The 126,088-nt window shown below is 41.4% G+C and overlaps 1 protein-coding gene across 3 annotated transcripts; it reads right to left on the reverse strand.

Moving 5' to 3' along the window:
* Nucleotides 1-6,954: 6,954 nt before the first annotated feature.
* LOC142108005 (tumor necrosis factor receptor superfamily member 14-like) lies at nt 6,955-109,561 on the reverse strand. Of its 3 annotated transcripts, none has more exons than XM_075191699.1 (7): nt 109,337-109,561; nt 37,967-38,048; nt 29,816-29,944; nt 28,407-28,562; nt 25,088-25,178; nt 20,693-20,838; nt 6,955-7,909 (listed from the first exon to the last, which is right to left on the reverse strand). In XM_075191699.1, exons 1-7 carry the CDS (start codon nt 109,409-109,411, stop codon nt 7,863-7,865), a joined length of 726 nt encoding a protein of 241 aa, XP_075047800.1. In that variant the 5' UTR covers nt 109,412-109,561; the 3' UTR covers nt 6,955-7,862. The 3 variants fall into 3 exon arrangements, with proteins under 3 accessions (XP_075047800.1, XP_075047801.1, XP_075047799.1); XM_075191700.1 differs by lacking the exon at nt 109,337-109,561 and adding an exon at nt 40,607-40,902; XM_075191698.1 differs by lacking the exons at nt 6,955-7,909; nt 20,693-20,838; nt 25,088-25,178; ... (1 more) ...; nt 29,816-29,944; nt 37,967-38,048 and adding exons at nt 51,145-54,693; nt 62,665-62,795; nt 73,114-73,204; ... (1 more) ...; nt 97,301-97,429; nt 105,022-105,103 and having other exon boundaries at nt 109,337-109,544.
* Nucleotides 109,562-126,088: the final 16,527 nt, after the last annotated feature.

Raw genomic sequence — 126,088 nt, forward strand, 5'->3', positions numbered from 1 at the left:
ATTTATTGTGTTGTGAGGTCACAAACGTATATTTGGAACATGCATTTACTTTTACAGATTTGCACATGCGTATATGTGAAATATGGTACCCATTATGGAGTGGGTATATTTTCTGTGCGATGATATGTGGACCAGGGATGGCAGTGGTGGATGAAGGGCATTTCCGATTGCTGTGTGATGGGCACAGGAATGCTCTGAACTATGTGCCTGATCCACAAGATTTTGTTTGATTGTGCACAAATGATTTTATAGGACACCAAAGAACCATTCAATTTAACATGACACTTAAACTACTTGCAGGTGGCAGATATAAGTACTTTTAAAAGGAAATAAAAAATTAAAGTTAGTACCTGATTCATTAAGTAAATAAAAAAAAAATGAGTACCTTTGCACCTTGGCAAAACCATGTTGCATTGGAGGGGGAGGTAAATTTAAAATGTGCTGGCGTGATTGTCGGTTGATTTATACGGTAGTTGGGGTAGAGCATATTCCAGATCAACTTAAAATTTCAGTGTACAAATAAAGCTATCAACTATGTGTGTGCTACATGAAAAAAACAGCCAGTATTTAATAATAAATAATAAACTACTTTGCACCCCTTGCATTGTAAGTTTAACATGGTTTTGTCCAGGAGAAAACTTACTCATTTTTTTGCTTTACTTTCCTTAATGAATCAGCCCTAATGTGTATAACCATGCAGACATAAACCAATGTAACAAAAGTAAAATACAAATATTTGTCACTTGAATAAAAGGTTAATGCAATCCATGACCCTCTTCATCTCAGTCAATGAGACTTATAAAAGTAGCCTTAGATAATGACTTTCTTTGCTTGCTGTCTATCTGAATATCTCCTCTTGAATGTAAACTCTCCTGAGCAGGGCCCTCCCTCCCAGTGTTTTCTTTGCATAATTATATAATTTTATGTTTACATTTACTTCATCTTGTCACTTTTGTACTTATGTTATTTTGTTGTGTTCTAACACCCTACAGCACTGTGGAAACTTTGTGACACCTTATAAATTAAAGATAATAATAATAACCATGCAGAAACATTATAATGTTTTACCACTGCTGTTTTTATTCAATTTGGAGGAAGAGAAACGTGGAATCCAAATATATTTACACCGTAGTTTGTAATATAGGGATTTTTGGAAGCTCTTTGTGGGGTTTCAGGTAAAATAAAATCACTTTTATCAGGATTGAGGCCGATATTACGGGCGAGTGGCTCAATCATAAGGGTAAATATAAGAGGGGAGAGAGGACAGCCCTGGCGAGTGCCATTGTGGACCACGAAAGGGGCGGATTGGAAGCCATTGGCCAGAACAACTGCAGATGAGTTATAATACAGGGATGCTACTGAGCGTAGAAAGGGACCCCACATGCCCATAGCCGCCAGAGTCTGTCGCATATAAGGCCATCTCACTCTGTCAAATGCCTTCTCTACATCCAAGGCCAGAGTGGGGATGCCGCATTTGTTGGAGACATGGGTTAGATCAATAGCGCGCCGCATATTATCTGAAGTCTGACGGGTGGGGACAAAACCTACCTGGTTTGGATGTACCAGAGAGGTGATAACACCGTTCAGGCGATTGGTGAGGATTTTACCAAACAGTTTAAGGTCTACATTTAAAAGCGATATAGGTCTATAGTTTGATAGTCTGGCCGATTTCTTCCGAGGTGATGGGGTTATTCAGAAGATCAAATTGTGCTGAAGTAAGTTTGGGTAGGTGGAAAGATGACATCTTAGTTTTGAAGAACGTCCGGGTTGGCAATGCTGGGTGAAAGAGTATAGAGCTCCGAATAGAAATCTTTAAAGATGTCAACTATACTTTTAGGGTCATAGGTAAGGTTGCCAGAGGGAGTCTTTATAGAGAATATATGATTACGTGTGCGCTTATCTCTCAATTTTTGTGCTAGAAGTCTATCCGCACAATCACCTCGTTCATAGTACTTTTGATGAAGCCATTGTTTAGTTTTAGCAGTCATTTTAGAGAGGAGTTGAAGGAGTTGACCACGGAGGGAGATTAGTTTAAGCCGGGTTAAGTGTTTTGGGAACCGTTGGTGTAAGGCCGTGAGCGATGTGAGCTGGGTTTCTAATTCAGCGATGCGTGCCAGTTCGACCTTACGTCTGGCGGCTGACAAGCCAATCAGTGTGCCACGAATGGTGACCTTGTGGGCCTCCCAGAGGAGAGTGGGGGGAGATGTCCGGGGTGGAGTGTAAGGAGATGAAGTCCTTGAGTTTGAGATAGAGGACACTTGGTCCGGTCTCAGTAGGATGGTGTCATCAAGGTGCCATTTGGTGGAAGAGGAGCGGGGCGGGGAAGTGTAGTTTCAATAGAAACCGCTGTGTGGTCATACCAGGTTATCGGAGGTTATGTCTGAGTCAATGAGAGTTTGCGTAATGTGTCGGTCAATGTGAGTATGTAAGTTGTGGGGGGCTGGGTAGTGGGTGTATTGTCTGCCTGTGGATGGGAAAGGTGCCATGAATCATGGAGGTTATGAGATTTAAGCAATGAAGCTAGGTGTCTTGATTCTCAATGAGAGAAGGAAGGGGTGGAGAACATGGAGGAGGGGTCCACATCGGAATTCGGCGTGGTGTTGAAGTCTCCACCCACTATAATATGACCTTGGGCTAGGGAGGCCAATTGGTCAAAGAAGCCAGCGAGAAAGAAACCCTGAACCACATTAGGGGCATATAGAGAAGCAAGAGTGAGCTTGGTGAGACCAAGGGATCCCACCAAAATGAGATATCTGTCCAGTGGATGAACAAAGAGAGATTCTAGTGAGAAAGGCAGATTGCTGTGTATAAGGATGGTGATGCCCCTTTGTTTACTATTGGTAGAGGCATAGTAAATGTGAGGGTATGTCTTACAGGTCAGTTGTGAGTGGGGGGTCTTAAAGTGGGTCTCTTATAGGAAACGAGATCTGTACGGTGTCTTTTGAAATGTTGGAGAGACATGGTGCATTTTGTAGGGGAGTTCAAGCCATTAGTGTTCAGGGAGAGAGCTCTAAGAGTCATGTAGGATGTAGGCACAAAGGGGGTAGAGGAAGAACAGTGATTTCAAAGTGGACAGGGAGAACAGGAAAGAGGGCGAGACCAGTCTCCCAAAGGAGAAACAAGTCCAGGCTAGAAATGAGAGGCACAACATAGGTACCGGAAGTGAGAGGTAGAGGCTTGGGCAGCCAAAACAAGGTAAGGATGGGTCAAGTAACCAGAGAAGAGCTGCAGGAGCGAGACAGTTGAGTAGGAGCATTAGAGAAGAAGGAACATAGAAAGGAGAAAAGCAACAGAGATATTCTAAACAATGCAATACAAGGCAACAACAATATTGTATACGTTGTCAAGGAGGAGAAAAATGAAAATCAAAGAACACACACAAAAAAAGCAAATAAAAACACATTTTATCGAACAGTCAACGTGAATGGCAAAAATTCTAAATAGTATCAGCATGCAAACGAAATACAGGAGGGTCGCTGCCAGCGCGAACACAGGTAGGACAGCGGGAGCCAGATTCTGCAGAAATATTAAACAGAGTGGGATTAAGCTTGACTGCCCAGTCTTGCGCAGAATATGCCCATATATTTATTGATAAAACATATATAAAATAGTTGCAATATAAATATGTGTAGACATATGAATATACATATATTGTGGCTCATAAACCATAAACAAACAGAATATCTCCGGTAAAGCTATATCTATAATCGTATTAGCTGGTACTAGATAATTGACAGAGGGTGTTCCTCTCTACACCCACCAGCTGAAAGGTAATCCAAATGTATATAACTACAAAAATATTTCATAGGATTGAGTATAAATAGTTCCATAGATCCATCTTGGAGGTGTAATTATGTAAAAGATATATCGTCAATGTTAAACGGACAACATCAGTTAGCTGACAACCGCATGAAGATCAAGTGTGACTGAACGGTAATCCACACACTCCCGATACAATAACAGCAGGTAAGTCCAGCAAAGAATGAAGGTGATCTTGACCCCTGACGAGTCTACTCACCGCCCCAGTCGCAGACTGATAATAGACGAACCTTTTACCGCATTCGCGGCTCTTGTTGAATGTATAAGCGCCGGAGTCTGCAGAGTAACCTATAAGCGCCGGAGTCTGCAGAGCGTCAATTATCTAGTACCAGCTAATACGATTATAGATTTAGCTTTACCGGAGATATTCTGTTTGTTTACGTTTTATGAGCCACAATATATGTACATTCATATGTCTACACATATTTATATTGCAATTATTTTATATATATTTTATCAATAAATATATGGGCAACTTCTGCACAAGTCTGCTTTTCTTAAATTCCTTGTATGTTAACAGAGGGTTTGCGCTACCTCTATTGAGTTGCTGCATTTGATGCCTAGTATTTATAGGTTGTTTAATAACCTATATGTCTGCAGAGTTTGTTTGACCGCCCAGTGCCATGCGCCACAGAGAAAATCCCAAGTCATGTGTGCAAAAAAAAATGAGACTTAAGAAAAATTAACGAGGTAGAGTAAGATGTATATAAAACACTGCAGTGAAAAATAAAAAAGGAGAGATAGAAGAAAACATGAGAAAAGGCACCAGTTATTAAAGTGTCTACTGTATATCCGTAATCTGAACAGTATTCATACATGGTAACAGTCAAGTAGCAACACATGTTAGCAAAATCCTAATAGGAACACCGCCATGACAGTGGTCAACCAGTAAGGTATGTTAGAGAAATTCTAGCAATAACATTTAGGACGAGGACCAGTCTGCTTGTAGGGGATGTTTATTTGGTGCAGAAGGCATTGAAAAAGATGATCCCGAAGAGTCAGTGAGTTTCAGTAAATGTAATTGTTCACACCCTTGTGTGGGAGTTTTGAGTGAGTGTGATTTTCGTGAGCGAAAGTGAGCTGAAATGGAAAACCCCAGCGGTACCTGATACCAGCAGAACACAGGCATTGGGTGATGGTCACAACGCTTCTTCAGCGTGATGGGAGAGAGGTCGTGGAATAGAAGTGGAGAAATCCCGGAATAGGAGACAGTCTGCTGGTCACGGGAAACCCCAAAAATCTGTTCCTTTGCTGAATAATAATGTAAGCGTACTATAACGTCCCGAAGAGGTAAGGATGGTTGAGGTTTAGATCGGAGAGCCCGATGGGTACGATCTAGCCGAAAGTCAGAGGCAGGTGTATCAGGGACCAGGGTAGAGAAGATGCCTTGTAGATAAGATGGAAGATCATCTGCCGAGATGGACTCAGGGATGTTTTTGAGTCTAATAACGATTTTCCTGAGGCTAAAGTGGGTAGGGGACCCGTCTTACTGCTCCTGGAGAACATGCTGGGCGTCTGTGGTTGTGATTTGTTTTTCTGCTTGTGCGCCATGAGAACTGAGACGAGCAATAAGAGTCAGAGATAATGAAAGAAAGAGTCAGCAGAGGTGCCAAGATGAGACTGTAACTTCAAGGTTGTAATACAATGAGCAACCCGCTCCCGCTAGTTAGTGAGGGTTAGATCAACATAGTGAGTCCAGCGTGTTTTGTGGAAGTGTCGTCAAGGTGTGAAGGCCTAAAAACACCTGGTATTGGTGTCAATATTAGGGAATGGCAGAGCAGATTACGTCCATAGTACGGCAGACAAAATATAATTGACTGGAGAGGCAGAGTGATGGGCCACCCCGACAGCGATGAGGCGAGGACCAGGTAGCTAACTGATGATCGAGCTATTCGTGTGCCAGATTTTCTGCAATAGACCTGGATATGGGCCCCAGGATGATAGCTCGGCTGTCCCAACAGTGTGAGAGCTGTGCAGCCACCAAGGGATTGCCGTTGTGCCCCCTGCTCTGTCAGGTGACTGCAATGCCACAGTAGAGATTGGTGCTGCCGTGTGTGGAGTATGCCGACAGGAAGTCCCGCAGCACAAATGGAAGTCCAGCGGCGAAAACAGGAAATCCAGCGGATACAGTGCTGACAGGACTGGAGACTGCAGCTAAGGTGTTGATAGTAGTCTGCAGTGCCCGGAGGGAGCCGGATGACTTAGCGCAAAGGTTTGCGGGCAAATTCACTCTAGGGAAAGATCTCCCAAGTAGGCAGAGTGTCGCAGGCTTGTAGGGACTCAGATTACAAGTCAGTCCACTCGGAGGCCAGGACGAGGGTTGCCCGGGCACTGCAGAGCTGTGGAAGCAAGAGGAGGCATTGTCCCAGCAAATTATCCCTGCAGGGGGTCACAGAGGATTCTGGTGCGCCAGAGAACCAGACTCAGAGGATCAGCGTGTGGAGGCCACACATACAGCTGGGCGGGTGTGAGGAATGAAGTTCCACGCCGTAATGGGCTTAGAGAGATTTGAGTGCCTGACTGTAGGGTCCACAAGTGTAAGTGAAAAGCCGCTACTTTACTATTTTATGAAGAAAAGGCAGTTATAGGTGACCTCATACACCTTGGGGGCCAGGCCCTCTAACCTTCAAAAGGGCCGCACATTACCCATAATCTTAGTAATATGTTACAAAAATACATTTAATCACAGAAAGAGACACCTATCTGTAATAACATATCAGCAGGCATTTTACACTAGAGTTACAAGTTATAACAAACAAATTTGATAATAAAGCAGAAAAGAGCTGGGGCCGCAGGTGAAGGCTCGGAGAGCTGCATGCGGCCCTAGGGCCGCCTCTTGCCCATCACTGCGAAAAGATACAACAGAACATCTCAATTATTATTTTATTTACTTGATCCATCTTTATATGGAAACAAGAATTTAAACTCTGACTACATTAAGGAAAACTACACAGAAGAAGTCACTTTGTCTTTAAACTTTGTGAGAAATATTCTTAACCACATTATTAACTTTACTTGGATGTATACTGCGACATTTATATGTATGAATTGTCAATGCAAAGAAACTTGAATTGATTATTGATTTTAATAACAAATTTATTTTATTGTTTTATTTATTTATACATTAATGTCCAACAATTTATAAAAAAAACCTTAAAGCCTCCATCAAGCCCGGCCATACCATCTCACTTCTTATCTTGAATGCATTGCAAACAGATTTATTAATCTTTGGGTTTGACACATCTATATATTTTAAAAACAGTAATAGTTTATATATTATAAAAATCACATTATCATTTACAGTCACATTGTGCTTTGTGACAACAGAAAAACATAGATCTCTGGAGCCTGGACATTCTCTCTCCAGACAGAGCTCAGAGAGAGCCTTTTAATTGGTGTTAGGTTATATCTAGTCCATCCAAGTTCCATCTGAGATATCCTAGATCCAAGACCCATGATGGGTTTGGAAAACACTAGTGGAACTTTTCACTCCGCAATAACCTTCCCTGGACTGTTTATATCCCTCCAAACCAACAATGGTGACAGCGCCCATAGTGTACAGCGCTTCATCATAGATGCCTGCTTAGGGCACTCCTTGTGACACTACGCCATTAGTGTAGGAAATGCAGCTAATAAGGAAAAACGATTGTGCAAAGTCATCAGAGTAGCCAATTTCACTGCTCTATGTGATCAAAAGAAGACGCACATTTTGCAAATAAAGTCCATTGAGGTTCCCATCTGATTGATTTGTGTGAGAATTGTGGAAACCCTCAGAGCAAGTGATATTTGCTCACTGTACCTCTTTAGATAGCCAAATATTTAGTATATTTAATCACACGATAATAAAATATACTTGGCATTAACCAAATTACTGAAGTACTGATTAGCGACGTCATAAAAATGTGGTTCATTTCTGTAAACTGTAAAAAACTGTCATTTCAGGACTCCTAAGAATCGAATATATTTCAGAATTTGACAGTAGGCTGTGCCAGATGTGTTATGTTGTTCCCTCCTCTTGCACTGGGAAACCCCCTGTTAGCTCTTTAAAGCGCGGTGTATGTCATGATTCTCCCGATCTTCTGTATTTTTCCTAGGATAAAAAAAACAAAACATTTTAAACAAATACTTTTTCACATACGTGGCAATAAAATGGACGTATTACAATTTGCTTTGAATAAAAACTACAATGTCCATTTTTAGATCATCATATCTCAGAGTCACAAATCACAATTATGCTGGACATTGTAGTTTGCCAGACAAGTGTATGATGTGTATGAGAAGTATGTGTGATGAGAAGTGAGTGACACGTGTTGGGGATGACTGTAGACATTTATGACAAGTAGTACAAAGAAAAGTTTGACTCTGCCTATATCAACCAATAAGATTCAATCATGTTTTCTAGTGCAGTGAATAAATTAAAAGTAATCATCAGATTGGTTGCTATGGGCAACACCAATAATTATCCTTTTCAAAGGTTTTTAGTAAGGAATGACAAGTTATGAAGGATGACATTTAACAGGCTTAAATATAAAGAACAAACCTTGCAGGAGATAAAAAGTAATTAAGGGCTGGAAAGACAAAGGGGTATATTTACTAAACTGCGGGTTTGAAAAAGTGGAGATGTTGCCTATAGCAACCAATCAGATTCTAGTTCTCTTTTATTTAGCACATTCTACAAACTGACAACTAGGATCTGATTGGTTGCTATAGGCAACATCCCCTCTTTTTCAAACACGCAGTTCAGTAAATCTAGGCCAAAGTGTAAACGTAAGGAAAGATCAGTGCTCTTTATTAGAACATACAATTTCCTTCAACTTAAAAAAAAGTACACCAAACAACACTCACCATTCTGACTACTGAAATATAAAGTCATGGCCAAAAGTTTTGAGAATGACATAAGTATTGGTTTTCACAAACTTTGCTGCTTCAGTGTTTTTAGACCTACTTGTCAGATGTTGCTATGGTAAACTGAAGTAACATTACAAGCATTTCATAAGTGTCAAAGGCTTTTACTGACAATTACATTAAGTTTATGCAAAGAGTCAATATTTGCAGTGTTGACCCTTCTCTTTGAAGACCTCTGCAATTCACCCTGGCATGCTGTCAATCAACTTCTGGGCCACATACTGACTGATGGCTGCCCATTCCTGCCTAATAAATGCTTGGATTTTGTCAGAATTTGTGGGGTTTTGTTTGTGCACCCGCCACAAGTTGTCTTTGGGATAAAGGTCTGGGGAGGTTCTTGGCCATGGACCCAAAATTTCGATGTTTTGATCCCCGAGACACTTAGTTATCACTACTGCATAGTTCCGACCATATTTAAATCCAAGCGGATCTCACAGTTCTATTAGAATCTGAGTGTAAGTACACTCTGCCTACACAGCTGGGTGTAAGTATACTCTGCCTACACAGCTGGGTGTAAGTATACTCTGCCTACACAACTGGGTGTGAGTATACTCTGCCTACACAGCTGGGTGTAAGTATACTCTGCCTACACAGTTCTTGCCGTCTGTAGACAGAAACAACAGACTGTATGGTGTTGTGTCTTGTCATTGAAGTTTAAAGGGGAATTAACAGAAAACAATAAATGGAATGTCTTATAGCATTATCTTAATTACCAAATGTTTAAAAGAAAAATTCTTGAAAAAAAAAAAGTTTCACACTTGGTATAATTAATGTTGGGAAACTTTGATCTATGGGGATGAGCAGTTGGGTCATCAGACAACGCAAAGAAAAGTCCTAAACGGGTCATTCATCACCCAACACACTGTTTTTACTTGGAAAATATCACGAAACACACTGTAATCTTATTTTGTTGTTATTTTTTTACATGTGAAGAAAACTTGCTGCATCTTAATTATGATATCAACTAGGGATGATCAGGCTCGGTTTTTTGAAAACTGAGCCCCCCCGAATTTAGGCAATCCGAGGACCGAGCCCTTTTGCGCGTCCGCAGAACTGAAATCGAGGCAAAACGTCATCAACCGGTCATTGGATCTCGTGAGTTTTGGATTCCATAATTATATGCCATTTCTGATAACACCACTAATATTGTGAGTGCATTACAGCGGGGAGAATTCAATCACATTCCCTGTTTTGCTCACACAATCAACTTGGTGGTACAGAGCTCTTTGAAAAATGACAGGGACGTGCAGGAGATGCTGTCTGTGGCCCGAAAAACTACAGGACATTTCCGTTATTCTGCAACATCATGTAAAAGATTGCAGCAGCTACAAGAACAATTTAATTCGCCCTGCCACCAACTGAAGCAAGAGGTGGTGTCACGGGCACTAGGAGTCTTTACCCAGGGATCACCAGATGGTAGGCTTACCAGAGCAATGTAGATGGTAATAGGGTACTCTGGTAGCTGGGTGATCACGGAACATGAAATGATGACCGATGAGATGCTCTGGAAAGTCTATGACTAGCAACACTGGTAATAATGAGGTAATGATACACAGGGAACTGTATGGACAAGGACACGTGAAGGTAGTCAGTGGTCTGCGATAGCAAGTTGTACCACCGCTATAGTGAGGAGGAATGTCCAACAGAGACAAGGAGGTGATGAGAGTCAGCGGTCTGCGGGTAGCAAGTTGTACCGCTGTCTGAGTGAAGGAATGGAATCCAAGTGGAGGTATCCAGGTAGTCAGTGGTCTGCGGTAGCAAGTTGTACCACTGCTATGTGAGAGGATAATGGAACAGGTGATACCGGAAACAGGGATCAGTGGTCTGACATCAGCAAGTTGTACCACTGCATATATATGTGAGGAGGTGCACGGGGAAAGACTGCAACACAGGATATATACAGGCACCTTATACACGATCCACAGTAATATGCACAATATAGGTATATATATATGTAAATGACTGATCAGGTCTGCAATCTAGAAAGTCTCTTGAAGAAGTCCAGCACAATGATAACACAGTCAATGATGACAATAGACTCAGCGGATAGCAGACTCCAGAGAGAACCAAACACAGTCCAGCAAGATATGCAATACACAGCACAGTCAATGAGAAGTATGCATACCGTGGTTCAGCAGTAGCAGTCAGATGGGATTGCAGCGGTACCTGAGCGGCTGGGGACCGACTGGATAGGAAGTCCCTGGATAGGAGAAGCAGCGGTCTAGCAGGTGCAGCGCACAGGTGAGTAGACCGACAGGGACACGAATCCACAGGAGTCAGCAACACGTGGAACTGGACTCATAGGAAACCCAGGAGAATGGAGATGATCCAGCAGAGGGTAGTGGAAGAGATACAAATCCAATGCTGACAGGAGGGTAGAGGCCAGAGGAACACGTGAAGGCGTGGAGAGTGGATCAGCAGGAGATGGACGATAGCGCTGACCACAGCGGCAGGACTCAGCGGCACACGGAGGTAACCAGTAGCAACCACAGGAACCAACAGCGATGGGAAACAGGAGTGCAGCGCAGGGCAGGAGCTGTAGATCACGAAGTGCAGCAGATGGTAATGAAAAGCGGCAGTCTCGAGGAGGACACAGCAAAGATGAGATGAGAGTGTAGTGCACGGAGGCAGCGGATAGTAATGAGCTGGCAGTCACGATGTTGAACACAGGCGAGTTGCAAGCAGGAGACTGTAGTGCACAGAAGCAGCGGATAGCAGTCAGCTGGCAGTCACGATGTTGAACACAGGCGAGTTGCAAGCAGGAGACTGTAGTGCACAGAGGCAGCGGATAGTAGACAGCTGGCAGTCACGATGTTGAACACAGGCGAGTTGCAAGCAGGAGACTGTAGTGCACGGAGGCAGCGGATAGAAACCAGCAAACAGACTTGATGAGAAGCAGGTGAGTGAGGTAAAAGCTGGAGTGCACGGAGGCAGCGGATAGCAATGAGTAAACAGTCACTTAGATATAAAATAACGATGAAGTGGTGTAGAAGACTGTAATGCGCAGAGGCAGCGGATAGGAATCAGCAAACAGTCATGATGATACAGTTGATGGTAGAAGTGGTAAGGAACCACAGTAGTAGAAGTGGTTAGGAAACCACAGGAATCAGCAGCGCTGAATACACGAGTAATACAGGAACACCTTCAGAGACTCATGAGGAATGAGACTCCAAGATCAGGCAACGTGGTAGTGACCACAGGTGCTTAATATAGGGAGGTTGCCTGATCTGCCAATTAAGTTAAAGGGGTATACACTGAAGTATAGAAAAGGGCTGCGCATGCGCAGACCCTCAGGATGGTGGACGGCCACGGTTCCTAAATGTCCGGGAAGAGGCACTCACGGTCCGGTGAGTGACAGTACCCCCCCTTTTAAAGGTGGGCACAGAACGCCTGGAACCGGGCTTGTCCGGATTTTTGGAGTAAAACTTCTTCAAAAGGGCAGGAGCATTAAGATCTTCAGCTTTGATCCAAGAGCGCTCCTCAGGACCAAAGCCCTTCCAATGAACGAGGAAGTGGAGGACTCCTCGCGAAATTTTTGCATCTAGTACCTCGGTAATCTCAAAATCCTCCTCCTGATGGACTTGAACTGGCTGCGGAGCTGAGGGAGGAGTTGAAAAACGGTTGATAATAAGAGGTTTGAGCAAAGATACATGGAAGGCATTAGAAATCCGAAGACTCTTAGGAAGAAGGAGTTTCACACATACTGGATTGATAACTTGAATGATCCTATATGGACCAATAAAACGAGGGGCGAATTTCATGGATGGAACCTTCAAACGAATATTTTTTGTGGATAACCAGACACGATCTCCAATTTTTAGTGGTGGAATAGCCCGCCTCTTCTTATCAGCGAAAGATTTATATTTGACAGATGTCTTCTTCAAACAGGTTCTAACCTGAGACCAGATATTTTTAAAGGTCTGACAAACAGTCTCCACCGCAGGAACTTGGGTGGGCGGGAGGGCAGGAAATTCCGGAAAAGACGGATGGTGACCGTAGACCACAAAGAATGGAGTTTTGGATGATGACTCATGGTACATGTTGTTATGGGCGAACTCAGCCCAAGGGAGTAACTCTACCCAGTTGTCTTGATTGGCTGATGAAAATATCCTTATAAAAGTCTCAAGATCTTGATTGACACGTTCGGTTTGTCCATTGGATTGTGGATGGTAAGAAGATGAGAGTGCTAATCGTATGCCCAAGGTTTTACAAAGGGCTCGCCAGAATCTGGACACGAATTGTACTCCTCTATCAGACACAATCTCAGATGGACATCCATGGATACGGAAGATCTCTTTAATGAAATGTTCAGCCAGGATAGACGAGGAAGGCAAACCAGACAGAGGGATGAAATGAGCCATCTTCGAAAATCTGTCCACTACCACCCAAATAGTGTTATGGTTCTTACTAGGTGGTAAGTCAGTAACGAAATCCATACTAATATGGGTCCATGGTTTGGACGGAATGGGTAGTGGTCGCAGCAACCCTGCTGGGGTTCTGCGGGAGGATTTGAATTGCGAACATAATTCACAGGAAGCAATGAACTCTTTGACGTCTCTCCTCATTGAAGGCCACCAGTAACTTCGAGAGAGGATCTCAAAAGTCTTGTGTTCACCGGCGTGTCCAGAAAAACGAGAGGCATGGAACCACGAAAGGATTTTCCTCCTTAGAGTAGGAGGCACGAGGGTCTTCCCAAATGGTAGCGTTTTGGTGGATGAAGCAGCCAGTGAGATACATTTGGGATCTAGAATGGTATGGTTGGAAACCTCTTCTATATCAGAGGACGTAGCAAAGGCTCTAGATAAGGCATCAGCTTTTTTGTTCTTGGCAGCTGGTTTGAAGGTAATTATTAATTCAAAACGGGAAAAGAAAAGAGACCATCTTGCTTGACGAGGGTTCAAGCATTGGGCAGACTGGAGATATGACAAGTTCTTATGATCCGTGAAGATCGTCACCGGATGGCGAGCTCCCTCCAACAAGTATCTCCATTCCTCTAATGCGGCTTTGATAGCCAGTAATTCCTTGTCTCCGATGGTATAATTCTTCTCTGCGGGTAGGAGACCCCGAGAATAGAAGGCACAAGGGTGGAATTTTTGCTGTTCCGAGCGTTGGGAGAGAATAGCTCCTAAGCCCACATTAGAGGCATCTACTTCTAGAAAAAAAGGGAGTGTCACATCAGGCTGACGAAGGATTGGAGCCGAAGAGAAGGACTCTTTTAATGTTTGAAAGGCTTGAATAGCCTCAGTAGACCATTGCTTAGGATTAGCCCCTTTACGGGTCAGGGCCACAATAGGAGATGCAATGGAAGAAAAGTCTTGAATGAAGCGTCTATAGTAATTGGCAAAACCTAAAAAACGCTGGATGGCACGAAGAGTAGTTGGCTGGGGCCAATGTAGTACAGCATTTACTTTGTCAGGATCCATCTTCAGACCAACTCCGGAAACAATATACCCCAAGAATGGAATCTGGGGTAATTCGAATGAACATTTTTCTAATTTACAGAACAATGAATTCTTCCGTAGCCTGGAGAGGACTTCTGCCACATGTTGGTGGTGAGAAGGCAGGTCCTGTGAAAAAATCAATATGTCGTCCAGGTAGACGACGACACATACATATAATAAGTCCCGAAAAATCTCATTGATGAAGCCCTGAAAAACAGCGGGGGCATTACATAGTCCGAAAGGCATTACCAGATATTCGTAATGCCCGTCTCTGGTGTTAAACGCCGTCTTCCATTCGTCACCGGAACGGATTCTGATTAAATTGTAAGCACCACGAAGATCCAACTTAGTAAAAATACGGGCTCCCTTAATGCGGTCAAATAGCTCAGTGATCAACGGAATGGGATACCGGTTCTTGATAGTAATGGCATTGAGTCCACGAAAATCTATACAAGGGCGTAATGATCCATCCTTCTTTTTGACAAAGAAGAACCCAGCTCCAGCGGGCGAGGTGGAAGGTCGAATGAACCCACGCTGGAGGTTCTCCCGTATATATTCAGATGTAGCTTGAGTTTCAGGTAACGAGAGTGGATAGACCCGGCCTCTGGGAGGAGTCTTGCCAGGAAGAAGATCAATCGGACAATCCCAAGAACGATGAGGAGGAAGACGTTCAGACTGAGCTTTATCAAAAACATCGGTAAATGAAGCATATTGAGGAGGGAGTCCCGGTGAAATAGCTGAAATGGAAGCTTGCTGTACCTTGAGAGGAATGACTTGGGAAAGGCAATGATGGTGACATTCAGGCCCCCAAGACGTGACTTGAGGGGTGCGCCAGTCAATCTGGGGAGAGTGACACTGAAGCCATGGAAGGCCTAGGACAATCGGACTTGTCGTAACAGGAAGAATTAAAAACGATATCTCTTCATGATGCAGAGCACCAATCTGAAGGGTTACTGGAGACGTACTCTGGGTGATGAGACCGTTGATGAGACGTGATCCATCGATAGCCGTCACCGTAATGGGAGTTTTTAAGGTAATCATTGGTAGAGACCATTGATTAACTAACGATTTGGAAATAAAATTTCCTGCTGCTCCGGAATCAATCAATGCCTGTGACTCAAAGGTCTTGGTAGCAAAGGAAATAGTCACATCAAAAGCGCAGACTTTAGATTTCATAGACGATGGAGAGGACTCCAGGGACCCTAACTTCACCTCTCCAGAACTAGTTAGGGCCTGGCATTTCCCGATCTCTTAGGGCAGGAGCTGAGGACATGAGTGGAATCAGCACAATAGATACAGAGTCTATTCTTGACTCTTCGTTTCCTCTCCTCAGAAGATAACTTGGAACGTCCAATCTCCATGGGAATCACAGCGGGTGACACTGGACGAAATTGAGGGTTAGAGCGAAAAGGTGCTTTAGCAGAAGTCGTTTTCTCAGCCTCTCTTTCACGAAATCTCATATCAACACGATGGCATAGAGAGATCAAATCTTCAAGTGACGAAGGAAGCTCTTGGGTAGTCAGTGCATCTTTAATTTTATCGGAAAGCCCCTGCCAGAAGGCGGCAACTAGGGCTTCAGTGTTCCACTGAAGTTCAGAGGCTAAGATCCTAAATTGAATGACGTACTGGCCTACAGTATGAGATCCTTGTCGCAGACGGAGGATGCTGGAAGCAGCGGAGGTCACCCGACCTGGTTCATCGAACACACTTCGGAATGTAGAAATGAATTTGGCACTATCTTGTAATATTGGATCGTTCCTCTCCCACAGAGGGGAGGCCCAAGCCAGGGCTTGTCCTGAAAACAAAGAGATAAGATAGGCCACTCTGGAACGATGGGTAGAAAAATTTTGAGGTTGGAGCTCAAAATGGACTGAACATTGGTTAAGGAAACCCCTACAAGTTTTGGGGTCTCCATCGTACTTTGACGGAGTAGGCAGGTGAAGCGTGGAAGCTATAGACACCTGGGATGGCAATGGGGAAACGGAGGAAAGCACAGGAGCTTCAGTAGTAGCTGTCACAGTCTGTCCAGATGTTCCTTGGGAGGTTAATGACTGATAACACTGAAGTAACAGCTGTTGGCGGGCATCCTGTTGCTCCACACGGCTAACCAGATGTTGCAGCATCTCTTTGGCGGTAGGTTCCACATCTGGGTCTGTCATGGCCTGATCTTACTGTCACGGGCACTAGGAGTCTTTACCCAGGGATCACCAGATGGTAGGCTTACCAGAGCAATGTAGATGGTAATAGGGTACTCTGGTAGCTGGGTGATCACGGAACATGAAATGATGACCGATGAGATGCTCTGGAAAGTCTATGACTAGCAACACTGGTAATAATGAGGTAATGATACACAGGGAACTGTATGGACAAGGACACGTGAAGGTAGTCAGTGGTCTGCGATAGCAAGTTGTACCACCGCTATAGTGAGGAGGAATGTCCAACAGAGACAAGGAGGTGATGAGAGTCAGCGGTCTGCGGGTAGCAAGTTGTACCGCTGTCTGAGTGAAGGAATGGAATCCAAGTGGAGGTATCCAGGTAGTCAGTGGTCTGCGGTAGCAAGTTGTACCACTGCTATGTGAGAGGATAATGGAACAGGTGATACCGGAAACAGGGATCAGTGGTCTGACATCAGCAAGTTGTACCACTGCATATATATGTGAGGAGGTGCACGGGGAAAGACTGCAACACAGGATATATACAGGCACCTTATACACGATCCACAGTAATATGCACAATATAGGTATATATATATGTAAATGACTGATCAGGTCTGCAATCTAGAAAGTCTCTTGAAGAAGTCCAGCACAATGATAACACAGTCAATGATGACAATAGACTCAGCGGATAGCAGACTCCAGAGAGAACCAAACACAGTCCAGCAAGATATGCAATACACAGCACAGTCAATGAGAAGTATGCATACCGTGGTTCAGCAGTAGCAGTCAGATGGGATTGCAGCGGTACCTGAGCGGCTGGGGACCGACTGGATAGGAAGTCCCTGGATAGGAGAAGCAGCGGTCTAGCAGGTGCAGCGCACAGGTGAGTAGACCGACAGGGACACGAATCCACAGGAGTCAGCAACACGTGGAACTGGACTCATAGGAAACCCAGGAGAATGGAGATGATCCAGCAGAGGGTAGTGGAAGAGATACAAATCCAATGCTGACAGGAGGGTAGAGGCCAGAGGAACACGTGAAGGCGTGGAGAGTGGATCAGCAGGAGATGGACGATAGCGCTGACCACAGCGGCAGGACTCAGCGGCACACGGAGGTAACCAGTAGCAACCACAGGAACCAACAGCGATGGGAAACAGGAGTGCAGCGCAGGGCAGGAGCTGTAGATCACGAAGTGCAGCAGATGGTAATGAAAAGCGGCAGTCTCGAGGAGGACACAGCAAAGATGAGATGAGAGTGTAGTGCACGGAGGCAGCGGATAGTAATGAGCTGGCAGTCACGATGTTGAACACAGGCGAGTTGCAAGCAGGAGACTGTAGTGCACAGAAGCAGCGGATAGCAGTCAGCTGGCAGTCACGATGTTGAACACAGGCGAGTTGCAAGCAGGAGACTGTAGTGCACAGAGGCAGCGGATAGTAGACAGCTGGCAGTCACGATGTTGAACACAGGCGAGTTGCAAGCAGGAGACTGTAGTGCACGGAGGCAGCGGATAGAAACCAGCAAACAGACTTGATGAGAAGCAGGTGAGTGAGGTAAAAGCTGGAGTGCACGGAGGCAGCGGATAGCAATGAGTAAACAGTCACTTAGATATAAAATAACGATGAAGTGGTGTAGAAGACTGTAATGCGCAGAGGCAGCGGATAGGAATCAGCAAACAGTCATGATGATACAGTTGATGGTAGAAGTGGTAAGGAACCACAGTAGTAGAAGTGGTTAGGAAACCACAGGAATCAGCAGCGCTGAATACACGAGTAATACAGGAACACCTTCAGAGACTCATGAGGAATGAGACTCCAAGATCAGGCAACGTGGTAGTGACCACAGGTGCTTAATATAGGGAGGTTGCCTGATCTGCCAATTAAGTTAAAGGGGTATACACTGAAGTATAGAAAAGGGCTGCGCATGCGCAGACCCTCAGGATGGTGGATGGCCACGGTTCCTAAATGTCCGGGAAGAGGCACTCACGGTCCGGTGAGTGACAGGTGGTAACAAGGTGGAATTCCACCCTTTATATGCTTCTGAGGATAGAGGAACAGCGAAAAGCCATCCACGCTTACTCTACAAGCCATGACATTGGGAAAGGAGAGGGAATGTATTTTAGTCCAGCGCAGTAGAGATTATTTTTCGTGTTGTGCAAGGTGCTGAAAGCATTTGAAGTAGTCACTTGTGAAGTGAGTTAAGAAACTGCTAGCTTGAACCTAGTGATTCCCTTAATTAGGCTTTTGGAAAAGCAGCTTGAGAAATTGAAGGAGGAGATGAAACAAAGCAATTATGCTAAGTATGTCAGACTTGTAGATCAAGTACTTTATTCACTTCGCCAGGATCCAAGAGTTATCAACATCTTGAAATCGGATCACTACATTTTGGCGACTGTGCTTGATCCTAGGTTTAAGAGCTATGTCTTTTCTTTATTTACAACTGACCCAGATTTCAAGAGATGCAATGAGCTCCTGGTGAGCAAGTTGACAGCTCAAGTGATATGTGACACGTCGCGGTACCCTCCTTCAGTTTCTCAGGCAACTGCTGCTAAGAAAAAGCTTTTCCAAGAGACCCAGGGATGATGCACATTAGTCAGCACAACATTTTGACCAAAAGAATTGACCAACAATTGTGACACCTCTGCCGTAACTCCACCTGATCCTACTATAAATGACAGCATACAAATAGACACGTATGACAGTCCCTTTATATACTGGATGGAAAAAAAGCCTCCAGTGTGTACTCAGAAAAAGTGTTCAGCACAGCTGGGAACCTTGTCAGTGATCGGCGAAGGAGGCTTCTTCCTAAAAGTGTGGAAAAGATGATGTTCATCAAAATTAACTATCAATTCCATGAGGAAGACCTTTATATCAAGGTAGAGAGACTTCTGCAATGGAGGATTCCAGCGGGGATGAATTTATATTGTGTGAGGATGATGTACACACTGATGAGGGTGAGGATGAGGCTGAAGATGATGACAACAACATCTTGCCACTGTAGAGGTCATTGACAGCTTTATTAGCTTACCTGCATTAAGCCCATTGGTAGCTAGTTTTCTGAGGGCCCAAACAAATGAAGTACTTCAGCCACAAAAGAGGCAGTCCTGAAGTGATTAGTTTGCTAAACTGTACATATCCATTTCAACATATTACCCAGGACAATTCAATCATGCATTGTTTGACATTTAGGCCTTGGTCTATCAGCTTGTGTAACTGTCGACAATTCCGGTGTCAACAGTATTATTAGGTTGCCAATTCACATGGTGGAAATATGATTAGGTAGACTATTCAAATGTGGACAGTATTATTATAGGGCTAGAGATATGGTTAGGGACAGATCTAGGAATAGGGACAGGGTTAGGGAAAGCGACATGTCTAGGGATAGGGATATGTCTAGGGATAGGAATAGGGACAGATCTAGGAATGGGGATAGAAACAGGGACAGGGTTAGAGTTAAGGATAATACTGTCCACATTTCAATTGTCAACCTAAAAAATACTGTCTACATTTCAATTGTTGTCCTAATAATTCTATCAATGTCATTATATTGTCGACTTTATAACCTTCTCTAGTCTGCTGCCCATCAATCATATTATGTCAATCTGACATGAGGGTCAGTGTGAGGGCCCAAGGACAATTCCATATTGCACCACTTTTCTTTTCTGCCACTACTGTGTGGCAATGTTTTCTACATGAGATATAAACTGCCATGTGTTTTCGCCGTTGCTCTGTCGCTTAGTAACCAGCCAGCTCGCTGCATTCTTATAGTTCATTGACAGCACTGTTAACTTACCTGCCTTAAGCCCATTGGTAGCTTGCTTTGTGGGGGCCCAAACAAACCAAGCACTTCAGCCACAAAAGTGGCACTTCTTGTCGCTGAAGTGCTTAGTTTGTTAAACTGTACCTGCTACCCCTCCTGTTTCTGTGTGAGTTTGTTAAACCTGTTAACATATGGGTCGGTGGGAGGGCCCAAGGACAATTCCATCTTGCACTGCTTTTTTTTTCTGCCACTGCTGTGTGGCAATGTTTCCTAGATGTGTTATGAACTGCAGTGTGTTTATGTCGTTGCTCTGTCACTTAGCATCCAATCAGCTTGCTGCAGTCTTTGGCCGAAAGTGGATGAAAATAATATTGTGACCTGTGAGGTGGTCAAAATTGACTGTAAAAGACTAGAAATTAGTGTTATTGAGGTTAATAATAATGTAGGAACAAAAAAGAGCCACATTTTTAGCATATTATAGCAATTTTTCAAAAAAACCATATCCAAAACCAAAACACGGAGTCATTTAACATCTCTAATATCAACCAATGATATTGAATATCCTGAAACATAAAAAGAATGACATAGCAGAATCACTGATGAATGTTGACTTACTTGCCTTCCACATAATCTGTCCAATTACAGTTGTTATCAGTGCACAAAATAATACCACTGAAAGATGCTGAGGAAGCGGCACTCTTCTTTTACATTTTGAATCTGATTTTGATGTTCCTGCTTTTTCAACACTTAGGAAGGAGCACCTATAGAATACAAGCACATCATTTACATGTAATCTCATTAGTTCGGCTCTCTAATTTCATATGTAGCTAAAATACTAAAAGCCTAGTTGCAATATACAGTTCTTAACACACACACACACACACACACTCTCTCTCTCGCCATTCTTGAGACAGATCAGCTAAAAAACTGAGCCCCGCCCACACTGGGTTATGAATGCTTTAATAGGCATTACTTATAATTGCTGTTGGAGTGGGTGGAAGATCATGTGATCATTCAGAGCCAATGTGCTGAAAGCTGGCAACTTGATGGTATAAAAAAAACATACAGCTATACACAGTAAATGAAACATATTGGAATATGATGCATTAAATTATATGATGGATTATAATATATTATTTTATTTATATGATATCTATAATGTGCAGGTGTAAAGGGAGCAGCTACTCTTTAATCTACACTTACAAGTTGTAAAATAGTATTACTTAAAAGAGAAAAAATGGAGGAAGCAATGCTATTATGAGACAAAGTAATATTACTGTCTTATAGTTAATGGTAATTTTTCAGTTACCATAGTTACTTTCATTGGAGTAAGCAGGCCACCATCATACAGGTAGTGGGCAAAAAACTCTACAGCCTCGAGTGCTCGCTTCCAACAATGAATGTTTCTAGTAATTCTGTACTCTTGTGGGATATATTTTCCTGGCATGGTTTGGGTGCATTTATTCCGAGAGATAGTAAGATCCATACTAATCACTACTTAGTGATACCAATTGCACATCTTTAAACCATGTTGTACCATTGCAGGATGTCTTTCAAGACAGCAATGCCCCAATTGACAAAACATGTGTGGTCGCTCAATGGCTTCACGAGCATGCTACTGACGTTACCCATATGTCTTGGCCTTCAAATTTGAACCCAATCAAGCATTTTGGGAATATTCTGGAATGACGCCTGAGACAGAGTTTTCTACCAGAATCAGCAGTTGTCAGTTGAGGAACTTCCTTGTGATCGTGCTGCATCTCTCCTGCACAATTCCAGATATTGGTAGACTCAGTGCTGTGGCTCACGCATCCTGTACTTTCACACCTTATTAAGTGACTTTATATTGGGTTTGCCATTCCCTATGTCACTACCTAGAGCTGCTCACTTTAGCTATATTTATAGCAATATAATAGACATAATAACATTTTTGGGAAAGGGTGATGACTGCAACTCACCCGCCTCTAAAAGTTGCATTTAGGAACCGCAAAAAAGTGTGCCTCCATTTATAACTTTTGTTAATAGTGAGAGTGAGGGGACTTTGGGATTGTCTTAATTACAAGTGTCACTTGTGTGTTTGAAGAGCATTTATGCTGTGTATTTGCAATTTATCACGGTCATAAATGAAGCTGCAAAATGTAATTAATTAAGTCATTAGTTTGAAAAGAAAAATTAGAATTCATATATGTAGGTTGTTCAGAGATGCAAATATAGATAACACTATAAAACTCTTCTGATGCTAGAATGGACTGAAGCAGCAGAAGGGTCTATGATTTGGAATCTGCAGCAAAAGAAAATACTGCATTGCAGCAAAATATTAATGTAAGAACTACACAATGCCATCATTCAGTTTACAAATTCAGTTTACAAATAAATTACAAGTTTTATCAATAATATTTATGACTGAATACATAGTGGCAATACAATTGTCTGGGGGATATCTTGTCTATAGTAAGAAAAACAAAAAAATTAGGAAAGCGCTGATTCCACATAATGTTTAATAATAATAAGACCCTGTCATAAATAAATAACTGTAAAATTTAAATAAATGGATAACTGTAATAACAGCAATTAGACATAAATCAATGCACCTAAGTATCCTGAATAAATCATGCAGGGATAGTAGCAAAAATGGATCGCTAGGAAAAATATCAAAACTCTCCTGGTTAGGGCTACAGGACAACAGTCAATTGAAGAGAAAGATCCTTGTTTAGCATGCAGAAAGTTGTTCGTATTGGAAATAAAGACACTGTCCCACCTGATAGCCACCGATGAATATGAGAGATAATGGAAGGATATCCCAGTTTCGATCCTAGATGAACTGCAATTCTCTTGAATTAACTAACCCCGGGGTTATGATGTGTCGAAGTCAGCAAATTGGATAAAGTCATTTCAATCAATATTGAGCAAACTTGGTTGTCTTTGTCTGAAATTATGTGTAGAGCATGCTACGGCGTGCAGAAGCGTATCCAGCCGCGACACGTGGCAGTAACAGGTTTTACACTTTTTACACACATTCACACGATTTTTTGTTTTTCTTGCTGTGATTTGCGGTCCGTTGTGTGTTTGCTGTCATTGTTTATGATTATTATTGCCCGATATCTGATTGTTTGTTTTTTATTGTCTATAGTAGCAGCAAGTTACCTTGTCTAAAATATTCTTGTTTTATCTCTAAGTACGTAAACGGTTGATAACTTATGTACGTATCAGTGTCCCTAAATAGTCTATGTATAGAAAATAGTCACCGGCAAAAGATGCCATTCCTGGTCATAATAGCAGCAATAGTCTTCTATATTTAATAATCACTATATAGAAACCAGAGACACAAAATTGGTCACAGTGTATGTGTTCAACTTTAGCTGATCTGTCTGTGCCTGAAAATGTCTGTGCTTAAATTACCAGCCAGCTTCACCCCACGACATACCCAAGATTTGGGTATGGTCGTGGTCTGAGTTTGGTCTGAGTTTGTAAATGTGCACCTATTGATCGATTGGTCTGTCTCATTTAATTGACTTATATAGTCACTTACAATGCTACTTAATAAGGGTAAGCAGTTATTAGCAGAATGTGTGTGTCATATTTAGATGGAAAACATGCAAGATAAAAGCTTTATGTGACTTTGAACATGGCATGGTTTGGGGCGTCATAGGCAGCAGTATGAAATTCATATATAACAACACTACTGGGATATTCAAAAGGAAAGAATTGGAAGAAGAATCCTATGCTCTGTTCATGTCATTGTTCCACAGGGTCTGAACTACCTCTCAATCACTGGAGGAAAAAGCGCTTTCGATCACCAAAATGACCATTCGAGTATAAATGTAGCACTTGTACCACTATTCAGAAAGTCCGCATTTGGGACCTTAAAAAGTGGCTTAATATCTACACGCCATGGATTTAACTGGATCAAACTGCGATTCCACATAGTGGACTGACAGATTGGCTATATACTTCCATCTAGAGGTACTTGTAAGGAGCAGTTCAGAGATTTCTTTATGTGGAATCACATAAAGATAAACTATAGGATTACTACACTTTAATCCTTTATTAAGGAGCAGCTGCTGTCACATCGCAGACCTTATGGTATTTTATTCAGGCACAATTTTGAGATTAAAACGTTTAAGAATTTGTCTATTTTGAATATTCACTTCTAATGGAGAAAGTGTCTAATTGTTAATCCATTTAGGATTACTATACTTTTTTCTGTACTGGGATATTCATCCACTACAGTGTCATGGATATAGAATGGTAAGAATGGTGGCCCGGTGGTTGGAAACAGACAGGCTACAGGCAGCCAACTAACAGCTTAGTACAACTGTGCTGCTGAAAGAGGCAAATCAGAATGCACGATTTATTGCACTTTATCAGAGATGGGGAATAACGACCTACAGCCAAACCAAACTGTTTTTTTTTTATATGGCACTGTCCCACAGCTGTGCAGTAAAACAATGTAGGTCTTTAACAGGCTCTTCTGGGTTTCAATGGGCCTGATTCATTAAGGATCTTAACTTGAGAAACTTCTTATTTCAGTCTCCTGGACAAAACCATGTTACAATGCAAGGGGTGCAAATTAGTATTGTGTTTTGCACATAAGTTAAATACTGACTGTAAAAAAACAGTGGCTATCTCCTTTAAGTGTCATATTATAATAGTCCAGAAAATATATGAAACTTTCCTATTTTGGTGGGACATCCCGATTCGTGGCCCGCTAAAGGGGTGGGGCTCAAAGGAAACGTGGTTGTTGTTTTAACCAAATATGGCCATTTGTGGGTGGAGTTTGGGCATAACTTGGAAGAGTTTGGGCGGGGCTTATTTTTTTGGTCCCGCTTTTCGGGATTCTGAATGTTGGGCACTATGTGTTACTGTAGAGAGAGGGGTTGCGAAGACAAAGTGGCAAATCAATACTGGTTTGAATAAGAACCCTCCCCCTTTGCACCTGAATTTGCTAAGCCAATGAGTACAGAACATGATTGTGATGGTTAATATTCTGTATCAGTATAGAATACATACTCTCTCCATGGAGTACAAGCCGCTGACATACTTTCATTGCTGAAATGACCAGGCAGACAGTCCTCACACACTGTGTCTGTCCTTGCAGTTCCTATTCAGAGTAAGAAGATTCATATCATATCATTGATGTTAGAAACTGTACTTTTAATGTCAAGTTAAACATTTTTGTCATAGATAATTGCATCTATTTATACTTATAACAGGCTGACAGCTTGTAGCATTGCTACATGAAACTAAAAAATAAAAAGATTTGAAATATGTGTTTGTTTCCCTCTTAAATTCAGGTGTAACCAAAACTGAAATAAATATTTTTATTGTAACTTAATCTCTGATTTCTTTGAATGTGAGAACAGCTGTTTACTCAGAAAAAAGCAATTGACTGCTGCCCACTGTGAAATTATACAAATAGTTTTTATGAAAACGATATTTGTCGAACCGTATATAGTATAGTAATACAAACATATAAAGTGAATGTAAAGCAAATGTCAAAAATAAAATAAGTTTAGAGCCACACGTCTAAGGAAACCAGCTCCTCTGTCAATGGAACATTTCAGTATCCATAGGGAAAACTATGCTCCCATGAATTAATACGTAACCCCTTAACATCCTTCCCCCATATGCTGACATCAGCAGACTTTATGTTGATGGGACATTAATTCACCTCTACTCATTATGGCTGCATGTGTGCTACCCATTACCTGGCTGTCAACATCCCTTTAGGATGTAAGCTCTCATCAGCAGGGCCCTCTTTCCTTGTGTGCTCCTTCTACTATTCCATCACCCTCTGTACCTCTTGGCCTGCTTCCTTAGCCCTGTTTTCCCTGTTTTCTTAAGCTTCGGCCTACTTCTCGCTGATTTCTACCTTCCCTTTCACTATCTGTCCCAGTAATAATCTGATTGGCTTTACCCTGTCGCCTGTGTTTGTATATATTTTTTATATAAATTTTTGTTCTTTCTGTATCATGTTGTGTCTTGGTTCTCTGTTTTCTGTTTATGTAATGTACGGCACTGCGGACCCTTTGTGGCGCCTCATAAGTCAAAGATAATAATAATAATAATAATAATAAATGTCAGCCCAAAGCAAAAAACTTTACTGCATCTCAATGAACCTGCAAACAAGCACTGATGTAAACCAATAAGGAAGGTGCAATGCAAAAAGAAAAATCTATACAAATGATTTTGCCAAGAACAATGCACCATGGTTAGTTAGATGCACTGAGCTGAGATACAAGTGTGGAATTGATAATGCCCCATTGTGACAGAATGAATCTTGCATTTGAGAGTTGCCTGTCCTTTGTGTGCAGAAAATGTAATCAATGTCTGAATCAATAGTGTAGATATCAATAATTTTATATAACCAAAAGTTAGAAAAAGCCTTTCAAGGCGCTGTGCGAAAAGAAAGCCTCACACAGCAACATCAGCAGCTGTCAGAATGGAGCCTGCAACACCAAGTGAAAGCTCACAATATTAAACAATATTGTGCCAGGAGCCGCGGCGGCCGCGGGCACCGCCAGGACCCATTCTCCTCTGTTCCTGGCGTCCCGGCAGTCTCCATGACAACTGATGTTGCTGATCAGTATGGAATATTAAAAGACCATTTTCAAACAAATTGAAGCCCATCAGTCTACAGTGAGAAAGATTTTTTTTTTTACAAATGGAGAACACTGAAGGCAGTTGTCAGTCTTCCCAGGGGGTGAGGTACGTTTTTCCGTTTGAAATAATTCAGATACTGACTACTGTGGAAAATTCCGAAGACAATGATGCCGCCATGAAAAAAATATAGGCTTACTATGAAAGAGACACATAACATTTCCGACCCGGCTCCTATAAATTTCGACCACAGAATATGTCGGCACTTAAAAATGGCTTCACTTAATATGGCGACACTGAGATTTCCTGCTTTAAAGCGGCATACTGCTATACCATAGCAACATCTGACAAAAAGGTATAAAAACACTGAAGCAGCAAACTTTGTGAAAACCAATACTTGTGTCATTCTCAAAACTTTTGGCCATGACTGTATGTCATAGTGTATAGGGAGAAGAATCAGTAGTTGAAAGAAAGAAGTAATAATACCACTGTGTAGGTCATTGTACGGCCTTATCTAGAATACTCTGTTCAGTTCTGGAGGCCATATCTCCAGAAGGATATAAATACATTACAGACTGTACAAAGAAGAGCAACTAAAATATTGCATGGTCTACAGCACACAACTTACCAGGAAACACGGAAAGATCTTAATATGTATAGTTTGGAGCATAGGAGGGAAAGGGGGGACATGATAGAAATATATCAAGGGTTTTAGCAAGATACAGGAGGGAAACATTCTTCAAAGGAAGAGAAATATTAGGACACGAGGACATGCACTGACACTGGAGGGAAGTAGGTTCAGAGAAAATTTGAGTAAAAACTACTTCACAGAAAGGGTAGTGGATAAGTGGAATAGCCTCCCATCAGAGGTGGTAGAGGATACTACAGTAGAGCAATTTAAACATGCTTGGGATAGACATAAGGATATCCTTACAAAGATTAAAAGATCAAATAGAATTTGAGGTTACCATAGGTTAATAAAAAATGTGAAGACTAGATGGGCCAAACGGTTCTTATCTGCCGTCTATTCTTCTATATATATTTCATTTGGTGGGAAGGATTTAAAACAAGTGTCCATTGCCCCATAACCTTTTAGAAGGAGAGTTTGCTAAAATAGTGTTTCAACCAGTCACATGTATCTGACATAAACATAAATACCGTTCACTGTGAAAAATAAGGGGAGGGGAACTGTCGCACCAGATTATGTAGATTAACGTTATATATATTAAACCAGACGCTCCTATTTAAAATGATATGTTCAGTATATTATTCATCATATTAAAATCATAATGTCAGCGAATTGATGATTAAAAATGAATACATATAATGTAGTGTGTTAACTCATGATAATTAATAATAATTAGGGGTATTCAGTTCCTCACGTGTTCTTTTAACACACTACATTACATTTATTCATTTTTAATCATCATTTCGCTGACATTATGATTTTAATATTGAATTAATAAAGATATTATTTTAATCCAATTTGGATCGGAATACTCGCACAACATGCCTATTGTTTGAATAATTCTATTAAAAGTGAATTTCAGATACATGCACCTTTTTATATACATACTTTTTTCTTTGTTTTTTGACATAAATAGAAATAACACCAGAAGCCACCAGGTAAGACATTTCTGCAGCAAAAGGGTGGGCAGCAGTGTCATTTCCAATGTCCTGTAGATATTATGAACATTAACATTAATCTAATAATTTATGGTTGTCTTACCGAATGCTTTAACATATTGACCCGGTTCACATTTTCTGTGTTCTTGACATGAATTACACTCAAACTCATCATCTTCAGGACAGAAATAACCATCTCTGCAGTCACACATGGTATCGGAGATATTAGTACATTTTCTCATTTCTACCAGCCCAACACCTAAGGAGAATACAGATAACACATTTTATTCAGTGATTTGAAGTATTAAAAAACATAAGAGTAAACCAAGGTAAACATGTGCAAATGCATTATTACATACTATTAATACATACAATGAGGGGCTCATATCCTCTAGAAAGTCTGAGCACATTTTTTATAAGAACATTTTATAATATATATTCACAAACATGCAATATGAGAGTGTGCCTCGTGCCTCAGATATACAAATAGTTCCTAGTGACTTGATAGGCTAAATGCTCATGAATATTGGTGCAGACCCCAAAATGATTTTATCCACTGTGCAACCAAAACTATTACTCCAAATGATAACCCCATTCCTGCCTCCCATATAATACTTATATCCACAGAAGGCAGGCTTTGTGCTGAGCTGTCAGTGAGAGCCCAAGTTCCTTGACTGGCAAGGAACCATTCCTTTCAGTACTTGGTCACCCAATTGCTGGACATTCATCATCATCATCACCATTTATTTATATAGCACCACTGATTCCGCAGCGCTGTACAGAGAACTCACTCACATCAGTCCCTACCCCATTGGAGCTTACAGTCTAAATTCCCTAACACACACACAGACACATAGAGAGAGAGAGAGAGAGAGAGAGGGAGAGAGAGAGAGTATAGGATCAATTTTGATAGCAGCCAATTAACCTACTAGTATGTTTTTGGAATGTGGGAGGAAACTGGAGCACCCGGAGGAAACCCACTTACATTCAAAGTAAACACTAGAGGCAAGCACTTCCAAAATGATAGCAGGTAACCCTATAATGTCACAGTTGTGAAACCATTAATCAGAGGGATAACCAGATTTTTTGTTGCACCCTGGGCATGGGTTTTTGTAGCTGCACCTTGCAAACATATAGGCAACGTCACCTGTTCCATGTCAAGACCTTGTTTCACCATCTCACCTAAAGTCTGTTACAGCTATACTACAAGATAACATTAGTTAAAGCACTATAGGTGTGGCATTGTGCAGTTCTCCATACACAGGAAAAGGTGCCCCCTACCCCACCTGATATTTTGGTGCTGATGTTGCAATTGGATGGAATTCTCAGCATCATTTCAATTAGGATCTGTTTGAGCTGCTGTTATAGACTACACAGTCCTCAGTGACGTGAGAAGGCTGGGATAAATATAGTTTTATGGATGCCTGGTATCCTATTTCATCACAAACAGTTATCATTTACAGTTGTTGAGAAAATGCACAACCCACATGTATAAGAATATAGATTACTTACCAGGATCGCAGTTCTTACAAGTCAAACACTTAATGAGGCCACTGGTAAAGTTCATATACGTTCCTTCAATGCAAGTTAAACACACACTATTTCTACAGGTGGCTGTGCAATGGTCTTTCACAAAAGTACCTAGAAAAAGAAAAGAAAAATAAGAGGATGTGTGATACCCAGAAACTGTGGGGCACAAGGACCCTGTGCAACAGTGTGATACAGGAGAGACTCTAGGACCCAGGGAAAACCCAGGCTGTGAGGCTGCAGGAAAGATCCAGGGTTTTTGAGACAGAGACTGTTAAGAGGAGGAGCCTCAGAGAGTGAGTATGTGAGTGCTAAAGAGACATTATTAAAAGACACAGGTTTTTCTGAATGATGTTGTGAGGAAAGGGTGGCAAATGTTGTTGCTGAGAGCTAGACTACTGCAGAGGGCTGAGGTGTGTTGCCAGTCAAAATACTGCATGTGTAAAGACTTCATTATAGTGGCTATAGAGATGCTGTCACTAAAGACAAGAGCAGACACCAGTGACAGTGAAGATATAGCCGAAATCTATCTACACAAAAGGAAACTGGTCTGTGTAATCAAACTGACTGTGTATTCTCCCTCACTTCACAGTATAGCCTACATTTTAAGAGCTGTGAGCTAAATTTACAGAGACATTTGCTTAACAAAAGAAAAGCATTAGCCAACCTCCTACTACTGACCCTGAGGTATACCTGAATTACAGAATTAATCACTAGTGCCCACTATGATAGTAACCTGGTATCTGAAGCATCCTGCAACCCATCATAACCTGAATATTCTAGTCAAAGAACAGCATCACAGCTGACTTCTTCTGCAAGAACATATGAAAGCACCGCCCTGGTAATACACTGCATTGTGTGATACCTGAGACAGTAAGTCACTGTTTTTGATAATTGTACCAAAGTTACAAGACTACCATTATAATTGTGTGCCTCAATTATAATAAAAGTGCATCCTGTTTGGTTCTAACAGGTACACTTACAAAAGTCTGGCCAGTGAAAACATTTATGCTAATTAGTTATGCTGAGGATGGACTTCTTTAAAGGGGATTCATTGACTGTGATATGATTTGCTTGTGGTGAATTGTTTGAAATGAATGTTCTTTACGATATTAGGGACTAGAACTGTATTACTTTATTTCTTGGACCGTTTATGTAACCTCACATATTCCAGGGTTAGATTATTAAGGCCTCAGCGCAGAACACTGTTGAGTCTCTGACCATATGACGGTTATCAAAGGTACTTTGATGATGGTTATTAGCAGAGTACTGTGAAGCATAGTTGTAATCAAACTGTTTACATTATAGAAGTATTGACATAGAGGAATTTTGTTATTGCCTGTGTTATTCTGTACAGTAAGTGACACCTCGATTATCTCAGGCCTGTGAACACTGTATTCAGATTGTACTTGTTGCTAATCATATTTTGTCCAGAAATATTTTATTGATGTATTGTTCCTGCATAATAAATCTGACGTCACTTCATTCAATTGGTGTCCTACTCAGTGGTGCTCCGTCCCACTGCGGTGCCATGACCGAAAGAAGAGAATCCAAGGACCAGGTACGATCCTCTCAACACCCACCTCTAGGGGTGTCACAGATGTACCTGGTAAACCCATCATATAGTCATTGCAAACTTCCTTTGAAATCATTTATTACCTACACAGAAATGTACTATATTCCCAAGTAAAATCTCTAAACATTTTACACCATGCTCTTAATTCACAGAGATCAAGCACAAGTCATCCAAACCATGTCCTTAAATTCCAAAATCCTGTCTAAATCATGAAGCCCCGCCCCTTTCAGACATTGGGATCGGAACTGTCCAATCTATAATGGGACTATTGGTAAGTATACTATAAAAATGACAAAATTCACAAGGAGAACAGTTTAACTCATTTAATTCAATAGGATAATTACAGTTAATACATTTTGATCGCTTCAGTAAACGTTTATAACAATTTAAATGCTATCAACCATACATATGTAAAGTCTTACACCATCACTACCCCTTGTCTCATGTCTGCACTTCCTTGTCTGTGCTGGTTCTGTATTTATATGGGACTGTATTTAGTACATACTTGCCATCTCTCCTGGGAGACTCCCGAAATTCGGGTCAGTCTCCCGGGCTCCCGCGAGAGCTGGCATTTCTCCCGCATCCCGGAGTTCCCTTGTTAAAAGTACGCGATTCACCGAGGATCGCATCATTTTGTCCTTTTTTTATAAAGTGTTGAAATATTACACAGCACTGTACATTGAGGGGATCATCACACAAACAAAATACACACAATAACATAAAACAGAAGGTACAGATGGAGATTGTCCAAATGAGCTCACAATCTAAAAGGTGTAAAGAAGACTTGATACATCACGTAGTGAAATAACAATTATAGCTGTGTGCAAAAAGAAACAAATTCCGTTAGGGCGCTTCACTAAGGTATGCTGCTGTGCATGTAAACAGAATATCCAATATTCCAAATATGAATGACATAAACAAGAGGATACATACACTGGCGATTCCTTTTTTGTACAATTGGATGATAAAAAATTCAGATACCTTCTTCTCAAACTGTGATAGTGTACACAGATGATTATAACCCTAATAGGACTCATAAGCCCAAATGGAAGAGAAAAAATAAAAAAAAACGAACACAGTGTAATATATATAACAGAAATCTGTGACAGGATGAACCGCCTATGCCACCCTGTCTGTTGTTGCTAGGAACCGGCTGGGCTTACTTTGCCACCATTCCCTTTCGTTATCCAAAATGCGCCCTCTTGCCGCAGCAGGAGGGGCTTATAATGCTGCCACAACTGGACTTCTTACCGGCATCCAGTACCGGGTTTCTTCTGGGTAAATGACGCTGCCAGTGTACCTCGTTGCTGATGTACCTGGGCTGGTAACTCCAGACCTCTTACTATGGATCAGGGTTGCTGTGGATGGATCCCCCCTGGCCTATCACACTGACCAGGGCTGCATGGGTAGCAGGCAGAACGGTGGTACTGGAAAAGCTTGGGTCCAAACCGCAGAGACAGCCGGAGAATGGATTAGATTTAGGGTCTAATCTGTAGATCACAGGAATACAACGATATTGAAGATGTTTCCAAGCAGGTCTTTGAAGCAAGATGGTTTATTTGCCCAATTGTAAAGCGCTACTTAATTTGCTGGCGCTATATAAATAAATGTTGATGATGATGATAATGGTAATATGTCACAATGTACACATTCAAAGGCTAGTCCACCACCATAAAAACAGGAGTCTTCAGTTTTTCACCGTGGCTGCTGGATGTATATATGAAAATACACCAGTGCTCTTTCAACTGCCAAATCCCCTTAGGGCATATGCTTGCAAGAAAATGGGAAAAACAAACTTCTCAAGATCAGACATATATCTCCATTCATATATTTGTTCTCCAATCCATATACTCGATCATGTAAACAGAAGAAAATAAAACCAAAAAAGGGGGGATCTCGTGCATTAACTTTTTCAAACGGGTTTAATCACAATAAAAGTAACACTCGTCTTAAAAACATCAGCATCTCGCATAACATATGCAGTAATCCCGTATCAGAAGTCTGTGTCAATCTCAGCATATAAGAGACCCGGGTCAGATGGCTTAACCAGTTACAGCAATGGTCCTCTCAGCGCTGTTCAATCTCTCAGAACCTCAGAATATCAGGATGCAACCATAACCAACGCGTTTCCATCCATACGAGGGTCTTTTTCAAGGTTGTCATATGTTTAAAATCCCTTCCTTTTATATCCCTTCACCCAACGTGCATAAAGATAGTTCTAAACCTCCTGGGAGACCCATAGTATCGGGGACAGGATCCGCTACAGTGAATGGACTACATATTTAAGTTCCGGCCAAATGCAGTAAGGCTCACACACCGTTTCGGCATCTGCTCAAAACCCCTCCTCCATGATAAAGGAAGAGATTGTGCTTTCTATAGATCTGTAAAGCAACGGGCATGGTGTATGGTGTTCCAACCCCTTAATCTAATCCATACCTGAACTGCACTTTTTAGCTATGTTGTTATCAGGAAATATCAGTGATGTAATTATAACATCAATGGAGACCGTTTGCAACTCCCCTGGACAGGCAGATCCCAAGGTGGGATTAGGAGGTGATAAACGAGGCTACCCTGGGAGCTGGATGGGTGTAACTAACTTTTGGCCAAGAGGTGATGCTCTGCCAGAGATGCGCTCTGGAACATATCTCATTGGATTTATTTGAACTGATTTCCTCATTTGTTGGACCTGCTATCATTACGGGGCCATGCTGTATTTAATCCTGTTCTGCAGAATAAATCATCCTTCTATTTTTCCCCTAATACCGTGTCCGAGTGATTTGGGAACCACGTATCTTCACAAGATCAAATAAATTTCACACCGCACTGAGAGAAGTCATAAACCCCCTCTATTCAGAATGTAATTATTAGGTACAACTCATTATAGAAGGGGGGATGCACCCACACATTAATATAATTCACAAAAATAGACAGAAGAAACAGATAATCTGTATAATCAGGGCACTCGTGACTACATTTTTTTCTCCAGTTTATAGATTATTAAATATGCATTTCTACTTTATTGATATACCTTAAAATTGGAGATTTCCAAAACGTTTACTCCACTAGCAAAATATTTATAATGAGAAATTAGAAAACACTAAACATTGCATTAAGTAACCACTGTTAAAATGGCAGACTGTTACTGCCAAGTCACTACTCTCGTTTAAATATATCCTAATTAATACTTATTTACATTAGTATGTTGGAATATAATACAATAAAGTCACTTTGATCTTTTGTGTTTTGTTCCATGATCTTAAACCCTCAGAATTCATCGGGAAGATATGTTTTCATATTTCTTATATGCAATTACATCCACACCATTTGTTACTCAAGTCAGGAACTTTAGTAGAATTATCCTTAATGCTGACACTATTGCTATTATTGTCAGGTGACAGTTAACTCTTCACTGCAATTAATTCTCATATTGTCATATGTCCACTAAAGTGCAATTACCCCATCTAAACTCATTGTAAACATCACTGCAATTCAATAGGCAGCAAATCACAAAAGATTGCCTTCAATAACAAACTGCCACAACACAACTGCTTAGCTATTTTGATTAGGGGTTAATTGTATCTCTCTCTCTATTCAATAACAATTTTTCTGTAGCAGATAATACTAGCTAATACAACCCACTGAGCATTGGTTTTAATACATTGCACTTTTGATTAAGGGTTACAGCTGTGTAATTAACTAGTCTGCCCCGGAGTCAATAGCTATGCTGTAAATAGCTTGTCATATTGTATTGCTTTTATGATTTTTCTCTCTCTCTGTTTTGGTAACAATTATTCTATTAGTAAACACTATTAGCTAATGCACCTCCCTGAACATTTCTTTCCCCTTTTTGTTAAGATCTGCAGCTGTTATAAATAAATAACTAGTCTGCCCCAGAGTCACAAGCTATACTATAATAGCTGGATGTGTTATATTGCTATTTTGCGGAAGGCATACTTAATACATTCTACAATCGTTCTATTGAATCATTTCAGTATTGTCCCATAGTTATCCGGTATAATAGCTGGCAACAGAGGGATCAGATTATTAGCATGAATATAATTAATGAGAGAGTGAACGTGGAGTCTCGCCGACGCGCGTTTCGCTAGATGCTTTTTCAATACCAACCGATGGTTAGATCTGACAAGCCGTTTATAGTGCCAAACCACACACCCTTAATTCGATATTCACTCCTCCTTGGAGACGCATACTAGCAACTGACTTTCTATTGGTCCATTCTCTGTGAGACTAATATTCGCTCATTCATTGGAGCATTGGTTTGAAAGACTGCGATTTCAGCCTATAGCATTGATTGTCTCGACTGTTTCCAAAGAGGTCTTCGAACTAATGGGAGTGATAATTAAGGGTAATACAACTTGTTCTGATACCACACAAAATACAATGGATTAATCAAATTTTTCTTTTAATCTTTATTTAAATGCGTGACGGTTAATAGAAAAAAATAAAAATAAATACAAATACATATTCAATGCTTATTCATTTATCTATCTACGTCCAATTTGGTAGGTATGAAATCTACAGTATTACCTTTTTTATTGTTTAATTAATGTTTATGTATTAAATGGATGAAGGAATTTAGAGCTGCTATTATTTTACTTGCCTACATAAATGAAGCTCCGACAAGCAGCAATTTAATGCAATGAAAAGGGAAGAATTGTAATTAATTAACGAGTGGTCAACAAGCCATAGTAGGCAGGACATTGAAGTGACCTTTTATTTTTCCCGGCATGTACAATCTCGTACATGGACATGTAATTATGGAATTTGGGCATATACCCTTTAGGCGCATGGCAGTTAAATGAGCGAATTTCCTCAAAATTAAATGTGCCACATGTCCACATATTTTATGTTTAATCAATAGCCTTGACAAAGTTTCAAACTATTCTTTTGTATACTACTCCATTTCCTTGTTGGTGGTATAGCATCATTGTTGAAGAGCAGATTCAGGAAAAACGGTATATGAATTTTATTTACATAATGGTCCAAATGCATTGCTTAAAAATATATCTCTTTGGTGGTAATGCCAGTTTAATAAGTCTGGTACTTAATGCTCTTAAACAATATCACAAGTCACTGCTTAGATAGCTGGTGTTTGGCAGAAAAACCTCCAGGGGTACATTTATCAAGATGCGGGTTTAAAAAAGTGGAGATGTTGCCTATAGCAACCAATCAGATTCTAGTTATCATTTATTTAGTACACTCTACAAAATGACAGCTAGAATCTGATTGGTTGCTATGGGCAACATCTCCAATTTTTTCAAACCCGCAGCTTGATAAATATACCCTTAGTGTGTCATAACTGATGTTTGGCTATGTTAAACCTGTCTGTTGATCACAATGACATATTAAATGCTTTGTGGTGAGCACAGTCACGAGCCGCGGCTTCCAGCTCGCTCCCAGCTGCCTCTCGCGTCCCAGCTGTCACCATGACGACCGGGACATCACTGCTGCGCACACGTCCCGGCTGTCACCAGGGCAACAGCCGGGACTCTTCTCTCCTTCACCGCCGCAGCCCGGCTAAATTGACAGCTGGGCACATGCGCACCATTTAGTAATTAATTAACAGCCTTATGGGCTGATTAGGGCTTATGTGTCCCTCCCTCTGTGATTGGCCCATCTGTGTATATTAGGCAGGGAGGGCTTAGCCTCCCTGCCGGTTACAGCGCTCAGTTCCTGTTAGTTTGCCTGCTCCTGTTTTGTTGCTGAAACTCTGGAATTATTCTCTGTGTATGACCCTTGGATTTGTTTCCTGGACTTTGATTTCTTCCTTGTTGCCTTGACCTCTGCTTCGTTTCTGGACTTCCTTTAATTGCTGCCAGCCCTGACAACTTGCCTGTTCCTGACCACGATACCTGCTTTGGACCGTAGACCTTGGCCTGTTTCCTGACCACGCTTTGTTTGTCATCACCCGCTACCCTGAGCTGTGGTACGTTCATAAGCTTGTACTACTCTGAGTATAAGACCTGGGGGCATCCAAATACCTGTGAGCGTAATGAGCTCTACTGAAAAGGCGGCTGCTAAAGGTGAAGCTCTCTCCATCTGGTTCTACAAGCTCATGATAGTAACCGTTAGCCGTAACTAGCACAAGACACATTTAAAAGCATAAGGTAAGTGCATTAGTTAGGTTTGGGGTAAGATTTCAATTTGTTAGTTAACAAATTGGATTCTTTTATACATTACGCAGGGTTACAATCGACCCAGTTTACATAGAACAGTTAGGCTTTGGGATGTACTGCCCTAATCATATTTCAGTGATCCTGAAAACTAGACAACTAAAAGTTATGAAGCCAATGATTAATGGCGCACACTATTTTCTAAGTTTTAGAATAGTATTGCAAAGAATCCAACACATCTTCTAATCAAGCGCAACTACCCCCACCTGCTTCTTTTCTTCTCAAGTTACAATAACAGCCTAAGTTATCTGCAAGCTGACTGTCATGGACAGTGCAAAGGCGGTAACGGTGTTACACAGTATATTAGATAGAAATTAGCCCAGTTCGCAAGATCTTTCTATCCACATATATAGTATTGTTCTCTCTTACCTGCTGGGCACATGGGACAGCATACATCATTGATCTTGTATTCTCCAGGATTACAGCACAAAACTATAGTTCTTAAAATTGTCTGCCAAAAAGAAAAAACATAATAAGCAACATGCAAACGTGTGATTATTGAAACTACCTTGTAAATGACCCATTATTAGATATTCACGAACAACTACAAGTTATACACACTAACAGAGCTCCCAGCCACTCTGCACACCCAAACACTGGTGTCATAACCACCCTGGGCAAAAACTGACACTGTATTCAGCCTACACTATCTCCTGCATAATTGGAATAATGACTGTATTCTTTATTGTCCTGTTACAATAACATGTCAGGGAAACTGTTACGTCTATAATACATTGATTTGCTCTCATCAATTACAGGCAATCATAAGAGGACTTAACCACTTGTCACTTCAGTTGGACACCAGGGTAATCTTTTTATTTGATTTAGGAGCACATTTTCAACAAACACTGCTTGCAGGCTCATACAGCCATCTCTAATTGGAGTCCCTGATCATGGATCGCGAATGCTGATATATTTCTATACAATGTCTCTACATTGGGACTGTGTTAAATATATAATTGTTTGTTATTGTTTCATTATATTGTGTGTGCAATAAAACTATTTTTATCATATCCAAGAGTATGAAATCTGATCTGCCATCTAATAGAATATTTACACACACACACACACACATATATATATATATATATATATATATATATATATATATATATATATATATATATATATATATACACACTAATATATATTACACACATATTTTTTGTTTACTATTTATTAACATGTATTCATTATTATCTATAATATTATTTAGTATTCATTAGAATCAGTTATACATATTTGTTATCATTTGCAGTGCTGTTTGTTTCACTTTGGCTTTTTTGGGGATTTTTCAATTTGGGAATAGCAACTATCCTACAAATTCAGTTGGTGGATGATTTTGAAGCATATTATATAGTCATTGTTATTACTATTTTAGTGCCTTGTGTGTTTTGGTATATCGTAACCAACCAATACCTCATTCACACTGCTTCCAAAACCTGGGGTCTTGCCGGGGTTCGAGGCTTCAGTGTGAATGGGTCCAGGGCTAATTCCTGGGTCGGATGACCCGGGAATTAGACCCAGGTCTTTTTGGGGGGTTTTTTTCCCCAGGTCCGACCTGGGTCGCCTCCAGTCTGAACGGTGAGACCTGGGTTTCTATGTCTATGGAGGCTATGGAAAGTTAAAAAAAAAAAAAACATCACAAGAGAAGCCAAATCAGAACTCCTCTTGTGATATTCCCTGCTAGACCCGGACAGACCCGTGTTCAGTGTGAACACAGTCTACCCAGGTATTTGGCAGGGTGGGAGGCTCTGTCCTCCTGCAATATCCCGGGTACATTAACCTGGGATATTGTCGGGGGGTGGCAATCTGAAAGTGGTATAAGTCAGCCTAATGATAGGCATGGTAATGCTATGCTGGGGGCAGGACTGCGTCCCATTGGAGGTGTGTTATATTGATGGCATGTCTAGTGATTCTGAAACAATAAGTGTGTTCACAAAGACATCTTACATTTAAACAAATCTGACTTATAGTATACAATCCCACAATGCATATCCCTTTAGACATGTGGCAGCAAGTGAGAGTTCTGAGTGGCATGTTTTGAAATTTTGGAGCACATGAAGCAGGCGGGTGTGTCTAAGCGGTATATTTACTAAACTGCGGGTTTGAAAACATGGAGATGTTGCCTATAGCAACCAATCAGATTCTAGCTGTCATTTTGTAGAATGTACTAAATAAATGATAACTAGAATCTGATTGGTTGCTATAGGCAACATCGCCAATTTTTCAAACCCACAGTTTAGTAAATCTAGCCCTAAGTCTTTTTCTGTTGTTTCATCCTTGAAACTAAAGGCAATGCGCAACCCTTTTGAAGATGCCTTGAAATATATCAGGTAACCCATCAGTGGGTTAAAACTAATTTAAATAAATGTGCATTTTAGTGATTTTTTTAATCACTTTTCAATGTTGTGCTTTTACCAATACAACACATTGTACTATTAGTGCAAGTTTACAAATGAGAAATAGGTTGTTCATTAATCTTGCCATTAAAATTTTAGAAGACAAAGGTGGCAATGGCATCAATTGTGAAAAATGCAAGAATAGAGGATAGATAGGTGTGACTGAGCCCTCAGCATGTGCATATAGTTAGAAAATTGTTAAAAAAAAAAGTAACCTCATGCTATGTTATAAGAACATAATTTGCATTTTACAGTCATGTCTCTTAATTCTGTTGTACATATGGGAGGTAGGAAGCGCTCTATAAACATGTAGGAATGGAAATACAAAGACCATATTCACTGTCTACAGTCCGGGATGTTACTAATTTGTATGATGTAATCCCACAGATGACACAACTGGTTACAGATTAACACGGAAGACCCACTCTATATTATTATGCAGTTATTCGCAGCAGCACAATTAGTAAGGAGATATATATATATATATATATATATATATATATATATATATATATACACACACATATATATATATATATATATATATATATATATATATATATATATATATATATATATATATAATGTCTGTGTTCTGCATACTCACCAAGTATAGACTTATTATCAGGAGATTCATCTCGGAGCTAATCCATATTCCATAAAGTCCGTGAGATCATACTCAGATTCAGTGACTGCCTTACAGTAATATTACACCCCAAAGTAATATAACAAATCCAGTGACAGCCAGGGCTGAGTCTCCATTGTGTATACGGCTCAGTGCAAGAGGAATTATCCTGTTAAACACATCCAAGAGCTGATCCGGATGCCATCCATACGCACAGAGAGCAGCGATGTTTGTCATGTAAGTGTTAGCTCTTGTGAGGTTTCATTCAATACTTCCCAACATTCTTACAAGTTAGATGAAACACAATAAGCCCCTCCCCGATCCGCCCCCAAACGCCCACTTTAGTATGATGCTTAGAAGCCTGTCAGTCATATTCCGATATAGTACATGTAAAACTAATTATTTTGTCATTTGTGTTTAGGAGGCGGACCATAGGCTATTTGGTTATTGTAATTTTTTTTTTTTGTTAGCACTTTTAAGAATTGGGTTTTTTAGATTGTTTTACATATACATTTTAACTGGGTGATATCCCATCGAATTGGACTGAAAGTTGATAGATCATATGCAATTGAACTAGGCAAATAGCAAAAGCAACAAGCACTAGAGTGTGCTTGTTGCTTTTGCTATAATGCCTAGTTCAATTGCATGAGTGATAGTATATAAAAATCAGTAGCTAGAAAATAAGGGGGGAAAAGCAGCACTAGAAGAATAAGGCAAATCTTATATAAACCTCATTGGACTCGCTTCTCTCACCAATCACCACCCTCTCCTCATCAGCTTATGACGGTCCCCACCACAACCTTGGTATTTTAAACTGACATGCTATCTATATAAGTGTTCTTGCATCACCAAGCTTTTCTGGAGGAAATTGCACTCACATGCTCACTTCAACTTCATTCTCCCCTCCTACAGTTCTGTGCTCTCTTTCCCTAAATAGTCCTACTTCAAATCTCTAATTTTCCTTCCAATCCTCTAACTCTCCCCCCCCCCCATCGTCCTTTAGGTATATATGCTTTACCTAGAGAGCTACTTAAAGTTAATAATCTATAGAGGAATAGTCTGCTCAAGCTGATGTCTAACAAAGAGGAATATAAGGAACAATCCTGTGCCTGATTGTACCAAATTACAAGAGAAACCAGATGAAATCAGATGTACTGTGGACTCTTCCAAGGGGAAACATTGTAGGGGGGGGGGAGTTCCTGGACAGGGTGTGTAACTAAAATCTATCCAGTAACAAGAAGAGTTTATAAGGCTGTGTAAGTGCATTCATTTTTGTTCAACTTTAACTTATGATTTTTGTTACTTCATACTGCTTGGTAAAAACCTAGCTATAACAGCTTGGTGACTCGGATTCCATAGGCAGCTCTCTCTTTCAAAGAAAAATCATTTCTAATCGTAGGACAGGAACTGACTATGGCTGCACTTAAAAGGTAAGCTTGTTGCTGTTTATTTTACTTTTCTTATAAGATAAAATTTTGTTGAATTTGAGAGGTGCTGCCATTACCCTAAATTCTATGGATAAGATCCATATGTTCTTCATTTATTAGTACACTACAGCAGACATTTGTATTGCTCTTTATGCTATCCCAGTCTGTATTGGTACCTTGATAATTTTGTCTGAGCATTGCATTTTTGAAAGACCTGTAAAATAAAAAGAGGTCCCTGAATGGAGTGTGTGTGCTGAGATAAGGAAATAACATTCTCCCGCTCCAGTGACTATTGTATGGAGGTCACAAAGGTGCAATCTCTATTCCATAGCGATCACTAGGATGTTCTCTGTATTGTGCAGAGGTCACTAAAATATTATCTGTATTGTATAATGGTTACTAGGATGCTCCCTATATTGTATATAAATCCCTAGAATGATATTTGCATTATATAGTGGCCACTAGAATGCTCTCTGCATTGTATAGCGGCCACTACTAGAATGCTCTCTGCATTGTATAGCAGTCACTAGAATGCTCTCTGCATTGTATAGCAGCCACTAGAATGCTCTCTGCATTGTATAGCGGCCACTACTAGAATGCTCTCTGCATTGCATAGCAGTCACTAGAATGCTCTCTGCATTGTATAGCAGCCACTAGAATGCACTCTGCATTGTATAGCGGCCACTAGAATGCTCTCTGCATTGTATAGCGGCCACTAGAATGCTCTCTGCATTGTATAGCGGCCACTAGAATTCTCTCTGTATTGTATATCAGTCACTAGAACACTGAAAGCAGTGGGTTATGCATATTTGGCTTTTGTAGTTGGACTTGTCCGTGATTATGTTTGAGCTTGTCATTTTCTAAACCAGAGTTTGCTCAAATATATAAAAATACTTTTTTGGGACTTTTAGCTATCATTAGCACTTACTAGTAGTCTTTGTTTTATAAGAGCCTTTCATTTGGGTTGTGACTCCACAGGGAGCAGTTCTGAGGCATTCATTTGAAGCTTATTTTTATCCCATTGGATTTCAATCTTCAAGACAGTAGATGACCCTCCCCCCCCCCCCCCCACCATGGTATTAAGTGAGCAATACATGAGTAAAAGAGTGTTTGTGTCCAGGTGTCGTCTCTTACATTAATTGCGGTTCAGTGTGTTTATTTAGTGTCTTTTATATAGGTGCACTGCAGGTCCTAGCCTAGCGGCTCCTTCGGAGAGACCCCACACTTTTCATCCCCTGCTGTTTGTTTGTTTTTACTTTATTTCCTTAATTTTTTTAAACACTTGCAAGGTCTGTGCCAATGATCATTATTATCAGCATGTATCTTGCACCAGTCGTTGAGCACAAGCAACAGATATACCTCCTGACAGGTGTATTTGCCGCTGTCTCAATCTCTATATAGGTATAACATACTTTAAGCCTCTCTAAGCATAGTGAATAGTAAGTGTAGGATGTGTCTGAGTGTGCATATCATCATCATCATCATTTATTTATATAGCGCCTTATGCTTACTCATTTTCTGAAAATAAAAATATTCAGCTCTATATAAGGCCCTCAGTGGTTCAGACACCCCTGAGTTAATGGTGCCCTAGGTCACTCCCTAAGTTGTCCTAATGGTAGTGCCAGATCTGAAGGCAAGAACACAATGAAGGAGAGGTGTATGTGGAAGTGAAAGAAACAGGACAAGTGGCATAGCATTACTCCAAGTTAAAATGAACTGAAAACCGATACGCTGAAGAAACGAATGTTATTTTTGAAGCATCAACATTTTCATTAGTGTGGCACAGTAAATGAAGTAAATGCAGTTTTTCAAACGATATTTGGCGTCATTTTGAATTAGGAGCAAATCCAGCTAAAGAGTTTTAATACATGGGGGGAAAAGGCAATTTTTTTGCATGCAGGGAAAATACTGGTTGCTTCTTGAATGTAGCACAGTGTACTTCACACCCCCCTTCACTAACGCAACATGGGGTTCGGCTAGGTAAATTGCACCTTCTGATTGTAACTCTTAATAAGGCTCATTCAATGCACAGGGACAAAACAACCTCCATTCACAAGAGCTTACTATCTAGAGGAGGGATGCAGATGGGATTAATAATAGAACCACATGAACAGAAAGTCAGTTTAGAACATACTTCCCAACCTTTACTTACTCCCCTCCAGAAGTGCGGGAGGGGATGGTGGTGACGTGATTCACATCATTAACCACTGCCTCCACCCGGGATCCGGGAGGGCGCCTGCTCTATCAGGAGTCCGGGAGGGCGCCTGCTCTATCAGGAGTCCGGGAGGGCGCCTGCTCTATCAGGAGTCCGGGAGGGCGCCCGCTCTATCAGGAGTCCGGGAGGGCGCCCGCTCTTTCAGGAGTCCGGGAGGGTGCCCGCTCTATCAGGAGTCCGGGAGGGCGCCTGCTCTATCAGGAGTCCGGGAGGGCGCCTGCTCTATCAGGTGTCCGGGAGGGCGCCTGCTCTATCAGGAGTCCGGGAGGGCGCCTGCTCTATCAGGAGTCCGGGAGGGCGCCTGCTCTATCAGGAGTCCGGGAGGGCGCCTGCTCTATCAGGTGTCCGGGAGGGCGCCTGCTCTATCAGGAGTCCGGGAGGGCGCCCGCTCTATCAGGAGTCCGGGAGGGCGCCCGCTCTTTCAGGAGTCCGGGAGGGCGCCCGCTCTATCAGGAGTCCGGGAGGGCGCCCGCTCTATCAGGAGTCCGGGAGGGCGCCCGCTCTATCAGGAGTCCGGGAGGGCGCCCGCTCTATCAGGAGTCCGGGAGGGCGCCCGCTCTATCAGGAGTCCGGGAGGGCGCCCGCTCTATCAGGAGTCCGGGAGGGCGCCCGCTCTATCAGGAGTCCGGGAGGGCGCCTGCTCTATCAGAAGTCCTCGGTGAATCGCGCCATTTTGGCCCCACCCCCTGTGAAAACCCGCCAAAATGACACGTATGGCTCGCCCCTCTAGGTAAGCATGTGTTAACACTGTAAATAACTTTTAGTGTATGATTCTGCCCCCTTTTTTGTAGCTGCGGTTTGCTGGGCAATTCTAACAAGAGAATAAGATCTGCACTTATATAGACAAGTCAATGCGGGCCTTTCTTGCCACAAAGGGTTAAGCAGAAGTGCAATTAAAGCGTTTCCAGTAAGCTAATAATTTGTATAAAGAGCACATGCCGTATATGGAAATGTTATTTAAATACAAATACACCAGAAGTACACAATGTGTTCTAGGGACAGAATGTCTTGCTGAAAATAGCGGTGACCATTGTCTGATGATTTTTGCTGACTGGTCAGGAAATTATAGTGGTAAAAATTGAACTTACTAGGAAAACGTCTGTAGATTGTGCGTGCAGCCTGGTATAAGGGGGCACCAAATGACATAATTGCCTTTCAACTGTTACTTTTCTGGATTGCTCAGTCTAGAGAGAACACTGGTTGTGACACATACTCAATTTGGCCTCTTTGCATGTAAAAATATTCAAACAGAGAAAGTGTTCAGTCACCAATTAAAATGTAATATTATATCTTTCTTTATATATGGTCTTCCTTCTGCTGCTGTTAAAAAAAAGGGAAATTGCCAACCTCTACTCTACATAAGAAAATTTTAAAAAAACGCAATAAAACAGAGCTGACAAGGAGCCAAATTATATACAATATATATTAAAATATTTTAAAAAAAATAAAATAAAAATGTAAATACTGTACTGTGTTTATTTATCACTACACTTGTAGTCAATAGCTCCAAATAATATATAATATAAATATTGTAAGTACAAGCCACATACAAATTTCCTAAAACAATATTTTTAAAGGGGAGCAATGCCTAGCAGCCATAGTGAGCGGCAGCCTTTCTACAGAGCTCTGCAAGTTACTGGGATAAAATCCGAGTATATCGGGGTTCTCCCTAACCCAAAGTTCTAACCCTGCAGTGAACATACTCTCCCAACTCAAGCAGTTTAAGGGATTGAACAGTGCCCAGGACCCGTGGCCATCCACACACACACTGTAGGCCTCACAGCTCCAGACCCGGCCTGCGACTGACCGGGAGCAATTCAAGGTGATTGATCACCTCTCACCTGAGACAGAAGCTTCCAAAAGAGAGTTGAGGGTCGGAAGATATCCTGGTGATACCTGTGGCTCCAATTGGGCCTCCCCATTGTACTTGACTTGCTGTACGGGCTGCAAAGACATTATACCAAAAGCTACCTGCTGGACAGTTTCTGAGCACCCTTGCTGTATGTAGCGGGACTCACTCAGAATAGGAACCATGATAGACAGCTCCAGCCACACTCACAAGTCTTGTTAAGAGCCATAAGTCATCCCTGGCACTGCCATAGCAGACCTATAGACCAGAGCTGGCAATAAATATACAACTGAGAACACTGATAGCTACACCTGAGACACAGGACAAGTGCTGCATATTAAACCTAGTTAAGGAAGAGAAACTTGTTATAAAGTTGGGAAGCAGATCTGTTTCGGTGTCTGCATTGCATGTAACTCAAGCATTGGTAACTCCTGCTACTTGATAAAACAATGATCTGTGCATAAAAACTTAACAACTGAAATCCACATCCCATCAGTAGAGAATTATTTATTTAAAAAAAAAAAAAGCTTTAAAAACTTTCCCATTAGCTTTCAGTACTAGCTACTTCAGTGAATGAGACTGGACTTTTGCTGCCATCATGTGGATATTTAAAACAGTGCAGTCATCTATAGCTAATATGGAGCTGCATAGATACTAATCCAATCAGAGACCTTCTACATACCTTCGGCTAACAGGCTTCTCCCAAGAAACCTTTATTATGTGTACAGTGCATAAAGCTACGGGATGGAGTAACCACACCTCACACCATGGGTGGGTTGAGACTGGCAGCCTTTATATATGTGAGAATGGAGCTAATAACTTCTTCTATCTCTTCTTTGACACAAGTTTTGTCACTTGAAATGGAAAATATAAAAAGTGCCCAACAAAGAAATATCCCAATAGGTGAAGGAAATCTCACCAAAACCTGACATGCGCCAATATCCTATGGTATCAACTACTGTCTGTATAGCTAACTTAACCCAAACTACTGACCCCCCTCACAGTAGATAGGAGAATTATACCAGAAGCCCACTGAGCCTCCCGCACCCGACAAAGGGACTTTGGAAAAATGCTCCAATGTTTAAAATCTCTCCCTACAATCAGGACTTTCTACCTCTAAAGCAAGATCTACAGGAAACCTTCAGATCAGAGGTTTCCACCCTCCAGTCGGGTATCTAATACATGGGGGTAAATGTATTAAGCTGAGAGTTTTTCGGCGAGTTTGAAAAGTGGAGATGTTGCCTATAGCAACCAATCAGATTCTAGCTATCATTTTGTAGAATGTACTAAATAAATGATAGCTAGAATCTGATTGGTTTTTTTAAACCCATCAGAAAACTCTCAGCTTGATACATGGTGTCCAGACTCACCTCTGGAAGGGAAGCAAATAGACCCAGGAGGACATATTATCCAGCATTTATTTTTAGTTTGTTCAACTTAATTGAAAAATGATTTAATTTTGGTAAAACAAATCAGCCATGTGCTTGAAATAATTCACAAGTGTCTTGGATTCACATCTAAAGCTACTAAAAAACAAGTATACTAGCTCAGACTATTGTGTGGACCCCAAAGCAGACAAAGTCTTTGTCCACATGAAAAAAAACAAGCACAGGGAAGGACTAGATCCTGGTGCTATATTCCATCCACTTCAAGGTTCCATGTGCTGTGCCTTTAGAGACGCTCTTCTGCATACCACTGTTGGTTATTTCAGTTACTGTCATCTTGCTGTCAGATTGAACCTGGCCAGTCTCCTCTGACCTCTCATTAACTATGTATTTATGCCAACATTCCACTCATTGGATGTTTTTTGTATTGTGCACCATTACATGTAAACTCTACAGACTGCTGCTCTAGAGGATGTAATAGCTGTAGATAATGACCTACTATTCCTGCTTCCTAATTGAATATGATCAGTACACAAACATTATAAAGCTTTACCACCACTTTATTAGCCATGTGGATGGATTGGATTATTGACATTAAAGCCCTACATAACCAGGGTCCTGGGTTCTTGAAGCAGCTTCTGATTGCCTATACTCCAACACTCTCCCTTCGATCCACATTTTAAGGACTGCAAAGTACCTAGAATCTCCCATACGCTTTAGCTTTGAGGCCCTCACTTTAGAAATTAACAAAGAACAGACTAGAGACTTGCCTGTTTACTCAAGCAATTAAATAATGCTCCTTTTTTTCCCCTAAAAATCACAAATGCTTAGCTCTATGTTCTGTACTCTGTTCATTCTTTGTGTTTATTTTGTATCATGTGTTTTTTAATCTTCCAATCTAGAGTGCTTTGAGTTAAATTGTGAGAAAAGCGCTATATTAATAAAATGATTATTAGCTTATCACTTGTATAGAAGACCACTCATACCTCTTCCAACAACTCCCTATTGAAGAGGTATTGCCATATTCAGTCCTGCGGTGTAGTATGAGCAGTGTGATTCCTTATTCTGGATTCAGGTAAATGAGTAAGACTATCCTTTAGGATAGTCTTACTCATGCCTAGGGTCCAGTTATTCTAATCCGTCTTTATGTGCGTTTTATTACAAAAGGAGGGGAGAAGGGGTCCCAAACCAGTATCTTGCATAGCGCACCATGAGGTCTAAATCAAGCTCTCCTTGGAAGATCCTAAGCAGGGATCTACTTTAATTTATACATCAGGAAGGTTTATCCAAAATGTAAATGATTGGTAACACTGTTTCAGAAAACAGCTGTAAAACCTACAATATCAGATGCTAAAATCCACATATCAGGATTCTGTGCTGCTGCTCCGAAACTGTCCTTGAAGGTAAAGCAGATGCATTTCCGCACTATCAAATGTCCCAAGCCTTACGGACAACCATCTCTCTATGAATGATTAAAGAGCTAGGAACTGGATTATCACCACTCCTTCCATAGCATTAATCATAATCATTTTCCTTGTTTACTTGCAATCCTGCACCCTGTATCCTTCCTGTCCACAGCCATTGTCTTGTGGACACCTGCTCCTTCCTGAATTCTATCTGAGGACTTCATCATCATCATCACCACTTATTTATATAACGCCACTAATTCCGCAGCGCTGTACAGAGAACTCACTCACATCAGTCCCTGCCCCATTGGGGCTTACAGTCTAAGTTGCCTAACACACACACACACACACACACACACACACACACACACACAGAGACAGACAGACAGACACATAGACTAGGGTCAAATTGTTAGCAGCCAATTAACCTACCAGTATGTTTTTGGAGTGTGGGAGGAAACCGGAACACCCGGAGTAAACCCATGCAAACACAGGGAGAGCATACAAACTCCTGACAGATAAGGCCATGGTCGAGAATTGAACTCATGACCCCAGTGCTGTAAGGCAGAAGTGCTAACCACTTAGCCACCATGCTGCCCCCTTCATCAATAATAACATGGCACCTCTAACATAGTGCATAGGAGATCACCTATGGCTTTACCAGGTTGTGCCCAATTCAAGCAGCTATGAATGATGATCATATGCCTTGTAATTGATTGTAATATTTTGCTCATTAAAATAAATTAGAAAAGATATGCAGGCACTACTACCTGATTATTCTCAGCTATAGTTATATCTTTGCTAGCTTTCAATTGTTGACATCCCAGGTTTGATGTTTCATCGCAGCTAATAAGACATATATTCATTTTAATTTGTGTCAAATTCTAAAGTGACTAATTATCATACACAGCTGTTCTAATTGGACACAGTCAGATGAATCTGATTTCCACAATCACTTTATTCACTCTCAGTTAGTATCTAATTGTTTTTCATAAATGTTTTCATTTTATAGCCTGTGCTATCTAGTTGGTCATTTCTTGCATTAATTAAAATGGTCAGATGTAATTAATCAGACATATTTAAAGGCAAACAGTAGCATGGTCCGTACTATGCATCCATTGCTTAAAGAAGTACAACTTTGAATCGCCTTAATTAATCACAAACTCAGGGACATCTTTGTCACATTTCTACATTTTAATTACATTGTTTTTTTATGCACGTAGAGAAGCTCTATCCTGCATTAAATGCATTGGATGGTGCAACTCCCAAACACTGAGAACATGTAAAAGTCAAGTTATTTTCCTGGGCTAAAAATACTCTGTCACCTGGTAAACCAAGAACGCCCCCATCAGGGTCTGTAGAATATCTGGTCCTACTGACCTCCCTAGAAGGTCATAGAACGTCAGCCTACAAATCACAATCTAAGCTTTACATTGGGGAGTAGAATCAGGCACATTTCTGCCCCCATTCTGCATCCAACAAGTATCCTGATCCGCCCGAATCCTCCCAACAGGAGAAATCTTTTTAACGCCCGCAGTCACTGCCATATTGACACAATAAGTTGTGCACAAGAAAACAGGCAGAATCGTATCAAAATAAATGAATCAGATAAGGAAAACAAACAGCGTTTGCACTACAGGGCTTACTTTTATTCAGGCTTGTACAAAATGTGTTTTCCCTTCAAATCTTTTAGTCATTGCTTTTAAGATGTACAATATAAATATTTAGCCATTTTCAGCATACAATGGAAACCTGCACAACAATTTAGAGACAGCAAACAAACATAAAACAAAACTGGTCCTTATTGTACTTTGTAAAAAGTCTTCACCTTACAGACACACTGCACAAGCTGTAAAGTCACTCAAATGTCTCCAGTGTGTCGCAGGCCTGGAAAAGAAGATCATTACCAAAGCCAGTAAGGGTATGTTCCTCCGGAATAATTGTGTTCCTGGATATGAGACCGTCAGTTTCCCAGATAGGAGAAGAGGGTTCATCTATAGAGTATCCCAAGTGCTCTGGTAGAGAGGTTACATGATGATGGGGGACTTCCGCTATGTAGAACGTGAGAATCCTGACTCCTGCTCCCTTCCATAAATAAGTGAAATATGAAGAGAAAAAAGATTCTTCAGGTATCATTTATCCTGCAGTCCGCTTTAGTGCAATAGACGTGTTGCCAGTTTTGAAGTCACATGACTGTTTTTGCACTAGTTAGCGACAAGGTGTATTCTGTAAAGAAGATTTATTTTTGCTGTGGGTGACAGATGAATCTAGGTGCTCCTTATATATAATTATATAGTCACAATAATGCACATATAGGTTCCCAAATCACAGAAACCTGAATTCTATGAAGAAATTAAAATATTACATTATAAATCATTTTAAATAATTTCAATAAGAGATAAAAGATAGGAAAAACATGAAAAGGTCCCCTAATATAAGACCCAAATTTTAATACAATTTTCAGGCGGTGTTATCCACTGGTTAGAAGATTCCCATTCAGGGGACAAGCATATAGTAGGAATATAATATACCGGAGACATTCCAAGCAAGAGTGCATGTGTAAGCCGCTTATGTACCACCCCTATATCCATCTTGCCCCCAATAAATACTTAACTACAATCTTTCTATCTTGAATCACATCTGATTTTACCATGCAGTTTGGCCTAAACTGTATTCAGTTTAGATGTTTGCAAACCGCCTCACTTTGGATGTGGTTTAATATTTCCCCTTCAAACTGCAGGGTGATAACCTAAACTTTAGTAAATCTCCCGCTAGTTCCTTTATTGCTACTTTCTATTTTTTGGAGGATAAGATATAAAAGAAGCTCTCTTTTATTTCCTTGAGTATTTAGCCTCCTACATTAAGGAAAGCTACAAACAAAGAAGACATATCTATGCTTTCGAACTTTTTAAGGATGATTCTTAACCACATTTTTAACTTTATTTTGAAATATAATGGGACATTTATATGTATGAATTGTGGATGCAAAGACCCCTGAATTGCTATTACTTTGTAACAAGGAATTTTTTAAAGTTTATCTTAATTTTATTTATATATATTAATGAGCAACAATTTCAACTTAAATGATCCCCTACACCACAACACTTCTTATCCTGAATGCATTGCACACAGATTTATTAAACACATAACGTCACACTGTGACTGATGCGGACTTTGAACACATTTGCATAAAATGCGGAAGAAATAATAACAGCCACATACAAAGTTGGACTAATCACAAGACGTGTGCAGCTCTGTACCAGTAACATATGTGCTGTGTTTATGTCAGGCATCAAATACACGAACACCCAAATTGTTCTTTAACATTTGTTTTGATAGCGAAATACATATTTGTTATTAGGTTGGAATGAGATGAAAGAAAATCCTCTCAAATTCAACAAGTGCAACTATCCATCTCTAAAACAAAACATACCCCAAAAATGGTGCTTGGGAAACGGAACTGGACCTCAGCACCTGATAAATAAGGCTGCAATCCTACAAATAAAAACACAAAAAGCTGCACTGTGTGTTATATTGTCATTTGAATTGACATTTTTTAATGCCTTTTATATCTTTTTTATGTAAATTAAAGATAACTGTTAATATACAATGATTTGCTGAGCTCTATATATATTGAGACTGAATAATAGGACTGGTTTATGTGCTTTATTTTTATATAACTCTCCTCGTATATGAAAAAAAAAACCCTGCTAAAATATGCTCACAATATCATATAATATATGCATGAGTAATTATCTGTTTCAGAAGTGAATTCACAATCAGCCAATCAGAAGTGAGTAGCTAGTGTTGGCACCAATCATTATCATCTGTATCTATTTGACCAGCCCTCAGGCACCTGCTATTTATAAAGCTACTGATAGGCTTATAAGTGTCTCTATGCAGGTCCCTTAGGCTGGGTACACACTGCTGTGTTTTCAGCAGATTATTGGGTCAACTGGACGATAAACGCCCGCTCGGCCCTATACTGCATTAGGGTCTACACTGAACCGATGAATGATTGTTGTCCCAATGCTCATGAAATCATAGATCGGGATGTTTAAACTGACTTGAAAAACTCGTTCAGTAATGGAACGATGACGTTCCAGTCCTACACTGTGTATACACTCACGATCAGGATCTACATAGAGTTTACAGAGTCATGATCTTTTCAGATGATTATGACAGATGAAGAGCACAGATCTGAAGGTAAATCTTGTAAATCGTGTATAATATGTACACATGGATCGGTATTCTGATCAGGGTTTTTTATCAGTCGTTGGTAAAATCGTTATACAGCGGGAGAAAAGTCCTGTAGTGTATACGTAGCCTAACTGTACTCTGCCTATGACAGATCACTACTTACCACTCTGCCTCTACAGTAGCATACAGATGGTTTAACCATGTTCAACCACTGCCCTGGAGGAAGGATTAAATATCTGGTCTATCAAAGTTGTAGCTGATATATCACAGATCCAGGGTCTATAGAAGAACCTAGTAGAACTTTTCACTCCACAAAAATCTTCCCTGGATCATTTATATCACTCCAAACCAACAACAGTGCCCATAATCTACAGCATGTCGCTACAGATGCCCACGTAGGGGGCTCTGACACTGTGACACTGAGCCATACATCCCATGAATGTAATAAATGCAGCAAATAAGGAACAACAGTCGTGTAAAGGTCAATTTAACTGCCCTTTGTGGTAAGTAGATAAGTAAAGCGACATCTGGTTGCCACAAGACTCTTTCTAGTGGATCCTGGAGCCAGAGTGGGCCATCAAAAGCTGAAAACACCACTAAGGCCTGGTACTATCTGCTATTGAAAGTTCTTGTTTCTAACTTGGTACTTTACTGTTTTGCCAATGGAAAGGGCATTGTCTGTCTGTCTGTCTGTCTGTCTGTCTGTCTCTATACAAAAATAGATAGAGGTAAATGAACTCAATTATCTACCAAAAAAGGAAGAAATGCTGTGCATAGTCCATATAGTAAATTACATATGCTCAATTGTTCAAATAAAATGAACAGACCAGAACCAGCAAGCCAAGATACAAAACTATACCTGGTTTGGAATACCGACACAGTATATCAACAAAAAATACCTGATGAGTATAAAAACGACAATCTAAATTTAGATTTACATTAACACAGACAGAGCAGTCTTCCAAACAGTCTGGTATGTGACAGCTGCTAATGCTGACGATACTGGATACCAGAACTTAGAGTTTGACGTCACAAAAGTGAGCGACATGAAGATTTATGAATTTAAGGCGGCAATAGTAGAACCCGCCCCCTAACACTAACCCTTAGATTGAAATGCTGCTTTAAAATCTTCATGTTGCTCACTTTCCTGATGTCAAACACAAGCGCCGGCATCCAGTATCTTCATGATTAGCAGCTGTCACATACCAGTCTGCTCTGAAATCTGCGCTGTCTGTGTTAATGTAAATCTGCAGTTAAAACATGTAATTTTTATACTCATTGGGTTTTTTTGTCGATATACTCTGTCTGTATTCCAAGCACCGGAATACTGATTACCACCGGAAGAACTGCCAGTACTGAAGTCACTGCCTCCCACAATATCAGCAACATCATAAAAATGTAGGCACGGCTTAATTATTTTTCTTTTCAATTAAAAAACAAACAACAAAACACATTAACTTCTGTACTGCTGATTATCAGAGAGGTTTATATGAGTTGCAGAAGTAACGGAGCCTGTTCCTTGCTCTTGCACTGGTGGACTACTACTTGAGCCATTGTTACAAGGTTTCTTTATCTCTTTCGCTTTTTCTGCAAGAAAAAAAAAGAAAAAAAGATTAAGAAGTTTTTACACAAGAAGACAAAAACATATATTGATCACAATTTCGTTTTATGCAAAGCTACAATGTCCATGATAGAACATCTTCGTGTCAGAAACATCCTGGACCAAGTAACTTGTCAGCTTCAAACAAATGTTTGAAGTGTGAGTATGAGAAATAAATGAGGAGTAGTATTGAGGACTGTTGGTGGACAGTTGTTAAAAGTAGTGCAAAGAAAAAGCTTGTGTTGCCTAAGCAACCAATCATATTCTGACATTTTTCTAGTGCAGTTTAGAAAGCAAACATTTGATTGGCTGCTATGGGCAACACCCTTATTTTTCCTTTGCACTAGTGTCTCCCAATGAGAGGTGAGTGATGAGCAACATATATAGAGTGACAAGTTGTGAGGGATGACAGTTAACAGAATTAATTATATAGAATTAACTTGGCAGAAGATGAATATTGAGCTATTAAACATTGGAAATACATTCTATGAGATAGAAATATATGGACAGACCTGTGCCCTTTAAACCATACACTTTTATTTTAATTAAAAATGAAACAGATGTGTGATGTGTTAAATTACAACATCATACATTACTCATTGATCTACCTAATAGAATACACTGTGCAGGAAGAAAGTACTGTGTGTAAACCAACTAATGTGAACTACTCTTAAAAACTAATACGTATATGGTAATTATGTTCTGTCTATAGCTAGAACATTAGCATAATGGGGAAATTGCCTCCCGGTTTAACCAGCCACACTACACCTAGTACTCAAGGGAAACTCCCTGTGCTGCTCCTGCAGAGATATAGTTTCATTATGCGCAGGGCTTATATGTTCCCCTGTGATTTGTTCTGTTACATTATTTGCTATTTTGTTAGCCCTGTTCACCTGTCTGTTCGTCTTTCATATCAAATAGAAGTTTTATTTATAAGATAGGTGCACTGAAATTCCCTAAATGAGTTAATATCCTAATTACTCGATGAATCGAGTAATTAGGATATTAACTCATTTGGGGAATTTCAGTGCACCTATCTTATTAATAAAACTTCTATTTCTTTCTTTTTTCTTCATGTATGTACATGCAAGTTTTTGGTAGCACCCCTCAGTGAATTTATTAGAGGAATCTATGGATCTATTTGAATGAGGGTATTCCCCATAATCAGTGCGATAGAACTCCTTCCCCTTCTTTCATATCAGTCAGATAATACTTGTCCCAGTGTAATGAAAGGGGGTGCCCCGGCCATGTCAACAAAGGTGAAGCCCACCTATAACCTCCTTCGTCCAGGACATAACGCCAACATGTTCACCCATCAACTTTGCAGTTTTTATATGTTGCCCTATCATAGACTTTCAACAGGACAGTGGGACTAAAGCACAAACTCCAGGCGATAGAAATACCTGTGTAAGCATGTACGTAGCCCCATTATCCTATCCTAGCTCTATGCCTCTGCATTAGCGGTCTTATCGTCCACAGGTCTCCATACCAGCCACACGAGACAAGTCAAGAGATGTATGTTGTCGCAGTTTTGTTATCAGCTGTGTATATTAGTAGAAGTATTTTGGTAAAATAACTAATGTAGGCACTGGTAGAGCGGAGTAGTAGAAGATCGTTTAGCAAAGAAAATCAGACTATCTGCTATATTGAAATTGTATCGTAGGAGTGAAAGTCTGATTCGGGAAAGACCAGTAAGAGGGGAGTTTGCAATAGTCAATGCAGGAAATTATTATTTTTTGCAACTATCATGTTAAGTGTCCTATTACAGGACATCCATTTGTTGATTTACTTGTGTGTTTAAAGTTGTTGTGCTGCATGACCCACAATGTGTTAAGATGTGTAATCACAGACACTGTGACGTAAGTACAAACTGTATTTGTTGAGAGTGTCACACAATTAGTGTCAGCAATCTTTCAGATACACATTGTACTTCTTCAGATAAGCGTGTCAAAGTTATATACACTCAGCCCACATGATCTGGAAGTGAATGTAAAGACAACTCATCTGGGGAGGTCAATCAATATATAGCGGAAAGGTAAAACCACCTGCCGTAAAGTCAGAATCAATTAAGCAGTATAACATTTGAAATGACATAAATGACATACTAAGTTAATTACAAAACTGGTGATGCAAACATAACAAACTATCAATAGTCCAAAGGTAAAGTCCATATAAAATGTTAATGGACCACTCAATACCAAAATTGAACACTTCAGAATTGAACTGTGAAAAATGTAAAACACGTTGTAGAATATTAACCTTCCTCAAGGTATGAATCAATCCCCACAATGTATATCTGCAAAGCAAGTCTTCCAAGATGTCAGTTACTCTTTGTCTGCTCTACTGGAGAAGTCCCGCCTTCCAAACATGGCAAAACTACAGATTATTTCATGTATGTTAATCGGCTTAATGATACACAGGCTTTGACATATATTAAAAGTCAGATAATGGCTTTACTTTCTCCTTGATACTTTTAGGGAAAAAAAGTTAGTCACCCTGAAAAAGGTTATAAGAAACATATAATTGTTAAAGCTTCATTCATACTATTAGAGTATACTTATGGAGTTATTGTTTTTGGAGTGGAAATGACATAATTGGTATAGGAACCTACCAAATTTCAGGATTCCCAAAAACATATTTAGAAGATACCAGTGTCACATCTGATTTACATATCGTATCCCTACTAGTTCTGCCTCTATTGTAGGCAATAAAGGGAAGATCTTAACTATATATTTGTTTTTCATAAAACTTTATATCTATTTAGGCGCTCACTTCATTTACAGGTGTTTTCCATTGTAACCCCTCTGAACACATTGTGTGACCACATCCTGTGCACTGACAACATGCTGGTTAGTGTCTGATACTATGAGCTTGAGTTTCATGATCTGTCCCATTGAAATCCCTCTGCCTTGGGATTATAAAAGAAAAATATAATTCTAAATTGGAGGCACTCACTATAGCCATTTCACCATATGTTATACATTTCTACAAACTAAAACTCAATCCTTTATTATGAGTTTATTTAAATCAAAGGGATGTTATTTTTCAAAATAAATTAGCCATTACAACATATTAAACATGTGAAAGTGAAAAGTGTAAAAAGTACAGTGATATAAAATGAAAAAAAAAAAATGAAAATCGATAGTCTCCCGAACCTGTAAAATATATCTGAGAATAATCTATCAATTTCCATTCTCTTTTAGATATTGTTAATTAAATCGGGAAAATATTCATTTATTTAACAATATTAATCTTACTAGTTACACTGTATGATATTAGCATTAGATACATTACATATTAAGTGTTCTCCATGTCGTATTGAATAAGTATTTATACATTCATGTGTTTTTTTAAAGTAGACAAAGGTATTTCAATTACTTCTAAAAAAAAAGTGCATAATAATTCATACTTCTATATACAGCATATTAAATTGTAGAATTTGTGGGCAATCTAATCCCCGAAGGAGGGGAAACATTGCACACACCAAGGCAACCCCAACTGAGAGACAAGTATCTGTGCAGAGAATGGACATAGAAGAGACAGGTTTGAACAAAGAGCTGGATTTTGTACCAAACAATACGTTTTCCTTTATAGTTTAGGAGATTGATCGCAATAAGATTTTTCACACTTTGAGAAAAGAATTGCAAAATTAATTTTTAATTTCATAGTGCTTTGTTCTTTTTAGAAAAAAAGTAGGGATTTTATATAGGATACTACAAATTTCACCACGTAATATATTTCAGGATATTGTTTTGACTTATCAAAAATACAAATAGCTGGTCACCCCTTAAAGTCTATAAAAATAATACATTTGTTATATACAAGGCTGACAAGGCAAGAGTCTTCATTGTAACAGATTAGAATGGTTATTTTACAGAGGCTATACATCGGATTCCTGTCTATTAAGAACTTTTGGCCTCAGATCAGACTTAGCCTATTAAAATAATAGTTGATTCTCTTTTTCAAGACGTAATACTGAACAAGCTGCTGAATGTCTAACCATGCACACCCATACTGTATTTAGGCCCAAAAATACATAAGTGCTTGGAAAACATCACATCTGCCATAGGGTCAATATTCAAATTCCTAGTACAGTATACAAATTTAATTTTTTCTTGTGAAAATAGTCTTCCATCTCTGCTGCCACACTTATTTGCACACAAGGGGCTCATGCAGAGTTGAACATAATGTTATTAAAAGAGCAATAAGAACTTGTCCAATGCTTCAAAATGATAAATTTGTCTATTAACTGAAAAATACTTTCCTATATTTGCCTTAAAGAAAGGGAGAGGTATTGTCAATAAGATATGCACATCACACGTGACACTTGTAAACCCATGTTTTTGGGAATCCTGAAATGACGGTAGTTTCCTGTACTTGCAGCTCCAACCTAATTAAAAGATAACACATTCAATCACCCTTGTCAGTGATATTAAAAGAAGGTCATAAGTCACACACACACACACACACATATATATAGAGCATGGTTCTCTTACCTCTCTGTCTGTATGTATTACCCAGTATTGTCTTATTAATGTTTGTTCCCAATTGTAAAGCGCTACGGAATTTGCTGGCGCTATATAAATAAAGGTTGATGATGATGATGATGATGATATATCTATAATATAAATGCTTAGTGGCGTGTGTTAGTCTGTCTATGTGTGTGTGTGTGTGGAAAAAATAAAACCAAGCTGCAGCGCCACCTGCTGGGCGGAATTATACACTGACCTACTGAATTCTTAGTGTGTGTGGAAAAAAAAATTCAGAAAGGGCTGAAATTTGGTATACTAAGATGTTTTTAATTTGTTAATTTAATTTGTTAATTGTTAAAATTGTTTATAAAGATTTAAAAAAATGATATATATATTTCTTGAAGGAGTAGTGACAGTTGGGAGTGGTTGGTGGTTGCCGGGGGTGACAGTTGGGAGTGGTTGGTGGTTGCCAGGGGTGACAGTGGGGAGGGGTTGGTGGTTGCCGGGGGTGACAGAGCGAGAGGAGTGTGATACTCAGGACCGCTGAGAGAGATCCCTGTGTCTGGATAGACATCTGGATAGATGTGGTGATGAAAATGAAGGATGAGGTGATGGAGAAGAATGATGAGGTGGTGACATGTGGACAAAACCACGTTAAAAAAGGGCGCTTACGTCAGGAAGTAACGCTCTTCCCCTGAGGAGGCCTGGGCTAGGCCCAAATGCATGACAAGAACCTTTTTAACAGCTTAAGTAGCTTGATTTGACTAGAATGCATGAGTATCATGCACGGGTTAACTTGTATATATGTATATATATATATATATATATATATACATACATACACACATACACACACAGTGGTTCAAGCACACTTCTCTTGATGCAGACGCGAACAACTTCTAGGTTGTTTACTCTGCTTTATTGTCAGAGTGGCAAAGTAGTAGACACACTTTCCGGTGACCTGACCACTAACTTAACAGAGACCAGCAATCTAGACATCGACCAACCTATTTAGCATTGGTCACACTGAACAATAAAACATGCAAGTTTTTATACTTTATACTCCTCCCACAGCCCTAGCTTGTTGGACAGTTGACACTCCCACCTTCCCTTTAAAAAGGAGTTCACTCAGCTGCTCTTGTTTGATTGCTCTTATTGCAGACGCACCCTGTTAGCTTGTTGCATCTGTAGGAAGAGACGATTCCAAAAGCATGCAAGTTAATCAGACTCTATTTGTTTATTTTGTCACACATATGTCCTCCTCCTGGTTATCATTAAACTAGGTGCACTGCTGCATAAAAGTGTAACACTGTTTGCAACCTTTCACTGCAGGTTGTCTGTTAAATACCTCCCTTTGTTGCTTATATACAGACACACACCCATATATACACAATACTGTGCAAAAAAGTTTTAGGCAGGTGTGGAAAATTTTTTGCAAAGTAAGAATGCTTTCAAAAATAGAAGTGTTAATAGTTTATTTTTAGCAATTATCAAAATACAGAGTGAATGAGCAGAAGAGAAATCTAAATCAAACCAATATTTGGTGTATGACTTGTGTCTTCCACAACCTCACCTTTGCAGCAGAGTTTGGCTGTTCCCCATGGACTTTTAAGCCTTCAACATAACTGTTTCTGTTTCACTTAATGACTTTCATCCTACATATGAAAACGATGATCATTATCACCTGTTTGGTATGATTGGTTAATCATACACCTGACTATAATCCTACAAAATCACTGACCTTGTGCAAATGTACCTGGAAGAATTGATGGTGGTTTGAAGGCAAAGGGTGGTCACACCAAAAATATTGATTTGATTTACATTTCTCTTCTGTTCATTCACTTTGCATTTTGTTAATTGATGCAGCATTTTTCCCCACATCTGTGTAAAACTTTTGCACAGTACGACGTGTCCCCAAAAGGACCACAATGCAGATGATGATCTCTTTCAAAATCATTAGTTGGGCCAAGCAGCAGGATCAGCAAATGTGTCGGCAGATTTAGAGTCTGCCTGGTATTTGACAGAAATGCCTATTTGTTGTTATTTAGATAGCAAGAAGAGACACATACCTCCGGTCCTCTGGTATCCTACCAAACTATCCATTTTTTTGTTTGCTATATAGATTTGTTGAATACACTTCTCCACTAACTCAAAAAGTATCTGTAGATTTTGTTTTTTGCTGTTTGTAGCTATGTATCACAAAATGTGTTTTAAGATCATTTGAATCGGAGAGTATGGAGAGCCATGTCTGCATCACTGAACATATGAAAAAGTGCCTCTTGTGAGAACAAATATTAAATACCCTGTGTGACCATTTGATATGGAAAAAGGTATGATGATCTGTGTCAATAAGATTAGGAATGTTGCAGAATCAAAAGCACGGAACAGTTTAAAGAGAAATTAACACAAAACATAACCTTGAATGTCGTATCAATTGTTATAATTATCAAATGTGTAAATTAAAAAATAAATAAATAAATACAAAGATTCATACCCAGCATAAATAATGTGGAGAACATTAATCTATGGGGTTTAGCAATATGTAGTCTATCCCTTGATTCATCAGACAACTGACAAGAGAATGTAATGTGCCACAGAAACTGGTAAACCTATAAAGGCCAATTACTGACATTATCAGGCCAGATAAATGCAGAGTCCTGAGTGGGACATGTATCATCCAACAAGCAAATCATTCTGCTCCCTTTACCTATTCCAGACCTCCCCAGACATACCCACAAGCTTCTCAGGCCCATCATAAGCACAGTCATGTGACCATTGGCGGCTCCTAGAAATATTCTAACCCTCCCACTATTTCTATGCAGGGCTGCCAAGAGGAATTCAGGGCCCCGGTACAACAAATTCATTGGGCCTCCTTATTGTTGAGGAAGCTAAAAAAAAAAATCAGGGGTGTGGTCATAGAATTGGGGGCGCGGCAATGCGCCATTGGGGCATGGCTAGCACATCAAAATCACTAGGTCCTGAATTCACCGGAGCGTGACATATGACCAAGCACTCCTGACTTTCAGGACATCTAGCACCACAGTGTAGTATAGAAAGATTGCAGTGTGTACAGAAAAATTTAAAATTAACAGTTCGGGCCCGGGTAAAATGTCCCCGCCCCACCCCCCTCTCAGCGGCCTGTTTCTATGGTGCTCAACTGAATTTGGCAGATGTATCACATGGAGCACATGACCAGCATTTCTGTCTGTTTCCTGTTTGTATTTGATCTGATTTGTCAGTGTGACCGCTTTTACCAAATGGTTGAGTCTACAATGGCAGCATTTATTTTACTTTATTGTCTCTTCAATGCTTTAAATCAAAATCATTCTGTGTCCTCACAAAATTAATCACAAAAGGAAACTGGATTTATTTGGCTATTTCTTTACATGTGAATAAATGTTACTGCATCCTAATTCTGTTATCAATCAATGATCTTTATACATCCAAAGAATTATATAGCAGAATCAATTATGATTGTTGACTTACTTTTCCAACTAGTCGAAAATATTGCACACATTGCTACTAGTATATAGATCACTGAAATACACAGTATGTCATGCCTTCTTCTACATATTGAATTTGATATTGATGATCCTGCTATTTCCAGGGAAAAGCACCTAAAAAATAGAAGCACACAATTTACATGCAATTTCATTACTTCAGCTCTCTATACTGTATAACAATGCTGGACTGCCCTGGCTGCCTAGTGACTTTGAAATGTGATGATTATTGTGTTGAGTTTTTTTTAAAATCAGATATTTTTTATTGATTTTTTTTTGTCACATACAACAAAAAAGTGACCATACAAAAACATTTAAACATACACCACAATTAGCCTTGAAGTGCTTATCAAATACATCAGTTGTATCCATACATAGTTGAACATGGAACAAGCTATATAAACAGTAATTGCACCATTCAATAATTGGTCGTTAATCTCATTCCTTAGTAACAGGACATTAGTGAGGCACACTTTATAGCCTATACCATTTACAACTTTATCTCTACAAAAATGGAGAATTCACGGAGTGATCCGCCAATCAGACATTGTATATTAACAACATAATGATGCATAGATTACACTTCAACGCCCCCATACTGCACATTTCTATAATCCACATATTTTCTGTATATTTAGTAGTTTTTATTATGTATTTATTTGATTATTTATTTTGCGCAGAACGAGCCTCCCCTCCCCTCCCAGACACCCAGCCCCTCCCACCGTATTTTAATCTTCAATCCAGGGACTCCAGATCATTCGAACCGACTCAGTATTTAGATGTATACCAAATAGACCAAATTTTTGGATACTTAGCTTTAGCATTTCTACTAGTATATACATATTTTTCATGTTGCATTGTATTATTAACCAAGGCTCTCCACTTATGAAAATCGGGTGGATCAGGCGCCAACCACGCCCCGGAGATCACCACTTTAGCGAGTGCCATCAAATTGAAAATATAAACAGCTGGATATTTATCAATTAGATCATCTAACGATATCCCATAAAGACAGATTTTGGGATTCATAGGGGGGCCATTGGAATCGTATCAATCACACATTTCCAGACTTTCACCCAGAAAGCACCTACTACTGGGTAATCCCATAGCATATGCCAGAAGTCTGCAGGGGAAAAACTACACTTTGGACAGGATGCATCACTTCTCCGACCCATACGGTGCAAACCAAATGGAGTCAGATAAACTGTTGAGTTCAGCATATGCTTCAGTGACCAAAACAGCTCAGCCTGCTTGAGCGATGTCAGCATTAAATTCTGAAGGAAACACATCATCAGCAAATGTGGGAGAAAGCACATACTGCAGGGTCATGATAGCCGTGCAGTTGAAGTGCAAGGGAAACAATCAACTGCAGATCAGTTTACTGCAAACATCACCCTGAAATGAGCAGCCAGTTTAATAAAAACCCCACACAGTCAGATACATTGGGCTGCAGTGCATACACTGCTCATCACAACTGCCAATACACATTTGCGAGTTCAGTGGTGCAAAGTGCACTGACAATAGACTACCAAGTAGAGGGGGAAGGTGATCCTTCACCAGGTCTCAACAAATGAATAACTGAATGTGTCGTTCCAACATAAAGAACTCTTCAGTTCTAACACTGAAAAATTATTTTGGTTCTGTGGGATAAATTTCCCTGCTGTTAGGAACCCCTCCAGCCAAGAACAGCAAAACCCGGAGTCTGCTCCAAAAGTCTGTTGTCCCTAGTGGTGGGGACAGACTTGGCTGCAGACAAACAGAGGGTCGTGTGATAAGCACTGGCTGGGGAGAACCCAGGAATAGAGTTAATGAGGCCGTAGAGTAGGAAGTGGAGGAGGGAGTCAGGTGAGACACCGAGTGGATGGTGTCAAGACTGATATATCACTTGTGGCCACTGCAATAAATAAGGAACAGCTGATAGAGAAGTCCCCTGATACACAGCGAGTTCTGTACCGGTGCTTGAACGGAACTTGCAGTGATAGGTAAAGATGATGAAACTGATCGTAGGCAGTTGCCAGGGGTAACTACAATCCACAGTATCGATAAGAGTCTGGAGATTTTAGAGAAACAGTTCTTAGGCATTTGCCTGGGGTAACTGCAACCCACAGTACCGGTGAGAGTCCGGAGATTTAGGGGTACAGTTCTTAGGCAGTTGCCAGGGGTAACTACAACCCACAGTACTGGTGAGAGTCTGGAGATTGGAAGAAAACAGTCCCAAGGCAGTTGCTAGGGGTAACTACAATTATAGGCACACAGTGATATATGTAAACAGTCAATAGTACCTGTGGCAAGGTGGAGTCCGGAGCCAGAGGAAGATAGTTGAAATCTGAGCGCAGAGATGATGCAGGGGCTGCGTCTCTGTATAAGTTAGGATAAGCAGAGGAGCTGCAGATCACGCCGGAGCCATGCCTGGGAGCACGACTTTACCGGGGTCCAGGAGATAGCTGACTGGAATTGGCGAGTAGATAGTAGAATCGTCAGGAACAGAATCAGGTCTGGTATACATGATATCAACACAGGAGAAGAGTCAAAGCAGAGCCGAATCGGTACACAGGGAAATCCATTAAAGAGTAGACAGGAACGGAAACGCTCTGGTACACGGGGATACCACAAGCCGGCAGGAAACAACAGGAACAGGTAACAGGGAAAACACAAGGGAGCAGGACACTATGGTAAACGTATTAATGGCAATCCTGCAGAGGATTAGCCGGCTATTTAAGGAGAGCAGAAAGAATAGGCTGCAGGTGATAATGAGGAAGCCAGGTGAGTAAGCTAAGAGAAACAGGCTGACCAGGTGAGGCATTACAGACCTAACTGACCCTATCTAAGACCTATCTAATCTATCTAGGTGAACTATCTGCCTATCTAATCTACCTAAATTAATCTATGTAATCTATCTAAGAACTAAACTAACTACCTATCTAAACACCCGTGGCTATCTAATACCTAACAACTACCTACCTACCTATCCCTAACTAACTATCTATCTACAAAGTTACTCTGACAGAGAGCCCGGCGAGTCATAACAGAACCCCCTCCCCCCTTGACGATGAGAAACTCTTTAAAAAAGTCAAGCTTGAGCCTATTCGCATGAATAAGAGCACTAGGAACCCAGGATCTTTCTTCTGGACCAAAACCTTTCCAGTGTGATCTGCCTTGTATCTTTGTGTGCATTTTGCCCTGTGTTATTATTTCTCTTGTTTCCCTGTGTGCATATTACCCTGCAGTGCCTATGATTCACCTGGGGTGCTGCTGTTCGGCCTTTCCTATCAGGGGTTAACTAGCACTGCTAGTTAATCATCCACACCTGTCTGTGGCTTATGTATGCCTGCCTTTTTCAGAATAATTTGCTGGTCATTGATGTTCCTAGCCTGCTCATGTGTCTCTGTTCCTGGATTACCTGCATGTTTCTGGCTGCTATTGCAAACTGGTTTCAGTGAAGTTATTTGCTGCATTTCATTATTATTTACCTGTTGTTTGCCAAGATCTGGAAATCCATTGTTCCATTCAGCCTGAGCTGTTCACTGTTTATTTTGCCTTCCCTGGACTATACTTTTCTGCAATAAACAGTTTAAAACATTTATATCATGTGTCTGGCTCCATGGCTGTAATTAAGGAATTGGTTTTGTACAGAACCATAACACAGTGGACCAGGAAATGGAGCTGACCTCTCCTAAGCTTAGAGTTCAGGATTTTCTCTATTTCAAACTCAGGTTCCCCTTCGACCATAATCGGGGGAGGTTTGGTCTGGACACGGGGTGAGAACCTGGAAGAAAATATAACTGGTTTGAACAGTGATCAATGAAGTGTTGACGGAATCCTCAAGGATTTGGGCAACTCCAATCGAAAAGCTACTTGGTTGATTCCTCTCATTATCTTAAATAGGCCGATGTACCGAGGTTTTTGAGATGGCTGTCTTAATTTGATGTTTTTAGTAGATAACCAAACTCGATCTCTGACTTTAAACGAGCTCGGGATACGGTGTCAGTCAGCGAATTGTTTGGAGGTAATGGAGGCAGCGTGAAGAACAGAATGGACCTTTCTCCAGATTGCTCTGAGATGATGGGCAGGAGATCTAGTGTTAGTCGTGTCAGAACTGGGAACTTGAGAAATCGAATTGCAACGAGGATGGAACCCCATATTGCAGTAGAAAGGGGAAACACCGGAAGCAGAATGAAAAGTGTTATTGTAAGAACATTCTGCCCAGGGTAAACATTCCGTCCAGTTGTTGTGCATTTTAGAGATATAGCAACGCAAATATTGTTCCATGGACTGATTCACCCTTTCCGTCTGACCATCAGATTGAGGCTGATATCCAGAGGACAAACTGACATTAATGCCAAGGGAAAGGCAAACATTATTCCAGAAGGCAGCGATGAACTGTGGGCCTCTATCGGAAACGATGTCTTCTGGAAGACCGTGCAGTCTGACGATGTGCCTCACAAATAGATTCTAAAGAGCTTTGGCATTGGGAAGCCGAGAGAGTGGAACAAAGTGGGCTTGTTTGCTGAATCGGTCGACAATTACCCATATTGTATTACATCCACGAGACTCAGGGAGGTCCACCACAAAATCCATTGAAATGTGAGACCAAGTTTTATGAGGAATGGACAGTGGCAGGAGTTCCCCCATGGATTGGGTTCTAGGAACTTTGGTCTGGGCGCAGACCACACAAGCAGAAATGAAAGAAACCACATCCTTCTTCATTCCAGGCCACCATACAGAGCGTCTAAGCGATTTAAATGTTTTTAGGATTCCAGGTTGTCCTGCTACTTTAGAAGTATGACACGCAGTCAAGACTGCTTTCCTGAGGGAAAACGGAACAAATAAGAGGTGTGCCGGACTATTTGCAGGGGCTTGATCCTGGAATTGTTGGAGTGAAGACTGAAGGTCCTGAGTGATTCCAACAATGATGTTTTGATCCGGAATGATAGGCATGGAAACAGAAGGACTCTCTTGCAGTGATTGGAAGCTGTGTGAAAGCGCATCTGTTTTGATATTTTTTGAGCCAGGTCTATACATGATCAGAAATTGGAGTTGGGTGAAGAACAAGGCCCATCGGGCTTGCCTGGAATTCAGTATTTTAGCAGATTGGATGCAAATGAGGTTTTTGTGGTCTGGGTATACAGTGATCCGGTGGAACCCTCGAGCCAGTGTCTCAAGTCATTGAATGCCCACTTGGCTAACAACTTCCGATTGGCCACGTCGTAGTTGATCTCAGCCGGGGAGAATTTTCGGGAAAGGTAGGCACACAAATGAAGTCTATTATCGTGCGGCGAAACCTGAGAGAGCACGATGCCAACCCCAGTATCAGAGGCGTCCACCTCAACAAAGAATGGAAGCTTCGGGTCAGGATGACAAAGAATAGGAGCTGAGGAAAAGGCCTGTTTTAAGGTCTCAAAAGCTTTGATTGCTTGAGGGGTCCAATTTTTTTGGATCTGCCCCTTCTCGTGTAAGAGCAGTGATAGGAGCCACGATAAAGGAGAAAGAATTAATAAAATGCCTATAATTGTTCGCATAACCTAGAAAGCCTTGGGCTGCCTTTAGACTTGAAGGTTGAACCCACTCTAAAACAGCTTGCACCTTACTGGGATCCATAGCCAGAGGGAGATACAACATAACCCAGGAAGGCGATCTTTGTGACACATAGCTCACACTTATTTAGTTTTGCAAAGAGTTGATTTTCTCGCAATCTCTGGAGAACCTTCTTGATGTGGATGATGTGTTCTTCACAGGAGAGGAATACACAAGGATGTCGTCCACGTAGACGACCACGAACTTCCCCAGGAATTCTCAGAGCAAGTCATTAATACGGTCTTGGAAGACTGCTGGGGCATTACAAAGCCCGAAAGGCATGACACAATACTCATAGTAACCAGCAAGAGTATTAAAAGCTGGACATATATGAATCAAGTTATATGCACCTCTTAAGTCGATTTTGGAAAATATCTGGACTTCTCGTACTTGATCGAATAGCCCGGAAATTAGAAGGAGTGGGTACAAGTTCTTGATAGTAATGGCATTTAACCCTCTGTAATCTATGCATGGCCGCAGGGTACCATCCTTTTTGGCCACAAAAAAGAATCCAGCTCCCAAGGGTGATTTGGATGGCCTAATAAAGCCTTTTTGCAAATTCTCCATAACGTATACATTCATGGCTTTAGTTTCCAACGGGGACAAAGAGTAGATTCTACTTTTAAGTAAAATAGCTTCAGGCAAGAGGTCGATACCACAATCGTAGGAACGATGTGGAGGAGGAGAATCTGCCTTTTTCTTGGAGAATACATCAGAAAATTCACTTAGGAAGTTGGGCAGAAGAGAATCCACAGGCTGAGTAAGACGTAGAGGAAGGGAGAGACAAGAGGCAGAACACGAGAAACTCCAACGAAGAGTCTCCCCTTGCTTCCAGTCTATAATAGGGTTATGAGTAGATAACCACGGGTGTCAAGACCAATGGGACAGAAGCACAATTAATGAAATAGAATGATATCAGCTCCGAATGAAGAGTCCCAATAGTTAGAGAGAGTGGAGGAGTGTGGAATCGGATACAAGCTCCCGCCAGAGGACTTCCATCTAGCCCGCAGGCGGTGACGACATTCTCCATCTCAAGCAACGGAATGTGAAACTGTTTAGCAACATCAATGTCGAGGAAGTTACCTGCTGCACCACTGTCCAGAAAAGCCTTGAGTGTGATACTTTCATTCTGAAATGTCAGAGTAGCAGGAACTAAAAGAGAATTTTGTGAAGAGACCAGCTGGATACCTAAACACACCTCTTCAGTTTTGTTTAGGCCTGGTCTTTTCCTGACTTGCTTGGGCAGGTCTGAATAAAGTGTCCTTTGAGACCACAATAAATACAGAGACACTGCGTCTGTCTTCTAGATCTTTCCTCGTAAAACAAACGAAGGGTACCAACTTGCATAGGTTCCGTTAGATCTGGAGTTCTGGGAAGCAATATATCTGAGGAAGCGGAGGGCCCGCGATCCTTCTTCATTCATCTTTCTCTTAAGCGTCGGTCGATCCTGATGGCCACCCTCATGAAGTCCTCAAGAGTCTCTGGGACAGGATAATGGACAAGTGAGTCCTTGAGAGGGTCTGACAGGCCTAACCGAAACTGGTGACTGAGTGCCGGATGTTCCACAACGTGTCGGTAGACCACCGACGTAATTTAGCACAATATATCTCAGCCGACCGAGACCCTTGTTTTAGGTATGCTTCTGCTGATGCCACTCGGTCAGGGTCATCGTACAAAAGTCCCAGAGCCTTAAAATACAAATCCACTGAAGTAAGACAGGAATGCTCTGGTTTGAGGCTGAAGGCCCAGGACTGCGGACCTCCCTGGAGAAGGGATATGACAATACCCACTCGTTGAATCACATCCTGAAGAGGTAGGTCCAAGTTTAAAGTACAACTTGCAGCCCTCCTTGAAGTTATGGAATATCTTACGGTTTCCTGACAAGCGGTCTGGCAAGTTGAGGCGTGGTTCTACAGGAACATCCCAGAGGATGCGGGGGTTTCGGGCGATGTTCTCCCGAGTAGTGACCCGAATGGAGAGTTCCTGTAGAGATTGAGTCAAATTTTGCATCTGGGTATTAAAGAACTGGGCCGTAGTCTAATGTCCAGAATCCATTATATTTTCCTAGGTGCGGTCTGGGTATGAGGTTTTGGCCGGTAATAATGTTAAGAACCCCTCCAGCCAGTACAGCAAAACCCGGTGTCTGCTCCAAAAGTCTGGTGTACACTGTTGCCCCTAGTGGTGGGGACAGACTTTGCTGCAGACAAACAGAGGGTCGCGGGATGTGCACTGGCTGGGGAGAACCCAGGAATAGAGTTACTGAGGCCGTAGAGTAGGAAGTGCAGGAGGGAGTCTGGTGAGACACCGAGTGGATGGTGCAAGACTGATATATCACTCGTGGCCACTGGAATAAATAAGGAACAGCTGATAGAGAAATCCCCTGATACACAACGACTTCTGTACCAGTGCTTGTCCGGAAAGGAACGGAACTTGCAGTGATAGGTAATGATGAAACTGATCGTAGGCAGTTGCCAAGGGTAACTACAACCCACAGTATCGGTGAGAGTCCAGAGATTTTAGGGAAATAGTTTTTATGCAGTTGCCAGGGGTAACTGCAACCCACAGTACAGGTGAGAGTTCGGAGATTTGAGAGAAACAGTTCTTAGACAGTTGCCAGGGGTAACTACAACCCACAGTACCGCTGAGAATCCGGAGACTTATGGGGTACAGTTCTTAGGTAATTGCCAGGGGTAACTACAACCCACAGTACCGGTGGAGTCCAGAGATTGGAGGAAAACAGTTCCTAGGCGTTTGCCAAGGGTAACTACAAGTATAGGCAAACAGTGATATATGTAAACAGTCAATAGTACCTGTGGCAAGGTGGAGTCCGGAGCCAGAGGAAGATAGTTGAAATCTGAGCGCAGAGATGCTGCAGTGGCTGCGCCTCTGTATAAGGTTAGGATAAGCAGAGGAGCTGCAGATCACGCCGGAGCCATGCCTGGGAGCACGACTTTACCGGGGTCCAGGAGATAGCTGACTGGAATTGGTGAGTAGATAGTAGAATCGTCAGGAACAGAATCAGGTCTGGTACACGGGATATCAACACAGGAGAAGAGTCAAAGCAGAGCCGAGTCGGTACACAGGGAAATCCATTAAAAAGTAGAGTAGCAGACCTAACTGACCCTATCTAAGACCTATCTAATCTATCTAGCTAATCTATCTGCCTATCTAATCTACCTAATCACTAAACTAACTACCTATCTAAATACCAGTGGCCATCTAATACCTACCAACTACCTACCTACCTATCCCTAACGAACTAACTATCTTCCTATCTATCTATCTAGTTACTCTGACAGAGAGCCCGGCGAGTCATAACATCTGCATTGCTGGGTGCACGCACGCTCTAATAGGTATGATAAACATTAATCACTACTTAATGGTAAGTGATCAACTTCACCACGCTGCAACAACTCTTTTCTGATAGGTGTTTTCCAGGATAGCAATGCCCCAATCCATGTGTGGTCACCAATGGTTTTGAGCTACTGATGTTATTCATATGTCATTGTCTTTTTCATTACCAAATCTATACCCAATTGGGCATTTATGAAATAATCTGGAATGACAGATGCACTGGTATGAATGTTAGAAACTTCATCATTACTGGGATATTCACACACTACAGTGTTGTGTGTATATTGAGCATGGTGGTCAGCCAGTCAACTAAAAGCTTGGTACAACAGTGGTGCAAAAGAGGGTGCATCAGAGTACACAACTACTGTCAACAACAAAAAAAAGCTATCTGTCCAAAATGTCTGTCTACTAAACCGTGAACACCAGCAATAGGTCTAACACTTGGATTCTGCAGCTCGGTATGGCTGAATGCAACGTGACAGCTTTTAGGCATCCAGCTTTATCATTTCCTGTGGAACTACCAAGAATGCTGCAATGGCTGTCCCAGTACTCTCATACAATATAAACCTAATGAAGAGGAGTACTTCATTACTAAAAAAAAAAAAAAAACACACACACAACAAAATAACAGCACGAAGTGTACAGTATAGGGCCGGGGTTAATAAAATAATCGCACATTGCCCTTCCATTACGCCACTCCCCAGCGCACTGAGAAGTAGTGGGGAGGGCGTTTATCCACATACATTTCTGGGTCCCCACAGCAGGGTGACAAAAGATTCTCCAATATGAGACTGGGAGACTTTTATTATTTTAATTTAACATCTATTTCTATATCTCACTGCCCAAATTCAACAGCTGGGCAGCATAACATTGCAGGTCAGTCACAAGCTCAGTTTTGCTGTTTTTACATAGCAACATCCATTTCTCTCCATGTCTCCTGCTCATCACTTGGTATAATTCGGATAGCACTATTGTGTAGTAAACTACTATAGAGGTAAGTGGTAAAGAGGAGAGATGAGTGATCATAGTAACTGCTGCTTAGTAAGAAGGGTTTGTCATCCAGAAGACAGAAAAACAATGATTCCAAATAAACTTAATGTAAATTGTGGAGCACATAATAAAACATTTAGGGGTCACCTCCTTTAAGTTTAACTTTATAATGGATCAGAAAATATAAATGTTCGAGCTATTGCCTATTTGACCTGCACAATATCCTATAAAATAAGCACCAGCTAAGCCCATACTACAGTCTAGAACAAAGGCACAAGCCATGTACACTCACACCAACATGCTGTATACTGCTCCTGCTGCTATATGCCGTGTGGGTGTTCGGTCTACATAACATTGTGGTCATATAAAACTAGGCATATGCAGCCCCAAGACCATGTGACTCATACACACACACTCATATTATAATATAAATATATATATATATATATATATATATATATATGCACACAAGGAATGAAAATGGAGACTACATTCTCTATCAGTATAGAATACATACTCTCTCCATGGAGTACAGGTCAATGACATGCTTTTACTGCTGAAATGACCAGGCGGACAGTCCTCACACACTGTGTCTGTTCTTGCAGTTCCTATTCAGATTAAGAAGATCATGTTATTGATGTTGGAAATTGTACTTTTAATGTCAAGTTAAAATTCTTTGTCATATATACTTACATATATTTATAAATATAATAGGCAGAAAACTTGTATAATTATTACATAAAAAGATAAAAATAAATAAATCTAAATATTCAATATGTACAAACTCTGCATTTAACAGTGAGTGGTTCATATAAAAGAGAGAGAGAAGAGGTGAGTTTGCGTTACGTGCAACATCAGCAAGCAGCCTTGATGTAAAATCTTGATATATGGACTCAGGTTCAACTAGACATTTTAGTTGCAACAACAATTGGTTTAAATTAATGAAAAAGTATCATCCCGTCACAATTAGGGGTGTAGGAAACAAGACTCTAATTAGAACACGAGATGGGACTGTGACAGTACGCTTGGTTATAAAAGGCCAAATTGTAATAGCAGACATTAAAAATGTCCTGTATGTGCCAGAAGTGGAGATAAATCTAATTGAATAAGTGTCCTAGAGAAAAGGGGATTTAAAGTTTGCAGATGGACACAGTGTTGTGCAAAAAGACAATGGTACATTTATAGCTACTACAACCAAATGTCAGCAACTTTATATCCTGCATATTCATCAATGTTTTGCAATGACTGCCGTAAACGAGACCCCTTCTATGAATCTGTGGGATGGGTGATTTGGTCATTTGGGATACACAAATCTCCAAAAATTGCTGAATGGCATTGTGAAAGGAATTACAGTAAATAGCCTTGAAGAACCAAAATGTGTATGTTGTATTATGGGAAAACAGGGGTGCTGCCCATTCCCAAAATCGGGATAAGAGCTAATCAACCCCTAGCCCTTGTATATATGTGGTCCTATGGAAGTGGAGTCATTCAATGGATCAATGTATTTTATGACTCTAATTGATGATGCAACCAGGAAAACACATGTATATGTTCTAAAGGCCAAGGGTGAAGTTATTTAGAAATTTGTTGAGTACAAAAATCTTGTAGAGAGAAAGAACTATGTACTATGTAACTATGTAATTATGATAACACAACATTATCAACCTTACTAAAGAAGTATGGGATTTGGCATCAGTTAACCATTGACTATACACCTGAACAAAACTGAGTCAGTGAAAGAGCTAACAGAACCATTGTAGAGGGCACAAGCAATGCTGCATGATGCAGGTCTGGAAGAGAGTTTCTAGGCAGAGACAGTTGCCTACCTCAAGAACCGTGCACTGGCTCTAGCAGTAAAAAGGATGACACCAGATTGCCTAGGCCTTATATCCAAAGGTGTATTTGGATGTAAGGCCTAGGCACACATACCAAAGTAAACTGACGTAACCTAGACCCAAAATCTTTATCCTGTTTACTTTTTTGCAGTACCCCAGAAATAAAGTTTGCTGGCTTACGAAAATAAACAAATTAAAGTGAGAGAGACTATGACACATGTAACAAATGACAAAGTACCAAGGGTGTCACCATCACTGTAAGATGATTTAGTTACATTAAGCATGCCGTCTGAAGATAAAATTTTAAGTGAGGAGCTGAGCAAGTCTCGGGCTGACCAAACTGAACCTACAGTTAAGACGCAAATGCAAGTGGGAATCAGCATGATTGAATAAAGGAATTCCACCACCGAAGTATGGTGATTACTTTGTAAACTTTGTTTTGTGTGAGCCTCAATCCATAAGTGAAGGTAAGTCACGTAATGACTGGGAGAAACGGAAAAGTGCAGGAGTTAGTTGCACTGAAAGGCAATGGCACATGGACTATTGTTGACAGAACAAATAATCAAAAAACAAGTGGTATTTTGAAAAAGTACAATACAGATGGATCCTTGACAAGACTTGTTGCAAAAGGCTACATTCCGTGAAATGGAATGGATCATGGAGTGTCACGGAACACACAGCAGTAGTGGGATTCTCCAATTCTGCCTAACTACGCTCCACCCACCACGGAGATGCAGAGTCTAACATGATGAATGTTTTCGATAGGGACCCCCACAAGGAGGTATGGTCTTCGCTGCTAGCACCACGCAGGTCTTGTTTCTCCAGATGGGTACCAGGCGAGACTGAAAGGTGAGATGGGTGTTCACTGGCAAGAGGAGATATGGGAGAAGCAAAACAAATCCGAAAACAAGAAGCCGCAATTGGAGTTATGGATACAGGATACCGGTTACAAATAGCGCTGAAAGGCACAGATTACTGAATACCAGGATAGCCGAGAAACACTTGATACCAGAATTAGCTGAAAAGCACTGGATCTAGGGTACCAGGAATACACAAATAGCATAAGGATACTGGATAGTAGGAATCGCCAGTAAACACAGGGAAACAGGAGCCATAACAATAACAGGCAAACTAACTGGACAGGAAGATCTGGCACCATATTGCCAGAACAGGTGCTTTAAATAGGCAGCAGAATGAGGGGGAGTGGTAAATAGTCCACCAATGCAGGGGAATAAATCCAAGATGGTGTCTGCCATTGCAAAACGGAGGAGCCTTCAGCGCCGCCGGAGGGCCGAATGGGGGAGGCCCGACTTGCACACCAGACCCTGTAAGAGAGCCAGAGAGTCAATAAATTAATGTGTCCTATGACACCAGCTGAAATAGAGGAAATGGAAAGAGTTCCATCCCAAAGTGCAGTTGGGACATTGATGTATGCAGCCATTGGTACAAGGCCAGACATTATACATGCTGTAAACAAAGTCAGTCAGTTTTCTGTAAACCCTGGAAAACAGCATTGGATTGCAGTAATGCGGACTTTGAGATATTTAACAGGGACTGGCTCAACAAAACTTGTTATTTCAAAACATGGGAGCACTAAACTTGGAGCATATTGTAATGCTGATTGGGGTTTGACTAAAGATGATCAACAGTCCTATACAGGATCTTCATGTTGGGAAATGCAAGAATCAGCTGGGCAAATAGAAAACAATATACAGTTGCATTTTCTACCACCAAGGCTGAATACATGGCTTTAACAAAATGTGCAAAAGAAGCCATGTGGATCAAAAAAAATCTTTCAAGAACTTAATCTTCTTGGCACCGATGCAGCGATTGCAATTGCATGTGATAATCATAGTGCAAGTGATCTTTCCCAAAATGCAAAACACCATAAAAGATGAAAGCACATTGCTATAAAGAATCAATTCATCAGAAATTTGGTTAATGAGAGACAAGCTGTTGTGGACTATATAGCAACACAGAAGAATATTGTCATAGTTACTGTGTATAGCTCTAAGTGTATAGATACAAGTGTAAAACAAAAAATGTAAACAGCATAATTCGGTGTTATACCGGAGTTACACAGGAGGAAACAAGAGAAGAACGTTCTGCCTATTATCACAGGAACACAAGGACTACAGTCAGTATTCACTTGAAACTCCATATTCTACCTCTGATGTCTTCAGCTCACCCTGGCTACAAGCTCCATGCAGCATGGGGACTGTTTTGGACCTTATTTTCTTCTCATCTCATGAAAGTTTGTTTTATCTGTCAGTTTGTTTTCACTGCAAAATCCACTATGTTTAATCAGCCTGCTGTACTACTTGCTCAACCACTCCCTACCCATGCTACAGCTATTTCAGTCCCCTATCTCATCACTGTGCTCAGTTCTACTTAATGCTTTGTCTGCCATCACAAGTAGGAAGAATTGATACTGATTTTGAACCACTCTTCTCTCTCATGACTCTGCAAAAACTCAGCTATTCAATCACCTGCTCTTTATTACTCTCCATTCAACACTTCCACCCATTCCCCCACATGGCTCCCACATCATTACTCTATACTATCCAGACATCCATGGATAAACTACATTTGCTGCAGCATAGCTCTGCACTACTTATCTGATTACACTGGACATTGTAATTAGGTAATTCCTTAATTCCCTCATTTTTGCTATTTGACTCATAAATCTCAATGCTTGCCAAAATATTTTTCTTTCTCTCTTTTCATGGCATTATCTTTAGGACTATATCATCCCTCACCCATCCTGCAACACACACCTCTGTCCACATTGCCCCTTCATTACTTCACTCACCTCTAGTGGACACTCATGAACTGTTTTCCTATTTAAATTCAATAACTTTAACAGCCGGACCATGCCACCAGAAACTAAAAAAACACACATCTTACAATCATCTTTCCTACCTTTCTTCCTCCCTGCTTCTATTAGTTGGTGATATATCACCTAATCCAGGCCCCTCTCAATTCTCCCACACGCATATATCTGAACACTACAGAAATCCAGCAAACCTTAACTGCATCACCTGTCTTCCCTCTCTTACAAAGTCCTTTAAATGTGTCCTTTGGAATAGAGATGAGCGGGCTCGGATATCTGAAATCTGAGCCCACCTGAACGTTGCCGATCCGAGCCGGATCAGAGACAGATCCGGGTATTCCCGCCAATTGCAAAACTGAAACCGAGGCTCTGAGTCATAATCCCGCTGTCGGATCTCGTGATACTCGTATTCTATAAATTCCCCGCTAGCAGCCGCCATCTTCACTCGGGCATTGATCAGGGTAGAGGGAGGTTGTGTTAGGTGGTCCTCTGTCCTGCTATATCTCGTGCTGTTCAGTTCTGTGCTGTGTTCTGCTCAGTCCAGTGGTGCTGTGTCCTGTGCTCCGTCCTTCTGAGTTCAGTGGTGCTGCTGGGTCCTGTGCTGTGTCCTGTTCAGTCCAGTGGTGCTGTGTCCTGTGCTCTGTCCTTCTAAGGGCATTGTTATTTCCCCATTATTCCCAAGTTATAATTTTTTTTTTAAAAAGTTATAAAAATAAAATAAAAAAAGAATTATAAAAAAAAGAAATTTAAAAAAAATATCCAAAAACAATCCTGCAGTATAAGTCCATTGGTACTGCAATATTACAAAGTTCACTGATTCTGCAGTATAAGTCCATTGGTACTGCAATATTACAAAGTTCACTGATTCTGCAGTATAAGTCCATTGGTACTGCTATATTACAAAGTTCACTGATTCAGCAGTATAAGTCCAGTGGTACTGCTATATTACAAAGTTCACTGATTCTGCAGTATAAGTCCATTGGTACTGCAATATTACAAAGTTCACTGATTCTGCAGTATAAGTCCATTGGTACTGCTATATTACAAAGTTCACTGATTCAGCAGTATAAGTCCAGTGGTACTGCTATATTACAAAGTTCACTGATTCTGCAGTATAAGTCCAGTGGTACTGCAATATTACAAAGTTCACTGATTCTGCAGTATAAGTCCATTGGTACTGCTATATTACAAAGTTCACTGATTCAGCAGTATAAGTCCAGTGGTACTGCAATATTACAAAGTTCACTGATTCTGCAGTATAAGTCCATTGGTACTGCTATATTACAAAGTTCACTGATTCAGCAGTATAATGCCAGTGGTACTGCTATATTACAAAGTTCACTGATTCAGCAGTATAAGTCCAGTGGTACTGCTATATTACAAAGTTCACTGATTCTGCAGTATAAGTCCATTGGTACTGCTATATTACAAAGTTCACTGATTCAGCAGTATAAGTCCAGTGGTACTCTCCTGTGCCGCATATAATTTTTAAAGGCTTTGCCGAGTGTGTGTGGCTTAGGGGTACGCTCTCTTGTGCTACATATAATGGAAAACAAAAATTTGGAGGATAAAGTAGGGAAAGATCAAGACCCACTTCCTCCTAATGCTGAAGCTGCTGCTACTAGTCATGACATAGACGATGAAATGCCATCAACGTCGTCTGGCAAGCCCGATGCCCAATCTCCTAGTACAGGGCATGTAAAATCCAAAAAGCCCAAGTTCTCAAAAAGTAGCAAAAAGAGAAACTTAAAATCACCTGAGGAGAAACGTAAAGTTGGCAATATGCCATTTACGACACGTAGTGGCAAGGAACGGCTTAGGCCCTGGCCCGTGTTCATGACTAGTGGTCCAGCTTCACCCAAGGATCTAAGCACTCCTCCTCCCCCCCCCTACAAAAAATTTAAGAGAGGGATCTCAATGATGAATGCTCTGTGGTCGTCTAAAACAAGAAGTATTGACATGCTTGAACTACTGTAGTGTTTATAAGTTATAAACACTACACTTGAAAGCTTGAGCCTTTAAATGAAAAAGTCACTCTTCATTGCACGAATATTTGCAACAGGGACAGTTTTTTTGTTAACAAAGTCAACAAATAACACTTCGACCCTGTCTGTCTTTCACATACTTGATGGGATCTCAATGATGAATGCTCTGTACCATGGTCGTCTAAAACAAGAGGTATTGACGTGCTTGAACTACTGTAGTGTTTATAACTTATAAACACTACACTTGAAAGCTTGAGCCTTTAAATGAAAAAGTCACTCTTCATTGCACAAATATTTGCAACAGGGACAATTTTTTGGTTAACAAAGTCAACAAATAACACTTCGACGCTGTCTGTCTTTCACATACTTGATGGGATCTCAATGATGAATGCTCTGTACCATGGTCGTCTAAAACAAGAGTTATTGACGTGCTATAACTACTGTAGTTTTTATAAATTATAAACACTACACTTGAAAGTTGGAGGAGGTATTGTGGCCCCGGTACCAAATTGGGTACCGGGGCCACTCCACTATGCAGTCCAGATAGAGGCGTATCAAATATTAAACAACGTTGACTGTTGCTGCCAAATCATAAATTAATGAAAATGACCTGTCATCGTCAAAAACAAGAGGTATTGACACGCTCGAACTACACCCTGTATATGCTGCAGAGGATGTAGGAGCAGGCAGCTGTGCAGTGGAATTCAGACCATTTAAAGGCGGAGGTATTGTGGCCCCGGTACCAAATTGTGTACCGGGACCACTGCACTATGCAGTCCAGAAAGCTACCTCGGTGAAACGTTTTGGACTAAAAACAATATTGTGAGGTGTGAGGTGTTCAGAATAGACTGGGAATTAGTGGAAATGATTGTTATTGAATGTTATTGAGGTTAATAGCATAGGAGTGAAAATAAACAAAAAAACTTGATTTTAACACTTTTTATGTTTTTTTCAAAATAAATCCGAATCCAAAACCTTAAACCGAACCAAAACCTTTCGTCAGGTGTTTTGAGGTGTTTACCTCAAGCAAATCCGAATCCAAAACACAAAACACCAAAAGTGGCCGGTGCACATCCATACTTTGGAATGCACGTTCTGTTTGTAACAAACTTACCTCCATTCATGATCTCTTCCTCTCAAACAACCTCAGCCTTCTAGCAATAACAGAAACATGGCTCACGCAATCAGACACTGCCTCACCTGCAGCCCTTTCACATGGTGGTCTCCATTTCACCCACACCCCCAGATCTGGAGGCAGACAAGGAGGGGGGGGTTGGACTACTTCTCTCCCTAGAGTGCACATTCACAGTTCTACCAAGTGTCCCATCACTCACGTTCACATCTTTTGATGTACATGCTGTTAGGATTTTTAACCCATTCTCTATGCGTGTTGCTGTCATCTATCGCCCCCCTGGTCCACACCAACAATTTCTTGAACACTACTCTGCATGGCTCCCTCACTTCTTATCTACTGATATCCCCACCATCATCATGGGTGATTTCAACATCCCTATTTCTAATTCACGTTCCAATGCTGCTTCCAAACTACTCTCTCTAACCTCCTCACTTGACCTCTCCCAGTAGATTGAATCCGCTACTCATCAGGATGGCCACTGTCTTGATCTTGTTTTCTCTAGACTATGCTGAGTTTCTCATTTCCTTAACACTCCTTTCCCCCTCTCGGGTCATCACCTTATTAGCTACTCGCTCACCCCAGTTCTTTACTCTCCCTAGTGTCAAACTCTTCCAAGCATCCCCACAACCGCAGGAATTTCAACTCTATTGATTTTCAACAGTTTTCCACCTCTCTCCAACACCTTCTCTCCCCAATTTCTACATTCTCCTCCCCTGATCGGGCAGTAACCCATTTTCATCAAACCCTAGCAACTACCCTGTATCAAGTGGCTCCAGCGACACTACATACTTCGTGTAGAATTTGTTGCCAACTGTGGCACACTACAGTAACGCAAACTCTACAAAAACTTTCTCGTAAAGCAGAACGTCACTGGCATAAATCTTGTGCCTCTAATGATTTCACATATACTGATATCTACCACTCCTATAGAAATGCTCTGGACACTGCTAAACAAGCATACTTCCAATCTCTCATCTATGCTCAGGCCTCTAACCCCAAACACCTCTTTAACACATTTAACTCTCTTTTGAATCCTCCTGCCCCAAATCCTCCAATTACCATCAGTGCACAGGATCTTGCTTCCTATTTCAAGGACAAAATTGATAAGATCAGGCTTGAAATGGTATCATCTCCCTTGACAAGCAATTGGCTCAATTCCTTTGTAGCACCCTCTGACACTCTCTCTTCATTTGATCCCACAAATGAAGAGGAAGTTTCTACTCTCTTCTCATCTTCCTACTCTACCTCCTGTCCTCTTGATCCCATTCCCTCACAAATTGGTATGTCCCTGTCTCTTGTGCTCATTCCCCCTCTAACTAAAATCTGTAATCTATCTCTTTCTACTGGTATTTTTCCATCACTATTCAAGCATGCAGTGATTACTCCCATTTTAAAAAAAAACAGAATTCTGACCTCGTAAATTACCGCCCCATCTCCCATGCCCCTCCAAGCTTCTCAAGAGAATTGCCTACACTCGCCTCACACAACTTTCTTACAGCAAACAACCTATTGGATCTTCTTCAGTCAGGCTTTCGCTCTCAACACTCCACAGAGACTACGTTGACCAAGGTTGTCAATGATATGATCACAGCAAAAAATAATAACCATTACTCTCTTCTAATTCTCCTGGATCTCTCTGCTGCATTTGACACTGTTGACCACTCTCTCCTCATACAAACGCTACAATCCCTATGTCTTGAAGGCACTGTCCTATCCTGGTTCTCATCCTACCTATCTAATCACTCTTTCAGTGTTAATTTCTTTGGATCCACCTCTGCTCCACTTCCTTTATCAGTTGGAGTACCATAAGGCTCAGCCCTAGGTCCTCTGCTATTCTCTATCTACACCACTTCTCTTGGAAAACTAATAAGCTCCTTTGGATTTCAGTATCATCTCTATGCGGATGATACACAAATTTATCTATCCTCTCCTGATCTTTCACCATCTGTGTTGTCTCGCGTTACTGACTGTCTTTCTGCCATTTCATCTTGGATGTCTTCTCGCCAACTCAAACTCAATCTTTAAAAAACTGAATTAATAATATTCCCACCCAAAAACAGAAGCATCCTGCCTGACATTTCTATTTCTGTTGATAACATGACCATAAATCCCACCCCACAAGCTTGTTGCCTAGGTGTAATCCTTGATTCACAACGGTCGTTTATTCCCCACATCAACTCTATATCTAAATCATGTTACATACACCTAAAGAACATTTCCAGAATACGCACATATCTGACACAAGACACCGCAAAAATATTAATTCATGCACTCATCTCCCGCATCGACTATTGCAATTCCCTCCTTACTAGTCTTCCCAAAGTCAGACTTGAACCCCTACAATCTATTTTGCACGCAGCAGCTAGATTGATTTTCCTTACAAACCGTTATTCCTCTGCTGAGCCACTCTGTCAGTCTCTACATTGGCTGCCTGTATTTCAACGAATCCAATATAAAATTCTTCTACTAACATACAAGGCCATCAACAAAATTGCATCGACATACATTTCCTCACTTGTCTCGAAATATCTCCCTCCGTTCTGCACAAGATCTATGTCTCTCCTCCACTCTCATCACATCCTCCCATTCTCGGTTACAGGATTTTTTCCGGGCTGCACCTACTTTGTGGAATTCCCTCCCACGCACAGTAAGACTTTCCTCTAGTCTTCAAACCTTCAAGCGTTCACTGAAAACCCACCTCTTCAGACAAGGTTATGATATTCCTCAACCACCATCTTAATTTCCCCAGATTACCCTATTACCATCCTCTACACTGCTAATGCAAGACAACAACCCTCTGACCAACATTGTAACACACACAGCCCACTCAATACTTTTACCTTTGCATTCTAGCTGGTCCATTGTGTAATATGATGTAGCACATGCCCTTGTGTTTCTAACTCCCATTGTCCTGTAGATTGTAAGCTTGCGAGCAGGGTTCTCTTACCTCTCTGTCTGTATGTATTACCCAGTATTGTCTTATCAATGTTTGTTCCCAATTGTAAAGCGCTACGGAATTTGCTGGCGCTATATAAATAAATGTTGATGATGATGACGATGGTGATGGATATATTAACCAAGGACTTGGATATATAAAGTTTAGAGGATTTGTGAGTCAGTTGGACTGGAGAACAAATAGATTGGTTAATAGTATTGCTCTGTTAATTTTAGGAAGTAGAAAAATTAATGTTTAATCCTAGAATGCCAGATAATAATGTAAGCATTTGTTAATGTATTTAAATGCTTTATTAATGTCTAAGTGCTACAAACGAGGGTGGTTGGTGATAAAGTTATGTTTGTCTGAATATCATGTGATGTTTGCAGTCTTCTCAGCATGTGACCAGCACCTTTGACAATTTTAATATCTGACATACACAGAGATTAATCCAGAAACTGCCAGGTGAGATATTTTTGCAGCAAACGTTAGGGCAGCAGTATAATTTTCAATATTGTGTTTAGCATGCTGTAATTAAGATTAATCTAATAAAACATTAAGATTAATCTAATAATGTATGGTTATCTTACCAAATTCTTTAATATATTGACCAGGTTCACATTTTCTGTGTTTTTTACATAAATCACATCCAGCGCCATAATCTTCAGGGCAGAAATAACCAGCTCTGCATCCACATATAGTATCTGAAATGTGAGTGCATTTTCTTATTTCCTCCAGTCCAGCAACTAAAGAGTACACAGATAATTTACATTATATTAAATCACTAAATAAAATGTGTTAACAGTAAACCTAGGTAACCATGTGTGAATGTATTATTACATACTATTAATACATACAATAAGGGTTCATATCCTCTATAAAGTCTGAGCAGTTTTCAATTTTTTATATGAACATTTGAATATATATTCATAAACATGCGATATGGGACTGTGCCTCGTGCCTCAGATATACCAATAGTTCCTAGTGACTTGATAGGCTAAATTCTCATGAATATTGATACAGACCCCAAAATTATTGCATCCACTGTGTGTGTGTGTGTATACAATGGGTATTTGTACACACTACGGCAGCTAAAACTATTACTCCAAATGATAACCCCATTCCTGCCGCTAATACTTATACCCAGAGGACGGGCTTTGTGCTGAGCGTTCCCATATCATGACTGAGCTGTTAGCGGGAGCCCAAGTTCCTTGACTGGCAAAGTACCATTACTTTCCGTCACCCAATTGCTGTACATTGTGTTCAAAGTAAACCCCACATAAAGTCAATGCAGAAGCATTTCCAAAATGATAGCAGGTAATCCTATAACGGTCACATCTGTGATACCCTTAATCAGAGTGGCAGCAAGATTTTTTTTTTATTAAAAGTTTTATTTTTGTAAGGTGACGTTAACAAAAAGTTAACAGTTGACTATATGAATTCACATATTGAAGAAAACAGGTATAACACACTTGGACTGCGACCCGCGCAAAATATAGAATCCAAAAAGTCAGTTACATGTTTAAATACAGAAAATGAGTGACCTAAGATTTTTTATACAGAAAAAGGAGAAGAAGAGAGAGAAAAGGAAAAGAAAAGAGATAGAAAAGGCCAAAGAAAGAACAGAAGGAAAGGTGAGGAGTGACTAGATCCATTGAGAGAGGAGGGATAGAAGAAAGAAGAGATAGTGATACTAGGTTAAGTAAAGGGAGGGCTCGCCTGAAAATAGAAAAGCCACGGGGCCCAGACCTCGGTGAAGGCTCTCGAAGAGTTGCGGATAACAATGGTCATGTATTCCATCCGTTGGGTCTGCCAAATTGTATTGATTATGGAGTGCAAGGAAGGGGGGGGGGCTGGCTGTTGCCAATCTGCCGCCAACTTGCAGGTAGCTGCCGAGAGAATGTGCCTAATTAATTTATTCTGAAGGCAGGATGCCGAGGGAGCACCCACGGGAAGAAGAAAAAATGTAGGCTCCAGGGGAATGTCCACCTGAAGAATTGAGAGAATCAGGTTCTTAGGTTCTTGATCTCAGTCCAAAAACTTGACAATTTTGGGCACGACCACCATATATGGAGGAATGTGCCCTCATGGAAGCACCCCCACCAACACCAATCAGACGATTCAGGAAGTATTCTACGGAGACGTGATGACTCGTAGTACCAGCGGTATAACACCTTATAGATGTTCTCTTTTATTCTAACACAGATAGAACTGGAGGCAGCATTCTCATATATCTCAGACCATTCTTCATCTAATAGCTCTTCACCAAGGTCCCGCTCCAAGGCTAATTCATGAGGGGCTCTAACATTCGAGGTGGAAGAAGCAAGTTCGTAATAAAGGCTGGAAATGAGACCTTTTCTTGAAGATTGTTATAGGCAGAGGGATTCAAAGGTAGAGAGAGGGCGGGAAGAGAGGCGGTCTTTGACAGTACTATGGAAACTATGGAAATGACGTAGTGGCAGAAACTGGCAAAAATGCTTTGAGGAAATATGAAAACATGATTGAATATCAGAGAATTGAAGAAATGTCCCGGAAGAGGTGAGATGATTGAGGAATCTGACTCCCCGCGACTGCCACGGCTGAAATGAACTAGGGTGAAGTCCTGGGGGGAAGTCCGGGGAGTTAAACAACGGTACAAATAGTGGCTCCTTTTATCCCGGTTATGAAGGCTTTAAAATGAGAACTTGCTACCAGTATTACCGCTAAATGCAGCAACCATGCAAGGCCATGACAAGCTATAAAAGGCAGCATGGTCTGCTACATCTAAGTGTCAAAAGATAAAACTGGTCAGCAATGAAGAATTTCACAGTATATGAAGAATAAGTCAGTAGGTCCCCAGATGAACTGGGTATGATAAGAGTGTGAAAAAGATGTGTCTCATCGAGCCCCAGTGGTCCATCTCCGGCACAACGACTGTGCACGCACATCAAGGGAGGGCTGGCAGATGTTAGCCTGGGGGGCAAGACTCGACTCAGCAGCCTATTAGTGTTACGAGCCACGGCAGGGCCCAGCCGCCGCGACTCCCTTACCTCCGTCCCGGCCGTCGCTATGACGACCGGGACGTCACTTCCGGGGGCTCGGCCCAACCGTTGCCTAGTGTGAGAGCGCCGCGTCCCAGCTAGGGGAACTGCTGGGCGCTTGTGCATCTAGATAGCCTGCGGGCTAATTAATACTATGGGCTGTATTCTTGCAGAGCTAGGCTCTGATTGGTTGGGGTCACTATTTAAGGCAATGAGGTCTGCTACCTCATTGCCGGTTATAGCTTCTGACTCCCAGTCTGCTGACCTGCTTGTTCCTGTTCCTGTGTATTGTATTCTGCTGAACTCTCATGTATGACCCTTGGCTTGGATTTCGCTCGTGTATCCCGTGACCCTGACCTTTGGCCTGTTTACCGTTTCTCCTGTTTGCCTGTGACCCTTGACCCCGGCTTGTTAACTGGAATTGTAACTTGCTGCCGGCCCTTGACCTCTGCGTGGACCTCACTCCGCTTACCTGGGTTCTCCCCAGCCGGTACACACTTCACGACCCTCTGTCAGTCTGCAGCCCAGTCTGTCCCCACCATCAGGGGCTCACCTGATTGGCAGAGTAGACTCCGGGTTGTGTTGTGCCGGCTGGAGGGGTTCCAAACAATTAGCAACATTTTAAAGGGAAAAAAAATGCAGTTGGCCTAGTGACCCAGCCCAAGGTAACCCACTATGGGACCGGCCCGGGGGGGCAGATGCCCCTTGTCCCCCAGCTCAGCCTGCCCCTGACGCACATAATAATGCTATTAATAACACCAACAAAATTCCTACTCCAACAAAAAAGAAGCAGTGAGACGGAGGATTTCAGTGCAGGGAGGAGCAGCACAACACGCCGCATGGTAAAGATTACTATTACTAAATAAGCCATTACAGTTCTTTTATTTTCCTTGAATAGTCCATGGCAAAGACAGGAAAAAGCCTAGAATTAATATCATGTGATTCCTCCTTCCTTTTGGTGTATTTGAGAAACTTCCTAAGCTGTTCTATAAAACACAAACAGATAACATTGATGGGAACATATGGCTGCCATGGAGCATTCAAGCAAAAAAATTAATGGTAATAATTTTCTTATTTCCTTTCCACTCCATGGCAGCCATCTATTAATGGGATATACCCAAGAAATATATGAAACGGGGGCGTGGTTTGGCAGCCATACTGGATGCCTTTTCTCGTGGCTCTCCACCAAACGAGCCATTTTTATAACTTTTTCCCCCTGGCAGTCCCCGAATCTGCACCTGATTGCTCCTAACAGAGGTGTGACAATCCGCCCTACAGCTGGGTACCAGTTTTGCCCTTCTAGCTGCGGGACAACGCACAAGCGGCACCAGGGCCTACCTTCACAGGAATCTCCATGCTGGTGTTGCGCACCCCTCCGCCTCAGCACCTGGGGCTACTTTCGTGGAACGGGCCTCACTGTTGCTGGTGTCCGAGGCTTGGTGGCCCCGCCCGACTCTCTGCTCCCCTGATTGCCGTGTAGGTGCCTTTGAGACCCGCCGGGAAACCGGAAGTAGCGGAGCGCGGAGTCAACTTCTGGTCGGCTTCAGAGGGGCTGCCGCCGGACATCTGACTCCGTTGGGGAGTCCAGTTGCATAGCACCTGTGTGCGGACCGAAGCTGCATGATCTGCAGCACTAACAAGTAAAGGAGGCTGTCTGCTGCCCTCCTCCCACCTGAGGGCTTCACCCGATCGGCGGTCTGTGGATAACGAGCCGGAGCTCCAGAACTTGAGTGACGGTAGGGCCGCGGGACGTGCACTACCACTGGGCGCAGCACCGGATCCAACGCTCCAGCTCTCCTGCCCTGACTACCCCTGCCAGCCCACCTGCAAGGCTTCACCAAAGCTGCTATTCGTGCACCTACTGATACTCTGCTGATAAACCTTTCAGCTGACCGCTGGTGACCCTGCACCTGAGGACCCTACCTGCTCAGTGCTTCTGACATCGCTCCAGTCCCAGTGAGTCACTTAGGAGGAGAGCAGCCCACTATACTTCCCTTGGCTGAGGTGATTTCAGAGGCTGAGATTTCTGGCATTAATAACTGCCTCAGCATTAACCTCTTTATTACTATTTTGAGCTGTACACTATCTCAACAGCTCAAGAATTTACACAGAGTCGGAAGCACAGAAATATAGCTGAGGCACAGTACTGATTCTGTTCATAAGCCGAAAGTGGGATACTGCTGCCACCTTGTGGCGATTTTGTGCTATTACACCTGAAACGAGCCGGAGCTCCAGACCTTGAGTGACGGTAGGGCCGCGGGACGTGCGCTTCCACCTGAAAAGTAAATTTAAAAATCCATCTTTGAGATTAAAGCTTTTATGTGCTACCGAACACATTGACTGTCCTTGTGAGATCTATTTTTGATTGACTAAGCGAACAGTCAGTCATACTCTCCGAATGTCTTTTTGGAGTTAAACTCCATACAAGCAACATGCTCCCTACTACTGCTTCCACCTGTGGTCGGCCGTTTACTATCTGAAACCAACCCTTCAGGTGCCCTGACTCGTCTGTACAAAATAGCATCCTCGGCTAGTATGTGAACTTTACTATGTTGCCCGACCCTGGGTAGGACCCCTCTCAACTGAGCCGAGATCGGTGTGCGTCCCCCCTTCTAACTCCCCTCCCCCTTTCTTCACCGGACCCTGCTTTTATTACTTCATCCAACTGTTGGACCCGTTCGCTTGATCACACCATGGCTACCAAACCAAAGAAAGTGACTGCAGGACCATCAGCAAATTTCTTTGGATCAAAAGCGAAGCCCTCCTCTCCACAAGCTGATCGTCAGGGGACATCGGGTTCTTCATCATCTGAAGTTGAGCTTGACCCTTACATTCAAGCAGTAATGACTAGCCTCTTGGAGGTGGTGAAAGCAACTTTTTATCAGGAGCTGACAAAAGTGGTCAGCGAGTTTAAAACAGAGTTGAATACGCTGGGCAACAGGACGGATGCCCTGGAATCAAAAACCGACGACATCTGCCGATCCAACTCTGCAACTGATAAGGAACTCTCCCGTCTCCGTGACGAGGTGGAAATCTTGAAAGAGAAACAGGAGGACTCTGAAAACCGATCCCGCCGCAATAATGTCCGAATCAGAAATGTGTCTGAAGAAATCGGCAACGCAGATCTCCATGCCTTCCTTAAGGCCCTCTTTCTTTATCTCCTTCCGGACATCTCTGAGACCGACTGTCTCATGGATCGTGCTCATTGCGCCTTGAGAGCTAATCCTAAAAATGGTCAACCTCCTCGGGGTATCATTGTCCCCTTACACTATTTTCAGACCAGAGACCGCATTCTCACCGCTACCAGAGACCGTTCTGTGATCACAGTTCGGGACATGGACATCTAGCTGTTTCAGGACCTTGCTCCTTCCACGATACAAAAACGGAGGGACCTTCAGCCAGTCACCAAGATTCTTCGACAGCTCAACTTCCGTTAACGTTGGTGCTTCCCCTTCCAACTTCAAGTATTTGTTGACAACTCCTCTCACTTTGTCAAATCACTGGATCAGGGTCAGAGTCTCTTGGATAAGTTGGGTATTCTGCCCGAATCGTCAGTCCCTCAAGCTACGCCTTCCCAGTCCCAGCGCCCGGCGCTCCCTCAGCCTGAGTGGTCCCGTTCTTCGAGACAACGTCCTCGGGAGGCAGAGCCCCCCTGATTTGTCTATTCCTGCACAAGTGGTTCTTCCTTTGTCCGTTTTTGCTTTTTCTCTGTTTTGATTTTTCCTTTTTAGGTGGACTGTCAACGTCAGCTGGTACTTACTACCCTTCTAAAGTTTTAAGTATTTTGTATAACATGTTATTTGTTTTCTGGTTCTCTCTCTCCTCTCTCTTGTTGGCCAATAGACCTCTCACATTTAATTGCACCACTTAATATTTTGTTTGTACCACGGTCTTATTTCAGTCGTTAGGAGAGCAAATATCCTTTCCCTTGGCCCTCCTCCCTTCATCTCCCTAATATACCCCCCAGTACTATAAAAAGTTTGCAGAGGTCCTCGGCCCTCACTTGACAAAATTTTTCAACGAGGTACTTGGGGGAGCTTCCTTTGATTCCGCCACTACAAGAGCAAACATAATCGTTATTCCTAAAGAAAGATCACTATCTCTGTGCTAGTTACAGGCCCATCTCGTTACTGAATGTAGACCTGAAAATATTCGCAAAGATTCTGGCCTCTAGGTTGAACCCACTGCTCCCAGCCCTCGTCCATCCTGACCAGGCGGGCTTTATCCCAGGGCGTCAAGCCCCTGATAACACTAGAAGGATTATCAACTTAATTCATACAATAAATAACGATGGTCTTCCTTCTCTCATCATGGCGCTCGACGCCGAAAAGGCGTTTGACCGCATCTCCTGGAAATTCATGGAGGATGTGCTTCGAGCGATGGGATTTACAGATAGATTTTTGACAGGTATTTTAGCCCTCTATCGGTCCATGTCAGCTACTGTGTCTACTAAAGGCCTGACCTCGACGCCCTTTCAGATCACGAATGGCACTCGCCAGGGATGCACCCTCTCCCCACTTATATTCGCTCTTTTTATAGAGCCTCTGGCCGCTAGAATCCGAAATAATCGCAAAATATCAGGCATTCAGGTGGGCCGCTCTACACACAAGATCGCTTTGTATGCGGACGACGTCCTACTGTCTATTACTAACCCCAATACGTCTGTGCCACCCCCTCTTAGATGAGCTAGACCTTTATGGCTATTTTTCGGGCTATAGGATTAATCCAGACAAGACAGAGGTTCTGGACTTTAACGTACCGGCTACAGACAAGCTGCTGCTGGAGCGCTCTTTCCCTTTTCAGTGGGGTCGCCACAAAATTAAATACCTGGGTGTTTTTATTACTAAACACGATCGACATCTTTTTCAAGCTAATTTTCCTCACCTACTTGACCAAGTTAAAGCAGACCTTACATCGTTGTCTCAGCTCTATATCTCCTGGATTGGCCGCATTAATGCCGTCAAAATGAATATCCTTCCAAGGCTGCTGTACTTTTTTCAGACTCTTCCCATCCGCATCCCACCATATGTTTTAAAATTTCTGCAATTCCACGTCTCTAGATTTGTCTGGTCGGGTAGATGGCCCCGAGTCCGACTCAAGGTGCTACAGAGATCCCCGCGGGGAGGAGGTTTGGGGATTCCTGACTTCCGAAGATATTATCTCTCTGCCCAGCTCGCTCAATGTGTCTTGTGGTCCGGTCCGACGGAAGCCAGAGTTTGGTCCAAAAATCGAGGCTGAGGGTCTGAGATTGCTCTCTTTATCTTCTCTCCTATGGCTTCCAACATCTCGTCGCTCTAAACGATTTTTGCTTCATCCAGTAGTCGAACATTCTCTATCCACTTGGGATTCGTCATCCCAGAAATTTGCCTTCTCTCCCCATCCCTCCCCGTTTATTCCGCTATTCAACTCTCCGGAATTTCCCCCAGGTCCCGCGCATTCCGGACGCAGTACTCGCGGGGAGTCACTTACCTTAATCATTTATCCACCTCTGCAACTTTTCCTCAGTTTTCTGAAGTTCAATCACATATCCACATTTCCTCAAAACACTTCTATCAGTTCTTGCAACTCCGCCACTTTCATAGTGTTGTTAAAGATCGTCTTCTTTCCCGACCCCTCTCCACATTTGAAGCCCCTTAGTCTACGCCAGTGGTTCCCAAACTTTAGCCGTTCGCGGCACCCTTAGAGTCTCCATAATTTTTTCAAGGCACCCCTCCAAAATAAATACCGAGCAGTCCCATTTTATAAGTAGTTGGGTCAAAAAAACTTAATAAGTATTTGTCAGGACAGAAATACTTATTTAGTTGTATGCACAAATAATACACATAAATCAAAGGGAAAAGAATATTTTTATATATTTTTTTCAATTATATTTCTGTCAAAGAATAATTTACAGCTAACACACTGTGCCCCCTTCATCCGCACACTGTGCCCCCTTCATCCGCACATCTCACTCTGTGCCCTCCTTCATCTCCCCCTCTCACTCTGTGCCCTCCATCTCCATTCATCACACTATGTGCCCTCCATCCATCTCACTCTGTGCCCTTCATCTCCATCCATCTCACTCTGTGCCCTTCATCTCCATCCATCTCACTCTGTGCCCTTCATCTCCATCCATCTCACTCTGTGCCCTTCATCTCCAACCATCTCACTTTGTGCCCTTCATCTCCATCCATCTCACTCTGTGCCCTTCATCTCCATCCATCTCACTCTGTGCCCTTCATCTCCATCCATCTCACTCTGTGCCCTTCATCTCCATCCATCTCATTCTGTGCCCTCCATCTTCATTCATCTCACTCTGTGCCCTTCATCTTCATCCATCTCACTCTGTGCCCTTCATCTCCATCCATCTCATTCTGTGCCCTTCATCTCCATTCATCTCACTCTGTGCCCTTCATCTCCATCCATCTCATTCTGTGCCCTCCATCTTCATTCATCTCATTCTGTGCCCTCCATCTTCATTCATCTCATTCTGTGCCCTTCATCTCCTTATCCATCTCACTCTGTGCCCTTCATCTTCATCCATCTCACTCTGTGCCCTTCATCTTCATCCATCTCACTCTGTGCCCTTCCTCTTCATCCATCTCACTCTGTGCCCTTCCTCTTCATCATCTTCATCCATCTCACTCTGTGCCCTTCCTCTTCATCCATCTCACTCTGTGCCCTTCCTCTTCATCCATCTCACTCTGTGCCCTCCATCTTCATTCATCTTACTCTGTGCCCTCCATCTTCATTCATCTCACTCTGTGCCCTCCAGCTTCATTCATCTCACTCTGTGCCCACCAGCTCACTCTGTGGCCTCCAGCTTCATTCATCTCACTCTATTCCCTCCAGCTCACTCTGTGCCCTCCAGCTTCATTCATCTCTCTATGCCCTCCAGCTCACTCTGTGCCCTCCAGCTTCATTCATCTTACTCTGTGCCCTCTAGCTCACTATGTGCCCTCCAGCTTCATCTATCTCACTCTGTGCCTTCCAGCTCACTCTGTGCCCTCCAGCTTCATTCATCTCACTTTGTGCCCTCCAGCTTCAATTATCTCACTCTGTGCCCTCCAGCTCACTCTGTGCCCTCCAGCTCACTCCATCTGTGCCCTCCAGCTCGCTCCATCTGTGCCCTCCATCTCACTCCATCTGCGCCCTCCATCTCGCTCCATCTGTGCCCTCCATCTCCGCCCCTCACTCTGCCCCCTTGGCCAGGAAGAGGGAAAAAAAAATACTTACCAATCCAGGAGGCGCCCGGGACCCAGCATCCTCCTCCCTCCTGCCGCTTGTCACTGACTGCCGGCGTGATGACGTCACGCCCGACGTTCAATGAGAAGCGAGGAGGGAGGATGCTGGGTCCCGGGCGCCTCCGGATTGGTAAGTATTTTTTTTTCCTTAATTTATTTTTTGCTATCTGGCCACGGCACCCCTGTGACAGCGCCGCGGCACCCCAGGGAGCCGCGGAGCACACTTTGGGAACCATGGGTCTACGCCAATCCTCAACCAAAGGTGTAATTTCAACGCTTTACTACGAACTTGCTCCTTCCTTTTCAACTTCTAGGGCCTCTCACGAACTGGATTGGGAGCGGGACCATGGTGAGGAGGAGGAGTGGTCTGAGATATACGAAAATGCCGCCTCTAGTTCCATGTGCGTTAGAATCAAGGAGAACGTCTACAAAGTGCTATACCGATGGTACTATGTGCCTTCGCGTCTATGCAGAATTCACCATGACTCATCTGATCGGTGTTGGCGAGGGTGCTCCCAAAAAGGCACATTCCTCCACATATGGTGGTCGTGCCCAAAATTATCAGGCTTCTGGGTTGAGATTAGAGGCCTGATTAGTGCATTTCTTCACGTGGACATTCCCCTGGAGCCCAAATTCTTTTTACTCCCTCTGGGGGCTCCCTCGGCATCACGACATCAGAATAAACTGATTAGGCACATTGTTTCGGCAGCTACTTGCCAAAGAGCGGCTGACTGGCATAAGCAATCCCCTCCCTCCATAGAGTCCATAATTAATACAGTCTGGCAGACTCAATGGATGGAGTATATAACCAGCATTATTCGGAACACTTCGAAAGCTTTCATCAAGGTTTGTTGTTTACCTGGGGAAGATATGGCACCAGGATGCACTATGGGAAAAAGGCAAGATGGCGGAGGCAATGTGATGCTCTGGGCAATGTTCTGCTGAGAAACCTTAACACGTACCACCTACCTAAACATTGTTTCAGACAAAGTACAACCCCTTCATGGCAACAGTAGTCCCTGATATCAGTGGCCTCTTTCAGCGGAATAGTGCGCCCTGCCACACTGCAAAAATTGTTCATAGGTGTTGATTTGGCCCCACTTCACAACTTACAGGACAGAGGACACCTTCAGAGATCTTGTGGCGTCCATGCCTTGATTTGTTGAAGTTACATGGAATCAATAGAGCATCTATTGCTCTTGTTCTGATGTCCATGTGACAGGTATAAAATTGAGTAACTTTGGTGTTTGAGGATGTCGCCAGTAGATCTACCTGATGGAGTCCACACTTTTGAATAATGAGTTGAAAAACTTCCTCGTATAAAGCCCACACACCTGGATGGATTTCCTATTGACGGAGATAGTCTGCTATCTTGTTGCGTGTGCCTGCTACATGTGAAGAAAGATATTAAATTCTTTTATGTCCATGACATAATTGTGGACTCTTCCGCCATCATGGTCCTGCTCATCATGCCACCTTGGTGGTTTAAGAACTATCAATTTCATGGAACTTCAACTAGGGTATGTGTTCCTATAGTGGTAGTATTTTCCTGAAAAGGATCCCAATTATCTGAAAATACTTTGAGATGCTTGTATCTTAAGGAGTTGAAAATGCTGAATTGCATGCCATACTGCCCTCATTAACAGAATATTTGCATGCAAATGGAGTCTGTGGTCATCACAACCTATTCTGGTTCCAAGATGGACACTCATGGTCACATGATCTTTTAAATCTTGGACTTTGCCACCATATCAGATACTACTTTGTAAACTATGTAGATTTTTAGGAGTTGATTTAGGGATGCTAAATTGTGATCCCACTGACTGAGTATATCCAAATGAAGATCTCTTATGTCACCTTGCCTAACGAATAATGTTTATTGCCGATGAGAACATTCGTAGGAGACAGAGACACTTTCTTATCTGATACTGAAGTTGATAAGCTAAATGCTGAATCTTGACAAGTCTCTCTTCTGACAAAGATACTATATCCTTTGCTGTGTGTTATGATTCCTAGTAAACTCAGGAAGCGGCCACGGAAGTATAATACAAATGTCTTTATTACGGCAAAATATATGAGCAAAGATTCGGTTCAAGGAACATGCAGGTTTTCATAAACAGATATAACTCCCAACATAAATTTGAACAGGTGTGGCAGGAAGGTACACAGAAATAACAGGTTCCAGCGAATGCAAATATAGTTTAAATGCAGGGATAAGAATGGTGAGTTACCCAATGCCAGGATGCAAGAGTCTGTCCAGGGAAGCAAACAGAGGAGTAGAGTCCAATGACCAGGCAGAGGTCTGGCAACACCAGTACACGCAAAACCAGAGTCCAGGCAAAGTACAGGGTCACAAGCAAACTAGCATAGTCCAGTAATCAGGCCGAGGTCTAGGGCAATACTGGGTATCCAGTATTCAGGCAGAGTTCGGGGTCACGAGCAAAACAAGCATAAACGGTAAACAGGCCAAGGTCACAACGGGAGATCAAGTATAAGCAGAACCAAACTGGAACAGGGGGACACGAGCAGCAGCCAGGTATACACGGATGAACTGCACTGAGCACAGGTTGAGGCAGGTATAAGAAGACGAGAGCCAGGTGCAGTTCTAATTGGCAAGGAGTAAAAACCCCTTCAGGCATGGTGCAAGCTCAGGAGCAGAACAGCAGCACCTCTGGAGGATTAAAGGTACTGCTGACACATACAAAAACACAGGCAGAGTCGTAACACTGTGTCTATTTAAACCCCCAAGAATTGTAGATGTTGAGGAGGCCCTAAGTGACTTTTTTCTCTGTTGATTATCCATTATTCCGGCAAGAAATACATGACTTAGACTGTATCTACCAATCTTTTCTGACTTTACTATTAGAACGTCATCCAGATAAGGCCTTACTGTGTTTCCTTGTGTCCTAAGAGCAGCCATAAGAACTACCAGTACATTGGTGAAGTGGGGGTCGTTAACATTTTATCCTGTGTATCCTGTGTCTAAAAAAGGTAGAGAAACTTTGTGAATTATGTGAATAATGAAAGAGCAAGTAATTTGGGAACTAACAGATTGATGTAAATTTTGTTAACTTTAAAGTGAGGTAAATCCAAGTTTAGAGGATATATTGGATCCAGATGCTTAACATTAAATGGTCTGGTGCCAGATATGAGTAGGGGGCTGGATTACCCCCTGCCACCATGTGTGTCAGAAACAGTATAAAAAGAGTTGTGGCTGCAAAACTCATGTTGGCACAGTATCAGTGTGTGGTCTTAGTTCAGTGCTGGAACATTGCAGTTTGTGCCCTTTAAACAAGCGTGTATGCCTCCGATTGTGTTCTTAATTATGGTAGTCAGCACAGTGACGTCACCCGTGTGCAAGAGCGAAATGGCAAACAGTGGTACCAGGGAGCCATCCCCGTTGTCCCTACTTGCACTCCCAGAGATGCATCCCAGGAACCATCCAGCTAACAGATAAGTAAAACACAACAACAATACACTCCCATTACCTCACTCAGCTGAGAGACCGGAAAAATACTGAAGGGAATGATAAGTCACACTATATATCTTCCCGGGTGTGTTTTCTAGTGTTTACTCAGTTGACTAACCAGTTAACCCATTAGCGGATGGCTGCCATGTAGTGAAAAGAAAATACCAATTTTCTGAATGCCTAGTATCCTATTTCATCACAATACATTACCATTTGCAATTTGTTGACAAAATGTAGAAGAGTAGTGCATAAAACTACATATTACTTACCAGGATCGCAGTCTTTACATAGTAAACACTCAGTGAAGCCGTTGGGATGGTCCCTATATGTTCCCTCAATGCAAGTTGCACATACAATATCCCTAGAGTTTGCTGTGCAATGTCTACTCACAGCAGTACCTAGGAAAAAGAAAATATAATTAACAGGATGCACTTGGTATCCCACTGTAGAATCAATTGAAACTTCCTTTGAAATCTTTTCATCCCTACAGCACAGCTTGCAATAAAATCTAGACAATTTAGGCCATGTTCCTAATTCACAGAGATGAAGCACAATCCATCCAAACCATGTTCTTCAATTTTGAAACCTTGTCTACATCATGAAGTCCTTCCTCTTTTCATACACAGGGATAGAGGCCCATACAACCTATATCAGAACTGTTGGTAGGTATGCTATAAAAATGTCATTGATCAAAATTCACAATGAGAATGGTTTTACTCATTTAACAGAATAGAATAATTACAGATAAAATATTTTAGCCACTGTTCAGTACATTTATGACTATTTGAATGCCATCAACCGTACAAATATAATTTTTCTGTTTTTATAAGAGATTGTAGATTGTATGCTTTTGTACACTGACTGTCCGGCATTTTGTGGTGTCAGATGCCGTCCCTGATTACCGTCTCTGCCGCAAGGACGCGTCGTCTTCCTCTTTTCGTGCAGGCAGCGACGTGACTTCCAGGTGCCCCGTGGCTGGACTGCGCATGTGTAACCGTTGATAAGCAACAAGACACGACTTGCAGGTCAGATGGTAACGGATGGTCAGACGTAAGCCAAGGTCAGGGGTCCGAAGCAAGCAGAGTAGTCAAATAACACGCTAAAATGTCAGGGTCACCAGCACGAAAGCAGAATCCAGAAACAGAGCAAAGGGTCACAACTTGTCACGAGAAGCGGCGGTACTCACAGCCACTGCGGCCCGCTCCCAGTGCCCTCTGGCGGCCCGGCTGTCGCCATGACAACCGGGACGTCATTTCTGCATACAGCCAAGGCAACGGCTGGACGCTAAACCCCCTCTATCGCCGCGTCCCGGCAACAGGGGACAGCCGGGCGCGTGCCGTCTGGCTGGACAGTCTGTGGGCTAATTAAGGGTAATTTATTAATTAGGCAGGTGGCAGTGGTTGAGTTCAGAGCTAGGCTCTGATTTGCGGGTAGTAGTATTTAAGGCAGTGAGGTCTGGAGCCTCACTGCCGGTTATAGCTTGCTGTTCAGTTTGCTGACCTGCTTTTGGTTTCCTGTTGCTGTCCTGTGGATACTCTGTTTGGATCGCCCATGTTTTGACCCCCTGCTTGGATTTGGACCCTGCCTGCTTTCTGGTGACCCTGACTCTTCTGGCTTGTACTTTGGACCCTGCTACTTTGCCCGTGACCCCGACGTCTGGCGTGTTTACTAACCATCCTGCTTGCCTGTGACCCTAGACCTTGGCTATCGCTTGACAACCAGTCTCCTGGCCCGCCGCTGTGGTCCTGCATTACCAACCCACACTACACTTGGAGCTAAGTTCTGAGGGCATCCGAGTACCGGTGAGCGCGTCAAGCTCTAAGGGAAAGCCGGCTGCTATAAGCGAAGATCTCCGTCATCTAGTTCTGTGGGTTGGTGATCAGGGCCAGCAGCCTAACACAACTAGAGATGCTCACTGACCCCCGTGTTTTGGTTTTGGATCTGGATTACCTTCGGGATTTGGTTTTGGTTTTGCCAAAACCGCCCTTGTGTGTTTTGGTTTGCTATTTTTTACAAAATTCAATTTTTTGGGCTAAAATCACATAATTTAGGAATTATTTTGTACCTACATTATTATTAACCTCACTAAATTCCAGTCATTTCCATTCCATTTTTACCATCTCACAGGTCACAATATGCTTTTCATACACTTTCAGCCAAATACTGCAGTGAGCTGGTTGGATGTTAAGCGACAGAGCAACAACACAAACACACTGCAGTTTATATCACATCTAGAAAACATTGCCACACCAGTGTCACAAACTCACAATAGAAAAGTAATACAGGATGGAATTGTCCTTCTGGCCTCCCACCAACCCATATGTTGGATCTTACAAAGGACATGCACACTTTAACAATCCAAGCACTTCAGCGACAAGGGCTGCCACGTTTGTGGCTGAAGTGCTTGGTTTGTTTGGGCCCCCACTAAACCAGCTATCAATGCTCTAAAGGCAGGCTAGACCAACAGTGCTGTCAAATGAATTCTACACTGTCAAGATGTTGTCGTCATTATCTTCAGCATCATCCTCACCCTCATCAGTGTGTATATCATCATCACAGACTATTAATTCATCTCCGCTGGAATCTACCATTACGGAAGTGTCAGTACTTAGATGTATTTTCCGGTAAAGACCTTCCTCATGGAAGATGTAGTTCATTTTGATGAACATCATCTTTTCCACATTTTTATGAAGTAACCCCCATAGTCGATCACTGACAAGGTTCCCGGCTGTGCTGAAAACTCTTTCTGAGTACACACTGGAGGGTGGGCAGCTTAGGTATTGCAAAGCGAGTTTGTACATGCTTGTTTTTCCTCCCAGTATGGAAAGGGACTCTCCGACATGTCGATTTCAATGAACTCTTGAAAATAATCCTCCACCATCCTTTGCATGTCAAACTGTTTTGGTCTGCCACCTGCGTCATCCCTGCTTCTCTTTGGGAAGCGCAATTTCTTACGAGCAGCAGCTGCCTGAGAAACTGAAGGAGGAGACGCTGTCAAGCCACGGACCACTTGAGTGGTCAACTTACTGACCAGGAGCTCCTTGCATCTCTTCAGATCTCGGTCAGTTGGAAGCAAAGCATCTACGCAGGTCTTAAACCTAGGATCAAGCACAGTCGCCAAAACATAGTGATCCGACTTCAAGATTTTATTAACTGTTGGATCATGACAAAGCGAATTAAGTTCTTGATCTACAAGGCCAACATACTTTACGGAATTGCTTTCTTTCATCTCCCATCTCCTCCTTCAGGTTCTCAAGCTACTTTTCCAAAAGTCGAATTAAGGGAATGACTTGGCTCAAGCTAGCAGTGTCTGAACTCACTTCACACATCACAACTTCAAATGGTTTCAGCACCTTGCACAGCACAGAAAGGATTCTCCACTGTGCAAGACTGAAATACATTCCTCCTCCTTTCCCAATGTCAGGGCCTGTGCAATACACTTGTATGACTTTGCGCTGTTTCTCCATCCTCTGAAGCATGTACAGGGTGGAATTCCACCTTGTTAACACCTCTTGCTTAAGTTGGTGGCAGTGCAAATTAAATTGTTCTTGTAGCTGCTGCAATCTCCTAAATGCTGTGGTAGAATGCCGGAAATGTCCCGAAATTTTATGGGCCTCCGAAAGCATCTCCTGCACCTCACATTTATTTTTCAAGAAGCTCTGCTCCACCAAGTTTATTGTGTGAGCAAAACAGGATGGTAAATCACCAACTCAGTGGGCTGTCACAGTCATATAATCTTTTGTTTGCCCACTTCCACTTGTCCACATATCTGTGATTAAGTGTACAGTAGGTAGAATGGCATTTTGTAGCCCAATTATTACATTTTTACAAACGTTCCAGTACAGTTGAGGAATAGATTTTCTCGAAAAATGGTGTCGCAATGGAATATGGTAATGGGGACATAAGACCTCAATTAACTGTGAAAAACTAGCTGCGTTAATAGTGGATATTGGACGCAGATCTAACACTAGCATAGTCCCCATGGCGTCTGTGATCCGCTTTGCGACTGGGTGACTGCTGTCATAATTGCTTCCTCTAACAAAAGATTGTTTCACAGTTAATTGTTGTAAAGTACTAGTGGTCTTCACCCCCAGCAGCAGGACTAGCAGCAGGACTAGCAGCAGCAGCAGTAGGCCTAAATGTCACAAAATCTTCACAGGAATCCTGGTTAGGGGAGGAGTCATGTAGCCTAAGCGGCTTGGAGGCAGGACTAACTCTGATTGCTAATGACGATATTGATGAGGATGGTGTCGGTGTCGATTGCAGGGGCCGTGATCTAGATGAGAGCAGGAAGCTAGCTGATGCTGGACTGCTTGTTGTTATTTTGTGGGAATAAGTTTCGGAGTTTCCCAAAAGCATCCCATAAACTCTCTTCAAGTGCCGTAACATGGATGAGGTTCCTAATTGGTTTATGTCCCTACCTCGACTGACTGTGGTTTTACAAACGCTACATATGGCTACACAGCTGTTGTCAGGATTTGGGTAAAAATAATTCCAGACATAAGAGGTGGATTTTTTTGGTCTTCTGCCCAGGCATGACATCCCCCTCATCCTCTTGCAATTCCAAAATAGCATCCTCAATTTGGGTATCACTGGCTACACTTGGCCTGCTCTTGTACACATCAGTATTATGCTGACAGGGGGCATCTTTGTGAGTACTGTATCAAAAAGGTCAAGACTCTCCTCAGGTATTTGTGTCATATCTGGATCAGAACCTACATTTTTTCTTGTAAGGCCTTGCTACTTTCTTCCAGCTCTGCTTTTACACTTTGGGCAAGAATTTGGGCACCACTTTTGTAGTCAGAATGACAAGGTCTTCCATCGTCATCACTGACCTTACAAGAAGATGTCTGAAGTACATTTGCAGAACTAGCACTCCTACAGTAGGGTGAAGGCCTGAATTTTTCCTTGCCATTGCGCGTGTAGAATGGCATGTTGGCAATTTATTTTTTGGGCACTTAACTTGGCCTTGAGTAAAGGTGATTTTTTTCTTTACTGGAAGTAAAAGGTGTTTTCTTACATTTTTGTTTCCTTGACTTACAAACACTATGCACTTTAATGAAAGGCTTTAGCAGATGATGTAGAGGTAGAAGGATTATTATTATTATTATCATCATCATCATGACTGGTGCCAGAAGCTGCTTGGTGCTCCTGGTCTTCTGGGGACTGATCCATAGCTCTGGCACAGTACAATTTGAGTGTAAAGAACAATAGAAGCCAATTAATTTTTTTATAAAAAAAATGCAAAATGCCACCTATCCGAATTGTGGCTGAGTTGTGGCACAATACAATTTGAGTGTAAAGAACAATACCAGCCTATTACATTTTTACAAAGAAAATGCAAAATGCCAACTCTCCTAATTGTGGGCGAGCTCTGGCATAGTACCCTGTGAGTGGAGACTGGAAAGAACAAAAACAGCCTATTGAACTATAAAATCAAAGCCCTTTGCCACCTCTACTAATTCTGGCTGAGCTCTGCAACAGTACACTGTGAATGGAGACTGGAAAGCACAATACCAGACTATTAAACAAAGACAACTGACACCTCTCCTAATTGTGGGTGAGCTCTGGCACTGGCAATGTGACTTGAGACTATCACTATACTAAACCTGCCTAACTACACTAGACCCTATCAAAGACGCTGCTATCCCTTCTCTGGCTCTCTGTGAAATGGCGACGGAGCTCCGTTTCGGGCGTTATTTAAAGAATCAAAATCTTGCAAGATCCGACGAGACAATGATGATGTTTCCATACCCGAACGTGCGCGCTAGTTCCGAGCCGGCTCGGATACCCTAAGTCCGGGTGGGCTCGGTGTTCGGGAAACCGAGCCCGCCCATCTCTAATCACAACAGGAGGTCCAATAATAGAGGAACAGGGTATCCACAGGAACAAGACAGGAACAGGTCAGCAACAGACAGCATCCACGCTATAACCAGCAGGGAGGCTAAGCCCTCCCTGCCTTAAATACTCAAGACAGCCAATCAGGGACAGGCAATGAAATGGCATGACAAACCCCCCCAGGTGTGGCTTAATAAATGTAATTAATGCTAATAGCTTGCAGGCTTAGTAGAAGTCCTGGCACACGCACATGGCTGCCCTGTGGTGTCGGGGCGCGATATTCTGACAGATCAGCGTTCTGCCGCTGCCCTAGTAACGGTCGGGCCAAGAACCGTAAGCAACGTCCCGGTCATCATGGAGACGGCCGGGACGCCAGGGACAAAGGGGAGTGAGTCGCGGCGGTGCCCGTGACCTCCGCAGCTTGTGACAGTACCCCCCCCCCCCCCGAGCAGGGGATAAGGAACCCCGACACCCTAGTTTCCTAGGAAATTGTTTGAAAAACCTTTTGATAAGTTTGTTAGAATGAAGGCATCTTCGTGAAACCCAGGACCGTTCCTCCAAACTACGATTCTTCCAGTGAACGCCAAGAACAAGGCGAAGCGAGTCGCGGCGGTGCCCGCGGCTCGTAACAAAGATATGATAGCTGAACTCACTGGGTCCAGCAGCTCAACAGAAATGAATGCTTTAGTACCAGGTTACAACAGTAGGTGACAATATATAAAATATTCTGAGCATTTCTGTAAGGAAGTTAGCTCTACACTGTTTGATTACTATATGTGGAATAAACACACAGCGGGTGAGCCTACAATGGCTTGCAATTAATGATACGCACCTCAATAGGAGCCAGAAGGAAAGGGAAACCAGAAAACTTGCTTTTTTGATTCATTGCCTTGCTGCAAACCAAAATTTATTACACGTTTCCTTTAGTGGATGACAATAATGCTACAGCTCTTACAGCAATAAGGAACTTTTTCATTCCTAAAGTCAATGTTATAGCTGAATGTTCGCCACCATGGACAGAAAACTGGGGAATTCACAGAACAGTACACTGCTACCTTGAGGGAGATGGTGGTCACATTTAGACACATGGTGGATGAAAGGATTTGAGACCAGCTTGCATAAGGAAGCGGTTGATGCTTGCAATAGGTCTGACTATATAAAAGGCTGTTGCTAAAGCTAGCCAGATTGAAGCAGCAATGGCGGAAAGTAAAAACGATAGGCCAAGTAAACCGCATGCATCGTACAAGCCATACATCAAGTACAGACCCGGGTTACACAGAAGTACAAGAAATCCTAACAAAATGTTGCATAAGGGACTTCACAACATCAGCAAACTAACACCACACAAGGGCAATCGTGCTACCAATGTGGATCAACAGAACACACTGCGCACTTTGCCATATGCCCTGCGAAAGAAGCGCAGTGCAACAAGAGGGAACATTTTGCTACAGTAAATCTCAGTACTCAGCCTAAAGTATATGAAGTTACTACGCCAAATGTCAGTTTTCAGTGTTGAAAATACAAATGCATGCATTGCAGATAAAGTAGTGTGCAATGTACAGGTTGATGTTACAAAAGGAGGACAGTGACAGGCTATTGAAGTAATGTTAGACACCGGCTCTGCAGTTTCCATGCTTCCTGAAGATGAGCTACTTTAGACATCACACTTCTGTACTTGGTTGCTTGTAACTCATAATGACTTATTTTTATTTTGGATTTATAAATATTTGAAGGCATGGAAACATAGGGGTTGTGCAATGCATTACACTGGTTAACAATCTTCAGAGTTTACACCAGGACAGAGGTTTTGGGATGTACTGTGCAGTTTTTAGATCAATAATCGTATTTTAGTGATCCTGAAAACCAGACATTTAAACATTATGCAGCCATTAATGGTGAAGACTATTTTCTGAATTTTATAAGATTACAAATAATACAACAAATCATCTAATAAAAACACAACTGCCCCCACCTACCTATGTTACTTCTCATGTTATAATAGGTACCTATAACTATCTAAGCTAACTGCAAGCTTCTTACTGGTTGAAATGGACTATACATAGGAAGTAGGGGTGTTACACAGTGTAGGATATGGAAATGAACCCTACTCACAAGAGCTTTCAATCCACATATATATTATTGTTGCACTTACCTGCTGGGCACATAGGACAGCATATATCATTGATCTTATATTCTTCATGATTACAGCACAAAACTATAGTTCTCAAAATTGTCTGCCAAAAAGAAAAAACACAATAAGCAACATGCAAACATGTGATTATAGAAACTACATTGTAAATTACTCATTTGTACTTATGAAAAACAATGTATACACACTAGCAGACATCCCAGTCACCCTGGTTCTCTCCACACTGGTATCCTTGTCACCTTAGGCAAAAACAGCCTCTTTAGTCCACCTACAATTTCTTCTGCATAATTGGAATAAGGACTGATTTGATTTTAATCATGTTACAAGGGCAGCAATTTGAAGCACTTCAGCACATACAGAACAATACCCGCTGCTGAGAAGACTCACTTTTTAACAGCCAACACGCTGTATACCAAGTTTATATACTTTATTTTTAATTACGTCATGCTTGTGTTGTATGACATTAGTGGTTTTCAAGTGCAGCCACCAGAAGATTTTTTTGTGTAGCCAGACAATAACATGGTTGCCACAGAGTGAGAGTAGGAGCTGCCTTTGAGCTCCATGTTCTCCAAGAAGCACTTGCACTGCAAGAAGCACCCAATATTATAATTGTATGAGCAGGTTGTGTTTCCTCTTGTGAGCTCACATGTCAAAGGTACTTTGAACCCGAAAGTGGCTTAATTGCGGTCACAAATCTGCAAGAGCTGATATGTTTATTCATTAATTTATGTCATGCTATTCGAGTTGATCGGAATGGCTGAAAAGAAAGGGACACAAAAACTTGGAAATTAACGTGTGTGATAACCTGATGTACTTTACCAATTTACGATATTGAGATACGGAACACTATATGCTTGAACTACACAGTATATTGTGGATAGATTATACACTGTGGGCTCGATTCATTAAGGAATGCAAATGCCAATATGTGCTGTGTTCACACATATAGCCAGAAACGGGCTATTCGCCATAGAACAAATGTGCATACAATGCATCTTCGCCCACAAAGGACATTAAGGACAGCCTAAGATTTCATGGGCAGAACGGGGGATGGAAGGAGCGGATGCACATAGCTAAATTACAGTAAATTTATTCCCAAGCAGATATGGACGATTCCAGCTAGGACGCACGCAGACGTACGCTCCTTTTCAGACGTAAGTTTTGCACCTGCTACAGGTCAGGTGTAGGGGACGGATGATAGTGATGACTAAGCACGGTATACATACACACTCATTGTTGGCATGATTGTCAATTCACCTACACGCCTGACACCAAACATCTCATCAAATAACATTACAACATCATGGCATGGCACTGTGTCATTTTGTGATTTTAAAAAAATGTTTACATTTTTCCCTGGTGATGCGGATATACCATTGGTAAACATATTGATTAAAAATATTGCGAGAAAGTAAAAAAACAGATAAATATTTTCAAATGCTGAAAAGCATTATTGTTAAAGTTTAAAATGCTGTATTATGCTTCTTTTGTTTACATTTTGTTAATTTGTTTATCAAAAAAAAGTTGGCTATTTAAAAAAAAAACTTTGTATGTGTGTTTCATTGTTTTAAAAGTAAATGTAGACTAATGTGATTAAGGTATGTTCTATTTTCTTTTTTAGATAATGAACTATCAAACAATTACACCTTGCAACAGTACAGGTTGATGTGGTAAAGCATCACACAAAGAGTTAATATGCAGGGTTAATATGACAATGATGCAATGAGACATGAGTGCTCACAAGTAATAATGTGAATGAGGATGATGAAATACTTCCACACCTGTGCATTCCTCTGTCATTTGGGAATAAAGATGCATGTAGTACAGGGTACATCTGTTTGTGAATCAAATGGGGCAAATAAAATCGCAATGTTACGTGCGCCAGGTTATGTCTTGTAAGTGATTGCGCTCGAATTCATCAGGGAACGTATTCCCTGCATAAACTCGACCTTGAATACAGATGCACGTATGCTTGATGTACATGTTTTGTTTTGTTTTTTTTAAAAAAAAAGCACATTATGTCCGTTTTACATTCCTTAATAAATCAGACCCTGTGTGATTTGATAAGATTACTAACACTGTTTGCCAGCTGGATACATACATGACAGGCATTGAATAGATCACCACCACCGGTCTGTTATACCACTTTCACACTGCCACCCCGGCAATATCCCGGGTATATGAATTCAGGATATTGCCGGGGGACAGTGCCTCCCACCCTGCCAAATACCCGGCTAGACCGTGTTCACACTGAACACGGGTCAGACCGGATCTCCATAGCAACATCACAAGAGGAGCTCTGATTGGCTCCTCTTGTTATGTTGAAAAACCTGGGTCTCCCCATTCACAATAGCATCTACCCGGGTCGGACCCGGGAATAACCCTGCAAAAGACCCGGGTTCAATTTCCGGGTCATCCCACCCGGGTAGATGCGCGGAGCCCCTTTTACACCTAGCCTAGACCCGGCTCGCCCCGGCAATAACCCAGGTCTTTCATACGGTGTGAAAGGGGTATTAGAGATATAACCGAAACACAGGACACACAACTGCTTCTACCACTTAATCTACAGACACTTGATTGCAATGAGCGTATTGCTTTAACTTATGCTTGTTTATTTCATCTGTTGTTGGTTGATTTACTTCTTGATCTATACAGAAAAAGGGTAAAATACTTTATAATCCACTTAGAGGAATATTTGTAAGCCCCCTTACCTCCACTTAATTGAAGATCCCTGACCGCAGAGCCGTAACTTATAATTCTAGCGCCTGGGGCGAGAAAGACAAATGACACCCCCCTGGCCCTCAATTTTAACCAAATGAACCTAAAATATTCCTAAATTGCGCACCCCTTCAGCGTTGCGCCCTGGGGCGATCGCCCATGTCGCACAGCCCTAGTTGCAGCCCTGCCTGACCGTGTGTGCCTATTTCCCATTTTATTAATTGTATATTCCAATGGTATGTACTCAAGCATCATTCATACGATGGCAAATATATGCCAGGTCAGTCATAATCAGAGACAATTTTATTAAGTAGCTGTGTGAAGAAACTGTGAGGCAGCAGATAACATTACGTCTAATAGATCATGTCTAGTGAAAGTATGAATAGAGGACTATCCAGGTATTCTCTAGAGAAACTGTTGAGGCCTGAACGTTACATGCCCAAGAAGTTGCCACTGCTCTAATTGAGTGAGCTTTCAGGATCTCTGGCACATTACCTCTGTTTATCTTGTATGCCTGTGTAATGAATTCTCTTATCCACCTTGAGATGGGGCACACACTGTACTTGGTCCTGTCGGGATCACCAATAGTTGTTCTGTGTTACTATATCCCTCTGTTCTGGATAAGTACACAGATTGCTCCGACTAAATCCAATGTGTGTATCTTTCTCTCTTTATTAACAGCTAGTTACGAACAAAAGGATGGCAATATGATATCTTGATTAATATGAAAAGTGGACACCACTTTAGGTAAGAAAGCTGGATTAGTCCTTAATACTACCTTATCTGTGTAGACAATCAGAAAGGTTTCTTTGCACCACAAAGTCTGCAGTTCTCCAATTCTACAGGCAGAAGTAATTACCACTCAGAATGTCACCTTTAGTGTAAGCTTCCTTAGAGAACCTCTTGTAGGGTCTCAAAGGCATCAGAAATCAAACTGTTGAGAACTAAATTTAGATGTCATGGGGGTATATTTAAGAAAGCACAGTAGTGCACTATCGTGCACTTACCGTGTAAATTAGGCCAGGATGTGCTCTCCGCAAATTTATTAAAGGTGCATCGCAGCAGATATCATTGATATCTGCTGCTTTGCACTCCTGATCGTTTTTGCGAGCAGTCACCATTCAACAGAATGGTGACTGCTCCTGGCCGCAATCTAACAAGTCCCGAAAAAAGGGGATCACAGGGGATCTGTGTGCGCATGTCCAGTTCTTGGAACTGGACATGCGCAATTGAAGAGTGAAGAGAAGACCCGGAGACAGCGCTTCCGAAGAGGGGGGTAAGTAAGATTTTTTTTATCACTGAAACAGCAGTTTTTCGGAACTGCTGTTTCTGTGCAGGGCTGTACATAAATGTGAGAAATAGTTCAATCCTTATCATTGCGATAAGGATTGAAAACTACTTTTCACTTTATGTGAATATTGATAAATGTGCCCCATAGATTTTAATAAATTTGAGAAATAGTTCAATCCTTATCCTTGCGATAAGGATTGATAACTATTTCTCACTTTTGCCGATTAATGATAAATGTGCCCCTTGATAACACAGTTAATAACGTTCTAAACAGCAGTCTCCATATTCTACATGATATAAACCCACTCACCAGGTACAGACTTATTATCAGGAAACTCATCTCGGCGCTAATCCATATTTCCATAGAGTCCGTTACTGCGGTCATACAGAAGTACTCGGTGCCGGCTCCCTGGTAATAATGAGCAGACTGTATAATGATATGATCAGCTTCGGTCCTCAGTACGAAAACTGTACCTCCAAAAGTGAAATAAAAAGTTTGAAGTTACAACCTTCCTGGTACAAGTAGGCGCAGCACTCACGCATGCGCAGATCACACTTCTATTTAGTTTCACTTTTACCTCGATGTCGTCATCTATAAAAATAATAGGCATTAAGTACTTGGAATATTTAGGTAAGGTTGGTTGAAATAAATAACGCAATTTGCAATGATCCCAACCACGGATATTTTTACATTTTTATTTTTAAAGCAGATTATATTTGAGGCAAAATATATTCCTCTTTGCATGAGTGCAACACATCTGTTTGTATAAGCACATGTTAAAGCACCTAACTACCAGATTCATTTTTATATTTTCATATATTCTCAATGATAATAATAATATATATTTGTGTGATATGTTTATTTAACATATAATTATAACAGTTTAGACTTAAAGGGGCCTATTTATCAATCAATTTTTTGCTGAAAATTCCCTGTAAACAGCTGCAAATCTAAGTCCTTTTCAAATTTATTATTGGTGCATGATATCTGCTGCTTTGCATTTTTTTTTCGAAATACATAGCAGTCCCCATAGATGTCTATGGGGACTGCTATGTACAGCAATTTATTAACTTTAGTAAAAACTTTTACACGTGGTAATGTACGCCAACATTACCATTTCTGATTGTTTTCAGCACTTTAAGCAGAGCTTTACAGCGCATGTGGGTCTCACAGTCAAAGTTTTGCTGGCAAAACTGCAATTCAGCGGTGGATACTATCCATATCTTCTGGAGCTGCCCAATATTTCGGGATCTGCGGACATAAGTCTTCAACCTAGCCAGCAAAGTCACTAACCAGTTAATACTATACTTGGCAACTTTGGCAAGGCCTGTTTCGGGAGATGGAGGGGAGGCGTGAAGGTGGGGGGCGGCAGATCGCGTCATTTGGCCTGCCCCCTAAATGGCAATCACCTCTTCTGACCAACTGCAGCAGGGGGAGGGGCAGCAATGACGCGCGATTCGCATCACAAGCCCCACCGCCTCCACTTTACTACTACTACGGTCTTAGGAATCGGGCGGTTGTCCTGCTCTCTCGTGAGTACGTGAGAACTCCCAGAAATTCGGGAGTCTCCCGGACATTCCGGGAGAGTAGGCAACTATGGTTAATACCTTCCTCACCTGAATTCGCTCTTCTAAATCACTACCATCCCCAAGTCCCAATTAATGATAGATATACGATTGGTCATAACTTAATTTCATCTAGGGCAATAGTAGCTCATTCCTGGAAGAACCCAACACTGCCGCCTCTCCATAAAGAAATTTCACTTTAGTTTTGAGATGGAAACAATAGGTATGTCCTATTCTACCGCAGCACAAATACATCACTGACAGACCAACCAATTCCTGCCACACTTCCGTTACACTTAAATGCAATATAATCTCCTCAGTCCACACATGCTTATACCTTTTAATATTGTTTCACAGGCCATCTCCGAGATGGCTTCTCGTATCTTAATATTGTCGCCTGCTCTGTTTGAACAGCGTTTGTTGATATGTCTATGATGTCTATGATAATGTGTTCTGCCCCCACTGTGTACCCCCAACCCCCTCATTTTTGTATACCCACCCCCACTTTTTTGCTTTCTGTATACCACAAATTTGTTAAAATTCAATAAAAGCCAATGATGACCACAACACAGCCACCTCCACTCATGCCAAGAAACGGGTACCCTGTACTATGGAGTTTCCTTGAAGATTACTGTTCTCAAAATAGCACAATATCTCAATTTGACCTAACATGTCAAAGTTACAAGCTAAAAAAATTGACAAAAAGGCAGGACAGTTTAAAACTCATAGGATTAACTTTGTATAAACCAAATTATATTAAAAAAAAATACAGTACACTACCAAAAGATATAATACAAAAATAAATACATGCTGTATATCATGATCTGCTTCAGTGTTCAGTACTGTGGATAAAAAAGTTGCACCTCAAAACGAAATAACAATTAATAACAAGAGTCGTCACCTTCCTTCTATAATTATTACAACATACTGTCATTATTGTTTTTTTATTTTCACGTATTTTGAAAGTATACAAGTTTTATTCACACTAGTTGGGATTCCCAAGAGAAAAGAAATAAAGGATTGTGGAACGTATAAAATTCCTTGTATGTTCTTGTAATTTACTACAATTACTGGACACTGTTTTGGTTATTTGGTTATTGAGATTTGCATATGACAGAGCTAGAGATGGGCGGGCGTGGTTCCCCGAGCTCCGAACCCACCCGAACATCGCCTATCCGAGTACCGAGCCGAGCAGGCTCGGTACTCTCCCTCCTATTCGGAATCGAAATCGAGGCAAAACGTCATTGTGACGTAGTCGGATCTCAGAGCTCGGTTCTTGCGATATTTGAAAAGCATAAATACCAGCCTACACAGCAATCCATCGCCATTTGACAGAGGGAGAGAGCAGGGTTAGGTCACAGGTTGTATTAGAGCAGGGACAGAGCAATAATTGTACACCTTATTCTTTCTATTATCATTTCAATTCTATTCTATTCTATTCAATTCTATTATTATTACCAATTCTATTAGCAATTGTTAGAGCAGGAAGAGAGGAGGATAGAGAAGGCATTTTTTTCAATATTTTGCACTACAAGTGCTTTGGGGTGTCCCGTATTCCCCAGTGTGAAACAAGAATTTTTCTGGCTGCCAAAAGTCATATTTAGCAGCAGTATCTATACAATATTTTGCACTACAAGTGCTTTGGGGTGTCCCATATTCCCCAGTGTGAAAAAATTATTTTTCTGGCTGCCAAAAGTCATATTTAGCAGCAGTATCTATACAATATTTTGCACTACAAGTGCTTTGGGGTATCCCATATTCCCCAGTGTGAAACAATAATTTTTTTGGTGCTGAAAGTCTTATCTAGCAGCACAATCTATTGAATATTTTGCACTATAAGTGCTTTGGGCTCATTAAAATGGATTCAAAGCAGTCCACATATGAGCAGAATCAGCAAGCAGGTGCTGGCACCAGTCCTGATGGTAGTCTTCCCTGTACGTCATCTGGTAAAGTCTATGTAAAAGTACATAGTCTTTTTAAATCAGGGAAAAAAACACACCCAAAAAGAAATAAGTATACTTATAAGTATAAGTGTAGGGTGCAATCTACCCCCAAATAGGAAAGGGACTTGGGGCATTTCTTGAAAGGCTGCTGTTTTGTCAATTTCACGATAAGGGTAGGGTGTCATACACACAGGGCCTGATTAAGGGTCACAGCCGCCCTAGGCTACTACACTGGTTACCGCCCCCCCCCCCTCCCCGCACCAATGTGTGGGTAAATAAATTAAAATATATATATATATATATATATATAGATATATGTAAACAAAATTGTAAAACATTAATTAATACATAAAACACACTTCATTATGCACTTCCTCTCTTACCTGATCTTGCAGCGTAGACTACCTGGTGTTCTCTTTTGCTTGTTCTTGGAGCGTTGTCCGTTGCCTGGCTTCTGAAAACTTGGGAGTCCTGTATTTAAAATGTGCAAAAATTGTATTATAGTGCCGAATTTTAACAAACCCTGAATGATACAAAACAACCCCTAGTACAGACATAGACAATAAAATATATGAAATTTATTTACACTCATATAGTAACATTTACCAGCCCTGTCCATCTAGTATTTAGTATTCTAGTGACCGCTGAAACCACAGTCAGCATCCACATCACAGCCACACAATACAGAGATCCTTCCCCCACAAGCTATTTCATCACCTCCGCCACCAGCTAATTCATCCCCCCTATCGACCCGCAACAGACAGTGTATGACCTCCCTATCCAATTCATTAACCCCCCGTTGTAGCCAGTTCATTACCTCCCCATTTTCACTTCATTAATCCCCTCCCCTAGCCATTTCATTAACCCGCTCCATCCAATTCATAAGCCCCCCCTATCCAATTCATAAGCACCCCCTCTAGCCAGTTCATTAATCCCCATTTGCACTCCATTAATCCACCCATCCAATTCATAAGCCCCCCTCTAACCAGTTCATTACCTCCCCATTTTCACTCCATTAATCCCCCCTATCCAATCCATACTAGCCAGTTTATTAATCCCCCCATATCCAATTTATAAGACCCCCCTCGTTAGCCACATTAGCCAGTTCATTAGTCCCCCCAGTCATCTCCCCCCCTCCACATCCGATGTGTCTCCCCCCCCCCCCTGATATTTAACAAGCTGCATTTACCTTGCTGTCTTCTGTTCCTCCTCTCACCAGCCGGCGCTTCTGTCATCTTCACACGCAGCTAACAGCATCCGACGCTGTTAGCTGCACTGTCACTGCGGACGCGCTCTCTGTGATTAGTGTGGTCACGTGAGATGTGAGATCTCTTCGTGACCACACTAAGCAATACACTGACTAACAGCAGCAACTAACAGCTAACAGCATGAGATGCTGTTAGCTGCGTGATTGGGTATAGGAACATGCGGGACCGCCCCCTTGTGGACAGGGGCGGCCCCATCAGAGGAGAAAGAAGCCGATCGCCGGCATTTGAATAAAAAAAAATAAAAAAAACAGCTTGCTAGTGTGCCGCGCTGCGCCCCCCAGGACTCAGCGCCCCAGGCTGCAGCCTGGTCAGCCTAGTGGTTGATCAGGCCCTGCATATACAGACAGACACCAAACTGCCTTTGTCCATTTCTATTTATATTCTACAGTCTACAAAGGCTGAATTTTTTACTCTTTTCTACAAGTGTAGGGGGGCCTATAGAGACAGAAACCAAACTGCCTTTGTCCATTTCAATTTATATTGTACAGTCTATACCAGCTGATTTTTTTACTATTTTCTACAAGTGGAGGGGGACCTATACAGACAGAAACCAAACTGCCTTTGTCCATTTTTTAATATATTTAACTATAAGTGTAGGGTGTAATATACACCCAAAGATGATGGCTGCATTGCCAATAGGCATAGATGGAGAGGAAGACAATCTGGTTTGTGTGTAGAAATAATGATGGCCTACCAGGAATTAAACTGTTTTTTTCATAATTTATTAGCTTTACAATTACCTTACTTATCCAAGAAACAGGTGGAGCACTAAATTCGGTTATTTTAGGCCCCAAAAAATTGATTTTTAAACAAAATTGCAAAACAAAACCAATCAAAACCAAAACACGCAAGGGTGGTTTTGCCAAAACCAAAACCTGAAGGTAATCCAGATCCAAAACCAAAACCAAAACACGGGGGTCATTGAGCATCTCTAATTGTAATGTACTTGGGTCTAGCACAACAAGAACTTCACAACTTGCAGGTGGTATAACAACTGTTCTCCATTCCCTTCCCTGGCTGTCTGTAAGATGGTAAATCTGTTTCAAGGTTGGATTATTGACATTAATGCCCTACATAACCAGTCCTGGTCCTGGGTTTTGGAAGCAGCTTCTGATTCCCTATGCTCCAACTCTCCCACTGCGATCTACCTTTGAAGGACTAATAAGTACCTAGAATTTCCCATATTGTTAGCTTTGAGACTGCTACTAGCAGCCTCACACAGTCTATGAGTCTGCAAGAACAGACTAAGGGCTAGATTTACTAAGCTGCAGGTTTGAAAAAGTGGGGATGTTGCCTATAATAACCAATCATATTCTAGATGTCATTTTGTAGAAGGTACTAAATAAATGAAAGCTAGAATCTGATTGGTTGCTATAGGCAACATCCCCACTTTTTCAAACCCGCAGCTTAGTAAATCTAGTCCTAAGACTTACCTTTTACTCATTAATGGCCCTGTATTTCCTAAAAAAAACACAATGCTTAGCTCTCTTCTCTGTACTCTCTTAATCAGTTATAATTTTATTTTTTTATCATGGGTTTTTTAATCTTTAAATTTAAAGAGCTTTAAGTTCAATTGAAAAAGCGCTACATAAATAAAATAATTATTATTAGCTCATCACTTGTATAGAAGACCACTCATACCTCTTCCACCAACGCCCTATTGAAGAGGCATTGACAGATTCAGTCCTGCAGTGCAGCATGAGTAGTGATTCCTTATTCTGGAATCAGAGGTAATTGAGGCAGATCAAGACTCACTTTAAGGTTCTTACAAGGTGGTATAGGTGCGCAACATATCTTGCCAAAAATGTTAGCGGGCTGTCTTGTGCCTGCTGGAGATGCACACAGGAACCAGGTTCACTACTACACATCTGGTGGGACTGTCCTATGCTACAACCTTTTTGGTCACAGGTTATAGACATTACACAGAAGTTGCTTGGCCAAACTATTCCCGATACCCCAGTATTCTGGCTCCTCAATAAAATAGATATGCCTATATCCAGGCCCGGCGCTCCTATTAGGCAACCTTAGGCAGTTGCCTAGGGCGCCGGGACCTGCAGGGCGCCGCTGACTAGATTTTCTAATCTAGTCAGCGGCCCGGGAAAGAAGTGCAGCAGCGGCGGGGTGCAGCCGCTGTTTTTCAGTGTCCGCGGCGCATCTTACGCATGATCACTGACATCAGTGATCATGTGACAGTCTGTCCGGCGGCGCCTCGGTGAAGTATGTCACTGACAGACAGTGTGAATAAAGTTCTTTCCCGATGCCCCCCTCCCCTCCCAGCATGCATCGCTCCGCCTCCTGTGTGAAGAAGGCGAGGAGCAGCCATAGGAAAGAAAGAAAAGAAAACCGAAGAGAAGAGGTTTGAAGAGCCCCCCTGCATCTACTGACCAGGCTTCAGGAGAAAAAAGAGTGAGGTAAATAAAATCGAATTATTTATTTATTTAGTGTGTTCGTCGGGGGGCGGCAGGGCAGGGGGGGGGGGTGTTGAAATTTTGCCTAGGGCGCCGACAACCCTAGCACCGGCCCTGCCTATATCCTGCTTTAAAAAATCCTTCTTAAAATTTGTGATATCGGCTGTCAAGGCAATTATACTGGTGAGATGGAAAACAACTATACCACCAAATATTCGGGACTGGATTAATAGATTAGAGTATTATAGGTCTATGGAGGAACTACATCTATCAACTACGGATTCTTTTGAAACATATTATATTATTTGGGGCCCTTGGTTGAACTTTATTGGTTCTCCAGAGTTCGCAGCCTTAGATATATCCACCTGAACTATGTATATGTAGATATAGAGATATACTGGACCCATATGGTTGTTGGATTAGGCTATTATTCAAACTTGTTTTATATAAGATTTAGATATATCTTATTCAATTAGCTGAGGCTGGAATGGATATGTTGTTTTGAGGGCTCTCATTATGCTATCCTCCCACCCTTTCCTTATGTCTTTACTCCTTCCCCACCCGTGTTTGTCTTTGTGTTTTATGTACTAGGTTATCAACAGCTTTCCTTATGTGGTTGGAAATGTTTGTTCTCTTTGATACATTTATTCTTCCTTGGCATGATGTCATGAGGTTGTATTTTTTTTTTATTTATCACTTACCAACCAGAACAAATACTGTTGAACATGTTTGTATAACCTTTTTATGTTTTTAAATCTCAATAGAAACTTATTTCGAAAAAAAAGAGCTAGGAACCATCTTGAGGATCTGGTTTTGCAGCCTTTATAAACCTGATTATCACCATTCCTTCCATAGCGGTAATTTTAATTGTTTTCCTTGCTTACTTGCAATCCTGCTCCCCGGATTCTTTCTGTCCACAGACATAAAACTAGTCTTGTGGATACCTGATCCTTACCGATCTGAGGACTTCATCAATTTCCTTGATTCTAACTTTGGTTACTTATGGACTAGCTCACCTTCAGCTAGCCTGACCTTATATCTTCCTGAATTTATCATATGTGCACACATATTAAAACAGAAACATTTTGCTGCTGAACAGATGTATTTAATAATGTTATGTATGGTACTATGTACATGGAGCTTGGTGCACTACAATCCCCATGATGACAAATTTACTGAAGTTGTTTATAGTGTATTTTTCTCATTGTAAATACAGCATATCATTTTTAACTTTGTGCACAGAATAGATATAGAATGTGAGAACTGCATCTACTATACAGATTAAGAAAAATTGTTCACAAAGCCTTTGCATGTGATAGCATTTTTGCTGGATTATTCCAAATAAGCCTCTAATTGCTGTGTATATAGAGCTCCACTGATCACCAAAGATGACGGGAATTAATAAAATTTGTCCAGATTTTAAAGGTTTCATATTGAGTTTGCCTTTACAAGCCATCGCCCCTTTAAATTTTAGCTGCAAAGACGCCGATCTCCCGCGATATGAAGAAACCAGACTTTGATACATTTACCCCTAGATTGGAGCAGTATGATGCTGCTTATGGCAATATTTTAATTTAAGATATATATAACGAGGTTCAGCAAATGGCGCTAGATTGTGTCACATCAGAATAATAAATTATAACAGTCACCACAGTTCAATCCAGATATCAGATAATCTTTTATCTTCACTCTTCCACGGATGCAGAAAATCGCTCAATCCAAATAGATAAGAATCAGCTTCAAACATAAGGCTTTTTCTTTTCCTCCTCCTGGCTCCATACGAGATCACTCAGAGGTATATGCAAATAAAGAATAAAACCGTATCTAGGCGGATTGTCCTTTTTAAAATGTATTAAAATTTATTAAAATGCCTTAAAAACATAATACATCCCCTTAAGGTAGCTTTCAGTGTAACTTAAATTCCTACCAGATCATTCCATAGTCGAGCGCATATCAGACAATGGGATTAAAGATGGTTCCAAGTTTCCAACATGTCCAAAAGGGTCCTCCACAGGATAGTCAGTAGTAGATAGTTCAATGATACGGTTTTATTCTTTATTTGTATATACCTCTGAGTGATCTCGTTTGGAGCCAGGAGGAGGAATATATCTTTGACTTTGTTTGGAGTTGTGGAAATTCCTTTGGTTAAGCAAGGCTGCAGGGGCTGTTATTGAAGCGCTCTGGGAACATCTTTTTTTGTTTATAATACTTTAATTTAGTCTACATAACTTAGTCAGAGACACATAATTGCTATTACACCAATTCAAAGGTCATGTTTAAAAACAGTAAACAAAAATATAGCCCCCAAAATAACAAAAACAAAACAAAACACACACCAAATGAGTATGAAGTCAGTAGTTAATGTAAAATAATCTCAATCAATTGATAGCACTCACTATGAACTGTAACCACCAAATGAATGTATGTCTTCAAAATGAATGCAAACTATACAATGTATTAATAATTTACTAAAACTTACCTTCAACTCCTGAAGTTTTCCTCGGATACATGGAAACAATCTATTCTGCCTCCTCACCTATTGGCTGATGGAGCCTGCCAATCTGCACCGTCAGTGATCAATGTAGTTATATGGGAGGACTAACCAGCTTTCAAATCATAATTCGTCATTATGTACAGTGATGAGTGGAGGACATTTGGCTATTACATGATATTAGGGGAGGGGATGACTTTGGGTGGAATTTTAAAAGATTAAGGATCAATGTTGATAATCCTGTACCACGAGTGCTCCATATAATGGGCGATTAAAATACCCAACGCTTCCCCTTACCCACTTAAACATTTATATTTCAAAACTAACTCCATAAGACAAGTTGAGTTACTACATTTTATCGCCAAAATAAATCATGCAGCCTACATCTTAATTGGATTTAAATTTCCAAGGGCTATGTTAAGTTACTAGTAAAATTACCTGAATGTGGATATAGATGCCCCTGTCCGAATACCTCCTTATGGATTACAAGTTAGCCTTGACCTAAAACGGTAAGGTGGATTAAATTTAGGGGAATAGTTCTACTAGATCCATATATTACCCTATGGACTGTGAGTGAGGGTCTTCAGCCCCTACCCTTTCCTACAAGGTGGATTGCAATTTAGTGGATTATATATATTTTGTCCAACAGCACATTTTGGATTAAAAAAAGGGTTCTTAGTCCATACTTGTGTTAACAAGGCGGAATACAATTAGGGGGGTTGCACCTATTTTGGACAGTAGTGTGCTCCCTATTTTATTACTACTATGCTCCTTATCTTATTTGGTTTACACTACTATCTCGGTTCTCTATATCTGTATACTTAACCAATGTACGTGTAATTATCAATATGATCATCACCATCAATTATGAAAAGTATTCTACTCTATTTTAACATTTATGGGAAGATGAATACCTGGAATACTTTATAAACATGGTGTTAAGAGCAGAGTAGCGCAAGTTACTCAACTGCTAGAACAGATTCGCTAGATGTTCACCTTTAGCAGACCCTCTCTGAGGAACTTGTTACGTTCCATAGTATTCGGTTGCCCCCAGAACTTAGGCTCGGACTAGTAGCAGTTGCTGATCTAGCTTCCTGCCTGGTGGAGAGGACAGAACACAGTAAGAGGTAATGAGCAACCAGGATATATTAGCAGAACGCTGAGCCAATAAGGCAAGGGTTAATGTGGAGCAGTTGACTGATGGAGTGGACAGCTCACAATAACAGGTAGTGAGCAAACAGAATGTATTTGGCAGAACTTAGAGTCAGACAGGCAGGGATCAGGTATAGAGAGGACAGCAGAATCCTTTAAAAAAGGCAGGGGTCAGGACAGGTATTATGAGAGCAAATTCATTTAACAAAGCCAAGACTCAGGAGTGGAGAAGACAGCAATTCCTATAAACAATCTGGGTCAAACACTGATAGCAGAACAGGTCAGGATACAAGGCACACTAGGTCACTATCACCAGTATTGGTATGCCTTCAGGATTAGGTTTATAAAGGCAGCAGCACCAATCAGAACTGAGGGATAATTAGCCAAACGAGTGTGGTAGGTGATTGCACACCTGAGACTGCCAGACCGAGAGCTGAATGAAGCTTGTAACTATTTGCCTAGCAACCAGCTGAATCAGTGAACTGTAGGAATGATCCTAAACATAGTAGTAGCACAGATGATAGATCAAACAGGAGACCTCCTATTTCTTATCACAAGGCCAATTGTAATTATCATATTCTATGTTTGCAATACAATATTATATGTCTTCTGTATAATTGAATCATTCACTATTTACACTATTTATTAAATTTTATTATTTCTGGCCAGAAAGTCTTTTGCATACGGTTTGTATATTGGCATTAAAATTATACTTGCACTACACTATACCCATCAGCTTACATTTATACACTATAATTTCTTAGATTATAGTTTAGTTTATCTCCAAGCGCCTTGCAACTCCCTTTATTTTTACTGTTCTTTGCACCCTTTGCATAGCAACATGGTTTGTGAGGAGTAAATTTCAGTAGCGCCAAACAGTTACCATCCTCATCCTCCCTCTGGCAAACTTATCACTATGTTTGTTTTGCTCTGCTCTCTAAATTAGGCCCTATCTGTTTACATTACAGATGTCTATGTGCACCATTTCTTCCTAAGATCATATAGGATTTAATTTCTACCAGTTGACCTATGATGTGACCTACCAATCTCCTCAAAATATGGGACTCATGGCCATACTATTATAATGCTTCAAATTTGAAAAACTAAATGTGTATGCAGGGCCGATGCTGGGTTCTACAGCGCCCCCTACTGTGGGTCAGCAGCATGTGCGCGTGTAAAGGAGAGGTGCTACTGCGCATGCGCCTATCTCCCAAACTTAGTATAATGCTGGTCAGAAAATGTAACAGCGCCACCAATAAGCCAGCAACAGAAACTATTTTTTTTTATAATCAGAGGCGGTTTGGTGGGGCGCACTGGTAAGCATTGTGCCCTCCTGATGCACTTACCGGGCGTACTGTGTGTATGGGCTATGTAAATGGTAGCTTTTAAAAATAATTAAACTGGAAAAAATGCAGACACCGAATTTAAGCACAAATACACTATTTAGTTCGCCACAATTGCTGGTCTCCATTCTGAATCTTGTACTGCATTAATGCAGATGGTTTGTGTCACCATTGCGGTTTGTCACTTCAAAATCTGCCCTGCTTTTACTTTCCAATCCCATAATTAATCACAAACTCAGGGACATCTTTATGTCACATATATACATTTTAATTACATTGTTTTTTATGATAGAGAAGCTCTATCCTGTATTAAATGCATTGGATGGTGCAACTCCCAAACACTGAGAACATGTAAAAGTCAAGTTATTTTCCTGGGCTAAAAATACTCTGTTACCTTGTAAACCATGAACGCCTGTAGAATATCTGGTCCTACTGACCTCCCTATAAAGTCATAGAACGTCTGCCTACAAGACACAATCTAAGCTTTACATTGGGGAGTAAAATTAGGTACATTTCTGCCCCCATCCTGCATCCAGCAAATATCATCCTGATCCGGCCAGCCCCCCCACAAGAAATCTTTTTACCGCCCGCAGTCACTGCCATATTGACACAATAAGTTGTACATTACCTATGAAAACGGGCAGAATCGCATAAAAATAAATGAATCAGTGACAGTCGTCACCAAAGAAGGAAAACAACCAGCACTTGTACTACAAGTCTTTATTCAGGTTTGTATTGTTTGTATTCCATATAATTATTTCAGTCATTGCTTTTAAGATGTACAATATAAACATATACATTATTAACATGTTTACATATTGTTAAAAAAAATATTTCACTAAATAAATGTAGATGTTTTATTTATCTGATTGATAGTATCAATAGCATAACTCCAAAATCCATATCTTTGATCTTTCTGTCAGGGACAAAGTAGAAAAGTATACGGGCCAGATTCATTAAAGAAAGTAAAGTAAAAAAAAAAAAAGAGGAGTAACTTTGCACATTGCCAAAACCATGTTGCATTGGATGGGGATGTAAACTTACAATGTGATGGCAGATAGATAAATGGGGTAGCGCATGTCCTAGATCAACTTTAAATTTCAGAGTAAACCTAAGCTATAAAGTATGTGTGTGCTATATGAAAAAGTAACCAGTATTTAACTAATGTGCAAAATAATAAACTAATTTACACCCCTTGCATTGTAACATGGTTTGTCCCGGATCAAATGTACTCCTTTCTTGCCTTACTTTCCTTAATGAATCGGGCCCTACATCTATATTTATTTCAGACAGTATATAAAAGTATGTATAAAATATGTCCTATGATACTCTAAATATAAATATTCAGTCATTTCATCTCTACAAACAAATGTGAACAAACTACTTTACAAACGTTAACAAACTATTTGTAAAGTAAATCTGGATCACTGGAGGTTATATTGCAAGATCAAGGCAGCAAATGTCGCCTGAGAGTTCAAAGACAATCAAAGTGATAATAAGGTTAATCCATGTGTATAAGCAGTAATGCAATAGAAACGGTCATATTTAATATAAATTGAATGATACGTTTCTGAACACTTATAGAAAAATCAGTTAATTATTAAATATCAGTTTCCCACCTTTAGTCATTGTTAGCATAAAATAAGCTATGTTGGTCCTTACAGCACACTAACAAACAAAAAACAAAACTGGTCCTTATTGTACTTTTTTACAAAGTCTTCACCTTACAGACACACTGCACAAGCTGTAAAGTCACTCAAATGTCTCCAGTGTGTCAGGCCTGGAAAAGAAGATCATTACCAAAGTCAGTAAGGGTTTGTTCCTCCGGAATTATTGTGGTCCTGGACATGAGGCCGTCACAGTTTCCCAGATAGAAGAAGAGGGTTCATCTATAGAGTATCCCAAGTGCTCTGGTAGAGAGGTTACATGATGATGGGAGACTTCCGCTATGTAGAACGTGAGAATCCTGACTCCTGCTCCCTTCCATAAATAAGTGAAATATAAGGAGAAAAAAGATTCTTCAGATATCATTTATCCTGCAGACCGCTTCAGCGCAATAAAAGTGTTGCCAATTTTGAAGTCACATGACTGCTTTTGCACTAGTTGGCAACAAGGTGTATTCTGTAAAGAGGATTTCTTTTTGCTGTGGGTGACAGATGAATATAGGTGTTCCTTATATATAATTATATAGTCACAATAATGCACAGATAGGTGCCCAAATCACAGAAAACTGAATTCTATAAAGAAATTAAAACATTATTAAAAGTATTTAAAATGATTTATAAGAGATAAAGATAGGGAAAACATGAAAAGGTCCCCTAATATAAGACCCAAATTTTAATACCAATTTCCACTGGGTGTTATCCACTGGTTACAACAGAATGCTGCTTGATCATTCTAGGAACATAATCTAAAGCACAAGTAAACCAAGATATTCAAAATAATAAGAGGAAATGCAGCCATAACACTTGAAATAAAGACCATGCTGATGTCCACTACCATTATTAGAAGATGGGAAACTTGTATTGTTGTGGCATCTACCACTCATTATTTATGTACCCAGTTTATTAATAATCAAAATGTTTACATCATACCCAATCAAATCCTCAGAATGTTCACAGCAGTATTAGTAGACATGTGTGCCGATATTGTGGGAGACAGTAACCTGCCCACTCATGTAATTGTCTGAGTACAGGAATGAAGGCAGTGGGAAGCCACAGTCTGAGAGTTAGATACTGAAAGGAGCAGGGTCGCCAACAGCACAGACAAGCAATGTGAGGCTCCTGGCAACTGGTGCAGGCAGACTGTGGATTCAAATGCAACTCCATATAAAAAACAGTTCGTACGTCCAACTTTATTTTCCCACAAGATCACATCTATACAAGCCAGCTTTTAAACTCATTAAACCCTCCCAACTGCTACCAGTCACCGGCTCAGTACCTCTAAGTGTTGCCCTCATTATGCACTGATGCAGTAGGAAGCAAGCTGTATCGGGGGACACCGCCAAACATTGTGGTACGGGACACTGAGAGACAGGGTGCAGGTATGATCTGCCTTTAATTTATTTAATACTAACCAAACCTAAACACTGGACTGGAGAGATCATTATCATCTATTTATTTATATAGCGACACTAATTCCGCAGCGCTATACAGAAAACTCACTCCCATCAGTCCCTGCCCCAATAGAGCTTACAGTCTAAATTCCCTAAAATACACACACATGCAGACTAGGGTCAATTTGATAGCAGACAATTAATCTACTAGTATGGTTTTGGATTGTGGGAGGAAACTGGAGCGCCCGGATGTAAAACCTGGTCCACCCAAGTCACATCCGAAATATCCAATTCAGGGCTCATAAGGAATAAATATGACACAAGCAGGAAGCGTCCTAAAGACATCTATGTTGATTTTACATTTCAATAGAAGCCCCTAGATTAGGGGAAGAACGCAGGAATATTACACCTACTGCCGGCTAGCAGAAGAGGAATGCAAGTCTCCAGAGACCACTCCTTCTGACACTTGTCTGTAGTCTCATACTCTGAGACTGACATATCTGACAACAGGCCCAATTTTCATGTCAGTCTAATAAGCCTGACCTCACCAGAAATGGGCATAGATAGCAAGTGCAGATCAAGGCTTAGTTTGGGCAGATTTGGAATGTTAATTAACAATTTTTGTTAACTTAATGGCTTGCTAATAGAGGTTTAAAGGTCAACTGCCTAAATATGAACTGATCATGGAGGTAATAGTTCCTGTGTAAATCCTGACAGATCTGCCCTAATGGCAATATGGAAGGCAGGTGTTATTTGTCTATCTGTATGTTGCATGACATATGATTTCTCATCATATATGTATTATCTACCCTATGTCCATAAATGTATGAAATACTTATTTTATTTATATTAAGCTTAGTATGTTCTGCAACTAATCGATTTTATACACCAAATAAGGCTGAAATGATCTCTCCACAGACCAAGAACATACTCTTTATGTAATACATAGAGCACAGTCTTGTGAATGTACTGTACTTAGACTGTGGTCATAGGTTTGCTATTTGCTATTCACAGTCCTGTACAACACATTCTATTTCACAGGGACCAGGGCCTACTTTGGCCATCCAGGAGTTTTTGGAGGTATGGCTTCTAGTTCCTCACAACGTAAGAACATAACTGCTTCTACAGCTCCCTGTGGCTCTCCCCGACTGTCTGACTCTCTGTGGGCCAAACTGATTTTACCACTACATTCCCTGAGGAATCTGCTGTTACTCAGAAGAAACACTTTTGAAACACAAGTTTGTGCGCCCTAGGCCATCGTTAACGCCCTTGTTGCCAAGACAACCACTGAAGATCGCGCCTCTTATTTGGAGATCATGCTGGCATACAAACCGTCCCATTTATCAAGCTGTAGTTTATTGTTGAATAAAAAAACAATACGTCATTGTGCAGACCAGAGGGTTCATATAGCATGTTGTTTACAGAAGTATCAGCTCAGCCTTCTCAGCATCAGACTCTCTCCTCAAGAGAGTGATGGCCTAATACGGGGCCCCTCCTGGTACCCATTGCTGTGACATTACATGCTAGCTCTCATAGAACTGCAAGCGCCAGCATGCCCAGGGGACGCAGAGCAATATTGCCCTTGTAGTGCCTTGTGTAAAGGGAAACCTTCCTTTACAAGGCAGCGCCGCTTTAAATTTAAACGCCGAAGACGCCGAACTTCCGGGTGTTGAAGAACCCGCAGGTTAATACATTTACCCCTTGGTTTCCACAAAGACTCTTTCTAGTGGATCCTGGAGCCAGAGTGGGCCATCAAAAGCTGAAAATACCATTAAGGCCTAGTACTATCTGCTATTGAAAGTTCTTCTTTCTAACTCAGTACTTTACTGTTCTGTC

The sequence above is a fragment of the Mixophyes fleayi genome, chromosome 11 (genome assembly GCF_038048845.1).
Source record: "Mixophyes fleayi isolate aMixFle1 chromosome 11, aMixFle1.hap1, whole genome shotgun sequence".
Classification (NCBI taxonomy): domain Eukaryota; kingdom Metazoa; phylum Chordata; class Amphibia; order Anura; family Limnodynastidae; genus Mixophyes; species Mixophyes fleayi.

Coding starts and splice junctions, on each gene's coding strand:
- LOC142108005 (XM_075191698.1), bottom strand. CDS start 109,411: ATGACCGCAGTAACGGACTCTATGGAAATATGGATTAGCGCCGAGATG. Junction 62,796..73,113: donor ACCTGTACTCCATGGAGAGA/GTATGTATTCTA, acceptor TCTATTTTTTAG/GTGCTTTTCCCTGGAAATAG. Junction 54,694..62,664: donor ATTTTCGACTAGTTGGAAAA/GTAAGTCAACAA, acceptor TTTTTCTTGCAG/AAAAAGCGAAAGAGATAAAG.